Below are 144,179 nucleotides of genomic sequence, written 5' to 3' on the forward strand. Positions count from 1 at the left end.
AAAGATGTTGGGGACCTTAACAGCAAAAAGGTGCTTAACCCTAAAAGCAACCGAATTAACCACCTCCAAAATTGGAAAAGGTCCAATAAACCAAGGGCCTAGCTTAGAGTAGGGTAACTTGAGTTTAAGGTTTTTAGTGGACACCCACACCAGATCCCAAACCACCAACTGCTTCCCTTGGGACCAACGTTTATCAGCCACAACCTTCTGACTGGTGAATCCCCTCCCAAACCACTCTCAGCCTATTAGTAGTCTCAGGGACCCTAGGAATCTCTACCATCCCCTCAGGAAAGAAGGAGACATGAGATGGAAACCAAAGTTACAAAAGAAAGGAAAGGTACCTAATGACTCATGATGTCTATTATTAAGGGCAAACTACGGCAAATGTAAATAGGCCTTTCCAAAAGACCATTAGACTGGGAGCAGTATGCAGGGGAAAATGCCAATTTTGTCTCTTCCAAAACCTAGAGATAAACTGTAAACCTCGATCAAACACTATATTAACGATATTAACTGGGACACCATGCAATCTGACCACGTTATCAGTAAACTCGTTTACCATCTTTTGGAAGGAAGGCAAATGTGCCACAAGGAAGAGGTGGCACTGGTGAGAGAAATGATCAACGATAACCCAGATAACAATCATCCCATCAGAGGCAGGTAGATCCTTGATAAAAATCCATTGAGATGTATGACCACTGTCATTCTGGAATGGGAAGTGGGAGGAGTTTACCAACCTGAGCAGACCGCGGTACCTTATTCCTGGTGCACACCTGACAGATCCGAATAAATGACTTCACATATACCCTTGTTCCATCAAGTGCGTGGTACCATTTTCCCCTGGGTGGCCAGCCAGGACAGAATCACGACAGTCCTGGATAATATAGAAAAATATAAAAATATAGAGTATGGTGGCGCAAAAATGTCACAAAAACTAATTACCCGCAGCGACACCAACAGGCTTCCACAGATAGCCTGTAAGAGAATACTGTATAAAAAGATTGTGTATATACTCAAGTATATACTGGTACGCGCTGGGTAATGGCAAGAGTAAAGCAGAACAAAACACGAGCACAAGCTCCCACGGGTAAAAAACTAACAATATGACCCAGGAGGGTTAACAATTAAGATATCTTAAAACTCCGTTATCCCTACCTTAACTGGTAGATTCGCATGAACAGGAGAACTGTAGTAATAAAATTCACCAAATGAGGAGGCTGAAGCGATGTATGCGTTCTTCTCCAAATAGTCGTACGTGTGTCCAAGCTTGTGGCTGCCCCGGCCGGTAGCAGCCACCTGGAACTGACCTTCTGTGAAGAGCGGGGGTCCGGCGTTACCGGTGCCGCGTGTGGTGTAAGCGGAGAACCCTGAGGAAGGAGGAAGTTTCCTCCGAAACGCGTTGGTTTTTTGATCCTTCTTGCACCCCGTATTCACTTCGGCTTCTGAAAGCGGTCACGTGACAAACTTCCTCCTTCCTCAGGGTTCTCCGCTTACACCACACGCGGCACCGGTAACGCCGGACCCCCGCTCTTCACAGAAGGTCAGTTCCAGGTGGCTGCTACCGGCCGGGGCAGCCACAAGCTTGGACACACGTACGACTATTTGGAGAAGAACGCATACATCGCTTCAGCCTCCTCATTTGGTGAATTTTATTACTACAGTTCTCCTGTTCATGCGAATCTACCAGTTAAGGTAGGGATAACGGAGTTTTAAGATATCTTAATTGTTAACCCTCCTGGGTCATATTGTTAGTTTTTTACCCGTGGGAGCTTGTGCTCGTGTTTTGTTCTGCTTTACTCTTGCCATTACCCAGCGCGTACCAGTATATACTTGAGTATATACACAATCTTTTTATACTGGATAATATAGAGCCTAAGGTTAATAGGCACAAACAACTTATCCTGCAGGCTATCAGAAGGAGCCAAATACTATGACTTAACAATCTCCCATTCTACATTGGTAGTGGCGACCACTATACCAGGGGAAAACCGGGTGGGGACCTCCTCCTGGTGAACAGGGCATAAACTTTGGGAAAGAGCATCCATATGGGTGTTTTTAGACCCAGGAATGTAGGCAATAGAAAATGAAATCGTGAAAAAAGGCCCATCTGGCCTGCCTGGGATTAATTCTCTTGGCATTTTCCAAATAGTTTAAATTTTTATGATCAGTGAGCACTATGAACTATGAACAGATGTCTAGCTTCTGCCAAGAAGTGCCTCCTCTCCTCAAGAGCCCATTTACTGGCCACCAACTCCCAGTTGCACGCATCATAATCAAAATGTCGTAGAAAAAAAAGCACATGGCTGAAGGTGAGTGAGAAAAGCAGATCTGTCATGATTCTCAATGGCGAGAGAACATAGCCCAGCATATATGAGAACTAGCTCTTGGAAGATGGAAACTATACTGACCATGAACTAAACCTGCCGCACAACTAGAAGTGGCCGGGTAGCATGCCTACGTTTTTTTATCCCTAGATGCCCAGCGCCAGCCGGAGAACTACCTAATCCTAGCAGAGGAAAAGACAGTCCTGGCTCACCTCTAGAGAAATTTTCCCAAAAGGCAGACAGAGGCCCCCACATATATTGGCGGTGATTTTAGATGAAATGACAAACGTAGTATGAAAATAGGTTTAGCAAAAATCGAGGTCCGCTTACTAGATAGAAAGAAGACAGAAAGGGCACTTTCATGGTCAGCAGAAAACCCTATCAAAACACCATCCAGAAATTACTTTAAGACTCTAGCATTAACTCATAACACCAGAGTGGCAATTTCCGCTCACAAGAGCTTTCCAGACACAGTAACGAAACAGCAGCTGTGAACAGGAACAAAATGCAAAAACACCAAAGGACAAAAGTCCAACTTAGCTGGGAGTAGTCTAGTAGCAGGAACATGCACAGAAAGGCTTCTGATTACATTGTTGACCGGCATGAAACTGACAGAGGAGCAAGGTTATATAGCGACTCCCACATCCTGATAGGAGCAGGTGAACAGAGGGGATGATGCACACAAGTACAATTCCACAAGTGGCCACCGGGGGAGCCCAGAATCCAATTTCACAACAGTACCCCCCCCTCAAGGAGGGGGCACCGAACCCTCACCAGAACCACCAGGGCGATCAGGATGAGCCCTATGAAAGGCACGGACAAGATCGGAGGCATGAACATCAGAGGCAGTGACCCAAGAATTATCCTCCTGACCGTATCCCTTCCATTTGACCAGATACTGGAGTTTCCGTCTGGAAACACGAGAGTCCAAGATCTTTTCCACAACGTACTCCAACTCACCCTCAACCAACACCGGAGCAGGAGGCTCAACGGAAGGCACAGCCGGTACCTCATACCTGCGCAACAATGACCGATGAAAAACATTATGAATCGAAAAGGATGCAGGGAGGTCCAAACGGAAGGACACAGGGTTAAGAATCTCCAATATCTTGTACGGGCCGATGAACCGAGGCTTAAACTTAGGAGAAGAAACCCTCATAGGGACAAAACGAGAAGACAACCACACCAAGTCCCCAACACAAAGCCGAGGACCAACACGACGACGGCGGTTGGCAAAAAGCTGAGTCTTCTCCTGGGACAACTTCAAATTGTCCACCACCTGCCCCCAAATCTGATGCAACCTCTCCACCACAGCATCCACTCCAGGACAATCCGAAGATTCCACTTGACCGGAGGAAAATCGAGGATGAAACCCCGAATTACAGAAAAACGGGGACACCAAGGTGGCAGAGCTGGCCCGATTATTGAGGGCGAACTCCGCCAAAGGCAAAAAAGCAACCCAATCATCCTGATCCACAGACACAAAACACCTCAAATATGTCTCCAAGGTCTGATTAGTCCGCCTGGTCTGGCCATTAGTCTGAGGATGGAAAGCAGACGAAAAAGACAAATCTATGCCCATCCTAGCACAGAATGCCCGCCAAAATCTAGACACGAATTGGGTCCCTCTGTCAGAAACGATATTCTCCGGAATACCATGCAAACGAACAACATTTTGAAAAAACAGAGGAACCAACTCGGAAGAAGAAGGCAACTTAGGCAAGGGAACCAGATGGACCATCTTAGAGAAACGGTCACACACCACCCAGATGACAGACATCTTATGAGAAACAGGCAGATCCGAAATAAAATCCATCGAGATGTGCGTCCAAGGCCTCTTCGGGATAGGCAAGGGTAACAACAATCCACTAGCCCGAGAACAACAAGGCTTGGCCCGAGCACAAACGTCACAAGACTGCACAAAGCCTCGCACATCTCGTGACAGGGAAGGCCACCAGAAGGACCTTGCCACCAAATCCCTGGTACCAAAGATTCCAGGATGACCTGCCAACGCAGAAGAATGAACCTCAGAGATGACTCTACTGGTCCAATCATCAGGAACAAACAGTCTACCAGGTGGGCAACGATCAGGTCTATCCGCCTGAAACTCCTGCAAGGCCCGCCGCAGGTCTGGAGAAACGGCAGACAATATCACTCCATCTTTAAGGATACCTGTGGGCTCAGAATGAAAGGGCATCCGCCTTAACATTCTTAGAACCCGGTAGGTAAGACACCACAAAATTAAACCGAGAGAAAAACAACGACCAGCGCGCCTGTCTAGGATTCAGGCGCCTGGCAGACTCAAGGTAAATTAAATTTTTGTGGTCAGTCAATACCACCACCTGATGTCTGGCCCCCTCAAGCCAGTGACGCCACTCCTCAAAAGCCCACTTCATGGCCAAAAGCTCCCGATTCCCAATATCATAATTCCGCTCGGCGGGCGAAAATTTACGGGAAAAAAAAGCACAAGGTCTCATCACGGAGCAGTCGGAACTTCTCTGCGACAACACCGCCCCAGCTCCGATTTCAGAAGCGTCGACCTCAACCTGAAAAGGAAGAGCAACATCAGGCTGACGCAACACTGGGGCGGAAGAAAAGCGGCGCTTGAGCTCCCGAAAGGCCTCCACAGCATCAGGGGACCAATCAGCAACATCAGCACCCTTCTTAGTCAAATCAGTCAATGGTTTTACAACATCAGAAAAACCAGCAATAAATCGACGATAAAAGTTAGCAAAGCCCAAAAATTTCTGAAGACTCTTAAGAGAAGAGGGTTGCGTCCAATCACCAATAGCCTGAACCTTGACAGGATCCATCTCGATGGAAGAGGGGGAAAAAATGTATCCCAAGAAGGAAATCTTTTGAACCCCAAAAACACACTTAGAACCCTTCACACACAAGGAATTAGACCGCAAAACCTGAAAAACCCTCCTGACCTGCTGGACATGAGAGTCCCAGTCATCCGAAAAAATCAGAATATCATCCAGATACACAATCATAAATTTGTCCAAATAATCGCGGAAAATGTCATGCATAAAGGACTGGAAGACTGAAGGGGCATTTGAAAGACCAAAAGGCATCACCAAATACTCAAAATGGCCCTCGGGCGTATTAAATGCGGTTTTCCACTCATCCCCCTGCTTGATTCGCACCAAATTATACGCCCCACGGAGATCAATCTTAGAGAACCACTTGGCCCCCTTTATACGAGCAAACAAATCAGTAAGCAGTGGTAACGGATATTGATATTTAACCGTGATTTTATTCAAAAGTCGATAATCAATACACGGCCTCAAAGAGCCGTCTTTCTTAGACACAAAGAAAAAACCGGCTCCTAAGGGAGATGACGAAGGACGAATATGTCCCTTTTCCAAGGACTCCTTTATATATTCTCGCATAGCCGCGTGTTCAGGCACAGACAGATTAAATAAACGACCCTTAGGGTATTTACTACCCGGGATCAAGTCTATGGCACAATCGCACTCCCGGTGCGGAGGTAGTGAACCAACCTTGGGTTCTTCAAAAACGTCACGAAAGTCAGACAAGAATTCAGGAATCTCAGAGGGAATAGATGATGAAATGGAAACCAAAGGTACGTCCCCATGAGTTCCTTTACATCCCCAGCTTAACACAGACATAGCTCTCCAGTCGAGGACTGGGTTATGAGATTGCAGCCATGGCAATCCCAGCACCAAAACATCATGTAGATTATACAGCACCAGAAAGCGAATAACCTCCTGGTGATCCGGATTAACACGCATAGTCACTTGTGTCCAGTATTGTGGTTTATTACTAGCCAATGGGGTGGAGTCAATCCCTTTCAGAGGTATCGGAGCCTCCAATGGCTCCAAATCATACCCACAGCGTTTGGCAAAGGACCAATCCATAAGACTCAAAGCAGCGCCAGAGTCGACATAGGCGTCCGCGGTAATAGATGACAAAGAACAAATCAGGGTTACAGATAGAATAAACTTAGACTGTAAAGTGCTAATTGAAACAGACTTGTCAGGCTTCTTAGTACGCTTAAAGCATGCTGATATAACATGAGTTGAATCACCACAATAGAAGCACAACCCATTTTTTCGTCTAAAATTCTGCCGCTCGCTTCTGGACAGAATTCTATCACATTGCAAATTTTCTGGCGTTTTCTCAGTAGACACCGCCAAATGGTGCACAGGTTTGCGCTCCCGCAGACGCCTATCGATCTGAATAGCCATCGTCATGGACTCATTCAGACTCGCAGGCACAGGGAACCCCACCATAACATCCTTAATGGCATCAGAGAGACCTTCTCTGAAAATCGCCGCCAGGGCGCACTCATTCCACTGAGTAAGCACAGACCATTTGCGGAATTTTTGGCAGTATATTTCAGCTTCATCTTGCCCCTGAGACAAGGACATCAAGGCCTTTTCCGCCTGAAGCTCTAAATGAGGTTCCTCATAAAGCAACCCCAAGGCCAGAAAAAACGCATCCACATTGAGCAACGCAGGATCCCCTGGTGCCAATGCAAAAGCCCAGTCTTGAGGGTCGCCCCGGAGCAAGGAAATTACAATCCTGACCTGCTGTGCAGGGTCTCCGGCAGAGCGAGACTTCAGGGACAAAAACAATTTGCAATTATTTTTAAAATTTTGGAAGTGAGATCTATTCCCCGAGAAGAATTCAGGCAAAGGAATTCTAGGCTCAGACATAGGTGCATGAACAACGAAATCTTGCAAATTTTGTACCTTTGTGGCGAGATTATTCAAACCTGTAGCTACACTCTGAAGATCCATTTGAAACAGGTGAACACAGAGCCATTCAAGGATAAGAAGGAGAGAAAGAGAGGAAGGCTGCAGTATAGGCAGACTAGCAGGTGATTCAATTAAGAGCACACTCAGAACTAGAGGAGAAAAAAAAAAAAAAAAAATTGTAGCAGACTTCTTTTTTCTCTCCTTTCTCAGCCAGTAATTTAACCCTTTTTTTCTGGCCGGTCAAACTGTCATGATTCTCAATGGCGAGAGAACATAGCCCAGCATATATGAGAACTAGCTCTTGGAAGATGGAAACTATACTGACCATGAACTAAACCTGCCGCACAACTAGAAGTGGCCGGGTAGCATGCCTACGTTTTTTTATCCCTAGATGCCCAGCGCCAGCCGGAGAACTACCTAATCCTAGCAGAGGAAAAGACAGTCCTGGCTCACCTCTAGAGAAATTTTCCCAAAAGGCAGACAGAGGCCCCCACATATATTGGCGGTGATTTTAGATGAAATGACAAACGTAGTATGAAAATAGGTTTAGCAAAAATCGAGGTCCGCTTACTAGATAGAAAGAAGACAGAAAGGGCACTTTCATGGTCAGCAGAAAACCCTATCAAAACACCATCCAGAAATTACTTTAAGACTCTAGCATTAACTCATAACACCAGAGTGGCAATTTCCGCTCACAAGAGCTTTCCAGACACAGTAACGAAACAGCAGCTGTGAACAGGAACAAAATGCAAAAACACCAAAGGACAAAAGTCCAACTTAGCTGGGAGTAGTCTAGTAGCAGGAACATGCACAGAAAGGCTTCTGATTACATTGTTGACCGGCATGAAACTGACAGAGGAGCAAGGTTATATAGCGACTCCCACATCCTGATAGGAGCAGGTGAACAGAGGGGATGATGCACACAAGTACAATTCCACAAGTGGCCACCGGGGGAGCCCAGAATCCAATTTCACAACACAGATCCCTGGGACAACACCTCCACCACGCCAACCTCAGATGTATCCACGCCCAGCACAAATGGTCGATAGAGATCCGGCTGGACAAGAACAGAGGCAGAGGCAAACGCCTATCAGTCTCAACCCCTACCAAGCTACATAGGCCTCCATGCGAGTAAGGTCCATAAGGGGTTCCACAATTTTGGAAAATCTCATTATGAACCATCTGTAGTAGTTGGTAAAACCCAAAAACCTTTGAAGAGCCTTGAGGTTCTTGGGTTGCACCCAGTCCCTTATGGCCTGTACCTTAGCAGGGTCCATACAAAATCAAGTGAAAGACAAAATTACCCCAAGAAATCCAATCTCTTACACCTCAAAAGAGCATTTGGTCAGATTTACATATAAAAAATTATCCATGAGTCTATTGAGGACAATATTAACATAATCCCTATGGGACAACCGTCCAATTCCTTAGAGAAAAGAGAATCATCAATATAGACAACTAGATGGTGGCCCAATTCTAACGCATCGGGTATTCCAGAATATGCATGTCCACGTAGTATATTGCACAGCCCACGTAGTTAATTGCCCAGCCACGTAGTTAATTGCCCAGCCATGTAGTTTATTGCCCAGCCACGTAGTATATTGCCCAGCCATGTAGTATATTGCCCAGCCCACGTAGTATATTGCCCAGCCACGTAGTATATTGCCCAGCCAGGTAGTATATTGCCCAGCCACGTAGTATATTGCACAGCCCAAGTAGTATATTGCCCAGCCACGTAGTATATTGCACAGCCCACGTAGTATATTGCACAGCCCACGTAGTATATTGCACAGCCCACGTAGTATATTGCCCAGCCACGTAGTATATTGCCCAGCCACGTAGTATACAGCACAGAGCCACGTAGTATATTGCCCATCCACATAGTATATTGCCCAGCCATATAGTATATTGCCCAGTCACATAGTATACAGCACAGAGCCACGTAGTATACTGCCCAGTCACGTAGTATATTGGCCAGTCACGTAGTATGCACCGTATCCCTGTTAAAAAAAGAATTAAAATAAAAAATAGTTACATACTCACCCTCCGTTGGCTCCCGGATTGAAGCAGTTATCGATGCTCCCGGATCGAAGCGGTTACTGATGGTCCTCGCGGGCTCCGGTCTGAAGAGTGCATTGCGGTCTCACGAGATGATGACGTAGCATCATCATCTCACGAGACCGCAATGCATGGAGCGGTCACCGGCGTCGCAAGGAGAGTCGGTAACTGTTTCGATCCGGGAGCATCGGTAACTGCTTCGATCCGGGGGCCAATGGAGGGTGAGTATGTAACTATTTTTTATTTTTTTAATTATTTTTAACATTAGATCTTTTTACTATTCATGCTGCATAGGCAGCATGAATAGTAAACGTTGGTCACACAGGGTTAATAGCAGCGTTAACCAAGTGCGTTACACCGCGGTCAACGCTGCCATTAACCCTGTGTGAGCGGTGACTGGAGGGGAGTATGCGGGCGCCGGGCACTGACTGCGGGGAGTAAGGAGCGGCCATTTTCTTCCGGACTGTGGCCGTCGCTGATTGGTCGTGGCTGTTTTGCCGCTACCAATCAGCGACTTGGATTTCCATGACAGACAGAGGCTGCGACCAATGAATATTCGTGACAGACAGACAGAAGGACAGACAGATGGAAGTGACCCTTAGACAATTATATAGTAGATAATGGAATTCCCCAGAATATCTCTAAATATGTCATTAATCCAAGCCTGAAAAACTGCAGGAGCATTACCAAATATTCATAATGCCCCTCGGCCACTTGATGCAAACAAGACCCCCTTAAGATCCAGTTTAGTAAAGATCTTGACCCTAATGAGTTGGTTAAACAAGTCAGGGATAAGAGAAAGAGGATACTGTTTTTTAACAGTAATCTTATTAAGCTCCCAGTAGTCAATGCACGGTCTTAAACTTCTGTCGTTTTTAGCCTTAAAAAAGAACCAAGCATCCACAGAGGATTTAGAAGGGCACATGAACCCTTTAGATACGTTCTCTCTGACATAGTCTCTCATAGCTAACCTTTCAGGTTCAGACAGATTAAAGATTCTACCCTTAGGTAGGGGGGCATCGGCCATCAGCTGTATCTCACAATCATAGGGCAAGTGGGGATGCAAAACCGAGTTCTCCTTTATAGAGAATAGCTCTTGAAACTCCTCCAAATACCAAGGAGTTTGGGTGGTAGAGCATTTAATTTGAGAAATCTGACACTCCTCCCCCCACCCAATGACCTCCCCAGTAACTCAGTCACTATGGGAATTATGTTTTCTGAGCCAAGGAAGACCCAGTACCACGAGAGCTGGAAGGGTTTGAAGGACCAAGAATGTTATCTCTTCCTACTGGAGGCACCCCACTCGCAGGGATACTGTACAAGCAGTACAAGTTTCTACACACTGAGAAGGAAGGGAGTTATCTAGTGAGGTATGCTTAATGACTGGTTCCAAACCCCTGGGGGAAATCTCCAATGCCTTAGCCATGGAGATATCCAAAAAAATGTACTTCTGCCCCACAATCGATAAAAGTATGACATTTAGCCTCCCCCCCCCCCCCCCGATAATCCAATATAATGAGATTTTTTTTTAAACGAGTAAAGTGCGCCTAGTTGGGAGAATCCTGATCGAGCTAGGCGTGGTCATTTCCCGGATGCTTCAGACTAGGGCAGTCTCGCACCAGATGTTTAGCCGACCCGCAGAGGAGACACAATCCCACCGGCATCATCTTTGCTCATATAAGGCCACCTTCACAGTTACATCAGCTCCTCCATGGGAGATGACGGTAGTTTCCGAGACAGCACTACTCTCCTACTAAAGACTTTCTCCCATAACCGATCTTGTCTCCATCTGTCCATACGTACAACCAGAGTCATGGTGGATGTGGTGCACCAACATGTCTTTTACGCCAGAGGGAATCATCCGCCAGAGTAAAGGCCCATGTCTGAGCCAGGTCTTGGAGTATGATGCCCCAAAGTAGCAGCCAAATCCTGAAACATGCTAAGCAGATTCTGCATTTGCACCACCAGCTGCTTGGCTGGATCCATTCATTCTGGGCTAATTATTGTGTAAGGCTAGGTTCACATTGCGTTAACAGCATTCCATTGAACACATACGTTAACTGGCTGCTGTTAACGCAAGTGCCGGTATGGCAGCACGCTAGCGCAGATAGAGCATCTGCTAGCTCTATCTGCGCTAGCGGTGACGGACCCGGAAACGCTGCAGCCCGCGTCCGTCACTCAATGATGGCACATCGCTAGCGCACATCCATTGTGGGCATGTGCTAGCGATGCGTCCAACATTGCATTCAATGGCGGCGTTAACGGACTACGTTATGCCGCGGTGTAACGTAGTCCATTTAACGGACGCCATCAACGCAATGTGAACCTAGCCTTATGCTGGGTGATAGTGAAATTACAAAAATGTTCATTCAGCTAAAAATTCGCAGTATGTCTTAGGGTATGTGCACACGTTGCAGATTTGCCTGTGGAATATTCTGTACAGATTCTGCATCTCTTGGCAGAAAACGCAGGTAAAAATCCCAGCTCTCCACGGGAGATAGTGATGGGGCACTCATTATTAAATGGATTACATCTGACCAGGGAGTATACTGTTGGTTTATTATTTTATTTTTTTTACAGGTAATAGAGGGAGTCGGGGACTAGGTGATTGGTAAGTATTTACTGTATGTTGTATGTACTGTATGTGTTTTGTTTTTGTTTTTTCACACAGTAGCCAGATGATGGGACTACTGCTGTCCCATCTTTGGCTAGCTGTCACTGTAGCATGCATAGCCGGATGGGACTAGTAGTCCTGTCAGATGATGCTTGCCTACACAAGACCCGCACACACAGCCCCGCACACACCCGCAGACCCACGCACACAGACACACACACAGATACACACAAACACCCGCACACAGGCACACACATCTACTCCGCACACAGTCTCCACCCACACTCCGCCCACACACAGCCCCGCACACACCCGCAGACCCACGCACACACAGACACACACAGATACACACAAACACCCGCACACAGACACGCACATCTACTCCGCACACAGTCTCGACCCACACTCCGCCCACACACAGCCCCACACACACCCGCAGACCCACGCACACACAGACACACACAGATACACACAAACACCCGCACACAGACATGCACATCTTCTCCACACACGCACAGTCTCCACCCACACTTCTCCCACACACTCTTCCTCCTCCCGCTCTGCAGTGTTTCTCACACTCAACTCCGCAGCAAAACCGCAGATCTTTTTAAACCTGTGGTTTTGCTGTGGATTTGACTTAATCTATCACAACATAGCTTTGACGCTCTCGGGGTCCAGACGTGTGACTGTGCAAAGTTTTGTGTAGCAACTTTTTGTGTGTCGAGTTGCATGTGACAGGTTAGTGTAGCAAGTTGTGTGCAGCAAGTTTTGCGCATGGCGAGTTTTGCGCGTGGCGAGTTTTATGTGTGGTGCCTTTTGAGTATGTGCAAGTTTTGTGTGAGGCAACTTTTGCATGTGTTGCAACTTTTGTGCATGTGGCAATTTTTCTGCGTTTGGCAATTTTTCTGCGTGTGCAAGTTTTGCGTGTGGCGAGTTTTCCATGAGGTGAGTTTTGCACGTGTGGCGAGTTTTGCATGTGGAGAGTTTTGCGCGTGGCGAGTTTTGAGCGGCGACTTTTGTGTTTCGACTTTTATGTGGCGAGGTTGGTGTATGTGTGCTGAAATGTGCGCTGAGGGTGGTATATGTGTTCGAGCACGTGGTAGTGTGTGGCGCATTTTGTGTGTGTGTTCATATCCCCGTGGTGGTGTGGTGATTATCCCATGTCGGGGCCCCACCTTAGCAACTGTACAGTATATACTCTTTGGCGCCATCGCTCTCATTCTTTAAGTCCCCCTTGTTCACATCTGGCAGCTGTTAATTTGCCTCCAACACTTTTCCTTTCATTTTTTCCCCATTATGTAGATAGGGGCAAAATTGTTTGGTGAATTGGAAAGCGCGGGGTTAAAATTTCACCTCACAACATAGCTTTGACGCTCTCGGGGTCCAGACGTGTGACTGTGCAAAATTTTGTGTCTGTAGCTGCGACGCCTCCAACACTTTTCCTTTCACTTTTTCCCCATTATGTAGATAGGGGCAAAATTGTTTGGTGAATTGGAAAGCGCGGGGTTAAAATTTCACCTCACAACATAGCCTATGACGCTCTCGGGGTCCAGACGTGTGACTGTGCAAAATTTTGTGGCTGTAGCTGCGACGGTTCAGATGCCAATCCCGGACATACACCCATACATACATACATACACACATACACACATTCAGCTTTATATATTAGATATATCTGTGTGTCATCTCCTCCTGTATATAGTATATACCTGTATGTCATCTCCTCCTATACATAGCATATACCTGTATGTCATCTCCTCCTGTATATACTATATACCTGTAGGTAATCTGCTCCTGTATATAGTATATACCTGTGTGTCATCTCCTCCTGTATATAGTATATACCTGTATGTCATCTCCTCCTGTGTGTAGTATGTACCTGTATGTCATCTCCTCCTCTATATAGTATATACCTGTGTGTCATCTCTCCTGTATATAGTATATATCTGTGTGTCATCTCCTCCTGTATATAGTATATACCTGTGTGTCATCTCCCCTGTAAATAGTATATATCTGTGTGTCATCTCCTCTTGTATATAGTATATATCTGTATGTCATCTCCTCCTGTATTAGACCTCGTTCACACGTTATTTGGTCAGTATTTTTACCTCAGTATTTGTAAGCTAAATTGGCAGCCTGATAAATCCCCAGCCAACAGTAAGCCCACCCCCTGGCAGTATATATTAGCTCACACATACACATAATAGACTGGTCATGTGACTGACAGCTGCCGGATTCCTATATGGTACATTTGTTGCTCTTGTAGTTTGTCTGCTTATTAATCAGATTTTTATTTTTGAAGGTTAATACCAGACTTGTGTTTGTTTTAGGGCGAGTTTCGTGTGTCAAGTCGTGTGTGTTGAGTTGCGTGTGGCGACATGCATGTAGCGACTTTTGTGAGATGAGTTTTGTGTGGCGACATGCGTGTAGCAACTTTTTGTGTGTCGAGTTGCATGTGACAGGTTAGTGTAGCAAGTTGTGTGCAGCAAGTTTTGCGCATGGTGAGTTTTGCGCGTGGCGAGTTTTATGTGTGGTGCCTTTTGAGTATGTGCAAGTTTTGTGTGAGGCAACTTTTGCATGTGTTGCAACTTTTGTGCATGTGGCAATTTTTCCGCGTGTGCAAGTTTTGCGTGTGGCGAGTTTTTCATGTGGAGAGTTTTGCGCGTGGCGAGTTTTGAGCGGCGACTTTTGTGTTTCGACTTTTATGTGGCGAGGTTGGTGTATGTGTGGTGAAATGTGCGCTGAGGGTGGTATATGTGTTCGAGCACGTGGTAGTGTGTGGTGCATTTTGTGTGTGTGTTCATATCCCCGTGGTGGTGTGGTGATTATCCCATGTCGGGGCCCCACCTTAGCAACTGTACAGTATATACTCTTTGGCGCCATCGCTCTCATTCTTTAAGTCCCCCTTGTTCACATCTGGCAGCTGTTAATTTGCCTCCAACACTTTTCCTTTCATTTTTTCCCCATTATGTAGATAGGGGCAAAATTGTTTGGTGAATTGGAAAGCGCGGGGTTAAAATTTCACCTCACAACATAGCTTTGACGCTCTCGGGGTCCAGACGTGTGACTGTGCAAAGTTTTGTGTCTGTAGCTGCGACGGTTCAGATGCCAATCCCGGACATACACACATACACACATACACACATTCAGCTTTATATATTATATATATATATACACACATCTTTTTACTTGTCTTCATGCTGACCATCTTTTGCATCCTGTTTCATGAAAAGACCTTGTCTGCTCTCAATGAGAAGACCTTCTAAATATATCTTATTAGCAATTGTCAATCTGGCTGTCAATTATCAGACTTCTAACTACTTGTAAAAGACAATCAATCTACATGTAATGGCTGTCATACTAAACTGAACATGTCACAATATTTCACAATACAAACCTCATCTTCATATATTATTAATACAGTGGGTATGGAAAGTATTCAGACCCCTTTACATTTTTCACTCTTTGTTTCATTGCAGCCATTTGGTAGATTCAAAATAGTTCATTTTTTCTCATTAATGTACACTCTGCACCCCATCTTGACTGAAAAAAACCTGAAATATAGTAATTTTTGCAAATGTATTAAAAAAGAAAGACTGAAATATCACATGGTCATAAGTATTCACAGCCTTTGCTCAGTATTGAGTAGAAGCACCCTTTTGAGCTAGTACTGCCATGAGTCTTCTTGGGAATGATGCAACATGTTTTTCACATCTGGATTTGGGGTTCCTTTGCCATTCTTCCTTGTAGATCCTCTCCAGTTCCATCAGGTTGGATGGTGAACGTTAGTGGACAACCATTTTCAGGTCTCTCCAGAGATGCTCAATTGGGTTTAGGTCAGGACTCTGACTGGGCCAGTCAAGAATGGTCAGAGTTCTTCTGAAGCCACTCCTTTGTTATTTTAGCTGTGTGCGTAGGGTCATTGTCTTGTTGGAAGGTGAACCTTCAGCCAAGTCTGAGGTCCAGAGCACTCTGGAAGAGGTTTTCATCCAGGATATCATTGTACTTGGCCGCATTCATGTTCCTTCAATGACAACCAGTCATCCTGTCCCTGCAGATGAAAAACACCCCCATAGCATGATGCTGCCACCACGTTTCACTGTTGGGATTGTATTGGGCAGGTGATGAGCAGTGCCTGGTTTTCTCCACACATCCCGCTTAGAATTATCACCAAAAAGGTTTATCTTCATCTCATCAGACCAGAGAATCATATTTCTCATAGTCTGGGAGTCATTCATGTGTTTTTTAGCAAACTCTATGCGGGCTTTCATATGTCTTGCCCTCAGGAGAGGCTTCTGTTGGGCCACTCTGCCATAAATGCCCAGCTGGTGGAGGGTTACAGTGATAGTTGACTTTGTGGAACTTTCTCCCATCTCCCTACTGCATCTCTGGAGCTCAGCCACAGTGATCTTTGGGTTCTTCTTTACCTCTCACCAAGGCTCTTCTACCATGATTGCTCAGTTTGGCTGGACAGCCAGGTCTAGGAAGACTTCAAGTGGTCCCAAACTTCTTCCATTTAAGGATTATGGAGGCCACTTTGCTCTTAGGAACCTTGAGTATTATTGCAGAATTTCTGTTGTAACCTTTGCCAGATCTGTGCCTTGCCTGATTTCTGTCTCTGAAGTCCTTGGCCAGTTCCTTTGACTTCATGATTCTCATTTGGTCTGACAGGCACTGTGAGCTATGAGGTCTTATATAGACAGATGTGTGCCTTCCCAAATCAAGTTCTATCAGTTTAGTTAAACACAGCTGGACTCCAATGAAGGAGTAGAACCATCTCAAGGAGGATCACAAGGAAATGGACAGCATGTGACTTAAATATGAGTGTCTGAGCAAAGGGTCTAAATACTTACGACCATGTGATATTTCAGCTTTTATGTTTTATGAAATTTGCAAAAATTTCTATATTTCTGTGTTTTTCAGTCACTATGGGGTGTAGAGTGTACATTAACCCCTTCACGACATGCACCATACTAGCACTGCACATGTCATGTCTCCCCCTTTGATGTAGGCTCCGGCGCTGAGCCCACATTAAACTCGTGACATGTCAACTGTTTTGTACAGCTGACATGTGTGCGCAATAGCGGCAGGTGGAATCGCGATCCACTCGCCGCTATTAACAAGTTAAATGCTGCTGTCAAATGCTGACAGCGGCATTTAACTACCGCTTCCAGCCATCGGGCCGGAAATGAGCACATTGCCGACCCGTCACATGATCGGGGGTCAGCAATGCGTCGGCATGACAACCTGAGGTCTCATTGAGACCTCTATGGTTGTTGATGCCGGCTTGCTGTGAGCGCCACTCTGTGGTCAGCGCTCATAGCAAGCCTGTAATTCAGCTGCATAGGAGCGATCTGATGATCGCTCCTATGTAGCTGAGCCAATCTAGTTGTGCCAGCTTCTAGCCTCCCATGGAGGCTATTGAACATGGCAAAAGTTTCAAAAAATGTTTTAAAAAATAAAAAAAAAAGTTTAAATCACCCCCCTTTTGCCCCATTCAAAATAAAACAATAATAATAAAAAAATTAAATTAAAATGCAATAACGGGCGATCAAAAGAATGTATCTGCACAAACGTGGTATCATTAAAAACATCAGCTCGGCACGCAAAAAATAAGCCCTTACCCGACCCGAGATCCCGAAAAATGGAGACGCTACAGGTATCGGAAAATGGCGCAATTTTTTTTTTAAGCAAAGTTTGGAATTTTTTTTCACCACTTAGATAAAAAATAACCCAGACATGTTTGGTGTCTATGAACTCATAATGACGTGCAGAATAACAATTGCAGGTCAGTTTTAGCATTTAGTGAACCTAGCAAAAAAGCCAAACAAAAAACCAGTGTGGGATAGCACTTTTTTTGCAATTTTCTCCACACTTGGAATTTTTTTTCCCGTTTTCTGGTACAAGACATGGTAAAACCAATGGTGTCGTTCAAAGATACAACTTGTCCCGCAAAAAATAAGCCCTCACATGGCCATAATGACAGAAAAATAAAAAAGTTATGGCTCTGGGAAGGAGGGGAGTGAAAAACGAAGACGCAAAAACGAAAAAAGGCTGCATCTTGAAGGGGTTAATGAGAAAATGAACTTTTTTGAATTTACCAAATAGCTGCAATAAAACAATGAGTGAAAAATGTAAAGGGGTCTGAATTCTTTCATACCCACTGTGTCACGAAGTGACTGTCCAAGCGTGACACGACCCAACGAGTGGTCGGTCACTAAACGGCGGAACTCACAAGGGAACACTGGGGAAATGAATACCTCCTGCACTCTCCTAAGGATGTGCCCTAATCTTCCTGATGTCCCTATACAGGTTCTTTCAACCTGTCGCCGAGCAGGATACCTTAGCCCTCGCTCGCCCTGATTACCTATCCCTGGGTAGGGAATTGGCTAGTGAGAGCACTGGTCCCACCACTGCACTAATAAAACACAAAGGGAAAGTTTAGACAAACAAGGTATAAACAAACAACACTTAGATTTCTCTGCTGCAATGTACAGTACTGCAGAGTAATGCACCAGGCATGAATATTCAACAGAAGAACCACTGAACTCAGAAAACTCCTTCCACCTGCTTGGTTGATCTCCAGAAGGACCTGTATAAACAGTCAGCTGATGCACCAGGTGACCTTATGAAGGATGGTGGGAGTGGTCACCACCAACATCAGCTGACCCAGCAGCAAAACAATGCAATAACACCAGTGGCCACTGGGGGGGAGAACTGCATTAAGCCCTGATGACCAGAAAGGAAAAAAAGGTTTTAATCAGAGGAAAACCAGATCTGCCACAGATCCAAACATGGATCATGACACACTGTATATCAATTAGATCTGATGAAACTGAAAATGCCTGTCAGAAAGCCTGCATGATAATTTTTGAAAAGTTTCTTGTTTGATATTAACATTAGCATTTTATGAGTCCAGTAACTACACTAACCTTATGAGGTAAATGAGTCCAATCTAACAATGTATGCATTATAAGGTCTATGCTGCCTATTCTGAGAGAAGCACAACATTCTAACTGGAAAACAAATTGAACTTCTTACTGTAGTTTTGATAAAACATTACTAGTCCTTTCAGTGACTATCTACAGTTCTTTTATGATTATGAGCGCTCTCTACCCCCTAATTGACAGATTTCTGCCTATGCACAGTGTAGTGAATGAGAAGAATAGTAGAATTGCCTCATATAAATCAGTGATTTTATCAAATCTACAGTGCAAAGTCCAGTAAGTGACCCAGCACTGGAAGCAGGGTATGTGCAGCTATTGGGAAGAATAAACCTAAGGACAGATTCCCTTTAAAGAGGTTAGCCAGGATTTTTTTTTATTATGTGCAGAAAAACAGGCAGGTAGTTGCTAATCACATGCCTGTTGTACCTGGTGCTGGCTCAGGGCGGTTCCTGATGGCTCCTGACAGTGATTCAGCTGCTCCATGTCAACATGGCTGCTCTGTCAATTGATTGCTGGCATCATTCTGATTGACAGCTGGCTTCCCGCAGTTAGGCAGCGGTGAGCCGTCTGTCAATTATCATGACGTTGGCAGTATTGCCCCATCGACAGAGGTGAGTGGAAAAGAAGCCACTACTCTGTCGACGTAACGTCAGTGGAAACCACTGAACTGACGACAGGAGCCATCTTTGCCCTCTATGTGCTTGCACAGATTGGTGCCAGGCACAGCAGGCAGGCAGGTAGCAATTACCTGCCTGTTAGTTCTGAGGCACATTGTAAAAAAAAAGTCCATCTTCTTCAAGGATTTTATTAAGCTTTATTTTAGATTAATGGATCATATGTCAGACACCAATGTGAGCACTAGTGATGAGCAAACGGGCATGGATAATGGATTATCTGCGCATGCTCAGGTATTATCTGAGTATCTTGGGCGTGCTCGGATAATATTTATCAAATTATAGCCATGACCTTGCACTTTAGTGCACTTAACAAAAATTCATTCTTTATCTCTGCTATAAAAGTTAATTGTTCCTTTGTAATATTCACAAAAGTGCTCACAAGTGATGAACAAACATGCTCGGGTGATAGGGCGTGCTCAGATAATATGTTCGAGTCCCTGCATGTTTTGCAGCTGTTAGATAGCAGCAATACATCCGGCGATTGCCTGTTTGTTAGACAGTCCCCTTAGGTGTTGCTGCTCTCTGGCAGCCGCAGGGACTCGAACATATTATCCGAGCACGCCCAAGATACTCGGATATCACCCGAGCATGTTTGTTTAGCACTAGTGAGGAGAACGTTTGTGAATATTGCAAAGGAACAATTTACTTTTATAGCCGAGATAAAGAATGAATTTTTGTAAAGTGCACTAAAGTGCAAGGTCATGGTTATAATTTGGATACATTCTAATCCATCATTTATTTCATATAAAACATATTTGACAGCAAAATCTGGAATGATTCCACTTCCATTAGTAAAATCGCATAGACAGGTTGAACCTCTCCATTCTTATCTGTTACTATGACTCTGAACAGCTTCCAGCAATTAAAGACGCAGCGTAACCCATTCACCTAATCAAAATTCTTTCACGTTCCTAAGCGCAGACTATTGTTTACTAAATATGGGCCTAAAAGTTCTATACAGGAGAAGAAGTAGTCATTTAGCACCTGCCAGACTTCTTATCAACAACACAATATCCTGACACACAGATCTTTATCTGCGCACAGACACCCAGCAGCTTCATGCCTCCTCAGAAAGATAGTACATTTTTGCTTTTCATTTGCTGGACAGATAAGAATTCCCACGTCAGGCGTCTATCTTAATCTCTAGCTCCCATCATTCTTAATAAGGCACAAAAAGAATTTGCAAAACACGATTATTTTGCATTCTGGCAGATAACATTCTGTGCCATTGGGATATTAAAGGCTTTTTATGCAGCTGGTCTTTTAAACAGCTGAAGGTATAATCGCATGAAGGTGCATAAACTTAAACATGGCTGCTTACATGACGCCCTAGCGTGAGATTCAGTTTAACTTATTGAGCATTACATATTGCCCTAAATATTCTTTTACAATATATACAGTGGCATGTTAAAGTTTGGGCACAATACCAGTAATTTTGATCAAAAGTATCCAAACTTTTACGTGAGTGTGTTCATATTGTGATGGTAAGTTTACCCAGCATGGGGTTGCGATCCACAGGACACCCCACTAGCTAAACCTGAAAGTATTTCATGTATATATTGGGTATGCAAGTTTCCAAAAAATGTTTTATTTGGTGTCTCTCATCATTCCTAAATGAAGGAACCTCTACTCAAATACATTACATCAAAGTGGTTGTCTGGCCTTAGAGTACAAGTCTGTAGTCTCTCTATGTGATTGCAGACTTGTAAATCTTCACATTGCGCACCCTGCACGCTGTGAGGATTCTCCAATGCCAGCACAGGAAGCAGTGGGTGCATCACTGTAAGTATATGATTTGCATAGATGCGGTCACATTCCAACTAGATGAGCGCAGCCTCGCTCAACACACTTGAGGACAGACACAGTCTAGTTGTAATGTGGCAGGAAGTTTGCAAATCACATACTTGATGTCTCATGACCACCAGCTCCAGACACTAGCACAGGAGAATTCTCACTTGTGAAGATTAAAGACTGACAGCATTCTTGTAGCCTAAGGCCAGACAAACCCTTTAAAGTTTCTCTAAGACTATGATCATAGTTGTGCTGCCTTGCAAGAAAACAATGCAAGTATCCCCCAAAGACACTGAGTGTACACCAGGTACAGACTGGAACTGAAATTCAGCCCTGGCATTTGAAATCACACAGGCCCATGCTGTCACTGTCCCCAAGTACCAGGTGGGATATAATAGATGGGGTGCACCTTACGAAGACTGGAAAACATGTATTTGGAAGTCACCTTACTGCACCCATCAGGAGAGCTTTAAACTAGAACAATGTGGGAAGGGAAGCAAAAGGCCAGGAAAAGCCATACAACTGACAAATACTATTGAGAACTCTGCTATTAGAAGTGCAAAGGAAGAACAAAGACAAAAAATATATATAATAAAAATATTGTAGGAAGAGAAACCAATAACAAACTAAAATGTTTCTATACAAATGCACAAAACATGGGCAACAAACAAGGAGAATTGGAACTACTAACACAGGAGAAGAAATATGATGTCATTGGAATCACTGAAACTTGGTGGGACAATACACATGATTGGAATACAAGGCTAGAAAGATACAACGTATTTGCAAGAAACAGACTTGATAAACGAGGAGGAAGTGTCGCATTGCATGTTAGAAAAGTATATATCTGCACAGAGATTGAAGCTTCAGACACTGGGAGTTCTGTGGAAATTGAGTAAGAATACAAGGAGAGAACAACGGAAAGGACACCATTGTAGGCATTGTAGGCCTGTGCAAGCTGACAATATGGATGAACTCCTTATGCATCAAATGGCCAAGTTCTCCAAAAAATATGACAAAGTGGTCAAGGGAGATTTCAACTAACTAAAACTAACAGGTCAAGCAAATTCTTATCCTCTCTTACTGACAACTTTATCTTCCAAAATTTAGGGCAGAAAACAAGGGGATCTGCTACCTTGGATCTAATCCTTATAAACAGGGAGGACATGGTTGAGGAGGTAAGAGTGGCTGGGACCCTAGGAGGTAGTGACCATGCTAATTTAGAATTTTGGATAACTAGAGGAGGAAGACCTGTGAAGACTCAGACTTCAAGGCTAGATTTCAGAATTTGGAGTGTGTGCGGGGCAGTGTCATCCCTATACTGGTTGGTACATTACACTAATTTCATTTGGCACATTATTTGGTAGCATTTGTGATTTTTGGTATTGATATATTTCGGTGGTATTTTTTGGATTAATGCACATTTTGTTACTAGAGTTACACTTTTGAGTTTCTTCTTTATATAGTAAATAAATTGGGATAAATAATATATACACATATATATTGTTTCTTCACTGGATTTGTTTCACTTTTTATATTTTTTATATATTAGCACATATTTATATGAATTATTTAGTGCTGCCAATTAATTTATCACATTATCATCACATATATTTATATAATTATTACTTGTATTATTTGTGCCAATTGGTTTTGGTATGCCCTGCCCTGAGCATACATAGTTTCCAATGAAATTCTGATCCCTATAAGTCGCATATACAGGATATACATATATATATTTTTTATACGGTATATGCATTTTTAATTTTTATAAAGTATTTTTTATTATTTTAATCATGTTGTCAATTTCAATAAATATTTCAAGTATGTGAATTTTTGTGGTGATATAATTGTGATTCTGCTAAAATAAACTTAACCCCTCTCTGACCTTAGACGTACTATCCCGTCGAGGTGACCTGGGCCTATCTGACCCTCGATGGGATAGTACGTCATAGCGATCGGGCGCGCTCACGGGGGGAGCGCAGCCGATCGCGGCCGGGTGTCAGCTGACTATCGCAGCTGACATCCGGCACTATGTGCCAGGAGCGGTCACGGACCGCCCCCCGGCACATTAACCCCGGCACACTGCGATCAAACATGATCGCAGTGTTCCGGCGGTATAGGGAAGCATCGCGCAGGGAGGGGGCTCCCTGCGTGCTTCCCTGAGACCCCCTGAGCAACGCAATGTGATCGCGTTGTTCCGAGGGTCTCTTACCTCCTCCCCCCTGCAGAAGGCCCAGATCCAAAATGGCTGAGGCACCCGGGTCCTGCAGGGAGGTTGCTTCGCAGCGCCTGCTCAGAGCAGGCGCCGGGAAGCCTGGAGCTGTGCACGTCAGATCGCCGATCTGACACAGTGCACAGCAAAGTGTCAGATCAGTGATCTTACACTATAACATGATGCTCCCCCTGGGGCAATGTTATAGTGTAAAAAAAAAAATATTCACATGTGTAAAAAAATTAAAAAAAACTCCAAAAAAAAAGCAAAAAAAAAAAATATATTGTTCCTATAAATAAATTTCTTTATCTAAATTAAAAAAAACAATAAAAGTACACATATTTAGTATCGCCGCCTCCGTAGCGACCCGAATTATAAAACTGTCCCACTAGTTAACCCCTTCAGTGAACACCGTAAAAATTTTTTAAAAAAACCGGGACAAAAAACAACGCTTTGTTATCATACCGCCAAACAAAAAGTGGAATAACACGCGATCAAATAGACGGATATAAATAACCATGATACCACTGAAAACGTCATCTTGTCCCGCAAAAAATGAGCCACCATACAGCGTCATCAAAGAAAAAATTAAAAAGTTATAATCCTCAGAATAAAGCGATGCAAAAATAATTATTTTTTCCATAAAATAGTTTTTATCGTACAAAAGCGCCAAAACATAAAAAAAATAAGTGAGGTATCGCTGTAATCGTAATGACCCAAAGAATAAAACTGCTTTATCCATTTTACCAAACGCGGAACGGTATAAACGCCTCCCCCAAAAGAAATTCATGAATAGCTGGTTTTTGGTCATTCTGCCTCACAAAAATCGGAATAAAAAGCGATCAAAAAATGTCACGTGCCCGAAAATGTAACCAATAAAAACAACAACTCGTCCTGCAAAAAACAAGACCTCACATGACTCTGTGGACCAAAATATGGAAAAATTATAGCTCTCAAAATGTGGTAACGCAAAAAATATTTTTTGCAATAAAAAGCGTCTTTCAGTGTGTGACGGCTGCCAATCATAAAAATCCGCTAAAAAACCCGCTATAAAAGTAAATCAAACCCGCCCTTCATCACCCCCTTAGTTAGCAAAAAATTAAAAAATTAAAAAAATGTATTTATTTCCATTTTCCCATTAGGGTTAGGGCTAGGGCTAGGGCTATGGTTAGGGCTAGGGCTAGGGTTAGGGCTAGGGTTAGGGCTAGGGTTAGGGTTAGGGATGGGGCTAGGGTTAAGGCTACAGTTAGGGTTGGGGCTAAAGTTAGGGTTAGGGTTTGGATTACATTTAAGGTTGGGAATAGGGTTGGGATTTGTTATGACCCCAATGGCAGAGGGTCTCAGGAATAATGCTAAGTCAGTAAATTCAGAAAACCAGCTCATAGGGCAGTGGTAACTGGGCTGACCATATAACTAATCCTAGCACCACAAATACCAGCAGCCGGGGAACGTTCCTACGTTGATCCTAGACGTCTCGCGCCAGCCGGAGAGCTAACTACCCCTAGAAGGGAAAAGAAAGACCTTTCTTGCCTCCAGAGGAAATACCCCAAAAAGTTGGATAGAAGCCCCCCACAAATAATAACGGTGAGGTAAGAGGAAAAGACAAACATAAGAATGAGCTAGGAATTTAGCAAAGAGAGGCCCACTAGCTAATAGCAGAATATAGAAAGATAACTTATATGGTCAGCAAAAAATCCTATCAAAAATATCCACACTGGAAATTCAAGAACCCCCGAACCGTCTAACGGCCCGGGGGGAGAACACCAGCCCCTTAGAGCTACCAGCAAGGTCAGGAATCACATTTAGTACAAGCTGGACAAAAAATGATAGCAAACAAATAACCCAAAAAACAAAGAAGCAAGACTTAGCTTAATTTAGCACGAACCAGGACCAGCAAACAGGAGCAAACAGAATGTGTCTGATAACACCGATGCCAGGCACTAGACTAAGGTTCCAGGAGGTTTATATAGCAACACCCCTGAAGTAACGACCCAGCTGGGTGCAGACAGAGGGAAGGAAATCCCAGAGTCATATCACTAGTAACCACTAGAGGGAGCCAAAAAAGTCTAATTCACAACAGTACCCCCCCCTTAAGGAGGGGTCACCGAACCCTCACCAAGACCACCAGGGCGATCAGGATGAGCAGCGTGAAAGGCACGAACCAAATCGGCCGCATGCACATCAGAGGCAACCACCCAGGAATTATCCTCCTGACCATAACCCTTCCACTTGACCAAATACTGAAGCCTCCGCCTGGAGAGACGAGAATCCAAGATCTTCTCCACCTCGTACTCCAACTCGCCCTCAACCAACACCGGAGCAGGAGGCTCAGCAGAAGGAACCACAGGCACAACGTAGCGTCGTAACAAAGACCTATGGAACACGTTGTGAATGGCAAACGAAACCGGAAGATCCAAGCGAAAGGACACAGGATTAAGGATTTCCAATATTTTGTAAGGACCGATGAAGCGAGGCTTAAATTTAGGAGAGGAGACCTTCATAGGAACAAATCGAGAAGACAGCCACACCAAATCCCCAACACGAAGTCGGGGACCCACACCGCGGCGGCGGTTGGCAAAACGCTGAGCCTTCTCCTGTGACAACTTCAAGTTGTCCACCACATGATTCCAGATCTGCTGCAACCTATCCACCACAGAATCTACTCCAGGACAGTCAGAAGGCTCCACATGTCCCGAGGAAAAACGAGGATGGAAACCAGAGTTGCAGAAAAATGGCGAAACCAAAGTAGCGGAACTAGCCCGATTATTTAGGGCAAACTCAGCCAACGGCAAGAAGGTCACCCAATCATCCTGATCTGCCGAAACAAAACACCTCAAGTAAGCTTCCAGAGTCTGATTAGTTCGCTCAGTTTGTCCATTAGTCTGAGGATGAAAGGCAGACGAGAACGATAAATCAATGCCCATCCTAGCACAAAAGGATCGCCAGAACCTGGAAACAAACTGGGATCCTCTGTCAGACCTGCAACCAGGCACAGCATATCACCGATGTGGTCACACACGGTTTTTTTCCCATGTGCCTCCTGAGGAACCATATCATGGGGGGGAAACGCGTAGAGGCGAGATCTGGGCACAGATAAGTGCAACAGATTTTTAACTATTATTATTTTGAGTTTTTCACCATATATATATTCTAAAATAACAATGATATTACTGTATATATGTGTCTTTAGTACATAGATAAGACTGCATCTCTCTTGGCCTTGTGTGAATAATTTAATAACAGAGTTGACATATAGCATGTTCTGATTCACTATGTATCTCCTGCTGATATGATGATTTAATGCTTATATTGTAGTCCACCAGCACAGCCCCATAGGCACTTTCCCCTCAGCGGGCCCAATTATCTTTAGGGACCTGTTTAGGGTATCCTGGGGACAGCCGCCGAGGAGCGGGGGCGCCATTTTGCGATCAAGAGGGTGCCAACCTCCGCTGTGAGGCAGGGCAGAGTTGATAGGGACGCTTAAGGGTGCGATAGCCAGTGAAGGAGGCTTAGAACAGACGGCTAAGTGTGTCATGTGTATTTGATTGAGCCTTGAGAGGCAGTGAGTTTATCTGTCATTGTGTTATTTGGTGGAAATATCATATCTGGTAACTGTCTACAATATTTGGCCCTAGGAGTGGGCAGGTGTGAGGTATCCACAACGCACTGTGCACTAGGGACCCATAGGGCATTGAGGGTCAGCCGTCGAGGAGCGGGGGCGCCATATTGCGTTCAAGAGGGTGCCAACCTCCGCAGTTAGGTAGGGGGCACCACAGGGACGTGTAGGTTTAGATCTCAGATAGGTACCCCATCCCTCTGCCCGTATATATGCAGACCAGATAGTTAACCCTGTCTTATACAGAAGGGTTTTTTAAGGGGTTGTGTTGGTATGTTTATCCTAAATACGTTTAAATAAAGATATTGTTTAAAATTAGTTCTTGTTTGGTTCTCTATTAAATACTAATTTGGGGTTATCATGTAGTAAAATTCTAATTGATCCTCTGTCAGACACAATATTCTCAGGAATGCCGTGTAAACGAACCACATTCTGAAGGAACACAGGAACCAGATCGGAAGAGGAAGGCAGCTTAGGCAAAGGCACTAAATGGACCATTTTTGAAAAGCGATCACATACCACCCAGATGACAGACATACCCCGAGACACCGGGAGATCAGAAATGAAATCCATGGAAATATGTGTCCAAGGCCTCTTCGGGACAGGCAAGGGCAAGAGCAACCCGCTGGCACGGGAACAGCAAGGCTTAGCTCGAGCACAAGTCCCACAGGACTGCACAAATGACCGTACATCCCGTGACAAGGAAGGCCACCAAAATGACCTAGCCACCAGATCTCTGGTGCCAAAAATTCCCGGATGACCTGCCAACACCGAGGAATGAACCTCGGAAATGACTCTGCTGGTCCACTTATCAGGAACAAACAGTCTGTCAGGTGGACAAGAGTCAGGTCTACCAGCTTGAAATCTCTGCAACACACGTCGCAAATCAGGAGAAATGGCTGACAAAATAACTCCTTCTTTAAGAATACCAACAGGTTCTGTGACTCCAGGAGAGTCAGGCACAAAGCTCCTTGAAAGAGCATCAGCTTTCACATTCTTTGAACCTGGTAAATACGAGACCACAAAGTCAAAACGGGAGAAAAACAATGACCAGCGGGCCTGTCTAGGATTCAAGCGTTTAGCAGACTCGAGATACATCAAATTTTTGTGATCAGTCAAGACCACCACACGATGCTTACCACCCTCGAGCCAATGACGCCACTCCTCAAATGCCCACTTCATGGCCAGTAATTCCCGATTGCCCACATCATAATTCCGCTCAGCAGGCGAAAACTTCCTAGAGAAGAAAGCACATGGTCTCATTACCGAGCAACCAGGGCCTCTCTGTGACAAAACGGCCCCTGCCCCAATCTCAGAAGCATCCACCTCGACCTGAAAGGGAAGTGAGACATCAGGCTGGCACAAAACAGGCGCCGAAGTAAACCGGCGCTTCAACTCCTGGAACGCCTCCACGGCTGCAGGAGCCCAGTTAGCAACATCAGAACCTTTGTTGGTCATATCCGTCAAAGGTTTAACAACGCTAGAAAAATTAGCGATAAAACGACGGTAGAAGTTAGCAAAACTTAAGAACTTCTGAAGACTCTTAACCGACGTGGGTTGAGTCCACTCATGAATAGCTCGGACCTTGACTGGGTCCATCTCCACAACAGAAGGGGAAAAAATAGACCCCAAAAAGGGAACTTTCTGTACTCCAAAGAGACACTTTGAGCCTTTAACAAACAAGGCATTCTCACGCAAAACCTGAAACACCATCCTGACCTGCTCCACATGTGAGTCCCAATCTTCAGAGAAAACCAGAATATCGTCCAGATAAACAATCATAAATTTATCCAGATACTTCCGGAAAATATCATGCATAAAGGACTGAAATACTGAGGGAGCATTAGAAAGCCCAAAAGGCATCACCAAGTACTCAAAATGACCTTCGGGCGTATTAAATGCAGTCTTCCATTCATCACCTTGCTTAATGCGCACAAGGTTGTATGCACCACGAAGATCTATCTTGGTGAACCACTTGGCACCCTTAATCCGGGCAAACAAGTCCGACAAGAGAGGCAAAGGATACTGAAATTTTACAGTGATTTTATTCAGTAGCCGATAGTCAATACAAGGTCTCAAAGATCCGTCCTTAGCCACAAAAAAGAATCCCGCACCAAGAGGGGAAGAGGATGGACGGATATGCCCCTTCTCCAGAGACTCCTTGATATATGAACGCATTGCGGCATGCTCAGGTACTGACAGATTAAATAATCTTCCCTTAGGAAATTTACTACCTGGAATCAAATCTATGGCGCAGTCACAGTCCCTATGAGGAGGCAGAGCACTGGATCTGGACTCACTGAATACATCCTGATAATCAGACAAATACTCAGGAACTTCCGAAGGAGTAGAGGAAGCAATAGACACCGGCGGGGAATCAGCATGAATTCCCTGACAGCCCCAACTTGACACAGACATTGCCTTCCAATCCAGGACTGGATTGTGGGTCTGTAACCATGGCAGACCCAAAACGACCAAATCATGCATTTTATGCAGAACAAGAAAACGAATCACCTCCCGATGTTCAGGAGTCATGCACATGGTCACCAGCGTCCAAAACTGCGGTTTATTTTCCGCCAATGGCGTAGCATCAATACCTCTAAGAGGAATAGGATTTACTAACGGTTCAAGAACAAAACCACAGCGCTTGGCAAATGACAGATCCATAAGACTCAGGGCGGCACCTGAATCCACAAACGCCATAACAGGGTAAGAAGACAAAGAGCAAATTAAAGTCACAGACAAAATAAATTTAGGTTGCAAATTACCAATGGCGACAGGACTAACAACCCTTGTTAGGCGTTTAGAGCATGCTGATATAACATGTGTAGAATCACCACAGTAAAAACACAACCCATTCTGACGTCTATGATTTTTCCGTTCATTTCTAGTCTGAATTCTATCACATTGCATTAAATCAGGTGTTTGTTCAGACAACACCACCAGAGGATTAGCGGTTTTGCGCTCCCGCAAACGCCAGTCAATTTGAATAGCAAGCGCCATAGAATCATTCAGACTTGTAGGAATGGGGAAACCCACCATCACATTCTTAATGGCTTCAGAAAGGCCATTTCTGAAATTTGCGGCCAGAGCACACTCATTCCACTGAGTAAGCACGGACCATTTCCGAAATTTTTGGCAATACACTTCAGCTTCATCCTGACCCTGAGAAATAGCCAACAAGGCTTTTTCTGCCTGAATTTCAAGATTGGGTTCCTCGTAAAGCAATCCGAGCGCCAGAAAAAACGCATCAATATTCGCCAATGCCGGATCTCCTGGCGCTAGCGAGAAAGCCCAATCCTGAGGGTCGCCCCGTAAAAAAGAAATAACAATTTTAACTTGCTGAGCAGAATCTCCAGATGAACGGGGTCTCAGAGAAAGAAACAATTTACAATTATTCTTGAAATTCCTAAACCTAAATCGATCTCCAGAAAACAATTCCGGAACAGGTATTTTAGGTTCAGACATAGGACTACTGGTAACAAAATCTTGTATACCCTGCACACGAGCTGCCAGCTGGTCAACACTTGTAATCAAGGTCTGCACATTCATGTCTGCAGCAAGCACACGCCACTCAAAGGTAAAGGGGAGGAAGAGAAGGAAGGAAAAAAAAAAAAACTCAGAATTTCCTTTCTTATTATCCCACTTCTACAATGCTTTAAACATTCAATATTGGCCTGGCATACTGTTATGACCCCAATGGCAGAGGGTCTCAGGAATAATGCTAAGTCAGTAAATTCAGAAAACCAGCTCATAGGGCAGTGGTAACTGGGCTGACCATATAACTAATCCTAGCACCACAAATACCAGCAGCCGGGGAACGTTCCTACGTTGATCCTAGACGTCTCGCGCCAGCCGGAGAGCTAACTACCCCTAGAAGGGAAAAGAAAGACCTTTCTTGCCTCCAGAGGAAATACCCCAAAAAGTTGGATAGAAGCCCCCCACAAATAATAACGGTGAGGTAAGAGGAAAAGACAAACATAAGAATGAGCTAGGAATTTAGCAAAGAGAGGCCCACTAGCTAATAGCAGAATATAGAAAGATAACTTATATGGTCAGCAAAAAATCCTATCAAAAATATCCACACTGGAAATTCAAGAACCCCCGAACCGTCTAACGGCCCGGGGGGAGAACACCAGCCCCCTAGAGCTACCAGCAAGGTCAGGAATCACATTTAGTACAAGCTGGACAAAAAATGATAGCAAACAAATAACCCAAAAAACAAAGAAGCAAGACTTAGCTTAATTTAGCACGAACCAGGACCAGCAAACAGGAGCAAACAGAATGTGTCTGATAACACCGATGCCAGGCACTAGACTAAGGTTCCAGGAGGTTTATATAGCAACACCCCTGAAGTAACGACCCAGCTGGGTGCAGACAGAGGGAAGGAAATCCCAGAGTCATATCACTAGTAACCACTAGAGGGAGCCAAAAAAGTCTAATTCACAACAGGGATTAGGGTTAGGGATGTGTTTGGATTAGGGCTTCAGTTATAATTGGGGGGTTTCCACTGTTTAGGCACATCAGGGGCTCTCCAAACGCGACATGGCGTCCGATCTCAATTCCAGCCAATTCTGCGTTGAAAAAGTAAAACACTGCTCCTTCCCTTCCGAGCTCTCCCATGCGCCCAAACAGGGGTTTACCCCAACATATGGGGTATCAGCGTACTCAGGACACATTGGACAACAACTTTTGGGGTCCAATTTCTCCTGTTACCCTTGGGAAAATACAAACCTGGGGGCTAAAAGTAATTTTTGTGGAAAAAAAATATTTTTTTATTTTCATGGCTCTGCATTATAAACTGTAGTGAAACACTTGGGGATTCAAAGTTCTCACAACACATCTAGATAAGTTCCTTGGGGGGTCTAGTTTCCAATATGGGGTTACTTGTGGGGGGTTTCTACTGTTTAGGTACATTAGGGGCTCTGCAAACGCAATGTGACGCCTGCAGACCAATCCATCTAAGTCTGCATTCCAAATGATGCTCCTTCCCTTCCGAGCTCTGCCATGTGGTCAAACGGTGGTTCCCCCCACAGATATGGGGTATCAGCATACTCAGGACAAATTGGACAACTTTTGGGGTCTATTTTCAACTGTTACCCTTGGAGAAATACAAAACTGGGGGCTAAAAAATATTTTTTGTGGAAAAAAAGGAATTTTTATTTTCACGGCTCTGTGTTATGAACTGTAGTGAAACACTTGGAGGTTCAAAGCTTTCACAGCACATCTAGATGAATTCCTTAGGGGGTCTACTTTCTAAAATGGTGTCACTTGTGGGGGGTTTCAATGTTTAGGCACATCAATGGCTCTCCAAACGCAACATGGCGTCCCATCTCAATTCCTGTCAATTTTGCATTGAAAAGTCAAACGGCGCTCCTTCCCTTCCGAGCTCTCCCATGCACCAAAACAGTGGTTTACCCCCACATATGGGGTATCAGCGTACTCAGGACAAATTGTATGTTACATCCACCGCTACGCTCCAGCGTCGCCGTTCCCACCGCTCCAGCGCTGCGCTCCTGCGTCCTCGCTCCACCGCTGCTACGTCCCGGTCTGCACGCTCCTCTGCAGGTGTTCTTTCTCTGCGCAGGCGCTCTAGCTTCCCTCTAGGACGCAGACCCAGCGTCTCTGCTACCTCCTCCTGAAGTCACATGTTCTTTTCCATCCAATCCCGTTCCTGCTCCTCCTATAAAAGGTAGTTCTTCCTGCTTCCTGGTGCCTGATTGTTTTAGCACATTTGCTATTACGTTTGGCCCTTCGTATTCCCTGCTCTGTGCCTGCACTCTGTGCCTTACCGTGCTACCTTCCGGTTCTCTCTGGTTCACTCCGTTTCCTCCTTGTTGTTACCTGCAGTCCCTGTTCTTCTTTTCCTGTAGTTTACCTATGGTCTTTGTTTTGGTTGCCTTCCCTCAGCTCCGCTCCGTTCCTGCCTCCCGGCCCTCCAGGCTCTCTAGCTGCTTCCCGTATTCTTCCCCAGTATCCTGCCTTCGTTTATCTCTCTTCCTGGAGCCGTCCCTACTGGTATCTCACCGTGGGTAAGTGACCTCTGGGCTTGCTCCTTGCGGTCCCTGTATAGGGGTCGTTATCTCCTAGGTCGCTCGCCCAGGGGTAGGGCTCCCCACGGTCCAGAGGGTCCACTCTTGTCTCTCCTAGTTCGCTATAGTACAATCAGGCCATGGACCCCGCGGGTACCCCTTTCTCGGCCCAGAAAAAGCTAGCCCATTTGCGTGAAAACCAACGGTGCATAATGGCTTTTATGAAGTCTATGGAGTCCCGCCTTACCTCGATACAGACTTCAGACCCTGTTAACGCCGCCCAGTTAGTTAGTCTCCAACAAGAACTTGCCCAGCAACGCGATACCCAATCCCGCATGCTGAGTTATATGGCCTCTATTGATGACCGTTTGTTTAATCTCCAGTCTGCCCCAGCTGTGGTCGCACAAGCCTCTTCCCTTGACTCCAGTCCTCCGTCTACCGCTCACCCTCCCCCTCGTTTGGGTAAACCTCCCAGGTACTCTGGCGATCCAAAACTTTGTAGGGGGTTTTTAAATCAATGCCGCCTCCACTTTGAGCTTCTCCCACTTCAGTATCCATCAGATCGGGCGAGAGTGGCGTTCATAGTGTCTCATCTTGAGGGAGAGGCATTAGCTTGGGTGAACCCCTTATGGGAGCATGACGATCCCGTTGTCAGCCACCTGGAGGACTTTCTTGAGACCTTTCGGAAAGTTTTTGATGAGCCCGGACGTTTAGCCTCTACGACCGAGTCTCTCTTTAATCTGCGTCAGGGTTTTTCTTCCGTTGGACAATATGCCATCCGCTTTCGTACTTTGGCCTCGGAGTTAGGGTGGAACAATGAGGCTCTTGTGGGTGCTTTCTGGCGAGGCCTGTCCAGCCGTATTAAAGACGAGCTCGCCGGTCGTGACACTCCAACTACCCTGGAGGACCTTATCTCTCTCGCCACTCGGATCGACCTCCGCTTCCAGGAGCGTTCGCGGGAGTCTGCTCGAGAGAGGAGATCTATGCCTGTCTCCGCTACCTTCCGTCAGTCTAGTATTTCTCGTGCTCCCGTTTCTGTTCCCCCTACTGTTCCAACCTCTGAACCTATGCAAGTGGATCGAGTTAAAATGGCGGAACAACGCCGCAAAGAGAGGCGCACCCAGGGCCTCTGCTTCTATTGTGGTAGTGCAACCCATTTACTCCGCAGTTGCCCTGACAGACCGGAAAACTCTTCCGCCTAGGACAGGTAAGAGAGGCCTCCCTAGGTGCCCGCGTTTCCTCTCAACCTTTGACTCTTTCCATTCTTTTTTTCTCTAACCAGCATCAATCTTCCGAGGTGGCGTATGTGGATTCTGGAGCGGCAGGCAATTTTATCAGTCTTGAGGCGGTTCGGAGACTTCGCGTACCAGTAATCTCTTTGGACACTCCCCGTCTAATCGCCTCTGTGGATGGAAGACCTTTACAAGATGCAATTTCCCTCGTCACTGAAGAGGTGGAGATACAAATTGGGGCCCTTCATCGCGAGAAGATCGCTTTTTATGTTCTGCCTAACCTTTCCTACGCCTTCCTGCTGGGCCTCCCTTGGCTTCGACTACATGAGCCCACACTGAATTGGCGCACTGGAGACGTACTTCGGTGGGGCCCTTCGTGCCATGATCGTTGCCTTCGGTCTGTATGTCCGGTTTCTCGTACCCAGCCTGCTGAAGTTCCTGACGGATTACCTTCTCCTTACTGGTCTTACGCTGACGTCTTCAACAAGCGAGAGGCTGAGAATCTTCCTCCCCATCGTTCTTACGATTGTCCTGTGGAGCTTCTTCCCGGCCGTTCTCCACCTAGGGGAAGGATTTACCCGCTTTCTGCAGCTGAGACCAAATCTATGTCTGAGTACATACAAGAGAACCTAGCTAAAGGATTCATCCGGAAATCCTCCTCCCCTGCTGGAGCAGGGTTCTTCTTTGTGAAGAAGAAGGACGGTTCCTTAAGACCTTGTATAGACTATCGGGGTTTGAACAGCATCACGATTAAGAATCGGTATCCTCTGCCCCTTATACCGGAGCTCTTCGATCGCCTCCGTGGCGCTCGTATTTTTACTAAGTTGGATTTACGAGGCGCTTACAATTTGGTCCGGATCCGCTCTGGCGATGAGTGGAAAACAGCTTTTAACACCCGGGATGGACACTACGAGTATTTAGTCATGCCTTTCGGTCTCTGCAACGCTCCTGCGGTTTTCCAAGAGTTCGTCAACGATGTGTTCCGGGACCTTCTGTACTCTTGTGTTTTGGTTTATTTGGATGATATCCTTATTTTTTCTTCTGATCTTCCGTCACATCGCAGGAGTGTTCGCGAGGTCTTGCAACGCCTAAGAGAAAACCACTTGTATGCCAAGATAGAGAAGTGCTTGTTTGAGCAAACCTCACTACCTTTCCTTGGATACATTGTCTCCGACTCCGGCCTTAAGATGGACCCTGAGAAGGTGAATGCCATTATTAACTGGCCACGGCCCTGCGGAGTGAAAGCCATTCAACGCTTCATCGGATTCGCCAATTACTACAGGCAATTCATCCCACATTTCTCCTCCATGATTCGTCCTCTCTCTTCTCTCACTCGCAAAGGTTCCTGCTCCAAGGATTGGTCTCCTGAGGCCGAGAAGTCCTTTGTTCTTCTCAAGAGATCTTTTTCTTCTGCCCCAGTCTTGCATCACCCGGAGGTGAACAAGCCTTTTATTCTGGAAGTTGACGCCTCCTCTACCGGGGCTGGAGCTGTGCTCTCACAAAAGACTCCTGAGGGTCTAACGGCACCGTGCGGCTTCTTCTCAAAAGCCTTTTCACCCTCTGAACGAAATTACACAATTGGAGATCGAGAATTGCTGGCCATCAAATTGGCTCTAGGCGAGTGGAGATATCTACTGGAGGGCTCGGTGCACCCGTTTATAATCTTCTCCGATCACAAGAATCTTACTTACCTACAGACTGCGCAAAGATTGAATCCACGTCAAGCTAGATGGTCCTTGTTCTTTGCTCGCTTTGAGTTCGAACTTCGTTTTCGGCCCGGCAACAAAAACGTAAGAGCTGACGCCCTGTCCAGGTCCTTCCAATCATCTGATACCGTGGAGGAGCCAGCTTACATCATTGACCCTACTAAGATGGTCACCGTAGCCCCTTTACGGATGTTCCAACCTCCACCGGGTAAAACTCTTGTCTTGGATGAAGACACTAAGAGGGTCTTATCTTGGGGCCATTCTTCCAAATTGGCTGGTCATGCCGGTATTAGAAAGACTTTTCTTCTCATTTCACGTTACTATTGGTGGCCTACTTTACGTCAAGACGTAAAGGACTTCGTAGCCTCTTGTCCTTCTTGTGCCAGAAACAAGGTACCCAGGCGACTACCGCATGGAAATCTCCTTCCTCTTCCTGTTCCGTCCGCTCCTTGGCAACACATCGCAATGGACTTCATCACCGATCTACCTTGCTCTTCCGCCTGCACGGTCATCCTCGTCGTTGTGGACAGATTCTCTAAGATGGCTCACTTCATTCCATTATCCGGTTTACCTTCAGCTCCTGAGTTGGCTAACATTTTTATTCTTAACATCTTCAAATTCCATGGTCTTCCTCAGCACATCGTGTCAGACAGAGGGGTTCAATTTACTTCCCGCTTTTGGAGAGCTTTGTGCAAGCTTTTAAAGGTGAATCTGGACTTCTCTTCCTCGTATCACCCTCAAACTAACGGTCAAGCAGAACGTACCAACCAAACCTTGGCTGCTTATCTTCGGCATTTTTCTAATGCTCACCATAATGACTGGGTCGAACTACTTCCTTGGGCGGAGTTTGCCTATAACAACCATTCCAGCGAGTCCTCCGCAAAGTCTCCATTTTTTGTTGTTTTTGGACGGCATCCGAGTGTTCCCCTACCGGTTTCTCCTGCCTCTGGTGTTCCAGCTGCTGACTCTACGGCTCTCAACTTTTCTTCCATCTGGAGCGAGGTCAAAGGGACCTTAAATCTAGCTTCTTCTAGAATGAAGAGACAAGCAGACAAGAGGCGTTTAGATTCTCCTCCTTTCTCTCCTGGTGACAAAGTTTGGCTTTCTTCAAAATTCATCAGACTCAAGATTCCTTCCTACAAGCTTGGTCCACGGTTCATCGGTCCTTTTGAGATTCTACGTCGAGTCAACGATGTCGCCTACAAGCTGAAATTGCCTGCTTCGCTCCGTATACCCAATACGTTTCATGTCTCTCTTCTCAAACCAGCCGTCTTTAACCGTTTTCATTCTCCCTCTTGTTCCTCTTCTCAACCAGCCGGCACGGACAACATTTTTGAGGTTAAGGACATTTTGGCTGTTAAAAAGGTTCGGGGAAAAGAGTTTTTTCTGGTGGACTGGAAGGGTTTTGGTCCGGAGGAGAGGTCCTGGGAGCCCTTGGAGAACATTGATGCTCCTCGTATTCTTAATAGGTTTTTTGCTACTCTTCGTAAAGGGGGGTATAAGAAGGGGGGTACTGTTACATCCACCGCTACGCTCCAGCGTCGCCGTTCCCACCGCTCCAGCGCTGCGCTCCTGCGTCCTCGCTCCACCGCTGCTACGTCCCGGTCTGCACGCTCCTCTGCAGGTGTTCTTTCTCTGCGCAGGCGCTCTAGCTTCCCTCTAGGACGCAGACCCAGCGTCTCTGCTACCTCCTCCTGAAGTCACATGTTCTTTTCCATCCAATCCCGTTCCTGCTCCTCCTATAAAAGGTAGTTCTTCCTGCTTCCTGGTGCCTGATTGTTTTAGCACATTTGCTATTACGTTTGGCCCTTCGTATTCCCTGCTCTGTGCCTGCACTCTGTGCCTTACCGTGCTACCTTCCGGTTCTCTCTGGTTCACTCCGTTTCCTCCTTGTTGTTACCTGCAGTCCCTGTTCTTCTTTTCCTGTAGTTTACCTATGGTCTTTGTTTATGTTGCCTTCCCTCAGCTCCGCTCCGTTCCTGCCTCCCGGCCCTCCAGGCTCTCTAGCTGCTTCCCGTATTCTTCCCCAGTATCCTGCCTTCGTTTATCTCTCTTCCTGGAGCCGTCCCTACTGGTATCTCACCGTGGGTAAGTGACCTCTGGGCTTGCTCCTTGCGGTCCCTGTATAGGGGTCGTTATCTCCTAGGTCGCTCGCCCAGGGGTAGGGCTCCCCACGGTCCAGAGGGTCCACTCTTGTCTCTCCTAGTTCGCTATATTGTACAACAACTTTTGGGGTCCAATTTCTTCTCTTATCCTTTAGAAAATAAAAAATTGGGGGCGAAAAGATCATTTTTGTGAAAAAATGTGATTTTTTATTTTTACGGCTCTGCATTAAAAACTTCTGTGAATCACTTAATCGGTCAAAGTGCTCACCACACATCTAGATAAGTTCCTTAGGGGGTCTACTTTCCAAAATGGTGTCACTTGTGGGGGTTTCAATGTTTAGGTACATCAGGGGCTCTCCAAACGCAACATGGCGTCCCATCTCAATTCCAGTCAATTTTGCATTGAAAAGTCAAATGGCGCTCCTTCGCTTCCGAGCTCTGCCATGCGCCCAAACAGTGGTTTACCCCCACATATGGGGTATCGGCGTACTCAGGACAAATTGTACAACAACTTTTGGGGTCCATTTTCTCCTGTTATCCTTGGTAAAATAAAAGAAATTGGAGCTTAATTAAATTTTTTGTGAAAAAAAGTTAAATGTTTATTTTTATTTAAACAATCCAAAAATTCCTGTGAAACACCTGAAAGGGTTAATAAACTTCTTGAATGTGGTTTTGAGCACCTTGAGGGGTGTAGTTTTTAGAATGGTGTCACACTTGGTTATTTTCTATCATATAGACCCCTCAAAATGACTTCAAATGAGATGTGGTCTCTAAAAAAAATGGTGTTGTAAAAATGAGAAATTGCTGGTCAAATTTTAACCCTTATAACTCACTGACAAAAAAAAAATTTGGTTCCAAAATTGTGCTGATGTAAAGTAGACATGTGGGAAATGTTACTTGTTAAGTATTTTATGTGACATATCTCTGTGATTTAATTGCATAAAAATTAAAATTTGGAAAATTGTGAAATTTTCAAAATTTTTGCTAAATTTCCATTTTTTTCACAAATAAACGCAGGTAATATCAAAGAAATTTTATCACTATCATGAAGTACAATATGTCACGAGAAAACAATGTCAGAATCACCAGGATCCATTGAAGCGTTCCAGAGTTATAACCTCATAAAGGGACAGTGGTCAGAATTGTAAAAATTGGCCCGGTCATTAACGTGCAAACCACCCTTGGGGGTAAAGGGGTTAATATTTTGTTTTAAATATAAGTTGGTCTGATGAATATTTTTTGAGGGTTATATTTTATAGTTATATCGATTGAATATACAAGGTTATTATTTCTGGTATTTCTTTTCTATATAGGAGTTTGCTTAGTTTTCAGAAAGGCAGATTTTAAGGGACTCGGAAAGAGAATCGGAGGGATTCAATAGTTGGATATCGTTAAGGACAAAAATGTCCAGGAAGGATGGGAAATCTTGAAATTGAGATTCTCAAAGCACAATCATTAACAATTCCAAAAAGAGGGAAGAATAGGAAGCATTTAAGGAAACCAGGATGGATGAACACAGAACTTAAACACATGCTAAAAAGAAGAATATAATGCTGTCTGCAGAACCTGCAGGGCACGAATCAGATTATCTAAAGCTGACAATGAATCAAGGCTTGCAAGAGACGTCAAAATGAATAAAAAAGGATTTTGGGGATATGTCAAAAGTAAAAGAAAAGCCAAAGATGCTATAGGATTTTTTTGCAGGATGAAAATGATGAAATGGTAAGAAAGGATGTCGAGAGGCCGAACTTTTAAATTCCTATTTTTCATCTGTTTTCTCTCAGAAAGGAAATACAACTTCAACTGATCTTCACTGTCCTATTAAAGGACCACTCTCCATAATCTTTGAAAATTCTTGGAGAACAGAAGAAGTCCCAGAAGACTGGAGAAGAGCAAATGTTGTTCCTATCTTCAAAAAGGGGAAGAAGATGGACCCAGGAAACTATAGGCCAGTGAGTCTGACTTCTATAACAGGAAAGATCTTTGAACAAATTTTTAATCAACATGCATGTACTGTAAGTACCTGGGTAAGAATGAAGTGATTAACCAGAGTCATCATGGGTTTGTAACTAATAACTCATGTCAGACTAACTTAAGTTCCTTCTATGACAGAATCACTGACTGGGTGGATCAGGGAAATGCTGTAGATATAGTATATCTTGACTTCAGCAAAGCATTTGACAAAGTATCTCACACCATACTTATTGAAAAAATTACTAAGTATGGAATGGACAAGGCAACTGTTAGGTGGATTAATAACTGGCTTAGTGATCGGACAAAAAGAGTGGTCGTAAATGGCTGCACATCCAGTTGGAAGAATGTCTCAAGCGGGGAACCACAGGGTTCTGTCCTGGGCCCTGTATTGTTCAACCTCTTTGTCACTGATTTAGATGAATGAATTGAGGGTACACTGATTAAATTTGCTGATGACACATAGCTAGGAGGGATAGTTAATACTAGAGAAGAGAGAGAGAGGATTCAAAAAGATATAAATAAACTGGAGCAGTGGGCCGCAACTAACAGAATGGTTTTTAACAGGGAGAAATACTAAGTACTACATCTGGGCAATAAAAATAAAATAAGCATATACAGAATGGGAGGAATAGGGCTAAGCAACAGCACATGGGAAAAAGACTTGGGTATACTAGAAAAAAGATGACTGAGGGGTGATCTAATAACCATGTATAAGTATATAAGGGGATAATAGAAATATCTCTCTGAGGATCTATTTATACGAAGGAAGTTGACGATCACAAGGGGGCAATCTGTCATGAATCCCCAATGGCTAGGGATAGCACAGGACAAGCAAAGTACAAATAAATAACGGACGAGCTCTAGGGTGATGGAACCTGGGCTGACCGCTGCCCTACGCCTGACAAACGCAACTAGAGATAGCCAGGGAGCGTGCCTACGTTGGTTCTAGACGCCACGCACCAGCCTAAGAGCTAACTAGTACTGCAGAGAAAATAAAGACCTCACTTGCCTCCAGAGGAATGAACCCCAAAAGATATAGTTGCCCCCTCACATGTATTGACGGTGAAATGAGAGGAAGGCACACACATAGAGATGATATATATAGATTTAGCAAATTGAGGCCCGCTGTAAACTAGAAAGCAGAACGATACAAAAGGGGACTGAGCGGTCAGCAAAAAACCCTAATCAAAAAAAACATCCTGAGATTACAAGAACCCATGTGCCAACTCATGGCACATGGGGAGAACCTCAGTCCACTAGAGCTACCAGCTAGCATAGAGACATAATAAGCAAGCTGGACAAAAAACCAAACAACTGAAAATCAGCACTTAGCTTATCCTGAAAGATCTGGGAGCAGGTAGGCAGGAACCAAACAGAGCACATCTGAATACATTGATAGCCGGCAAGGGAATGACAGAAAGGCCAGGTAAAATAGGAAACACCCAGCCTCTGATGGACAGGTGGAAACCAAAGGCCGCAACCCACCAAAGTCACCCAGTACCAGCAGTAACCACCAGAGGGAGCCCACAAACAGAATCCACAACAGTACCCCCCCCTTGAGGAGGGGTCACCGAACCCTCACGAGAACCCCCAGGGCGATCAGGGTGAGCTCTATGGAAGGCGCGGACCAAATCAGTCGCATGAACATCGGAGGCGACCACCCAGGAATTATCCTCCTGACCATAACCCTTCCACTTAACCAAATACTGGAGTTTGCGTCTGGAAACACGAGAATCCAAGATCTTCTCAACAACATACTCTAATTCTCCCTCCACCAGCACCGGAGCAGGAGGCTCAACCGAAGGAACAACGGGCACCTCATACCTCCGCAACAACGACCGATGGAACACATTATGAATAGCAAACGATGCTGGGAGATCCAAACGAAAAGATACAGGGTTAAGAATCTCCGAGATCCTATAAGGACCGATGAACCGAGGCTTGAACTTAGGAGAAGAGACCTTCATAGGGACAAAACGAGAAGATAACCACACCAAATCCCCAACAAGAAGTCGGGGACCCACGCGGCGACGGCGATTAGCAAACTGCTGAGTCTTCTCCTGAGATAACTTCAAATTGTCCACCACCTGATTCCAAATCTGATGTAGCCTGTCCACCACCATGTCCACTCCAGGACAATCCGAAGACTCCACCTGACCAGAGGAAAAACGAGGATGAAACCCCGAATTACAAAAAAAAAGGAGAGACCAACGTGGCAGAACTAGCCCGATTATTAAGAGCAAATTCGGCCAGTGGCAAAAAAGCAACCCAGTCATCTTGGTCAGCAGAAACAAAACACCTCAAATAAGTTTCCAAGGTCTGATTAGTTCGCTCCGTCTGGCCATTCGTCTGAGGATGGAATGCAGACGAGAAAGACAAATCAATGCCCATCTTGGCACAAAACGTCCGCCAAAATCTAGACACAAACTGGGATCCCCTGTCAGAAACGATATTCTCCGGAATCCCATGCAAACGAACCACGTTCTGAAAAAATAAAGGGACCAACTCAGAGGAGGAAGGCAACTTAGGCAAGGGCACCAAATGAACCATCTTAGAAAAGCGGTCACACACAACCCAGATAATGGACATTTTCTGTGAAACCGGGAGATCAGAAATAAAAACCATGGAAATGTGAGTCCAAGGCCTCTTCGGGATGGGCAAGGATAACAACAACCCACTGGCCCGAGAACAGCAAGGCTTAGCTCGAGCACACACTTCACAAGACTGCACAAAGGTACGCACATCCCTAGACAAGGAAGGCCACCAAAAAGACCTGGCCACCAAGTCTCTAGTACCAAATATTCCAGGATGACCAGCCAACACAGAAGAATGGACCTCGGAGATGACTCTACTGGTCCAATCATCCGGAACAAACAGTCTTTCTGGTGGACAACGATCCGGTTTATCCACCTGAAACTCCTGCAATGCACGTCGCAAGTCTGGGGATACGGCGGACAATATTACCCCATCCCTAAGGATACCAGTAGGCCCAGAGTCTCCAGGAGAGTCAGGCACAAAACTCCTGGAAAGAGCATCTGCCTTCACATTCTTTGAACCTGGCAGGTATGAAACCACGAAATTGAAACGAGAAAAAAACAACGACCAACGAGCCTGTCTAGGATTCAAACGCCTGGCAGACTCAAGGTAAATGAGATTCTTGTGATCAGTCAAGACCACCACACGATGTTTAGCACCCTCAAGCCAATGACGCCACTCCTCAAATGCCCACTTCATGGCCAAAAGCTCCCGATTACCCACATCATAATTGCGCTCGGCGGGCGAGAATTTTCTAGAGAAGAATGCACATGGCTTCATCACCGAGCCATCAGAACTTCTCTGTGACAAAACCGCCCCCGCTCCAATCTCGGAAGCATCAACCTCAACCTGAAAAGGAAGTGAAACATCTGGTTGACACAACACAGGAGCAGAAGAAAACCGGCGCTTAAGTTCCTGAAAGGCCCCCACAGCCGCAGGAGACCAATTAGCAACATCAGCACCCTTTTTAGTTAAATCAGTCAAAGGTTTAACAATACTGGAAAAATTTGCAATGAACCGACGATAAAAATTAGCAAACCCCAAGAACTTTTGTAGGCTCTTAACAGATGTAGGTTGTGTCCAGTCACAAATTGCCTGAACCTTAACGGGATCCATCTCAATAGTAGAAGGAGAAAAAATGTACCCCAAAAAATAAATCTTCTGGACTCCGAAGAGACACTTTGAGCCCTTCACAAACAGAGAATTGGCCCGCAGAACCTGAAACACCCTCCTGACCTGTAGAACATGAGACTCCCAGTCATCAGAAAACACCAAAATATCATCCAAATACACAATCATAAACTTATCCAGATATTCACGGAAAATATTGTGCATAAAGGACTGAAAGACTGACGGAGCATTGGAGAGTCCAAAAGGCATTACCAAATACTCAAAATGGCCCTCAGGCGTATTAAATGCGGTTTTCCACTCATCACCTTGTTTTATCCGCACCAGATTATACGCACCGCGAAGATCTATCTTAGTGAACCACCTAGCCCCCTTAATGCGAGCAAACAAGTCAGTCAATAATGGCAATGGATACTGATATTTGACTGTAATCTTATTCAGAAGGCGATAATCTATACAAGGCCTCAGGGAACCATCTTTTTTTGCCACGAAAAAAAAACCTGCTCCCAGAGGGGACGAAGATGGACGAATATGTCCCTTTTCCAAGGACTCCCTAATATAATTCCGCATAGCAGTATGCTCTGGCAGTGACAGATTAAATAAACGACCCTTAGGGAACTTACTGCCAGGAATCAATTCTATAGCACAGTCACAATCTCTATGAGGAGGGAGCGAATTGAGCTTAGGCTCCTCAAAAACATCCCTATAGTCAGACAAAAACTTAGGGATCTCAGAAGGAGTAGATGAAGCGATAGAAATCGGAGGTGCATCATCATGAACCCCCTGACATCCCCAGCTTAACACAGACATTGTTTTCCAGTCCAGGACAGGATTATGAGTTTGTAACCATGGCAGACCCAGCACTAGTACATCATGTAAATTATACAGTACAAGGAAGCGAATCACCTCCTGATGAACGGGAGTCATGCGCATGGTCACTTGTGTCCAATACTGCGGTTTATTCATAGCCAATGGTGTAGAGTCAATTCCCTTCAGAGGAATAGGGACTTCCAGAGGCTCCAGACTAAAACCGCAGTGTTTAGCAAATGACCAATCCATAAGACTCAGGGCGGCGCCCGAATCCACATAGGCATCAACGGAAATGGAAGACAGTGAAAAAATCAGAGTCACAGACAAAATGAACTTAGGCTGCAGAGTACTAATGGCAAAAGATTTATCAACCCTTTTTGTGCGTTTAGAGCATGCTGATATAACATGAGCCGAATCACCACAATAAAAACACAATCCATTTTTCCGCCTATAACTTTGCCGTTCACTTCTGGACTGAATTCTATCACATTGCATAGTCTCAGGTGCCTGTTCAGAAGACACCGCCAACTGGTGCACGGGTTTGCGCTCCCGCAAACGCCGATCAATCTGAATGGCCATAGCCATAGACTCATTCAGACCTGTAGGCGTAGGGAACCCCACCATAATATCCTTAATGGCCTCAGAAAGACCATTTCTGAAGTTTGCAGCCAGGGCGCACTCATTCCACTGAGTAAGCACCGACCATTTCCGAAATTATTGACAATATATTTCCGCTTCATCATGCCCCTGAGAGAGGGCTAATAAAGCCTTTTCAGCCTGAATCTCCAGGTTGGGTTCCTCATAGAGCAATCCCAATGCCAGAAAAAACGCATCCACACTGAGCAATGCAGGATCCCCTGGTGCCAATGCAAATGCCCAATTCTGAGGGTCGCCCCGCAGGAAAGATATTACAATCCTGACCTGTTGAGCAGGGTCTCCAGAGGAGCGAGATTTTAAAGAAAGAAACAAATTACAATTGTTCCTGAAATTCAGGAAGGTAGATCTATCTCCAGAGAAGAACTCTGGAATAGGAATTCTAGGTTCAGACATGGGAGTGTGAACAACAAAATCCTGTATGTTTTGAACTTTTGCCGCGAGATTACTCAGGCTGGAAGCCAAACTCTGGACATCCATGTTAAACAGCTAAGATCAGAGCCATTCAAGGGTTAAGAGGAGGTAAGAAGCAGCTAGACAGCAATTAAGGGCTAGGCAGCAAAACTCTGAAGGGAAAAAAAAAAAAAATTCCCTTAAACACTTCTTTTTCTCCTGCTTCAGCCCAAACAATTAACACTTTGTTCGCCGGCTATACTGTCATGAATCCCCAATGGCTAGGGATAGCACAGGACAAGCAAAGTACAAATAAATAACGGACGAGCTCTAGGGTGATGGAACCTGGGCTGACCGCTTCCCTACGCCTGACAAACGCAACTAGAGATAGCCAGGGAGCGTGCCTACGTTGGTTCTAGACGCCACGCACCAGCCTAAGAGCTAACTAGTACTGCAGAGAAAATAAAGACCTCACTTGCCTCCAGAGGAATGAACCCCAAAAGATATAGTTGCCCCCTCACATGTATTGACGGTGAAATGAGAGGAAGGCACACACATAGAGATGATATATATAGATTTAGCAAATTGAGGCCCGCTGTAAACTAGAAAGCAGAACGATACAAAAGGGGACTGAGCGGTCAGCAAAAAACCCTAATCAAAAAAAACATCCTGAGATTACAAGAACCCATGTGCCAACTCATGGCACATGGGGAGAACCTCAGTCCACTAGAGCTACCAGCTAGCATAGAGACATAATAAGCAAGCTGGACAAAAAACCAAACAACTGAAAATCAGCACTTAGCTTATCCTGAAAGATCTGGGAGCAGGTAGGCAGGAACCAAACAGAGCACATCTGAATACATTGATAGCCGGCAAGGGAATGACAGAAAGGCCAGGTAAAATAGGAAACACCCAGCCTCTGATGGACAGGTGGAAACCAAAGGCCGCAACCCACCAAAGTCACCCAATACCAGCAGTAACCACCAGAGGGAGCCCACAAACAGAATCCACAACAGCAATCTCTGCGTCTGGGGGAGAGAAGGTTATTCCACCAACACAGAAGAGGATTCTTTACTGTTAGGGCAGTGAGAATCTGGAATTATTTGCCTGAGGAGGTGGTGATGGCGAACTCAATTGAGGGGTTCAAGTCTTCCTGGAGCGTAACAATATTGTATCTTACAGTTATTAGGTTCTTTAGATGGACATAGATCTGGGGATTTATTCTGACAGAATATAGGCTGAACTAGATTGGCAAATGTCTTTTTTCGGCCTTGCTAACTATGTTACTATGTTACTATGTTACTAATAGATCATAAACTGAACATGAGTCAACAGTGTGATGCAGCAGCAAAAAAGGCAAATGCAATTCTGGGATGTATTAACAGAAGCTTACAGTCTAGATGATGTGAAGTCTTTATTGCCCTCTACTTCTCTTTGGTCAGACCTCATCTGGAATACTGTGTCCAGTTTTGTGCACCACATTTTAAAAAAAGACAGCAACAAACTCAAGCAAGTTCAGAGAAGAGGGATCAGACTGGTGCCCGGTCTGCAAACCATGTCCTATGAGGAACGGTTACAGGATTTGGGAATGTTTAGCTTGAAAAAAAGAAGACTGAGAGGAGACTTAATATCTGTCTACAAATATCTCAAGGGCTGTCACATTGTAGATAGATCATCTTTATTCTCATTTGCACAAGGAAAGGCTAGAAGCAATGGGATGAAACTGAATTGGAGGAAACACAGATTAGATATTATAAAAATCTTTTTGACAGGGTGATCAATGAGTGAACAGGCTGCCACGAGAGGTGGTGAGTTCTCCTTCCATGGAAGTCTTCAAACTGAGGCTGGACAGACATCTGTCTGGGATGATTTAGTGAATCCTGCTTTGAGCAGGGGGTTGGACCAGATGACCCAAGAGGTCCCTTCCAACTCTACCACTCTATGATTCTATGATAACACTAATATTACCCTGGATGGAGGAAAGGAGGAAAGCAAGATTTACTTCAAGACAAATATTTCTAATAATACCCGTGGTCTGCTGGGGTAAGTGACGGAGTCAGCGACTTTGTGCTGCGTCATAACTATTAACAGTATGGGTGTCTTCAGAACACCGGTTATGTTAACAATGTGGCAGACAAGGCAGCCCACAACCAGACAGGCCCTTCTTGCATTTGCCAGAAATGCCAGATGGCCAGTCCGGCACTGGTGTACATGCAGCATCCCAGAGTCCTGGTCGTTGCAGTAATGTCGCTCTGCCACTAAGGGGAGTGATGTTACGTCTGATTGCACTAAAGGAGTTCATCTGACCAGGTAGCACTCACACTACACTTCACACTCCGGCCACCAGGGGGAGTGGTTCTATCTAGTAGGCCACTCCTCACACTCTGGTAAAACTGGGGGTTGGACAGGAAGACGAGGAGAAGTAACTGGGAAGAGCTAGAGAGAGGACCTGTCAGGGATGGGATCCTGACAGATTCCTAAGAAAGGACAAAAAGTGAGAAAACAGGAATACAGCAAAGAGGCGATAGGACCAGAAGGAGTCATGCTGAAAGATCGAAGCAACATCCTTCTGAGGCGCAAACGGTCGGTGGCCGGAACGCCGAGAAAGTAAGAGACTTTAAGCATTACTTCAAACCACGGCAGGACAGCCAATTATAGGTTGGCTGTCTCACCAAAATCACCTAAGCAGACAACAGAGGCAGCTGTGGGAGAGGGGCGACTCTAGGGTCCCGGAAGAACTCCAGGCCTACCCCGTCATATGGGTGCGTCCTAACCATATCATCTGGGGGACGGAGAGAACGAACATCAGACACAGACAGAATCAGTTGTGAGGACTATCCTGGGGTGTTCAGCAGGGAAGGACTACAACACACAGGCGCTAGAAGGTAGACACTGATTCCCACCTGCAAAGGGAACTCCGGATGTGCCGTTGGACCGGCCGGTCTCAGCCAGCCCTGTTAACAGTGCTCTGGATTGGGTCCCTCCAAACCTTCAGTAAAAAGGTAAATATACTGCAACCTGGTGTCCTTGTTATTTACTGCGACCGGCATTACACCACCACACCATCACTCTCCACCTTCATTGGACGCCCCTCAGCAGGGTCACGGGCTGGGTCTAGCCACCGTGACAACCCCAGATCTGAGACAGAGAGGCCCGGTACCGGGTACCCCTCGGCCCTGCGGCGGTGGGGGCGCTCCATACACACTTGGACCCGTTCAAGCGCAGTTTGGCGAGAAACTGCAGTCGTCCTCTATGCATTCCGTTCAGCCCTGCAACCTAATGTTTTAGCATTTCAAATAAAGTGAAGAAGTTTTAAAGGGACAGTGAGTGCGACTTTCTTCCTTCTACTTTTGGAGTTTCAGAGCCTAGGTTACATGTACACAAGGTCTAGACAATAGAAGGTGTTTCTGATTGGTTAACACTTAGAAGAGCCTTATCAGCTACAGTTTGTCTCCTAGATGTCAACAAGTCATAGTAATGTTATCTACTAAATCAAAGAACATTTTTGGCATAACTTGCATTGTTTTCCATATATTACAATATTATGGAACACTGATGTTAAGTCATTTAAGAACATTTTTATTTGTATATGGTAAATAATTACTGGTTATGTACTTAGGAATTTACTCTAATTCAGCTAGCTAATAGAGATATTCAATTTTGCTAAAAGAATGCTTGTTCTACAGACTTCAAAGCATCCAGTGGCTACCTTGGATGCCTTACTTCACATTGATGCATCAATTTTAACAGTGAAATAAATAGATTGAACGAAAAAAGAATAAAGGAAAAGGCCAGCTCACCGTAATGAAACACAGGTGCAAGGAAGTCCGTCCTGGTTTGATGTGAAATATGAAGAAAATAAATGAAGATTCTTCCAGCTCCTTGGATAAAATGATGAAACTTCCTTTATTAGAAAAACATTAAAATTCCATAGAAAATTTCGGGACAAAATATGACAGACAGCACGATGCGTTTTGATCACAGTGGTGATCTTTTAAAGCTCTGACAAATGTTTTTCTAATAAAGGAAGTTTCATCATTTTATCCAAGGAGCTGGAAGAATCTTCATTTATTAAGTGAAATAAATAACTTAATATGTATTTGGGCTTTTAAACTCATCCTCATGGAAGACCTGTCACCACTAATGATTATATCTGTTGCACGGCCCCTCTTTTATTAGTATCTCTGAATGGTTTTATACCTGTAGACTAAAATTTATAACAAAGGCTTTTTTTTCAAATATTACATCTATTTTCAATATTATTACTTTTTATCGGACAGACTTCTCTTGTAATCCAAAATTTGTGGATAGCATTATTGATGCCTCCTAAATTCCCAGCCACCTATACTTCCTCAACCATTTCTTCCCTGTTGATAAGAAATAGGTCCAAGGTTGCAGATCTTCCTGTTCTCTCTCCTACCTTTTGAAAGATAAAGCAAGAGAAGCTAACAATTTTCTGGACCCATTACTTTAACCTGAGAGAGATTCCCCAATAAATATCTGGACAGTTAAAATCTCCCATTTTCAGTGTCGTACTTTTTTCAGAACATCTGATGTAAAAATAGTTAATCTATATCTTCAGTCTGTCCAAGTGGCCTATAGTAAACACTTACAATAGCGTCCTTTCTGTTCTTCTGTTCTGTTCTTGTATTCTTACCCAAGCAGTTTCTATAGAGTTACCAGTTTCTGAAGCTTGCAATTCTGTGGAGATATATGCTTTCCTAACATACAATGCAACACTTCCTCCCCTCTTGTTAAAGGGGTTTTCCGGTCCAAATCGATAAGTCTGCTGGCACTCTCAGTGACTGCTGACTGACGAATACCCCCAATGCACGCATTGTGTGCTGCAGGACTTGCCATTTTTTGAGCCAGTAGCGAAGGGTATGTGGACTTATGCATACTCCCATCCAGAACCCATCCAGTGGGCGTGGCCTTGCTCGATACACTCGTATGGAGCAATGCCGCTCCCTAACTAGTGACTTGGCCATCCAATTGGCATGGACGACTAGAGGAGCAAGGCCATGCCCACTGGATGTTACCCATTCCCGAACCAGGACCAGATTCTGATGAATGACGGCCCAAACATCCATTGTTTGCTATGCTGTTATCTGCATGTCAGCTCGGCAAATACTGTCTCTGATCAGCAGTAAGATTATTACCGCCAGTCAGAGACCTGCGGCTTCCACACTGTCAGATGACAGCGTGATCCAGCAGCTGTGACAGGTAGTAAAAAGTTTACCTCCCATCAGCCTACAGCTGCTGCCGCTAAAGACAGCAAGAGCAGGCACGGCTGATGAGAGTATTCATCAGCCGGCGCCTGTGCTATAAATAAATAAATATTAAAAAATGATGTGTGGTGTTATGGACCTGGTGGTTAGGTGCACCAGGAATGACCTGATAGTTAAACACGGAATCGGGATGAGCTCTGGGGAAATGGGAACTCTGCTGACCGCAAACCCTACTCCTATCAATACAACTAGAAATAGCCGTGGAGCGTGCCTGACTCTGCCTAGACGCCTCTTCACAGCCTAAGAGCTAACTACCCCTAAAGAAAGGAAACAAAGCCTCACTTGCCTCAGAGAAATTTCCCCAAAGGTAAAAGCAGCCCCCCACAAGTAATGACTGTGAGTTAAGAGGAAATCACAAACACAGGATGAAATAGGCTTTAGCAAAGAGAGGCCAGTCTAACTAAACAGATTGAAGATAGAAAAGGGATCTTTGCGGTCAACACAACAAGCTACAAAAACCACGCAGAGTGTGCAAAAAATACCCCCGCACCGACTCACGGTGCAGTGGTGCCACTCTGCACCCCCCAGAGCTTCCAGCTAGCCAGGCAGTTTCATGATAGCAAGCTGGACTAGAACTTAGCAAGAAAAACAATAAGTAACAAATGAACAAGCCGAAACTTAGCTTTTGCTGGAGTAGACAGGTCCTCAGAAAGATCCAGGAGAGATCTGAACCAGTACTAGAACATTGACAGCTGGCATGGAGTAACGATCTGAGTGGAGTTAAATAGAGAATCCTAGCCTAGCCCTAAACGAGGGCAGCTGGGGAAGGAATCTCAGAACCAGCAGCTCCCCTCACAGCCACCAGAGGGAGTCCAAGGACAGAACTCACCGAAGTACCATTCATGACCACAGGAGGGAGTTCGAGAACGGAATTCACAACAGTACCCCCCCCTTGAGGAGGGGTCACCGAACCCTCACCAGAGCCCCCAGGCCGATCAGGACGAGCCAAATGAAAGGCACAAACTAAATCGGCAGCATGGACATCAGAGGCAACAACCCAGGAATTATCCTCCTGACCATAGCCCTTCCATTTGACTAAGTACTGAAGTTTTCGTCTCGAAATACGAGAATCCAAAATCTTCTCCACCACATACTCCAACTCCCCCTCGACCAACACCGGAGCAGGAGGATCAACGGAGGGAACCATAGGCGCCACATATCTCTGCAGCAACGACCTATGGAACATATTATGGATGGCAAAAGAAGCAGGAAGGGCCAAACGAAATGATACAGGATTAAGAATTTCAGAAATCTTATAAGGACCAATGAAACGAGGCTTAAACTTAGGAGAAGAAACCTTCATAGGAACATAACGAGATGATAACCAAACCAAATCCCCAACACGAAGTCGGGGACCAACACGGTGACGGCGGTTAGCGAAACGTTGAGCCTTCTCTTGGGACAAGGTCAAATTGTCCACCACATGAGTCCAAATTTGTTGCAACCTGTCCACCACAGAATCCACACCAGGACAGTCCGAAGGCTCAACCTGCCCTGAAGAAAAACGAGGATGAAAACCAGAATTACAAAAAAAAGGCGAAACCAAAGTAGCCGAACTGGCCCGATTATTAAGGGCGAACTCAGCCAATGGCAAGAAGGTCACCCAATCATCCTGATCCGCAGAAACAAAACATCTCAGATAAGTTTCCAAAGTCTGATTGGTTCGTTCGGTTTGGCCATTTGTCTGAGGATGGAAAGCCGAAGAAAAAGACAAATCAATGCCCATCTTAGCACAAAAGGACCGCCAAAACCTTGAAACAAACTGGGAACCTCTGTCAGACATGATGTTCTCCGGAATGCCATGCAAACGAACCACATGTTGGAAAAATAATGGAACCAAATCAGAGGAAGAAGGCAATTTAGGCAAGGGTACCAAATGGACCATTTTAGAGAAGCGATCACAAACCACCCAGATGACCGACATCCTTTGAGAAACAGGAAGATCTGAAATAAAATCCATGGAAACATGTGTCCAGGGCCTTTTCGGGACCGGCAAGGGCAAAAGTAACCCACTGGCACGAGAACAGCAGGGTTTAGCCCGAGCACAAGTCCCACAAGACTGCACAAAAGAACGCACATCCCGCGACAAGGAAGGACACCAAAAGGACCTAGCCACCAAATCTCTGGTACCAAAAATCCCAGGATGACCAGCCAACACCGAACAATGAACCTCAGAGATAACTCTATTAGTCCATCTATCAGGGACAAACAGTTTCTCCGCTGGACAGCGGTCAGGTCTATCAGCCTGGAACTCCTGCAGCACCCGCCGCAAATCAGGGGAGATGGCAGACAGAACTACCCCCTCTCTGAGAATACCAGCCGGCCCAGGAACCCCACGAGAATCAGGCACAAAACTCCTTGAAAGGGCATCAGCCTTCACATTCTTAGAACCTGGAAGGTATGAAACCACAAAATTGAAACGGGAGAAAAACAGCGACCAACGAGCTTGTCTAGGATTCAACCGCTTGGCAGACTCGAGATAAGTCAGATTCTTGTGATCTGTCAAGTCCACCACGCGATGCTTGGCTCCTTCAAGCCAATGTTGCCACTCCTCGAATGCCCACTTCATAGCCAACAACTCCCGATTGCCAACATCATAATTACGCTCAGCAGGCGAAAACTTTCTCGAAAAGAAAGCACATGGCTTCATTACAGAGCAATCAGATCTTCTCTGAGACAAAACAGCCCCTGCTCCAATTTCAGAAGCATCAACCTCGACCTGAAAAGGGAGCGAAACATCTGGCTGACACAACACAGGAGCCGAAGAGAAACAACGTTTCAACTCCTGAAAAGCCTCAACGGCCGCAGAGGACCAATTCACCACATCAGCACCCTTCTTGGTCAAATCAGTCAACAGTTTAACAACACTAGAAAAATTAGCGATGAAGCGACGGTAAAAATTGGCAAAGCCCAGAAATTTCTGAAGGCTCTTTACAGATGTAGGCCGAGTCCAATCATAAATAGCTTGGACTTTAACAGGATCCATCTCGATAGTAGAAGGGGAAAAAATGAAGCCCAAAAAGGAAACCTTCTGAACTCCAAAGAGACACTTAGATCCCTTCACAAACAAGGAATTAGCACGAAGGACCTGGAACACCATTCTGACCTGCTTCACATGGGACTCCCAATTATTCGAAAAGACCAAAATATCATCCAAATATACGATCATGAATCTATCCAGATACTTTCGGAAGATGTCATGCATAAAGGACTGAAACACAGAGGGAGCATTAGAAAGGCCGAATGGCATCACCAGGTACTCAAAATGGCCCTCGGGCGTATTAAATGCTGTTTTCCATTCATTGCCCTGTTTAATACGCACGAGATTATACGCCCCTCGAAAGTCTATCTTGGTGAACCAACTAGCCCCCTTAATCCGAGCAAATAAATCAGACAGTAGAGGCAAAGGGTACTGAAATTTGACCGTGATTTTATTAAGAAGGCGGTAATCTATACAAGGTCTCAGAGAACCATCCTTCTTGGCCACAAAAAAGAACCCTGCTCCCAATGGTGACGACGACGGGCAGATATGCCCTTTCTCCAAGGACTCCTTTATATAACTCCGCATAGCGGCGTGTTCTGGCACAGACAAATTGAAAAGTCGTCCCTTAGGGAACTTGCTACCAGGAATCAAATTAATAGCACAATCACAATCCCTATGAGGAGGTAGGGTACTAGACTTGGGCTCATCAAATACATCCCGGTAATCCGACAAAAACTCAGGGACTTCAGAAGGAGTGGAGGAAGAAATTGACAACAATGAAACATCCCCATGTACCCCTTGACAGCCCCAACTGGACACCGACATTGATTTCCAATCCAATACTGGATTATGGACCTGCAGCCATGGCAAACCCAACACGACCACATCATGCAGATTATGCAACACCAAAAAGCGAATATCCTCCTGATGCGCAGGAGCCATGCTCATGGTCAACTGGGTCCAGTACTGAGGCTTATTCTTGGCCAAAGGCGTAGCATCAATTCCCCTCAAAGGAATGGGATGCTGCAAGGGCTCCAAGAAAAAACCACAGCGCCTGGCAAACTCTAAGTCCATCAAATTCAGGGCAGCGCCTGAATCCACAAATGCCATAACAGAATAGGATGACAAAGAGCAAATCAGAGTAACGGACAAAAGAAATTTAGGCTGTACAGTACCAATGGTGACAGACCTAGCGAACCGCTTAGTGCGCTTAGGACAATCAGAGATAGCATGAGTGGAGTCACCACAGTAAAAACACAGCCCATTCTGATGTCTATGTTCTTGCCGTTCAGCTCTGGTCAAAGTCCTATCACATTGCATAGGCTCAGGCCTCTGCTCAGAGGATACTGCCAAATGGTGCACAGTTTTGCGCTCACGTAAGCGCCGATCGATCTGTATGGCCAAGGACATTGATTCATTCAGACCAGCAGGCGTGGGGAACCCCACCATAACATCCTTAAGGGCTTCAGAAAGACCCTTTCTGAAAATTGCTACCAGGGCACACTCATTCCATTGAGTAAGCACAGACCACTTTCTGAACTTCTGGCAATATGCCTCCGCTTCATCCTGACCCTGACACAAAGCCAGCAAAATTTTCTCTGCCTGATCCACAGAATTCGGTTCCTCATAAAGCAATCCCAGCGCCAGAAAAAACGCATCTACATTACGCAATGCAGGATCTCCTGGCGCCAGGGCAAATGCCCAGTCTTGAGGGTCGCCACGCAACAAAGAAATAATGATTCTCACTTGCTGAATAGGGTCACCAGAAGAGCGGGGTTTCAGAGCAAGAAACAGTTTACAATTGTTTTTGAAACTCAGAAATTTAGATCTATCCCCAGAAAACAAATCAGGAATTGGAATTCTAGGCTCCAACATAGGATTCAGAACTACATAATCTTGAATGTTTTGTACCCTTGCAGCGAGTTGATCTACACTAGAGGACAGACCTTGAATGTCCATATCCACACCTGAGTTCTGAACCACCCAGAGTTTAAGGGGAAAAGAAAGGCAAAACACACTGCAGAGAAACAAAAATGGTCTCAGAACTTCTCTTTTCCCTCTATTGAGATGCATTAACACTTTGTGGGCCAGCTGTACTGTTATGGACCTGGTGGTTAGGTGCACCAGGAATGACCTGATAGTTAAACACGGAATCGGGATGAGCTCTGGGGAAATGGGAACTCTGCTGACCGCAAACCCTACTCCTATCAACACAACTAGAAATAGCCGTGGAGCGTGCCTGACTCTGCCTAGATGCCTCTTCACAGCCTAAGAGCTAACTACCCCTAAAGAAAGGAAACAAAGCCTCACTTGCCTCAGAGAAATTTCCCCAAAGGTAAAAGCAGCCCCCCACAAGTATTGACTGTGAGTTAAGAGGAAATCACAAACACAGGATGAAATAGGCTTTAGCAAAGAGAGGCCAGTCTAACTAAACAGATTGAAGATAGAAAAGGGATCTTTGCGGTCAACACAACAAACTACAAAAACCACGCAGAGTGTGCAAAAAATACCCCCGCACCGACTCACGGTGCGGTGGTGCCACTCTGCACCCCCAGAGCTTCCAGCTAGCCAGGCAGTTTCATGATAGCAAGCTTGACTAGAACTTAGCAAGAAAAACAATAAGTAACAAATGAACAAGCCGGAACTTAGCTTTTGCTGGAGTAGACAGGTCCTCAGAAAGATCCAGGAGAGATCTGAACCAGTACTAGAACATTGACAGCTGGCATGGAGTAACGATCTGAGTGGAGTTAAATAGAGAATCCTAGCCTAGCCCTAAACGAGGGCAGCTGGGGAAGGAATCTCAGAACCAGCAGCTCCCCTCACAGCCACCAGAGGGAGTCCAAGGACAGAACTCACCGAAGTACCATTTATGACCACAGGAGGGAGTTCGAGAACGGAATTCACAACAGTGTGGGTCTCTCTGTTTTTAATAACCAGCATGGCAAAACTGACAGCTGCGGGCTACAACCCTCAGCTGTCAACTTTAACATGGCTGGTTATCAAGAAGAGAGGAGTCCCCATGCCATTTTAAAATTGTTTAATTAAATAATTAAAAAACATGGTGCTGGGTTCCTTCATTTTTGACAACTAATCAAGCTAAAGCAGATAGCTGGGGGCTGGTATTTTTTGGCTTGTAAGGGGCCATGGATATTGCCCCCCATCCTAAAAATAGCAGCATGCAGCCGCCCCAGAAAAGGTGTATCTATTAGACTTTATATATAATGAATAAAGATTTGCAACTGGAATATTTGATTTAGTTATATCTAGGATGTGGTATTTTAGCATTACCTTTATTTTTTTGATCAGTGTATTTGAATGTTGAACAAACCAGCATTCTTTCGAACCGAATAACCAAAAGTTTGATAACTTGTCTTGGAACTACAGTGCATCAACTGCCCTAAAAATGTTCGACACTCTCCTTTGTAACAGTGGTAGTTCAGCTATGTCCTTGTTATACAGTGGAGCTTAAAATTGTACACAGCATTTTTAGTGTAGTCTGAGGCTAAGTTCACACGTTGCAGAATTGCCACGGAAATTGAAAGTGAAACATATTTTACCATAGTTCAATAGCTTACATTTTATGTACCAACCTTTTATGTGACACTATATCAAAGGCCCAAATCAGTTTGAAAGGACCATTCCTTGATAAGCCTATGTTGATGTTGGATTGTGAGGTTTAGTCATTGAGGTACTCCAGAACGGAATCTCTTAGAAAACCTTTAAATCAGATGTCAATCCAACTAAACATCACCTTTGAGATATAAAAAAAAGTGATCAGTAAGCAATTCTTCAGTAATTGTGTCGTGCTTTCAGGATAATATGAATCAGAATATCTAACAATTGTTTTCATCATCTTGTTAAATTCATGTCACAAAGAATTCTAAACATTCTGAAGACAAGAGAAATTTCCTATATAATGCAATATCCAAGAAGTATGGTTTCTCCTTCAGAAGATCCAGATTCATGAATTAGTATTGACATACTAAGCATGCCGAGATGAGGAGACTTAAAGCTGCAATGCTCCTCTGGGAAATATGCAAATTGTCTTTTCAGAGAGGAAGAGGACTAGAACTCTAGTGCAACCTTTTGGAAGTAGCAATCCTAACAGTCAATGTCAACCCTTTAACGGGCCTTGTCACATGACTTCTAGGATAAAACCCAAACCAGAATCTCACTTTGCAGACACTGTGTTTGCATATTTCCTAGAGGAGCATTGCGGCTTTAAGTCTCCTCATCTCGACATGCTTAGCATGTCAATACTAATTCATGAATCTGGATCTTCTGATCCAGTGGCATGGGCCTCCATGCGGACTGGAGTAAGATTTCTGATACAGCTAATCATGAATAAGACGGTTGTGACGTCACTCCCTCTTCGCTCCCGCAACCCACCCCAGCTCCATCCATTTAAGCAGAGCTGGGAGAAACTGGCATGAAAATGGCAATAGTCCAGTAGCGTAGCTAGCAGGGGGGCAGAGGGTGCGGTCGCCCCGGGCCCACTGCTCGCAGGGGCCCACCTGGAGCTACTGCCAATGCTAACTATATCGGCGTGCACAGCACGCCGATATAGGTAAACTCCACTGTAGTGCAGAGAGACATGATCTCCCTGCAGTACAGCTGTCTGTGTTTCTGTTCTATAGACCGGGGACGCTGAATGCCGGCCCGGAACTGTACCTCTGCTGCAGGGGTCAAACTGCAGACACGCCCACATTGCACGCTGTGTCTGCAGGGCACCAGCTTCTTCCTGCTGAGAGGAGCAGGAGAAAGGACAGACTGTGGTGCTGTAAGTAGGAGCTCAGGCTGCTGCCCGCATCCGGGGGCTCGGAGGTGTCTGTGCAGTGAGGAGGTGCCAGGAAGCTGATCACCTCCTGACAAGTCCTGGATGATTTCTTATCTTGTGTTTGGGGTCTTAAATCGCTGGAGCATCACCATATGTGTTAAAGACTTCAATGCAGCCGCCATAAATCTTTGTGCCCCAGATAGAGGGACTGACATGAGTAGTCAATATCATTCCCTGCACTCACTGACAGACGTGACCCCTGCTGCAGCACAGTTTTAATAGCCTATTGGGGCTCAGCGACATTTTGGTTCTTTTTCCAGGAGAACCAAAACACTATTTTTTCATTTTGTCTAAATTGTGTGCTGCCTTCATTTTTTTGCTACTATATTGAGGATAAGTAAATGCCTGGAAGGTTTGGCAGCCGTATAATACACAGTTTGCTAGTGCTGCTTTCACATCTCTTTGCTGTATGTATATATTATATATATAGTATATGTACATGTACAGAATATACACATCATGTGACGTAGTCCTGTAGTTGGGGACAGGCTCCTATAATCTCGTATTGTAAATCCAGGGTGGCGAGCATGAAAACCCAATTATTTTTATTAAAATAAATCCAATAAAGTTGAGGATGAATATATATTTATATATATGTGTATGTGTATGTATATATATATATATATATATATATATATATATATATATATATATATATATATATTAAAGAGCCAAATAGAAGAAAATACGAACAGCCAGTAGGTGCGTATAAATATTCACAAATAGGTGTAGACCCCCGAACTTATATTCAGTCTGGACAACAAGACACCCAAAGGCAGAAAAAGGAAAAAAGAGATGTACCAGCGGTGCACTTTCTTCTTTACATGAGTAACATTCTACCTCCCCCTCTTCAAATTCCCTCATTTCCGTTTCCCTCTTTGGGTTCTTGTCCAGACAAGGTTACCTGGATACATTCAGGGAGCTGTACCCATATCCTGGACTCTGAATGCACCTACTGGCTGTTTCTATTTTCTTCTATTTATCTCTTTGTCATATATATCAGGCCTGTGCAAGTTGTAGCACACAGACAGACCAGAATCAAAGGCGGAGCTACTGCGGGGTCCATTACACAGTGTGAGAGCTAATACAGGGGCCAGTATACAACGTGATAGCTATTGCAGGGGCAATTATACAGTGTTAGAACTAATTCAGGGACCGTTATACAGCGGATGAGCAAATGTGGGGGTCACTATACAGTATGGGGGCTAATGCGGGGGCCAGTATACTGAATGATAGCTATGGCGGGGGCCATTATACAGTACAGTTTAAAGGCTACTGTGGGGGTCGTCATCAAAGTATCGGGGCCTATATAAAGTGAGGGAGTTACTGTGGGGGCTGTCATAAACTGGGGTCTATATACAGTGTGGGAGCTACTGTGAGGGCACAAAAGAGACATTCTACTATGTATAGGGCACAGTGGTGGCATTAGTATGAGGCAGAAAGAGGATCTCAGCGCTTGTATCACACAGCAGGTGTAGTAATAGGGACACATACGGCAGCAGCGGCTCAGTATTGGGGTATCAGGTGCAGTAATAGGGACACATACGGCAGCAGTGGCTCAGTATTGGGGTATCAGGTGTAGTAATAGGGACACATACGGCAGCAGCGGCTCAGTATTGGAGTATCAGGTGCAGTAATAGGGACACATACGGCAGCAGCGGCTCAGTATTGGGGTATCAGGTGCAGTAATAGGGTCACATACGGCAGCAGTGGCTCAGTATTGGGGTATCAGGGGCAGTAATAGGGACACATACGGCAGCAGTGGCTCAGTATTGTGGTATCAGGTGCAGTAATAGGGTCACATACGGCAGCAGTGGCTCAGTATTGGGGTATCAGGGGCAGTAATAGGGACACATACGGCAGCAGTGGCTCAGTATTGTGGTATCAGGTGCAGTAATAGGGTCACATACGGCAGCAGTGGCTCAGTATTGGGGTATCAGGGGCAGTAATAGGGACACATACGGCAGCAGTGGCTCAGTATTGTGGTATCAGGTGCAGTAATAGGGTCACATACGGCAGCAGTGGCTCAGTATTGGGGTATCAGGGGCAGTAATAGGGACACATACGGCAGCAGTGGCTCAGAATTGTGGTATCAGGGGCAGTAATAGGGACACATACGGCAGCAGTGGCTCAGTATTGGGGTATCAGGTGCAGTAATAGGGACACATACGGCAGCAGCAGCTCAGTATTGGGGTATCAGGGGCAGTAATAGGGACACATACGGCAGCAGCGGCTCAGTATTGGGGTATCAGGTGTAGTAATAGGGACACATACGGCAGCAGCGGCTCAGTATTGGGGTATCAGGTGCAGTAATAGGGTCACATACGGCAGCAGCGGCTCAGTATTGGGGTATCAGGTGTAGTAATAGGGACACATACGGCAGCAGCGGCTCAGTATTGGGGTATCAGGGGCAGTAATAGGGTCACATACGGCAGCAGCGGCTCAGTATTGTGGTATCAGGGGCAGTAATAGGGACACATACGGCAGCTGCGGCTCAGTATTGGGGTATCAGGGGCAGTAATAGGGACACATACGGCAGCAGCGGCTCAGTATTGGGGTATCAGGGGCAGTAATAGGGACACATACGGCAGCAGCGGCTCAGTATTGGGGTATCAGATGTAGTAATAGGGACACATACGGCAGCAGAGGCTCAGTATTGGGGTATCAGGTGCAGTAATAAGGACACATACGGCAGCAGCGGCTCAGTATTGGGGTATCAGGTGCAGTAATAGGGACACATACGGCAGCAACGGCTCAGTATTGGGGTATCAGGTGCAGTAATAGGGACACATACGGCAGCAGCGGTTCAGTATTGGGGTATCAGGTGCAGTAATAAGGACACATACGGCAGCAGCGGCTCAGTATTGGGGTATCAGGTGCAGTAATAGGGACACATACGGCAGCAGCGGCTCAGTATTGGGGTATCAGGTGCAGTAATAGGGACACATACGGCAGCAGCGGTTCAGTATTGGGGTATCAGGTATCAGGTGCAGTAATAGGGACACATACGGCAGCAGCGGTTCAGTATTGGGGTATCAGGTGCAGTAATATGGACACATACGGCAGAGGCTCAGTATTGGGGTATCAGGGGCAGTAATAGGGACACATACGGCAGCAGCGGCTCAGTATTGGGGTGACAGCACGTTGAGGCATTTGTACATGTTGGGAATAGATGGAGATGGTGCTGGAAATGTTAGTCAGATGTGTCTGTTGTAATCTGTGCATACAAGTACTGGCTGGAGAAGTTGTCATGTCGGTCTGAGTAAGATGTCAAAAGTGAACGACTATCAGAAAAAACTTAACCTGTAAGTTATTATGTGTAACTCTATTGTAAACTCTTGTATATTCTGCAGCACTGGTATCTACCAGTATATGGTCACCATGTGGTGGTAATATCAGTCTTGGCCATTGTATAGAGATTTTTGTCAGTTATAGCTCTGTCATCTGCTGATATTCCCCAATACCCACGACTAGAGTGCACCACCTGAGTTGTAATCAGGGTTACCTGTTAGGGGCCCACTCAGATTTTTCGCCCCCCCTGAGCTGAACCCTTAGCTACGCCTCTGCAATAGTCGCAAAGTTTTGGTGCAACTCCAAGTTTGGCAAAAATTTGGCAACTTTTCAAAAACTGTAACCAATTTTTGGGAGTAAAAGTTTTGATTAATCGAAGCCATGGAGTATATATGTTGCAAAATATAACAATTAGCAGGTATATTAAATTCTAAAAACAAGATAATAAGAACAAGATGACTATTTAATAGCATGCATTTATGTTTAATTATTTTTACCAATGTTTTAAATACCACTTTATATATAACATTTTTAATTCAACATTACATAGATCTAATGAAATGAAGACAAATCCCTCTTAATTTTTATGAAAACCAATGATACCTATATACTGGCATCCCCAACTGAAAAAGAGCAAATACTGTTTGTTTCCATGTGTAGATTGTTACTATGTCTCTAAGGTACAGTACAGTGCTAATATTTATAATATAGATTTCCTAAAAAACACAGCTATGTTTTGACTTGGTTTGACATCCAGATGCGCCTTTTGATTTATGATGTGTTGCACCAAAGAAATACCTGGGAAATGACCTTGAAATGATTTTCTTGGCATGTACACTGCAGATGCAGGTCATTGATAGTCTTTGTTATGGAGACACTTTTGCTTACGGACTTCTGAATCAGCAAATGTTTGGTGTCACATTTCTCCATCTAACCGGCCTTAGTAGTCATAGGCTTATAGCTTTCTATCCATCTTTCTGTCACGTGATGTCTTCTCACCTAACCTAACCATCTACTTAGGGAAAAGGGAAAATAAAACAATAATGTTTAACTAATATGCATGCATGATAGGATGTCATATTATAGAAATCAGAAGAAAACAGCCGCACTCAAACAATGAAGTAGTTTTCAAAAAATATTTTCGTGTTTATTACATGTGCAGAGAACACCACAGAAAGGAGGAGGCTTGGGATCCAAGCCAAAGGACGCCTGCGTACTAGTCAATGGTGAAGAGCCATTCAGGGATGCTCTTCATGTCTTTCCCACAACCCCAACAGGGAGTTCATCCTGAGCATCTCCACAAAAGTCTTTTTCCTTTTTCAGGTCAGTACCTCATTATGTTCCTTGTACAGCATGTCCAGGCTGTCCACCATATTTTATATACACAATGTACCTTTTGGTCATACCCAGATTTTTTCTCCGCTGCTACTTTATGTTAATCCATGTCGTATTTAGTGACTCCATGAATGGTTGCCTAGGTGCTACTTTACATTATTTCCCTATGTGTTACAGGGGAGCTTTTTTATTGATATGGACCTTTGATATGAACTGGTGGTTTAGGAGCAACATGGGACGTGCTCTGGAGGAGGTGGTACCTGTACTGACCGCAGTTCCTGAGCTTAACACAACACTAGAAGTAGCCGTGGGATGTTCCTGTCACTCCCTAGACACCTCGTCACAGCCGGAGGACTAACTACCCCTAAAGATAGAAACAGGAAAGCTATCTTGCCTCAGAGAAAATCCCCAAAGGATAGGACAGCCCCCCACAAATATTGACTGTGAGTGGAGAGGGAAATGACATACGCAGAATGAAACCAGGATGTAGCAAAAGGAGGCCAGTCTAACTAGATAAATAGAACAGGAAAGAATACTGTGCGGTCAGTATTAAAAACTAGAAAAATCCACCATTTTTTTACAAAAATCTCCACACCTGACTAAAGGTGTGGAGGGTAAATCTGCTTCCCAGAGCTTCAGCTTAACTGAATAAATCCATACTGACAAGCTGGACTAGAAAAAACATAGAAAGTGCAGAAAGATTAAGTCCACAACAAGTGGACTGCAAAAGAACAAAGCAAGGACTTATCTTTGCTGAACTGGTCAGGGAAATCCAAGCAGAGATGTGAATCCAACCAGGAACCATTGACAACTGGCACAGGCTGAAGGATAGAACCAGGCTAAATAGACGAGCCAGAAAAACAATCAGTGGAAGCAGCTGCTGACTACTAAATCCAAGGAGCCGCAGTACCACTTAAAACCACCGGAGGGAGCCCAAGAGCAGAACTCGCAAAAATGCCACTTACAACCACCGGAGGGAGCCCAAGAGCGGAATTCACAACAGATCTTCAATCTACTGTATTCTATTGTCACATGTATTTATTTACAGCACAATAACATGTTTTGCATTTGTTTTACAGTAAGGTCTGACGAAGACCCGGGAAGGGTCGAAACGTAACCTTACCTTCAATGTTTTTTTCTTTCTGTGGTGTTCGCTGCATATGTAATAATCACGAAAAAAAATAAATTTGCAAACGACATCATTGTTTGAGTGCGGCTGTTTTCTTCTGAGTCAGAACTTTGAGCCCACCCAAGTTCAGCCTGCACCTTCTATTGAGCAGTGTGCGCCTCATTTTTTCTTCTCTTTCCATATTATAGAAATCAATTTTAATGAGATTTAATGTAATACATCGTACAACCTATAGACTGCTCAAACATGTTAATGGGAAAGTACAGCAGTCTATTATCTTTGGAAATCCCACAGACTTTGCAGCAGCAATACAAAGGCGTGATTACTGCTATATTGAATCAGAGAACACAAGACTAAAGATGATCGAACCCTCATTGAATTTTATCCAAAAATTGGAATATCAATACTGCAAAGCCTGTAACTGCTATCAAAATAGGTACATGCCACTTTGATGTCTTCTAGGACTTAATTGAGCTCTTTAAAGAATACATAGCCTTATTAATCTCCAAGTGACCACATCCTATTTGGGTAAGCGAAAATGGATGGTACCAAGTGGTACCAAGTGGTAAATAACAGGCTACTTCACAACACACTGAAGTATAAGACTTGTTAGGTTACTTAAATTGTAGAAATGATTCAAAACTTAGTACTTTTTTGAGGGGCTGATGTCTGCCTTGCTGCTTTGCATTCACAGACAGTGCAAAAAGGACAAAGTAGTGTTCACATGGACTGGAGCTAAAATGTACTCTGTTTGAGGTGTATCAAAGAGCCTTTTTCTTTGCTAAATGAAGAAGCGAAGGCATTTTCACAATGCATACAAAAGCTATCCTTTTATATAGGGAGAAAAATCAGGTGGGCTCAGCACTTTTGAAAGGAAAGAAGTAATTGCTTCTCAAGTGGAAATTAATTTTTTTTTATTTTTTTTGGGAGGTTCATTATACTCAATTAAGCAAATAATTACAAGGGCTGTTTATCAAGCCTTCCAAGAATTAATTTTTTTTAGGAAGCAGGAATAGGCTAGTTGTTTTCAAAGTGAATAAGCAATGGCGTGTTGTTGAGGGTCAGCCCCTGCTAAGAATTGAATTACACTGTGACTTTATGAGACCATGCTCCCCTCTGATTTGTGTACACTTGGACTAGTCCTTTTTCCCTTCTGCAGATGATTCTAACCACACAACTTAAAAACATCTCCTTTGACATGGCTTTCTAAAAGGCCGTAAAGGGGTTTCTCATACCTCCTGAGGAACAAGAGGGAGGCCACAACACAAATTTTACAAAGAGAAAAGAGGTAGTCCTGGGAGACTTGAGAACCCAGGGTACGAAGCCAGCAAAGAAACTCAGTTAGAGGTAATTATATAAAACTCATCCCAAAATGTAACAGAACAGATCCAAAGGAGGAAATGGAAAACACCTAAAGTGAAGGAATCTGGTTGTGGCTCAAAAGAGAGGGAAACAGACCAAATTGCAGAAGGTCACTAAGTCCCGAAACCAAGCCATGACAGCAAAAATGTAATGTCAATGCATCCTTAGTGTGGGCCATTTGCAGTGGCTGCAGCAAAATGATTTAGTAGAAGATAGACTACAGACAATCGGGCAAGCAAATGGCATGGCCAATTGAATCATGAATAAAAGATAACTGATCCATGTTTGATTCAGTGTGACAAATGTGAGGATTGTTACAATTGTGGTGAATAACCTTGTCTGCTTTGGTTTAATAAATAGCCTCTCTGATATTACACTGGAGGCTGGAAATAACAGTACACCAATAGCAAACTGGAGCAGTTCTTGCCATTGGTCCAACCTTCTGACCCAGGAGTCCATGGGATTAGGGATCAAGGTTGTCTGCCTGAGAAAGGACACAATCAAGGTACAACTGAACCTGGCTGTTCAGCTGGTGCATTTCTGCTGTTACATTGTCACAATGGCAGATACAACATCTTGTCCCATCATGCCAAAGATATTGTAGCTGTTGCTGTTGCTTCAGCTACTTGTTGTGGGAGTAACACTTGCACAGGGGCATTGGGTCTGCGAAGATTGCAGAGATGTCTGCTGGTGAGTCACGCAGTCAGCAGGCATACATTCTGAAAATAAGCTAATGTGAAGTCCCTTTCAGGCCACCTTTACATATTCAGTAATTGATCAGTGTTTATAAGCTAAAACCAGGAGTGGGTGAAAAATACAGATTTGGCGCACGTGTTTCTATTATTTTTTCCGCTTATTGTTCCTCTCCTGATTTTGGCTTATGAATACTGATGTAATATACTGACCAAATACAGAACATGTGAATGTGGCCTCAGAATCATGAAAATTTCCCCCATTTTGCTTTAATAGCATTAATAGTCATTCCTTGGCTTGAAGTTACCAATACACCTGTCATCTTACAAGCATTTCAGCATATACCTTGCCAAGCTCTCCAGCATGACCAAATTTCCCATTAGTTAATTTTCATTGCTCTGCTGCAATGGTTGGTGGTCAAGGCCAACATCATTTTCACTTTCTGTGAGCCTCAATACCTGCCTGTGCTAATTCTATGTTGTTCACCACATCCACCTGCTGCAGCATATCCTCCTCCTCATCCTCCTCCTTCATTTCTAAATCCTGATGTATCTAACAAGGAACATGAACCTTGATGGTTCCCAACAGACAACGATGAACATATGCAAGTTGCTGTTTTTTTCTCCATCCACTCTTACAATTTCAAGAGCATTTTTTTTCCAGAATAAAAATGAGGGGGCTGACATTGTTCATTCCACTAGTGTCCCTACCGACAAATTTGGTCCCCTCTTCAAAGAGGTTCAGTAGACGACACACTTCCTTAATCAGCTGACAATGGCGGATCTCAAAGTAACACATGTTACAGTTTGGCTGCTGCATGATATGCATAGCTTAATACTGATTTACAGTGGGTACGGAAAGTATTCAGACCCCTTTACATTTTTCACTCTTTGTTTCATTGCAGTGTTACAGGCACGCCGCTAGGTTCAGATAGGGTCGGAACAGGTCTCATGAATTCTTCGGAACTCTGGGGGAACAGTTACTCAGGGCGACCACGTACTGCAGCTTCCTCAGGCACAAGATGGATCCACTTGCTCACACAGATACAATTGATAGAGTCCTCATGAACAGATGAATAGTGTAGTTTAATGTCACAGCACATTCAGTACAATTCAAGTTTCTTAAGCACAGGCTTCATAAACAGGACAGCTGCTTCTCAGAGGCACATTGACTAACAGTCTCTTTGTCACGCTGTTCTGTTTGTATCTGGTTTTCGGCATGACAATGCATGTCTTTGCGTTACTCCTTTGCTCCTTTCCCCTAATTGAGCTGGGATACTGTTGGCTGTTACCTGTATGGAGCCTTCTCAGTTCCCTCCTTTGTTGCGTAGCCGTACATGGGTGGTTAGGTCTTTGCTCTTCTGCATGACCATCCCCTTGTGCGGTCCCTGGTTGCCACTGTGGAAGCTGTCCGCGGGTTGCGAGGTCATTTGCAGCTGGTGCATGACTTTCCACATGTGTCAGTGTATGCAGTCACAGCCAGGTGCCCTAAGCCACAATTCCTGCACTGATTGTGCTGTAATGGTTTCTGCTTGTGCTAAGGGCGTGCGCGGCCACACCTCCCCTGCTTTTATCAGGGTTAGTGTGTGTACTTGAAATGCTGTCCCCAGCCAATTGCTGAGGAGCAACTCCTATATAAAGTTCCCCTGCCCTATGGGCATGGCCTGAGCTACTCACAAAGCTCCTGAACTTTGCTATGTGTGTTTGTGTTCCTGCACTTCTCCTGTCTATGTTTTGGTACCAAAGTCCTTGCCTTAATTCCTGTTTTGTCCTGTTCTGGCGCCTGTCCTGGAGGCGGTATATTCAGCCCCGAATCCTTGATCCTGTACCTGAACCTGTCTGAACTGTGTCTGCTGTGTTCCTGGAATCCCTCTGCATCTAAAGCCTCACACCCAGTGACTTTGAGTCTCTTGTAACCGGTGTTTCTGCTGAGCATCTACTACTCTGTGCTCTGACTACCATGCGGTGCTAAGCCCGTCTGGCCCACGTCCAGTACGGTGGTGCTTGCACCATCACGCTTGAGTTCCTTCCTAGGTCCGATGCTCGGAGCCTGATGACTGCAGTCTGGAACCTGATGACCGCTGCCTGGAGCTTGGAGCCTGATTACTGGTGGTGCCTGTAGGTTGTGTTGGATGTCCAGAACCGAACGACTCCTGTCTGATGTCTGCCGGTGACCCTGGGTCCAGATGTCCTGATGTCCTGTCTGTACCCTGATGACCTTGCCTGTGTCCTGATGTCCTTTCTGTGTCTGATGTCCTGATGTAATTGATGCCCTGGGCTACCACGCCAGTGTCCCAGCCGACTACCTGGGCGGCCACGCTAGTGTCCCAGATGTCTATCCGGTATTCCTGATGCCCTGCCTGTGTTCTGATGTCCTTCCTGTGTCCGATGTCCTGATTTAACTGATGCCTTGGGCTGCCACGCCAGTGTCCCAGCCAATGCCCTGGGCTGCCACGCCAGTGTCCCAGATGTCTATCCGGTATTCCTGATGTCCTGCCTGTGTCCTGATGTCCTTCCTGATGTCCTGTCTGTACCATGATGTCTTGCCTGTGTCCTGATGACCTTGTTCACCCTGATGTCCTGCCTGTGTCCTGATGTCCCGCCTATATGTGCCTCGGTGATCCGTTGGTGACTTGGGGTCCACTGGGTAGTACCCTTCTGGAGGTGTGGAATCGGGAGCCTGGCATAGTCATGTTTGGTTTATGTTCTGTGTGACTTTACTTTAGTAAACTTTACTTTCTCTATACCTGAAGTTGTGCGGTGTAATCAAGTCCTAAGTGTCTCTTCCTTGTCCTCATGCTCAGCTGCCACAGAACCCCGGTCTCTGCCCTCCCCTAGTTCGGGTAGGCCCAGGTTCCTCTCTGTGTTATAAAGGGTCCGTATTGCGTCCCCGGGAGACGCACGCCCCGTGCCTTCTGAGGTTGGTCGGCTTGGGGGTGTCTATGGGCTGGGCCGCATCAGCGGCTGCAGCTGACCGTGACACTCTTTAGATAGCACAGTTCACACAGATCAAGACTCTTTACAAAAGCACAGGAGTATAAAGTCTTCCTGCCAGCACAGTGTAATGGAGGAGGGAGGTTTGCTGAGGGAGATTATCCCTGTACACAACTTCTTCCAGTCCTTATCTTTCCACTCATGTTAGACTTCCTCAACTAGCAGTATAGGGGTAGCCCAACTCCATTCTGTACATGAAACCAGTATCCCTATGGTTTACTTGCCTGAACTTCTGTGAGAGAGATCACAGAAACACACTACTTATTCATTTGGCTGCTGCCAGACTGGTAAACAAGTTTCCCACAATCCCCCTGTGGCTCTGCTAACCACTCCTGTCTCCTGTGACTGTGTTAACCCCTCTAGTTGCTGGATGCTTTTGAAGCAACAACAGTTAACACTATTTATGCATATCACAGCAGCCATTTGGTAAATTCAAAAAAGTTAATTTTTTTCTCATTAATGTACACTGTGCACCTCATCTTGACTGAAAAAAAAATCAGAAATGTAGAAATGTTTGCATATTTATTAAAAAAGAAAAACTGAAATATCACATTGTCATAAGTATTCAGACCCTTAGCTCAGTATTGAGTAGAAGCACTCTTTTGAGCTAGTACAGCCATGAGTCTTCTTGGGAATGATGCAACAAGTTTTTCACACCTGGATTCTTCCTTGCAGATCCTCTCCAGTTCCTTCAGGTTGGATGGTGAACATTGGTGTACAGCCATTTTCAGGTTTTTACAGAGATGCTCAGTTAGGTTTAGGTCAGGGCTCTGGCTGGGCCAGTCAAGAATTGTCACAGAGTTGTTCTGAAGCCACTCCTTTGTTTTTTTAGCTGTGTGCTTAGGGTCATTGTCTTGTTGGAAGGTGAACCTTCAGCCAAGTCTGAGGTCCAGAGCACTCTGGAAGAGGTTTTCATCCAGGATATCTCTGTGCTTGGTTGCATTCATGTTTCCTTCAATGGCAACCAGTCATCCTGTCCCTGCATCTGAAAAACACCCCCATAGCATGGTGCTGCCACTACCATGTTTCACTGTTGATATTGTATTGGGTAGGTGATGAGCAGTGCCTGTTTTATCCACACATACTGCTTAGAATTATCACCAAAAAGGTGATCTTCATCTCATCAGAGCAGAGAATCTTATTTCTCATAGTCTGGGAGTCCTTCATGTGTTTTTTTAGTAAACTCTATGCGGGCTTTCATATGTCTTGCACTGAGGAGAGGCTTCCGTTGGGCCACTCTGCCATAAAGACCCAACTGGTGGACGGCTGCAGTGATAGTTCATTTTGTGGAACTTTCTCCCATCTCCCTAATGCATCTCTGGAGCTCAGCCACAGTGATCTTGGGGTTCTTCTTTACCTCTTTCACCAAGGCTCTTCTACCATGATTGCTCAGTTTGGCTGGAAGGCCAGGTCTAGGAAGACTTCTGGTGGTCCCAAACTTCTTTCATTTAAGGATTATGGAGGCCACTGTGCTCTCAGGAAGCTTGAGTACTGCAGAAATTCTTTTGTAAGAATGTCCGCACAGGACCTGATCGGCCTTTACCTGCGCTTGCCCTTCCTGGCACCAAGGGAGTGATTCTGAAAATGCTCCAGGTACAGTTTGCATGTTATAGTAATGTAATGGTGTCTTTCTTTTTATACTCTTTATACATTTAGGAGGCCGCAATGGCACAATGTTAATAAAATACGTAGAGTAGGACTGCCCCATTATGAGATTGCCGTGAAGTGGCGGGGTAGCTCAAAGAATTGATCAATTATTTGCTAAATATCTCATATTTGAAATACAGTTAGAATTCAGTATGTGCATGTGCACCTTTAGTATTGCGTTCTGACCATAAGCAGTGCTGGCTTCTCCCCTTTTTTTTTTTTGCTAGTGAACAAAGGCAGAGCTAACCAGCGAGTGATCGCCTTAAACGCACTGTGTTAGACATCACACAGTGTGAATAGAACTCAGAGTACCCAGATTTGTTACAGTACAGAGTGGTACTGCTAAAAGTAAACAAAGTACAAAACCCTGTTAAACGTCACAGGGGTAATAGCACGTGGGTTGAGCTCGTTCTGCAAGTAAATGGTGCTAACCACACATGGGTAATAAAGCAGATGCTGAGACAAGGAAGAGAACACATGTGACGCTAGGTGCACAACCCTGTCGCTTTCCTAGAGAAGTATAGCCTAAGGGTTGGACTTGCTCTGTAAATCAACTGTGCTAACCGCACACATGAAGGAAACAGATGCTAAGCAAAGGGAAGTTACCCAGTCCTAACCCTATCTGCCTAGGTCAGTACTCTCAGAGTATAGTGCGACACATGCAAACAAAGGGGTAGAGTATCCACTCACAGACACCACACATAAATGATACTAGCGTAGCTGCGTGCGCCACTGAGAGCCTTTTAAACCCAAAGCTCCACCCCAAACACTCACGCACAGCCGGCCGAGATATCACCTGTGGGCCAATCCGGGGCTGCCACATCACCAAAGCAGCTAACGTCCGACCACTAGTGTTGAGCATTCCGATACTGCAAATATCGGGTATCGGCCGATATTTGCTGTATCGGAATTCCGATACCGAGTTCCGATATTTTTGCGATATCGGAAATCGGAATCGGAAGTGTGCGGTGCTTATGGTTCCCAGGGTCTGGAGGAGAGGAGACTCTCCTTCAGGCCCTGGGATCCATATTCATGTAAAAAATAAATAATAAAAATAAAAAATATTGATATACTCACCCCTCCGGCGGACCCTGGCTCTTAGCGGTGCCTCCGTTCCTAAGAATGCAGGGAGTGAAGGACCTTCGATGACGTCGCGGCTTGTGATTGATCGCGTGAGCGGTCACATGAGCGGTCACGCGACCAATCACAAGCCGCGACGTCATCGAAGGTCCTTCACTCTGCATTCTTGGGAACGGAGGCAGACGCTTGGACCGGTGAGAGCCGGGGCCGTCGGAGGGGTGAGTATATCAATATTTTTTATTTTTATTCTTTATTTTATACATGAATATGGATCCCAGGGCCCGAAGGAGAGTTTCCTCTCTTTCAGACCCTGGGAACCATTCCGATATTTTGTGTCCCATTGATATGCATTGGTATCGGGTATCGGTATCGGCGATATCTGATTTTTTTGGGATATCGGCCGATCCAATCCGATACCGATACCTTTGCATATCGAAAGGTATCGCTCAACACTACCGACCACCAATGGGAAGAAGCCACATCACGGACATGCTCAGTAAGGTGATCTCTGGACTTTGACTCCAGAGCTCAAGGCTGCACCTGTATATTACTGGTTACCATAGACTTGGCCGGAGAGCCAGCAGTAACCAAACATATACCACGATCTTGAGCAAGACACTGGGACCGATGTCTGCTGCGCAGCACCCGCAGCGGCCAGACCTGAATGGGAGATCACCGCACCAGATAAGGCTTGGGATCTATCCTGTGCAGCAGGAGAATCCCGATGCCTGACACCTTGATTTTGCCAAGTGAGCAAATGTTATCACTTTATGTGCTGATGGAGAGTGCTAGTTCCTAGTCTATGTGAACTGAGACATACCTAGCTTATTTTATCTTGTGGAACCCACAGTTTGCAAAATAACTGACTGAAGGTGCTAGGCAAAAGAACTTCAACACATAATATATCTCCAGGTGTGACTCGCCACCTCCACCACAAGACCTTTCAGATACTGTTGAATCTCCTCCACCGAAAGTACATGTGGCATCATCTGCTTCAGAGCTGTCCGCAGAACAAGTAGATTTTGGTCCAGAGGATAATTTAACCTTACATCACCTGCACTGAGCAATACCAAGGCCAACACCCTGCTCCTCTGATGACATCACCTCTTTGACACACCTGTGTGATCCCCGGGTCTCATCCGCCACAGAATCATTATCAACATTTTCAACCCAGATTTAGTTGACAGTTTCTTCTGTGTGAAAAATAGCATGAGCTTCTCCCCACCCTGCCTGATTCCCACCGTGAAATTTGCCTTGGCTCAGAGTGCTACTGTAGCGCCCCCACCGCCGCAGGGCCAAGGGGTACCCGGTACCGGGCCTACGGGTCTCTGCTTCTGGGGTTGTCACGGCGGCTAGGCCCCGGTCCGTGACCCTGCCGTGGGGCGCACAGTGAATGATAGGTGTGGATGTTGGTGGTGCAGTTGTGGGGTGCAGGTCGCGGTAAATAACGAGGACACCAGGTTGCAGTCTCTTTACCTCTTTACTGGAGATCTCTGAGTCCTCAGTCCAGAATATGGTTCACCAGGCTTCGCAAGTCCGGCCGGTCCAATGGCACCTTCAGAGTTCACTTCACAGGTGGAAATCGGTGCCTTCCTTCTTAGCGCTATGTGTTGTAGTCCTTCCCTGCTATGCTTATGGAAAGTACCCCACAACCGTTGTGTCTGTTTCTTAAGTTCCCTCACAACTCGATTAAATGATGTTCTTCTAATCTTCCGTCCCTTCCTGATGTTACAGTTAGAACGGCACCCGTTTGTCGGATAGGCCTGGAGTTCTTCCGGGACCCTAGAGACGCCCCTCTCCCGCAATTGCCTCCCAAGACTTCATAGGTGATATGTGTTAGACAGCCCGCCTTAAACTGACTGTCCTGCCGCTGTTTAGAGTATTGCTTGAAGCTGGTTATTGTAATACTCCCTCGGCGTTCCGGCCACCGGTAGTGCGCCTCAGTAGGATGTTGCTCCGGTCTTACAGCACGACCCCTACTGGTATTCTCCTATTGCTTGATCTCGTTTCTCACTCAGCACAATCTATCTCGCTTCTAGTCCTTTCTTGGGTCCCGCCGCTTCCCGGAGCTGGCGCGGACCCGTTACGTTCTTTTCAATGCCAAGCCTCTGTCAGGATCCCACCCCTGACAGAGACCCTACTGTCACTTCCTCCACAACACCCTCTGCCACTAGGTGTTGCTTCGTCCAATCCAGTCAGCTTTCTGATCTAACTTCCTGCCTGACCCCCAGTTTACCCACTATGGTGGGGAGTGGCCTAATGAATAGAACCCTTAGCTCCCCCCCGGAGGCCCGGCTGTGAAATGTATTGGTGTCTGTGATACCTGATCAGATGAACTCCTTCAGTGCCATCGGACGCACCGTAGCTCCCCATAGTGGCGGAGCCACAGTACTGCAACGACCAGGACTCTGGGGCGCTGCACTCCCCCCTGGTTAAACACAGTACTCCGGGACTGGGAAGAAAACAACAATACAAGTTAGAAAAAAGACATACAGTTTTGTTGAGTGCAATAACAATAAGCATATTTGAACAGAGCTTCCCTTTATGGGAGGTGAGGACACTTGAACGTTACAAACATGGTAAAATATCATAGCAACATGCTATAATTAACTTTTCTTACCCAACCGGGTATTCTACTAAGTGCAAAAATTGTTGAACAATAATTTAACTTTGCCTTTAAGGACATACACTCTGAATCCACTAAAGACCTTCCTATAATCACATTATAAGGTATTTTAACTTTTTCATTCTCCTTCTTTAAATCTGCAGGACCGCCTGTCCTATCGGCACCAGACCTTCTGCCTCTCCTTTCAATTACAGGACCGCCCCGTTCAGCCAGGGCCTACTGCCTTTTCAACTACTATACACAGTATAGAACATAACATTACTTTCAGTTTAAGAGCACTGAGCCATCTCTACATGACTCCTATGAGGACTCAGGGTTTACCTTCTATCCTAACTATCTATCAACATTATCAAGCATTTTCTTCTGAACATTAAGCCTTCTCATTATCTTTCTTTCTATCATGCATGCTGGACTCCACATCTATCCCTACGGGTCCACTGCACCCTTCTTCTATCTTTCACCTCTTACTTCTCAGAGCACATTATCAGTATTTCTTCACATTTAACTAATTAAACACATATAACTTTTCTCATATAAACATTATCATCATTTCCTTTGGGCAAGACATTATTGCTTCCGGTCTTAAAGCAATATCACGGTTTAAGCGCAACAAATGAACATCCCCTTTAAGAGGGGATCAAGTCTCTGTGAGGTAGCGTATTTTCTCAAGCTACCAGTCCATACTCAGCAAAGGTTCCAGTGCGGTATCTTCGCAAAGAGTCCTTCTTTAAGTAAAACCAGTAGGGAGCGCCTTTAATAAGGTGCAACTATATACAAGGAGTTCGGATCATGCACTGTTCATGATTTCAGCAGTTCTGTAAACTTTGTGCAAAAACTTGAAAGACAAACAAGAAAACAAAACAATAGGGATCCCGGGTCAACAAAAGGATCCCTTTAAAAGTTTACCCTGGACGGGTTTAGCAGAACACAGGAAAACAGCAACTATTTACAGATTCATGGTATCGAGGTTTATTCTCTTGGTAGGTTGCCAGACATCAGCTGATGGTGGACATCTCCCGACCGTGCAGGCTTCAGTCCTTGGTCCACGGCTGATGCGGCGGTAGTCTGTTCCCTCTCCTTCCAGTCCCTCCATTGTAGGATCAAGTACCGCTTGTATTGTTCCCAATTCAGCACGGCAATGGTGTGACCTTCTCGCCGGACTCCATCCAGCCCAATCCGGGGGGCCTCCCACCGGAGGATGACTCCCTCCGGGCTCACATCTACGAACTCCCCCGTCTGGGTCGGTGGCAGAGGTATCAGCCTCCCCATTGCACCGGGGGATAATACCCCTAGCCCCGCCAAGAGGAAACGGTTATTGCGAAGGCGAGGATCGATCGCAGGATCGGGATCGGTCGGGGGAGCAAGGGCGCTTTCTATACCTGCGTCTGATGTGATTCCACCGATGTCGATCTGTTTCATTAACGAGGACGCTGGAGTCGACTGCAACCCGGACCGCAGCCCCTCCTCGGCAGCCTCCGGATACGGCTCCGCTCCCCATAGCTCCTCCTCGGCTAGTTCCGAAGTCAGGATAGGTCGGCTCAGCTCCGCTACCGGCTCCGAGGAACTCAGGTCCTCCCGCTGCGGTGGACGCGGGTCCTCCTCTGATGGGTGAGGACAAGCCGGGATCACCTCGCCATTGTTCGAGCCCCTGCTGTTCATCGTCGCTGTCCGGCATTCGGCGGCAATGCATGCATCTAACTCTGCCATCTCTCCAAGGTCGAGGTCCTCCTTCACCTCGTTCCCGCCATCGCAAGTCAGGGGGCGGTTCTCTGCTTTGAGGCAGGTCATCGCTTTGCAACAAGAGGCGCAGGGGGCGATCACCGTTTCTGGCGCCACTTTGGTAGTCTCCTCCCATGGCACGCCCTCCTGCTTCTCTGGCGTAGCAATGGCGGTGGTTTTTGGCGGGAACTTTTGGCGGTAAATGGCGCAGCACAGTCTTTGCAATAAAGTACAGTCCAAGCACAACAAATCACAGTTCCAAGGCACACATGACCTGATTCTTCAGGCTTTAGTAGATCCTGTTCGTGACGCCAAGTTGTAGCGCCCCCACCGCCGCAGGGCCAAGGGGTACCCGGTACCGGGCCTACGGGTCTCTGCTTCTGGGGTTGTCACGGCGGCTAGGCCCCGGTCCGTGACCATGCCGTGGGGCGCACAGTGAATGATAGGTGTGGATGTTGGTGGTGCAGTTGTGGGGTGCAGGTCGCGGTAAATAACGAGGACACCAGGTTGCAGTCTCTTTACCTCTTTACTGGAGATCTCTGAGTCCTCAGTCCAGAATATGGTTCACCAGGCTTCGCAAGTCCGGCCGGTCCAATGGCACCTTCAGAGTTCACTTCACAGGTGGAAATCGGTGCCTTCCTTCTTAGCGCTATGTGTTGTAGTCCTTCCCTGCTATGCTTATGGAAAGTACCCCACAACCGTTGTGTCTGTTTCTTAAGTTCCCTCACAACTCGATTAAATGATGTTCTTCTAATCTTCCGTCCCTTCCTGATGTTACAGTTAGAACGGCACCCGTTTGTCGGATAGGCCTGGAGTTCTTCCGGGACCCTAGAGACGCCCCTCTCCCGCAATTGCCTCCCAAGACTTCATAGGTGATATGTGTTAGACAGCCCGCCTTAAACTGACTGTCCTGCCGCTGTTTAGAGTATTGCTTGAAGCTGGTTATTGTAATACTCCCTCGGCGTTCCGGCCACCGGTAGTGCGCCTCAGTAGGATGTTGCTCCGGTCTTACAGCACGACCCCTACTGGTATTCTCCTATTGCTTGATCTCGTTTCTCACTCAGCACAATCTATCTCGCTTCTAGTCCTTTCTTGGGTCCCGCCGCTTCCCGGAGCTGGCGCGGACCCGTTACGTTCTTTTCAATGCCAAGCCTCTGTCAGGATCCCACCCCTGACAGAGACCCTACTGTCACTTCCTCCACAACACCCTCTGCCACTAGGTGTTGCTTCGTCCAATCCAGTCAGCTTTCTGATCTAACTTCCTGCCTGACCCCCAGTTTACCCACTATGGTGGGGAGTGGCCTAATGAATAGAACCCTTAGCTCCCCCCCGGAGGCCCGGCTGTGAAATGTATTGGTGTCTGTGATACCTGATCAGATGAACTCCTTCAGTGCCATCGGACGCACCGTAGCTCCCCATAGTGGCGGAGCCACAGTACTGCAACGACCAGGACTCTGGGGCGCTGCACTACAACTACGAGTGCCTCTACCCTGTGGCATAACGATTGTGGGGGCAGAGGTTGCAACTGTGACCGGGCTTGTGCGGGAAAGGGGCTCACCAATGTCGGCGCCTATTTCAACTGGATGTGTGTCCAAGTACATTCTTTCAGTTGAAATGCATTATGGCACATAGACCCGTCGAGTCCCTGCACTGCAATATGAACTGCATGCCAATCAGAGGCTAACAGCCGATGTCAGTGGTAGTGGTGTCATACGCTGCCTGTCGCTTGCACACTGAAGTCAGTTACTACCTACAGAAGAGCTGCATGGTGTAATGGGGCAAAGTGAATAGAACCATTTATTTTTTTATGAGTTAAAAAAAATGGAAGAACGGGGGACATATATACCAGAATGGGGAACATATACACCAGGATGGGGGACATTTATACCAGGATTGTCCCAGGATTAAAGACATATATACCAGGATGAACCTAGGATGGGGAACAGCGCCTCGGGGTCCTGGTCGTTGCAGTAATGTCGTTCTTCCACCAGGGTGAGTGATATTACGTCTGAAGGCAATAAAGGAGATCTGTTTACCAGGTATCACGAACCACACAACACACTTCACACTCCAGTCCACCAGGGGGAGCTATGATCCTATTTATTAGGGCACTCTTCACAATTAGGTAAAACTGGTGGTCTGGATAGGAAGTTAGGCAGAAGCGAGCTGGGCTTCACCCAGTTAGCTGCTATCTGAGCTCCGCTCAGGTAGTGGGTCCCTGACAAGGGTGGGATCCTGTCAGAGGCCTAGACAGAAGGCCACGGAGTTGCGTCAGCCCGACGTGAGGCAACATCCTAAGAAAGAGACAAGAACAGTGAATTGTATTGTAGAGAGTGAGAAACGAGGTCATAGCAAAAGGAGAGGAAACCAGAAGGAGTTCTGCCCTGCAATAGGCTGCCTCCTTTCTGAGGCGCAGGATCCAGTAGCCGGAAAACTAAGGGAGTCATCGTCTCCAAGCCTTGCTCCAGAGACCGGCAGGACAGCTAATTCCATATTAGTTGCCCGACCCATACCCAGGAGGCACGGTGGCAACTTGTGGAGGCCAGGGCGTGCTAGAGTCCCTGTAAAAAGCCTCAGGCCACCAGTCATACGGGTTTGTCCTATCCTTACCATCAGGGGGACAGAGAGAGAGACATAAGATCTAGAACACCAACAACAGTTGTGAGGACCTTACCGAGACGCTCAGCAGGGAGGTACTACAACACCCAGGCACTAGAGGAAGGTTACTGATTTCCACCTGGATAAGGGGACTTTGGATTTGCCTTCAGACCGGCCGGACCCTGCCAGCCCTGTAATCCAGTGCTCTGGACTGTGGACGCTGAAGCCTTCAGTAAAGGTAAAGAGACTGCAACCTTGTGTCCTCGTCCTTCACTGCGCCTCACACCATCCATCATCTACACACTTGGAAGCCCTGGGGACATACTTCACCTGTGGGAAGCTATACCATCTAGCTGCCATAACATCACCCCAGCAGACCCCAAAGCAGCGTCGGTCATTCTGACCGAATACCACAGGTGGCATCACGAACATTATCCCTTTAAAGACCTTTCCCCCACATTTATCAGACGTCTCCCGAGGGCCACGGACCGGGTCAGCCACCGTGACATCCCCGTTGAGAACCGAAGGACCCGGTACCGAGTACCCCGCCGCCCTTGGGGGCGCTCCATATGTACCAGGATAGAGGACATATATACCAGGATGGGAGACATATATACCATGATGGGCCCAAGATTGGATACATATGGATCGCCCCCAGAGTAGGGCAATGGGGTACTCGGCACCGGGTCCTTCGGTTCGGGGGATGTCACGGTGGCTGACCCGGTCCGTGGCCCTCAGGGGTGTCCAGTAAAAGGAATAGTCTTTATGGGAATAGTATACGTGACGCCACTGGTGGTATTCGGTCAGGGTGACCGACGCTGCGGTGAGGGGTCCGCTGGGTGTGATGTTATGGCAGCTAGATGGTATACCTTCCCACAGGTGAAGTGTGTCCCCAGGGCTTCCCAGAAGTGTAGGTGGTGATAGTGGACGATGTAAGGTGCAGAGAATAACGAGGACACAAGGTTGCAGTCTCTTTACCTTTACTGGAGGCTTCAGCATCCACAGTCCAGGGTACAGACCACAGGGTAGGCAGAGCCTGGCCAGTCTGAAGGCAAATCCAGAGTCCCCTTATCCAGGTGGAAATCAGTAGCCCTCCTTCTAGCGCCTGTGTGTTGTAGTACCTCCCTGCTGAGCTTCTCGGTAAGGTCCTCACAACTCTTGTAGATGTTCTAGATGTTATTTCTTCCTCTCTGTCCCCCAGATGGTGTGGATAGGACAAACCCGTATGACTGATGGCCTGAGGCTTGTTTATAGGGACCCTAGAGATGCCCCGACCCCCCACAATTTGCCACCGTGTCTTCTTAGGTATTAAGGTTGGGCAGCCAACTTGGAATTGACTGTCCTGCTGGTCTCTGGAGCAAGGCTTGGAGACGGTTGCTCCCTCGGTGTTCCGGCCACCGGCTACGCGCCTCAGAAAGAGGCAGCCTATTACAGGGCAGAACTCCTGGTGTTATCTCCTTGTGCTATGACTTCGCTTCTCACCCTCTACAACACAATTCTCTTTGTGTCCTTTCTTAGGATGCTGCCGCACGTGGGGCAGGCGCAGCTCCGTGTCTTTCTGTCTTGCTAGGCCTCTGACAGGATCCCACCCCTGTCAGGGACCCTCTGTCTGCAGCTCTGATGTTCCTCCTTTCCCCCTGTCTGCCTGACAGGTGTTGCCTGGGCAAAGCCCAGCCAGCTTCTCTCTAACTTTCTATCCAGCCCACCAGTTTTACCCTTCTGTGAGGAGTGCCCTAGTAGATAGGTGCAAGGCTCCCCCTGGTGGTCTGGAGTGTGAAGTGTGGTGTATGGTTTGTGATACCTGGTAGGAAGATCTCCTTTATTGCCACCAGACGTAATATCACTCCCCCTGGTGGGAGAATAACATTACTGCAACGACCAGGACTCTGGGGCGCTGCACATATATACCATGATGGGCCCAGGATGAGGAACATACAGTGGGGCAAAAAAGTATTTAGTCAGTCAGCAATAGTGCAAGTTCCACCACTTAAAAAGATGAGAGGCGTCTGTAATTTACATCATAGGTAGACCTCAACTATGGGAGACATACTGAGAAAAAAAATTCCAAAAAATCACATTGTCTGTTTTTTTATCATTTTATTTGCATATTATGGTGGAAAATAAGTATTTGGTCAGAAACAAACAATCAAGATTTCTTGCTCTCACAGACCTGTAACTTCTTCTTTAAGAGTCTCCTCTTTCCTCCACTCATTACCTGTAGTAATGGCACCTGTTTAAACTTGTTATCAGTATAAAAAGACACCTGTGCACACCCTCAAACAGTCTGACTCCAAACTCCACTATGGTGAAGACCAAAGAGCTGTCAAAGGACACCAGAAACAAAATTGTAGCCCTGCACCAGGCTGGGAAGACTGAATCTGCAATAGCCAACCAGCTTGGAGTGAAGAAATCAACAGTGGGAGCAATAATTAGAAAATGGAAGACATTCAAGACCACTGATAATCTCCCTCGATCTGGGGCTCCACGCAAAATCCCACCCCGTTGGGTCAGAATGATCACAAGAACGGTGAGCAAAAATCCCAGAACCACGCGGGGGGACCTAGTGAATGAACTGCAGAGAGCTGGGACCAATGTAACAAGGCCTACCATAAGTAACACACTACGCCACCATGGACTCAGATCCTGCAGTGCCAGACGTGTCCCACTGCTTAAGCCAGAACATGTCCGGGCCCGTCTGAAGTTTGCTAGAGAGCATTTGGATGATCCAGAGGAGTTTTGGGAGAATGTCCTATGGTCTGATGAAACCAAACTGGAACTGTTTGGTAGAAACACAACTTGTCGTGTTTGGAGGAAAAAGAATACTGAGTTGCATCCATCAAACACCATACCTACTGTAAAGCATGGTGGTGGAAATATCATGCTTTGGGGCTGTTTCTCGGCAAGGGGCCAGGATGACTGATCCGGGTACATGAAAGAATGAATGGGGCCATGTATCGTGAGATTTTGAGTGCAAACCTCCTTCCATCAGCAAGGGCATTGAAGATGAAACGTGGCTGGGTCTTTCAACATGACAATGATCCAAAGCACACCGCCAGGGCAACGAAGGAGTGGCTTCGTAAGAAGCATTTCAAGGTCCTGGAGTGGCCTAGCCAGTCTCCAGATCTCAACCCTATAGAAAACCTTAGGAGGGAGTTGAAAGTCCGTGTTGCCAAGCGAAAAGCCAAAAACATCACTGCTCTAGAGGAGATCTGCATGGAGGAATGGGCCAACATACCAACAACAGTGTGTGGCAACCTTGTGATGACTTACAGAAAACGTTTGACCTCTGTCATTGCCAACAAAGGATATTTTACAAAGTATTGAGATGAAATTTTGTTTCTGACCAAATACTTATTTTCCACCATAATATGCAAATAAAATGATAAAAAAACAGACAATGTGATTTTCTGGAATTTTTTTTCTCAGTTTGTCTCCCATAGTTGAGGTCTACCTATGATGTAAATTACAAATGCCTCTCATCTTTTTAAGTGGTGGAACTTGCACTATTGCTGACTGACTAAATACTTTTTTGCCCCACTGTATATACCAGAATGAAAGACATATATACCAGGATTAGAGACATATATATCAGGATGGGGATCATATATACCAGGATGGGGGACATATATACCAGAATGAAAGACATATATACCAGGATTGGGGACATATATACCAGGATAGGGATCATATATACCAAGATGGGGGACATATATATCAGAATGAAAGACATATATACCAGGATTGGAGACATATATACCAGGATGGGGGATATATATATATATATATATATATAACAGAATGAGCCCAAGATAAGGGACATATATACCAGGATGGGGGACTTATATACCAGGAAAGGGCCCAGGATGTGAAAATCTGAAAATATATGTAGCGCCCCCACTGCCGCAGGGCCGAGGGGTACCCGGTACCGGGCCTCTGAGTCTCTGCTCTGCGGTTGTCACGGTGGCTAGACCCGGTCCGTGACCCTGCTGAGGGGCGTACAGTAATAGATGTGGATGGTGGTAGTGGTGCGGTGTAGTGCCGGTCGCAGTTAATAACGAGGACACAAGGTTGCAGTCTCTTTATCTCTTTACTGAAGGCTTCTGGGTCCTCAGTCTGGAATACGGTTAACCGGGCTGCGCAAGTCCGGCCGGTCCGATGGCACCTCCAGAGTTCCCGTTGCAGGTGGAAATCTGTGCCTTCCTTCTAGCGCTTGTGTGTTGTGGTCCTCCCCTGCTGTGCTTACGGGATAGTACCCCACAACTGTTGTGTCTGTTCCTCGTGTTCCCTCACAACAACTCGATTCTGATGTTCTTCTTCTTCTCGCCCCCCCAGATCTTATGGTAGGACGCACCCGTATGATGGGAAGGCTCGGAGCTCTTCCGGGACCCTAGAGTCGTCCCTCTCCAAAGGTTGCCCCCTATGTCTGCATAGGTGATGTAGGTGAGGCAGCCAGCCTATAGCTCTCTGCCCTGCCATTGGTTTGAAGTAATGCTTAGAGCTCTGTACTTCCTTGGCGTTCCGGCCACCGGTTATTTACGCCTCAGTAGGATGTTGCCTCGGTCTAACAGCACGACTCCTACTGGTATTTCTCCCTGTTGCGTTGATCTCGTTTCTCACTCAGCACAATAAATCTCGCTTCTCGTCCTTTCTTAGGGCACCGCCGCTATGAAGTGCAGGCGCGGTCCCGTAGCTTTCTCTCTGATTGCCAGGCCTCTGTCAGGATCCCACCCCTGACAGGGACCCTACCGAATCTTCCCCTACAACACCCTCTGCCACAAGGTGTTGCCTGGTTCCAACCCAGTCAGCTTTCTTACTAACTTCCTCCCTAACCCCCAGTTTTACCAGACTGTGAGGAGTGGCCTAATGAATAGTACCCTTAGCTCCCCCTGGAGGCCAGACTGTGAAATGTATTGGTGTCTGTGATACCTGGTCAGATGAACTCCTTCAGTGCCATTAGACGTACCATAGCCCCCTTAGCGGCGGAGCCACAGTACTGCAACGACCAGGACTCTGGGGCGCTGCATATATATGATGCCTTTTATATCACATTATCACAAGCGTAAATGCTTAGGACTTGAATAGAATTCTGTTGCTTATCCTTGTGGACCTCCCCTGAATATTTGATATAGATCAGAATATCTACTTGGAAGTCATGCTATTTTGTTTTCCTTCCATATTAGCAAGGCACTGTGCTGGAGAAGCCTTCCTCGAGTGTTTATCTAATGTATGCAGTAGGGTGCAAGATGAAGTTTGAGGGACACGAGAGCCTTGATAATTTGCTCATATGGTCCTAGATTTTTCCTACAGGATTCATATGTATCTCATTAATGTCAAACTTACATTATAAAATAGTGGCAAAACTTCCATTAGATACCCTAATCATTTTTTAACTCATTTGTCAGTGGTTTAAAAAGTTGCTTCATGTAAAAACTGCTTTATTTATATGCTTTTTCTAAAGGCCCCAATCAGACATCCATTTTCCAGGTATGGGTTCTATCTTTGATTAACACGGTCCTATTACAAAACAAGTTTGATCCATAATTTGGAGAAAAAAAACAGATGTGACCAGCCCCATATATAATATAATATATAATAATATATGGGGCTGGTCACATCTGTTTTTTTTTCTCCAAATTATGGATCAAACTTGTCAATGCAAGGTTCTGGGTCAGTGAAAATCTCAAATAACGCAATAGAAACCGTCAGCAGGGTTTTTGCAGATAGGGCAAACTGATCAAACACTGATAAAAACCTAATTCATCAGATCCAAGGAAATCAGTCCATTTTATTGCTTTATACATGAGAAAAAAATGACAATACATTTAAGCACAAAGCTGTTTTGCTAGTTAGATCTGGAGGTCAATTAGTACTTCAATTAACAATACAGACATAACATCGGAGTCAAGTAACTTCCTTTTTCTGTGAACCAGGATGGTAAAAAACACAAATCAAAATAGGGGCTAGTACCTTTTCAGAAGAAGAAGAAGCAGCAACATTTCTGACACAGCTGCATTACTTCTCATTTTACAGACGCACTGCCACTAACATCTTTGTTGGCCAAGGTGTGATAGTAATTGATGCCATCAATTTACTACAGTTGATGTACATCAAAGTAGAGAGCTGTGCAGGAAAGCAAGTAGTGTGACAAGGTCCTTTCCATTCATGACCATTGACACATTTCTATTTCACAGTTATGCATATAATGGCCCCTGGTCCTGATGGTTATAGCAATAATTATTACTATAAATCATTCTGTGAAATTCTTGTCCCCATTTAGTTCAAATTTTCAATGCCGCTGCGTCCGTTGGTTCTTTCCCTATGGAAAATTTGGATGCCACAATTATACTTATTCCCAAGCCTCATACTAGTCCTGATCAAATACTTAATTACCGTCCCATTTCATTAATTAATGCTGATCTCAAAATTTATTCCAAAGTCTTAAGCTAACCGCCTTAACCTTATTTTGTCCAAATTAAATTCCACGGACCAGATTGGATTTATCAAGCACCGGCAATCCATTGAAGCTACCAGGAGGCTGATAAATATTATTAAATTAATTAATTCCCAAAAAATTAACTCCACTTTAATTTCCCTTGATGACGAGAAAGTATTTGATCGCTTAAATTGGACTTTTCACAAATGTTCCCTACAAAAATTTGGCTTTGATTTAGACTTTATAAATAAAATTATGGCTTTATATTCCGATCCTCAGGCAAAAATTTATATTAATAATCACTTTTCTTCCCTATTTCCAATCTCTAATGGTACCCGGCAAGGTTGCCCCCTTTCTCCATTGCTTTTTGCCCTTGCCATAGAGCCATTAGCCCAGCTCATTAGAGATAATCCCTCCACAGAGGGAGTTCGCACGGATCGTAAGGAATTTAAAATCAGTTTATATGCTGATGATATTTTCCTGTCCCTTACCAATCCTTGTCATTCTATTGCACATTTGCAAACCCTTCTTTAAAAATTTTTTCATTTTTTTCATATTTTAAAATAAACAAGTCTAAGTCGAAAATTTTTCAATTTAATCTCACTGATTCTCAAATCCGGAGTATAAAGGATATTTCGTCCTGGAGTTGGGCGGAGAGGGATATTGTTTATTTGGGTCTGAGGTTTTCTAGAAACCTTAGCTCCTTGATTCCCAGCAATTTGGATTCTCTTATTGCTTCCATTTCTAAAGAACTTAGATTTTATGATGATAAAGTATTATCGTGGTGGGGAAAGTGCCTTACTGTAAAATCAATAATTCTTCCCAAGATTCTCTGTGTCTACAGGTCCTTTCCTTTACTTGTTTCTACTTACTATTTGATCAGTTTTGCAGGCACACCTCAATCTGTTTGTTTGGGGCAACAAGAGAGCTCCTATAGCCTCTAGTCAACTGTATAAACATAAATTGCATAGAGGTATGGGTCTTCCTAATGTTTCGGCCTATTATTTCTCTAATTTAATTAAACAGAGTCTATATTGGTGGTCTGCAGATCATACACCTTCATGGGTGGAATTGGAATTATATTTTAATAGAAATTCTCCACCTTGTAATATTATTATGAATTTATTCACCTCTAAGTCTTTGCTTCGGTCTGATCATCCGATTTTTGTAGCTGTTCTTGTGGCATGTCGGAAATTTCTCAAAATTAAAAGCGGTTTTGCCAAAAGCTTATGCTGAGACTTCCCCTCTCTTTTTTGGCTACTGTTTTCTCGTTTGATCTGCATTCAAATTGGACTGACTGGGGAATCTCTAAACTATATGACATCTTTGATGGTAACAAGTTTGTGTCATTTATTTTATTTTATTTACGGCTTTTATGCAGTTTACTATTTTAAAGGATTTTTTGAGGCCACTGGTGACTGGTCGTCCTCCTTTATCGGAGCCGGCGATTAGTATTTTATTCAACTCCGGTCATAGCATAGCTTGGTCTACTCAATATATCTACCAGTGGTTTAATAATGATTTCAAAATGATAAAATCCCCATACATGAGCAAATGGGAATCTACTTTGAATCTTTCTGTAGCTCTAGATGACTGGGAACTGGCCATGTCCTTGACTTATTCTGCCACCATGTTCATGGCTCTTCATGAGTCTTATTTTAAGCTTATCTCTAGGTGGTATTATTCACCATCTCGCTTAGCATTTATTAATCCTTCCAATTCCCCTCTCTGCTGGAGGGATTGTGGACATTATGGTAGCCTTTCCCATTTGTTTTGGTTTTGTCCACGTATTAGACCTTTTTGGGATGAAATCTCTTCTCTTATTTCTATTATATTAAAACATTTGGATTTTTCTCTGTCTCCTCAGTTGGCCCTGCTCTCGTTGAATGCAGATCAATTGACTCCACCTTTTAGGAAACATGTTATACATCTGCTTTTAGTTTCTAGGAATGCTATTGCTTTTTTTTGGAAATCTTCTAAATACCCTCTTCACAAGAAATTATTGACAAACTGGCTTTGCATAAATCCTATGAACAAAAATTGGCGTTACTGAATGGCTGCTTTCCTTCCTTTTTGAAAAAATGGTCTCGCTGGCTGGAAATATTTCGATAAGAATTTACTGTATTTATTGTTTTGCTATTTTATTTTATTCTATTTTTACTTTTATGTTTCATGAATGCTTCATGTCATTGCATTTATGTTAACCTTGCTCTCTCTATGTCTTGTTTTGGTTGAAAATGTTAATAAAGTTGTTTAGAAAAACAGTTTGCGTATAATGTATAACAAATGGTAGCAAATTGCCTACAGAGACCATTCTACACATAATAATCATCACAGGTTTATGCAAGAAATGTATGTGAACCCCTTGCTGTGCAACAGCTGAATTTTAAGTGTACCTGTGATGAACCTGCAAGTCGCCGCACCACCTGATGTCACTTTTACATCAGAAGGATCACATAGTGTGGTCCAGGGCCGGACTGCCAGAATGCCAGAAGGGCCTGTCTGGTCATGGGCTGCCATGTCTACTTCGTTGTTAACAGAATCTGTGTTCTCAAGAGACTCACACTGTTAAGAGTTGTAACGGAGGTATCATTAGAAATATCGATCTTGTAGTAAATCTTGCTTTTCTATGTTTGGGTAATATTAGTAATATATCCCATCTGGTGCTTGGGAATGAGGATAGTGTGGGCCTGTCTGATTTCAAATGCCATTGTTGAATTTCAGTCCCAGTCCGTACCTGGTGTGGTCTCCCGACTTGCACCAACGTGACATTCTGCAACCCCTGGGGACACGTAAGGTCAGCTTGGTACAATTTTACACATACAACCCCTGTCCACACGGGATCAGGGAGGCACACGGATTGAGAGGATGTAGCCCACACAGTTGTTGACATGGCAGCTCACTCATTCACAACCCTGACAGGCTGAGAGGCCCATTTCACTAGCACCGGTGAAACACAGCGCTGCCATCCCAGTAAGACTGCCACCAGTTCCTTGTTAGATATAAGCCCACTCTATTAACTTGATTATATTCAGTCAGAAACTAGCCCTGGTAGCATGGGACATTAAACCGAGAATACGGACATGTGGATTTGTGGATTGAGATAAAAGAGCAGGCCAAGGTTAAATTATATATTTAATCACCTTAAGGGCACACTAGACAATACACTATATGCATAATGGTTATACATATACAATGGTCAGATATGCAAATAACAAATAGTGGTAGTACAAAAGTATGCAGAATGTATGAGTCAGTTATCAGTCAGACAAAAGGCCTGGCCTGCGAGGGAGGGGCTGCCACATGAGAGGCTTGTGGTCCCCTCTGTTCCTTGACTTCTCCCCACACATTGTGTTGTTGTGACCTCCCTTGAGAAAAAGCATTAGGCCATGCTTTACACGAGCATTTACCCCTTTGGGTCACTCCCCTCCTGACCTTTGGGCTGAACTTAAATCCCCTTCCCTTGCCTTTGGCAACTAGAAACTCCAAAATCTAAGATGGGTCTCTTTAATGGGCAGTCTTAGGGAGGTGGTTTTGGCTCCATTTGATCTGTCCTGGCTCCTGCTGCGCATTGAGACCAAACATAACTTTGCTACCTGGCTCCTACTAGCCATTCTGCATAACTCCCCATCCTGGGGTGCTACAACAGAGTGACACCCTGGAAAGCGTTCGGTCTGTTCCAGAGATCTTGAAAATATAGCCAGTATGTGGCTAGGACGTACAATAAGTCCATATTCTCCTTATAAAATCCTAGTTGTCTGAACAAAGAAGTTACAGGACATGGATTCCATATTGCAAGGATTCCATATTGCAAGGAAGCTTTTTTTACTGAGCTTAGCTGGCTCAGGGTGTGAGATCTGGCACTCACAGCCTTTTGAGGCTTGACCACCTGCAGAGGTAGGTGTCCTGTTACAGCTGCACAAATGAAGGGTGTTTTATAACCCCATGCCAAACAGAATGCAAATAATTGTCATGAAATCATATCTCCAGTATTCTTCAGAGTACAAGTCATTAAACTTGATTTTATTTTATCGAAACACATTGAAAATTCTGTACTGATCCATTGTTATAAATGTAGAGATGCCTGAGCTCTACGTTTTTTTCCCACAAAAATCTAAATCCTCTGACTTTCATATGGCTATAAAGTTCATTGGGTGCACAGCAGTAGGAAAGCTAAGAGGCACCTCTGTTCAGCAGAACTCTCAATTACTTTAATGTTACTTTTTAGCAGTCTTAATATCGAGCAATTGAACCACATATAAATAAAATACTATATATCAGTTTAGTAAAAAGCAGTGTATGGGTATCTAAAATATAACTTTTATTAGGTCCTTTAAAACCAAAAAGCCCAGTATTTTGATAATTCAGCACAAGACATATACAAGTAACATATAAGACGTGTAAGAAAACACTAGAGCTCACTACCAAAAAGAGTGCAATAGAACCATGATGACAACAACCTACTATATCATTCGCCAACATATAATGAACAATTGGTACGTTAAATGGGTATTCCCATCTCCAAGATCTTATTCCAATATGTAGTAGGTGTAATCATATTAGCAAATGCCTCCAATTAGAAATGTAGTGTAGTTTTTCTGAATCACTATGTCTCTTTACCCATATGCAGGGTATTGCAGGATCTTAAGTATCCATGGTTATGACCACAAGCAACCAACTAACGGTCACTATATCTGTGGTCGTTACCATGCATACCTAAGGTCCTGCAATGCCTGCACTTGGGGGAAGTGACACAGTGAATCAGAAGAACTATACTACATTTCTAATTGGAGGTGTTTGCTAATATTATTATTATTACACCTACTACATATTGGGATAGGATCTTTGAGATGGGAATACCCCTTTAATGTGTATGTATAGAAGCAACTGGGATTGTGTATATCATGGAGGCTCTGTAACATTTAAATGAAACAGCCTCACCCAAATTTGTAAAGGTTTCCATTGTCATTTCAAAGGAATCCCTCGTCTGTGGTAACGGAAGGGGTCCAGATACCCACCGTCTTCAGTGCCAGAGGGTAAAAAATTACTTCAGAGATTCTCCCAGGGATAACTTATGTTATAGAGCCTCCATGTTGCACACACTCCCACTTGGTTCTATACTTACAGTCTACATTGGCTGCTACTAAGTTGGAACAATTAACTAATAAAAAAAATATTACTGAAATATTTTGGATCCACAAAGAAATACAATTTGGACCTTTCTGTGTCTTTACATGCAGGTATAGATGGTGGTCCTTTAGGACTTTACGCAGTTGTTTTGGTCCTATTTCACCTAAAATATGACATACAGATGTAACAATTGTTTGGGTCTTGCGCTATGAAACTGTGCAAGAATAACCAAAGGAACTATTAAAACCAAGATGACTACAGTTGCTATAGATCGGCCTGTTGTTGATTTTCTATGTAACATTTCACTTGAACAGCATTTTAAAACTTTTTGCATTACGTGCAATGTTTGTCTATTCTTCCATATGACTTGGAAACAGGTGGCACTTCTTGTTAATAGTGTTTTCTTAACTCATCTAAGACCGGAGCCGCAGGTGGTCAGAGACTAAAAGCAGCTATTTGTGGAGGCTTGGTTGCATTAACTGGCCTCTGTCAGCGGAGCTGAGCGCAGTCGAGGGTCGTGGAAGTTGTCTTGCCTTTTTGATACAAAGACAGAAACAATGGCTAAATAGTTTGATTAGTGAAGTACACAGAAACAGGATTCAATATGTATCTGAATGACTTACAGATATGCTTTTAATACAAGTACTTTGTATTCTAAAACATTTCAATAACAGGCCAAAAATTCAATAAGCATTGTACTTAAGGCACAACTACCTGAGTCCAGGCCTTGTTTTCAGTCCAAGATTTCTACTTTGAAGTGAGTACTATAAAATGCTTGATTCAGTCATGAAGTGAGACCACTGTTAGACCATGACTCTCTAATTCAGAACAGTTCGTACATGTCTGTGAAAATTAAAACCACAGAATCCATCAGTTAACATATGCTGTATATGGTACAGTCATGCATAATTAAAGAAATCCTCCTCCTCCCATCAAGATTTGTTGCCTCTTAATATATTGAAGTAATCATATTATTTAGCACTCTTCTGCTGTACATTGATCTGTTATTTCACTTATGCCACCGTTGATCTCCTGATGAACCCGGACTTATGGGGGAAACGCGTTGAGATCGTGAGCATATAATCCAGTAGAAGCAGCACCATCTAAAGATGAGTAACTTGGTCTTTATCTTTATGTTGCATTTCCTCACAAGGATCTATCAGGCTTTTACTTGGAGACCAAGCTATTTGTTCATCAGGTCTGCTTACACTGTAAGTCTGCTGGAAAATGACATATACCTTTGTCTAATTCTTTGGCATTATGTTTATTGTTTAAGACAAACTAGAATGTATTGATTTGGGTATGTGCATTATATATGTGTACATTTTTTCGATACCCTGTGGATATTATCTTCCTATTTTGTGCCGCACCTTTACACTTTATCTCATTGATTGTTTACATCTGTTGCATGCATGGGACTGTCCTCTGTTGTGTTAGACCATTGCTTATTGTCTTGAACACATTTTCTCAGTGTATACTGTACCCTGTATTATACCCTGGAAGGTAGCCTGCCCAGTACCCCTCCTGGAACCAGCTACACCCTTTCAGCAGATACTCATAGACATAATGATTTAGCTTTACTTGTCTATCTATATGTCTTACGGTAGGGCTAATCAGGGAAGCTCAGGGTCAGCCGACACACGAGCGGGGAAGCCATCTCTCATCAATTTAGGGTTCCAGCCTCCATAATTAGAAGGTGTGCAGCAGGTGCTAGGTTAGGAGATAGTGCACCCCTCCTCACACTGAGCCCTTTGTGTATTTGTATGCTGCACCGATTCCTGCACTGGGCTATTCTAAACATGAATGCAGATTTGTAGCTTAGGCATAGTTGTTTTTCATCGGCATTATCATATTGTAATGACCACTGTCCCATAGCTGTTTATCCCCTTCAGCTCTGGGATATATGCAATTGTGTCTTGTTTTGCACATCCCCCATCTATATGTTCGGTCCACAGATGAGGTGTTGTTTATGAGGGATACCGTAGACTTTAATTTGGTCCACTTCTACCATATTTTCTGAGACTGTCGATGGGCGAGCGGTAGAGCCGATTGTTGTATCTATGTGTTGTGCGCCTACCCCCGCAGCTTTGCGGGTGTTTTACAGTGCCTTTTGGTCTCCAGACATGGTGGCATTGAAAGAGTTCAGTTTTGGTCTCTGACCAGATTATAATCTCACAGTATTACACAGGCTTGTCTAAATATTGTTGAGCAAACTTTAAATTGCTTGAACATGATTTTTGTTCAGCAATGGAGTCATCCATTGTCAGTGTGCATAGAGCCTGAAGGTTGTGTGCATTAATTACTGTTTTCTTTGAAACAATTGTACCTGTGGATTCTAGGTCTTTCTATAGCTCCCCACAGGTGGTTCTTGCTTGTTGGACAACTCTCCTAATTATTTTCATTCCTTTGTCTGAAATCTTGAGCTGAGCACCTGGACGTGGCCAGTTTATGTTGAAACTATGTTCTTTTCACTTCTGGATTATGGCCCCAACAGTGCTCACTAGAACCATTAGTAGTTTAGAAATGTTTCTGCCACCAATGCCATCAGTATGTTTTGCAACAATAAGTTTGCCAAGGTCTTGAGGCAGCACACTGGTTTTACCAATCACAAGATGTTTCTTGTGTGGCACTTTGGTAATGAGACACATTTTTAGAGGCCATCAGTTGACCCAGCTGATATTATTTTTCACTAAGTGGCAGGATTGCTTTCTAATTGCTGATAGATTTAACCCGGTACCATGACTTCCATGACTTTTTTACACCTCTTTCTTCATGTGTTCAATACTTTTTCAGTGTCATTTTTCATTATTACACATGACCTAATTTATGGACATGTAGACAAGAACAAGAAGGGCGCACTCTTCTATAAATTCAGGTGGTGCTCAGAGAAAAAAACAGTATAAAGTATATATAAATAAATATACTGGGGGTACTGCTATGGGCACCAAGTTCGCACCAAGTTATGCCAATCTTTATGTTGGAAAATGGGAACATGACACCATTTATAAAAATTCCCCATGGGGTGCGAACTTGGTGCTCTGGCAGAGATTTATTGATGACGTCATTTTTATATGGTCTGGTGGCCCTGATTCTTTGTCTGATTTTATTAATGTTTTAAATAAAAATTCGTATTTTTTAAAATTTACGGCAACCACCAGTACCGAAGCAATTGACTTTTTAGACCTTAGTATTTTTATTTCGGAAGGGAAGATCCACACTAAAACGTTCCATAAACCTACAGATGGGAACAGCTATATTGCCCTAAAGAGTTGCCATCTTCCCAACTGGCTACTCAATGTCCCCAAAAGTCAACTGATCAGGGCACATAGAAACTGTTCCCGAACACAGGATTTTGATAGAGAAGCAGATTCTCTCACAAAGAAGTTCATTAATAAAGGTTATTCAGCTAGTTCTCTATCCTTGGCAAAAAAACAAGTCAAAAAATTACCCAGATCACGTCTTCTTTTGAATAAAGATAAAAAAGATAAAGAACCACTGGGGGAAATTGTTCCTATCATTATCAGGTATAGTGCTAATACACATCTCTTCCGTAGAATAGTTAAAAAACACTGGAATATTCTTAAGGAAGATAAAGTAATTGGGGAAAAACTACCGGAAAATCCGCCCTTTATCTACAAGAAAGCCCAGAATTTGGGGAATAAAATAGCCCCCACAGTACCACATTCAGTCCTGACAACAAAACATTTTTCTGGACGTCAACTTCAAGGTTTTATCCCCTGTTCAAAATGCAAATCCTGTAAACTGTTAAAAACAAAGAAACAATTTCTCCTGGTGAAAGAAATGGTTGAGTGGAAGATTGAGGACTTTATAACTTGCAACACCAAAGGGGTTATATATTCCATTAGGTGCCCTTGCGATAAATTATATATTGGAAGAACAAAGCGGGCCCTCCAAACTAGGATAAGTGAACATATGAGGAACATTGACAAAAAATTTGAAGGTCACCCGCTCTCAAAACATTTTTTGACCCACCATAATGGATCAGCATGTGGCACTATCATCACAGGTCTCCAAATAGTACATGAAAGTTTGAGAGGGGGTGATTATATCCGACATATGTCAAGGGAGGAATCTAAAATGATTTTCAGGTTTGATACGTTAGTCCCAAGGGGTTTGAATAGCGAAATTGAATTATTCGCATTCAACACGTAGCTTAGTCACTTCACCTGCTGCAGGCTATAAATACAATGCATTGGCGAAGGAGGACCATCCCTGAGGAAGGAGCACGTTCAGCTCCGAAACGCGTAGGAATTGGTCCTTCTCACTATCCTTTGGCTGTCACGTGAGGAATCATGTGGACGTGACGTCACGGAAGGTCCTGCGGTCAGCAGAGTACCTATCGAAGCCGAGCAGCGTGCAGTGACTGCACGTGGGTAGAGAGCGCAGAAGTTACTGTCACCGGCCGGGACAGTTACTGTATCGCTCTCCCCGGAAGAAACTTACAAACCCACATCGGACTACTTCTTTTATCCGGACTATTTGAATGAAGGGATCGACCATCCGACACAGCGGGTGAGGAACACTGCTTCCACGGTTCCAGTCCCGGATCTCCATCCTCTTCATCAGGTTATTGTGCATGTTTTAGTATATAGCATTTGATCGCCTTATTATTATTGTCCTTTACATTGTCCTCTCATCTTGTGATTCCAGCGCTGATAGCTTGCATTTCTTTTTTATTAGATTAATTATTTTGCTACAGTTAGGTGATACTGTAGAACTATCAGCAGCAGGTTCAAAGGAGGGATAGCGCTGGTGGTATAGATTTTATATTTATATATAAATAAATCTCTGGCACTCAAAAAAAAATCACAATTTTCTTTGCTTTGCAACAGTGGATTTATTCACTACCGGTCATATTTTAACAGACAATTTCCAACGTTTCGGCAATTTAATGCCTTTTTCAAGGAAGTCTAAGATAAATAATAAACAAACATTTTACCAAATAATTCATACAGAGTAATTTCTCCAATCTGTGTATATCACATATTGTGTAATTCCACATGGTAGTGAAGGACCCTGGAAGAAAATACCACCGAGAAGTGCATCGACATATCTATAGCAATAGTAAAGAATATAAGAATAACATAAATATATCATACTTCATATGAGCCAGGTAGAGGTCTCCAGAAACCAAAAGAAAAAGAGAAAAAAAGGAAAAAGAAAAAAAAAAAGAAAAAATGACAAGATAGGACAAAGTATAATCATAGGTGGCTCAATTGATTAAAAAGAAACCAAATAATACCTGGATCCTGACTAAGTAATTAAAGAGCCTTAAGGGAATCAGCCAACCTGCTATAAAAAGAAAAGTGGCTCCAGTAAGAGATCCAGCAATATAATAACAGTAAAGATAAATCTGTCCTCAGAGTGAAAATACCTTACTCCATGTGCGACATCAGAAGACCGGTGCGTGTGCTGGCCTGCAGTGATGGATGGTGCCGTAAAGTGGGTATAAATGCTGTGCGTGACAAAACGTCACATCCGCTCACAGCTCAACCCTGTGTATAGAGGGAAATGGAAAATGAAAGCCGGCGCATGCGCAGTATAGGTGAGGGGGGAAGACTCGCGTCAGCATCGCATCAGCTGTTAAAGCAACTGATGTAGCCTGGCGCCTGCGCAATGGAGCGCTATGTGACAGAAGAAATAGGAGATCCCGGACTAGACATCTCAATCACAATAGGATGATATATACATACTACAAGCAAATGCATGCGCTTATTATAACCCACCTTGGCAGTAGATACAGGAGAATAAAGGGAAAAACACCTGTGCTAGGTAAACATAACAGAAGGGACAGACTATAGAGAAACAAAGAGAAAAAGGGAGAAAAAAAGAAAAAAATGAAGATATTGTTAATCTATATGAACAATCATTATAATTTCACAAAAAGGTCATAATAATGCATCATGATAAACTTCAATCAATGGATTAAAGGAAGTGTCCCCTAGTAAGAAGACAGGCCTTGTTGAAGAATATTCTAATCAAGTAGGCATCTAAAGGAAAATCAAAGAACATATAATTATAATTATGTAAATCACATGACTATGTCCATTGTTATAGCTAAATATTAATAGGGAAGTACCTCATATTCCCTATTCATACCAAGGGGATGAAGCATTTGGAGTGTGAAAATCCAAAAGGATTCTCTTTCTTTCAATTTTAAGACTCTATTCCCACCCCGTCTTAGTGGAGGAATACTTTCTAGAACCTGAAATCTCAATTGAGATATTGAGTGACCCACTGATATAAAATGAGCGGGGACCGGTAACAGTGTACAAGAATAAAGGTTTAGCTGACAGCACAGCTGAGTAGTAGGATGCCCGTCCTAATTCCACTGGACCCAAGTGGAAGAGTACATACCATAAATAGAAGTGAAGGACAGCATCCAATCCGGGTGAAAAACGTATCACTTTATTTGTGCCACATGCGACGTTTCGACCATGACGGTCTTTATCAAGCATATAAAACAGTAAAAATGGCAGCCTTAAATAGGGAAGGAGGAAGCAATCCTCCAATCCCTAGCACAGGAACCGCCCATACAATTAAAACATCAGTGCTTAGTGATCAATAAAACTAGTGTACAATACATAATTTACAAAAACATATACAGCTTAAAAGACATTAATTCCGCCATTGTTCCACTGTAGATCATAAAATGGTACCTCTATAAACAAAGATTAGCACATGGATCATAAATGTGTAAACATACCACCCTTCCTGTTGTCCGGGAACCTATCATCGCCACCATTACAATCTCCATATGCGCCATACCCCAATCCCATCCAGGATATCATACATTGATAGGACCAATCACAGCCTTCTACATGGAGCCTATCATAAGCCCCCACACAACATATAGGACACAGCCTATCACACAGCAACAGGACCCAGCCTATCGCAACAACCATGCCACAGCAAGGTCCCGCCCTATCATCAGGCATACGCCGCTGCATATACAAGTGAATGGATTGCCTCAGCGCTAGGTGAGTACACCCACCACCACTCCCACAGAGCGTCACAAGACGCTACCATGGGAACGCGGCAGACACACCCACCCACCGCACGGAGCAACCAGTAATACCAAAGGGCAGCGCATATCTTCAGTGAGATGCCGCAATCAAGAGATCAAAAGCCAATCATACAGAGTCAAACCAAAACTCAACCAAATATAACGCATGGTAGATGAGGCGCTCCAGCGCAGGGTGTGCATAATCTACAGACCCCATGAGGAAACCCCACATGATTCAACATACGGCGCTCCCATGGAGACCCAATAGACACGCCCACCAATCGCAAGGAGCCGCTCATCAGATACGCCCACTATTGACAATTGGACACCCACCTTACAGAGGACCGGTCCACAAGGTTATATAGCAGAAAGGGAAATTATACACAAAACCATAACGCCATATCCAAGGCTGTCAATGATTATATATTATTGTGAAAGATTCCATATGTGCCCAAATCTATACATATAGTTATATAGAGGTATCCAAAACAAGGAAAATATGTCTGAATACAACTAAACACATAATAAAAACAAACACAGACCATGGTGCTGCACAGATCATATATGGCTAACTAGGAAACACAAAGCTGCAGATTATAATCAACATTCAGACCTCCAGGATAGCGGCAACCCAATCTCGAAATCCATCTAAGTTCCTTCTGTTTGAGCAACTTTACTCTGTCACCCCCCCGCCTCAAGACGGGTACACTATCAATGACCCTAAATCTCAATTGGCTTATTGAGTGACCGCTATCAACAAAATGTTTCGGTATTGGTAACTCCAACATTTTTGTCCTGATGGTGCTTTTGTGCTTACTAATGCATGCCCTGATTTCCATAGTGGTTTCACCCACATATGTTAATCCACAAGGACACACGATTAGATAGATCACGTAACTGGAAGAACATGTATATCTTTCTTTAATGTAAATCCTCTCCCCTGTATGTGGGTGATTAAAAAATTCACCCTTCAACAGGTTACCACAGCAGGCACAACCCAGACAGGGAAAGTTTCCCAATCTGGGGGGGCCTAAAGTCCTCTGTATAGTCCTTTTCGTTGAACCGATATCTGATTTCACTAATTTATCCTTTAAATTACATCCTCTTTTGTATGACAAAATCGGAGGCTGTGAGAACTCCTCAATCTCAGGAAATCCTTCATGCAACAAATGCCAGTGCTTCAATATTACATTTTTGAGCTGGCCACTGGCAGTATTAAAAGTGGATACAAACGGGATACGCTTATCTCCAGTTTTAACCCTCTTAGTCCTCACTTCTCCTCTCGAGATATCCCTAGCCTTCTTCATATATTTAACAACTCCATCCTTCGGGTAGCCTCTACTCAAAAATTTCTTACTCATGTTCTCCAACCTCGAGTCAAGCAGTGAATCGTCAGTAATAATTTTGCGTACCCTGAGCATCTGGCTCCAGGGTAGTGACTCAACCATTCTCCTTGGATGATGACTATTAAAATGCAAAAGACTGTTTCTATCCGTATTTTTTACAAACAAGTCAGTCTTCAAAACCGACCCATCCTTGTATACCAATGTGTCCAAAAATTGGACACATTCCTCTGAATGTGTAACAGTAAAACCTAATTCTGGATAAATGCCATTGAGTTCCTGATGAAACTCCAAGAGTTCACTCAATGGCCCCTCCCATACAACGAACACATCGTCGATGTAGCGCCACCAGGCCCGGACAGAGGGCCAAAACCGCGACACGTACACGTGCTGCTCCTCAAGCACCGCCATGAAGATGTTAGCATAAGTGGGGGCCACATTGGACCTCATGGCGGTGCCTCTGAGCTGCAGGTAGAAGTCATCCCCAAAAAGAAAATAATTCCTTCTGAGGATGAACTCCAGCAGCCTGAGGGTCAGACGTGCACGATCAGGCCCCCAGCCCGAGCCTGCCAGCACCACATCAACGGCAGCCAAACCCCTCTCATGTTCGATGGAGGTGTATAAGGAGACAACATCAAATGACACCAGAATCGTATTATCCGTAACACTCAGGCCATCAAGTTTGGTCAAGAAATCATCAGTGTCTCTAATGTAAAATTTCGCCATAACTGCAAATTTGGATAGTAACTTGTCAAGAAAAACTGCCACCTTGTTGAAAATTGAACCTCTGCCTGAAACAATAGGCCGCCCTGGTGGATGAAAAAAATCTTTATGAATTTTAGGTAATACATATATCAAAGGTTTAATAGGGCATTCTGTAATCAAAAATTCAGACAGCTTAGAGTCAATCAGACCATCTGTCAAGGCCTCATTGACTATGAGCTGCAACTCTCGTTGAAACCGCAATGTCGGATCTCCAGTCAGTTTACAGTAAACGTTATTATCAGCCAGTTGACGCAAAATTTCAGCTTTATAATTAACAGTATCCATTACAACCACCGCCCCACCTTTGTCGGCGGCCTTGATTGTAATCGATGTATTTTTGGATAAATTATCTAAAGCTTTTTTTTCAACGGCAATAAGATTATGCTGATTCCGATTCTTATAATTTTTTCTCAAACATTCAAATTCTTTTTCAACCAACTGGATATAAGCCTCTACGACATGGTTTTTAGCCGGAGGCTGAAAATCACTTTTATTAAATAATCCAAATTCCTGTAAAGAAAAACAACCATCTTCCTGGGCCGATCTCACCATCTCCTGTTTTTTACCTGAAAAGAAAGATGTTAAGCGACATCTCCTAAAAAACGCAAATAAAGTTTACAATCAAGGCCGCCGACAAAGGTGGGGTGGTGGTTGTAATGGATACTGTTAATTATAAAGCTGAAATTTTGCGTCAACTGGCTGATAATAACGTTTACTGTAAACTGACTGGAGATCCGACATTGCGGTTTCAACGAGAGTTGCAGCTCATAGTCAATGAGGCCTTGACAGATGGTCTGATTGACTCTAAGCTGTCTGAATTTTTGATTACAGAATGCCCTATTAAACCTTTGATATATGTATTACCTAAAATTCATAAAGATTTTTTTCATCCACCAGGGCGGCCTATTGTTTCAGGCAGAGGTTCAATTTTCAACAAGGTGGCAGTTTTTCTTGACAAGTTACTATCCAAATTTGCAGTTATGGCGAAATCTTACATTAGAGACACTGATGATTTCTTGACCAAACTTGATGGCCTGAGTGTTACGGATAATACGATTCTGGTGTCATTTGATGTTGTCTCCTTATACACCTCCATCGAACATGAGAGGGGTTTGGCTGCCGTTGATGTGGTGCTGGCAGGCTCGGGCTGGGGGCCTGATCGTGCACGTCTGACCCTCAGGCTGCTGGAGTTCATCCTCAGAAGGAATTATTTTCTTTTTGGGGATGACTTCTACCTGCAGCTCAGAGGCACCGCCATGAGGTCCAATGTGGCCCCCACTTATGCTAACATCTTCATGGCGGTGCTTGAGGAGCAGCACGTGTACGTGTCGCGGTTTTGGCCCTCTGTCCGGGCCTGGTGGCGCTACATCGACGATGTGTTCGTTGTATGGGAGGGGCCATTGAGTGAACTCTTGGAGTTTCATCAGGAACTCAATGGCATTTATCCAGAATTAGGTTTTACTGTTACACATTCAGAGGAATGTGTCCAATTTTTGGACACATTGGTATACAAGGATGGGTCGGTTTTGAAGACTGACTTGTTTGTAAAAAATACGGATAGAAACAGTCTTTTGCATTTTAATAGTCATCATCCAAGGAGAATGGTTGAGTCACTACCCTGGAGCCAGATGCTCAGGGTACGCAAAATTATTACTGACGATTCACTGCTTGACTCGAGGTTGGAGAACATGAGTAAGAAATTTTTGAGTAGAGGCTACCCGAAGGATGGAGTTGTTAAATATATGAAGAAGGCTAGGGATATCTCGAGAGGAGAAGTGAGGACTAAGAGGGTTAAAACTGGAGATAAGCGTATCCCGTTTGTATCCACTTTTAATACTGCCAGTGGCCAGCTCAAAAATGTAATATTGAAGCATTGGCATTTGTTGCATGAAGGATTTCCTGAGATTGAGGAGTTCTCACAGCCTCCGATTTTGTCATACAAAAGAGGATGTAATTTAAAGGATAAATTAGTGAAATCAGATATCGATTCAACGAAAAGGACTATACAGAGGACTTTAGGCCCCCCCAGATTGGGAAACTTTCCCTGTCTGGGTTGTGCCTGCTGTGGTAACCTGTTGAAGGGTGAATTTTTTAATCACCCACATACAGGGGAGAGGATTTACATTAAAGAAAGATATACATGTTCTTCCAGTTACGTGATCTATCTAATCGTGTGTCCTTGTGGATTAACATATGTGGGTGAAACCACTATGGAAATCAGGGCACGCATTAGTAAGCACAAAAGCACCATCAGGACAAAAATGTTGGAGTTACCAATACCGAAACATTTTGTTGATAGCGGTCACTCAATAAGCCAATTGAGATTTAGGGTCATCGATAGTGTACCCGTCTTGAGGCGGGGGGGTGACAGAGTAAAGTTGCTCAAACAGAAGGAACTTAGATGGATTTCGAGATTGGGTTGCCGCTATCCTGGAGGTCTGAATGTTGATTATAATCTGCAGCTTTGTGTTTCCTAGTTAGCCATATATGATCTGTGCAGCACCATGGTCTGTGTTTGTTTTTATTATGTGTTTAGTTGTATTCAGACATATTTTCCTTGTTTTGGATACCTCTATATAACTATATGTATAGATTTGTGCACATATGGAATCTTTCACAATAATATATAATCATTGACAGCCTTGGATATGGCGTTATGGTTTTGTGTATAATTTCCCTTTCTGCTATATAACCTTGTGGACCGGTCCTCTGTAAGGTGGGTGTCCAATTGTCAATAGTGGGCGTATCTGATGAGCGGCTCCTTGCGATTGGTGGGCGTGTCTATTGGGTCTCCATGGGAGCGCCGTATGTTGAATCATGTGGGGTTTCCTCATGGGGTCTGTAGATTATGCACACCCTGCGCTGGAGCGCCTCATGTACCATGCGTTATATTTGGTTGAGTTTTGGTTTGACTCTGTATGATTGGCTTTTGATCTCTTGATTGCGGCATCTCACTGAAGATATGCGCTGCCCTTTGGTATTACTGGTTGCTCCGTGCGGTGGGTGGGTGTGTCTGCCGCGTTCCCATGGTAGCGTCTTGTGACGCTCTGTGGGAGTGGTGGTGGGTGTACTCACCTAGCGCTGAGGCAATCCATTCACTTGTATATGCAGCGGCGTATGCCTGATGATAGGGCGGGACCTTGCTGTGGTATGGTTGTTGCGATAGGCTGGGTCCTGTTGCTGTGTGATAGGCTGTGTCCTATATGTTGTGTGGGGGCTTATGATAGGCTCCATGTAGAAGGCTGTGATTGGTCCTATCAAAGTATGATATCCTGGATGGGATTGGGGTATGGCGCATATGGAGATTGTAATGGTGGCGATGATAGGTTCCCGGACAACAGGAAGGGTGGTATGTTTACACATTTATGATCCATGTGCTAATCTTTGTTTATAGAGGTACCATTTTATGATCTACAGTGGAACAATGGCGGAATTAATGTCTTTTAAGCTGTATATGTTTTTGTAAATTATGTATTGTACACTAGTTTTATTGATCACTAAGCACTGATGTTTTAATTGTATGGGCGGTTCCTGTGCTAGGGATTGGAGGACTGCTTCCTCCTTCCCTATTTAAGGCTGCCATTTTTACTGTTTTATATGCTTGATAAAGACCGTCATGGTCGAAACGTCGCATGTGGCACAAATAAAGTGATAGGTTTTTCACCCGGATTGGATGCTGTCCTTCACTTCTATTTACGGTAACAGTGTACGTCCACGACGAATCGTTGACTTGTGTTGAGATATGCAGTCTCGGATATGCTGGGTAGTCTCCCCAACATATCCGAGACCGCAAGGGCACTTGACTAAATAAACGACATAGGCAGAGTCGCATGTGAAGAAACCTCTAATTGGAAACAATTTACCGGACCGTGGATGTGAAAAAGTCTCTCCTTTAGTGACATTAGAGCACTGCGAGCAATGTAAACATGGGAATGTGCCCTTTCTTTGTGTGGTCAATGTAGTTTGTCTTAAATCCTTTCTAACAGAGCCGATATCCGCTTTCACTAAAATATTTCTAATATTTTGTGGTTTCTTATAGCATAATAAGGGTGGTATCATGAATTCTGGGATAGTGGGATAGGCTTTGCCTAATAATGACCAATGTTCTAAAATGGATCCTTTAAGATAATTCGTATAAGGATGATAAGTGGTTACAAAAGCTACTCTTTTCATCCTCTGAGGACGAATTTCCGATTGCTCAGTGGCTCTGTCAAGAACCTTAGACGGGTAACCACGGTCCCTAAATTTTGTTTGCATCTCGCAAATGCTTTGTTCCTTCATATCAGGTCTAGTTACAATACGTTTGATACGTTCGTTCTGTGATTTAGGTAATGACCTTTTGACGTGAGCCGGATGACAACTTGAAAATTCCAATAAGCTATTTCTATCTGTAGATTTTATATATAAATCAATATCAAGTGTCCTATCCTCTTTCATGATCACCAACGTATCTAAAAAACTTACTTTGTGGTGGTCCTTAACCATAGTAAATGTCAAATTGGGTACCATAGAGTTCATATCAAGAAAAAATTGAGTAAGGGATGATTCATCACCCTTCCATATCAGGAAAAAGTCATCTATAAATCTCTTCCAACAAACTGAATGTTGAATGTATAAATGGTGCGGATAGACAAAATTTTCTTCGAAAAATGCCATAAAAATATTTGCGTATGGAGGCGCAATGTTGGACCCCATCGTGGTCCCGACTCTCTGGATGAAGAACTGATCAGCAAACATAAAGAAATTTTTAGATAAAACCAAATCTAACATAGTCAAACAAAATTCCTTTTGTATATCAGAAAAGTCAGTGTATGTATCAAGGAACCATTGAGTCGCGTTGAGGCCTTTAATATGATCAATACTGGTATATAGATTATTCACGTCCATGGTGACGAGAAAACATCCTTTAGGTATGGTACCCATTGACCTCAGACTTTGTAAGAAGTCAGAGGTGTCCCTAATGAAAGAGGTAATGTGTATGAGTAAAGGAGTCAAGATTTTTTCTACAGTTCTAGCTATTGGTGACATTAAAGAATCGGTGGACGCCACAATAGGTCGCCCAGGGGGACGTGTTAGATGTTTGTGAATTTTCGGTAACACATAAAATACCGGAATTACCGGATACCTGTTATACATAAATTCACCTAATTTAGAATCAATAACATTCTGGTCCTTATACAACTCGATCAACTGTTGAATCTTCCGAGAAATCTCTGGAGTAGGATCTCTGTCCACAGGTAAGTAAGTGTCCTTATCGTTCAAATGTTGATAAACAATTGAATTGTAATAGGAACTATCCATATGTATATTTGTATATATCATCCTATTGTGATTGAGATGTCTAGTCCGGGATCTCCTATTTCTTCTGTCACATAGCGCTCCATTGCGCAGGCGCCAGGCTACATCAGTTACTTTAACAGCTGAGGCGATGCTGACGCGAGTCTTCCCCCCTCACCTATACTGCGCATGCCTCTATACACAGCGTTGAGCTGTGAGCGGATGTGACGTTTTGTCACGCACAGCATTTATACCCACTTTACGGCACCATCCATCACTGCAGGCCAGCACACGCACCGGTCTTCTGATGTCGCACATGGAGTAAGGTATTTTCACTCTGAGGACAGATTTATCATTACTGTTATTATATTGCTGGATCTCTTACTGGAGCCACTTTTCTTTTTATAGCAGGTTGGCTGATTCCCTTAAGGCTCTTTTATTACTTAGTCAGGATCCAGGTATTATTTGGTTTCTTTTTAAACAATTGAGCCACCTATGATTATACTTTGTCCTATCTTGTCATTTTTTCTTTTTTTTTCTTTTTCCTTTTTTTCTCTTTTTCTTTTGGTTTCTGGAGACCTCTACCTGGCTCATATGAAGTATGATATATTTATGTTATTCTTATATTCTTTACTATTGCTATAGATATGTCGATGCACTTCTCGGTAGTATTTTCTTCCAGGGTCCTTCGCTACCATGTGGAATTACACAATATGTGATATACACAGATTGGAGAAATTACTCTGTATGAATTATTTGGTAAAATGTTTGTTTATTATTTATCTTAGACTTCCTTGAAAAAGGCATTAAATTGCCGAAACGTTGGAAATTGTCTGTTAAAATATGACCGGTAGTGAATAAATCCACTGTTGCAAAGTAAAGAAAATTGTGATTTTTTTTTTGAGTGCCAGAGATTTATTTATATATACTTTATACTGTTTTTTTCTCTGAGCACCACCTGAATGTATAAAAGAGTGCGCCCTTCTTGTTCTTGTCTACATTGATATATTTTTTGAAAGGGCAGCACCATAGAATTTTTTATTATGGCATTCAGTACTCTATCATATGGCCAAGTAGAGGCGGAGGAAATCATTTCTCGCGTCAATATTCCCGGAGAATTCCTACACACTCCGGTTGAAGAAATACGTACAAGAGATTGGGAACGTGAGCTCAAGAAGAAAACAGCCCTAGAATTTCATTATGTGACTTTGGCAGAGTACCATAAGGTTAAGCGTATACCACGGGGATTACGCGTATCTTTACGTCCGACTCTATTTTCTGAAAAAACTGATTTTTGTTTAAAGTTTGAAGGTATTCTTAATAAGTGCTCTATGGACATTATGATTTTAACCATAGAATATCTCCAGAAGGAGATTTCCGAGATAGAGAAACAATTAGAAGTCACTCATCAACAACTGAGAGACACATTATCCACTGAGAAGTTCGATGGAATGAAACAGAAAACTGAGAAAACCATCGATGAATTCAGGAATCAACTACAGGATAGAAAACGTTTAAAGTTCTTACGGGACACAGAGGACTATCATCGTAAAACTGTATATAGATGGAGAGATAATAACATGCAGAGAGACCGCCGACAATTTAGACGTGGATATTCAACTGCCTCCTCCAGCTCTGATAATGACTCTAATCCTCGTGATACCTTTCCTTTTTTAGAGCAAAGGCGAGGTCGGTCCAACAAAGGCCGACGAGGAGGGGCTCCGGAATTAGCCGACGTCAGTTCCAGAATCAGAACCCGGTCTCAGGTAGGAACCAATTGGTCTATAATATCTCCTCGCATAATCTCTCACCATCTGAATTAACTGTCCTACAGAAGGGACTTTCCTTTTGTCCTACTCCATCATTCAATGAATTTCAACTTAATCAGGAACTTCAACGCTTCTTCAGAAACCTTAGATTGAAAGTACACTTCTCTACGGCTGATCATATGAATAGTGGTTTAAACCGGTCTTCAGGTTTAATACAAAGTACATTCAGTCTTAAAGGTTTGAATCTCTCAATACCAAGTAACTATAACCCACCTAAATCACATCACCCAGTGGAGACATACATTTCTTTGGTAACACAAGACATATAAAATAAATGTATTCAAATTAATCAGGGTCTTTTGCCCATTATAAGAAACTGCACCCCCCTTGAGAAGAGAGCTTTGGACAGTCTGAAGAACAATAAGTCGATTACTATTAAACCTGCAGACAAGGGGGGTGCGATTGTCATTATGGATAGTTCCTATTACAATTCAATTGTTTATCAGTATTTGAACGATAAGGACACTTACTTACCTGTGGACAGAGATCCTACTCCAGAGATTTCTCGGAAGATTCAACAGTTGATCGAGTTGTATAAGGACCAGAATGTTATTGATTCCAAATTAGGTGAATTTATGTATAACAGGTATCCGGTAATTCCGGTATTTTATGTGTTACCGAAAATTCACAAACATCTAACACGTCCCCCTGGACAACCTATTGTGGCGTCCACCGATTCTTTATTGTCACCAATAGCTAGAACTGTAGAAAAAATCTTGACTCCTTTAATCATACACATTACCTCTTTCATTAGGGACACCTCTGACTTCTTACAAAGTCTGAGGTCAATGGGTACCATACCTAAAGGATATTTTCTCGTCACCATGGACGTGAATAATCTATATACCAGTATTGATCATATTAAAGGCCTCAACGCGACTCAATAGTTCCTTGATACATACACTGACTTTTCTGATATACAAAAGGAATTTTGTTTGACTATGTTAGATTTGGTTTTATCTAAAAATTTCTTTGTTTGCTGATCAGTTCTTCATCCAGAGAGTCGGGACCGCGATGGGGTCCAACGTTGCGCCTCCATACGCAAATATTTTTATGGCATTTTTCGAAGAAAATTTTGTCTATCCGCACCATTTATACATTCAACATTCAGTTTGTTGGAAGAGATTTATAGATGACGTTTTCCTGATATGGAAGGGTGATGAATCATCCCTTACTCAATTTTTTCTTGATATGAACTCTATGGTACCCAATTTGACATTTACTATGGTTAAGGACCACCACAAAGTAAGTTTTTTAGATACGTTGGTGATCATGAAAGAGGATGGGACACTTGATATTGATTTATATATAAAATCTACAGATAGAAATAGCTTATTGGAATTTTCAAGTTGTCATCCGGCTCACGTCAAAAGGTCATTACCTAAATCACAGATCGAACGTATCAAACGTATTGTAACTAGACCTGATATGAAGGAACAACGCATTTGCGAGATGCAAACAAAATTTAGGGACCGTGGTTACCCGTCTAAGGTTCTTGACAGAGCCACTGAGCAATCGGAAATTCGTCCTCAGAGGATGAAAAGAGTAGCTTTTGTAACCACTTATCATCCTTATATGAATTATCTTAAAGGATCCATTTTAGAACATTGGTCATTATTAGGCAAAGCCTATCCCACTATCCCAGAATTCATGATACCACCCTTATCATGCTATAAGAAACCACAAAATATTAGAAATATTTTAGTGAAAGCGGATATCGGCTCTGTTAGAAAGGATTTAAGACAAACTACATTGACCACACAAAGAAAGGGCACATTCCCGTGTTTACATTGCTCGCAGTGCTCTAATGTCACTAAAGGAGAGACTTTTTCACATCCACGGTCCGGTAAATTGTTTCCAATTAGAGGTTTCTTCACATGCGACTCTGCCTATGTCGTTTATTTAGTCAAGTGCCCTTGCGGTCTCGGATATGTTTGGGGAGACTACCCAGCATATCCGAGACCGCATATCTCAACACAAGTCAATGATTCGTCGTGGACATACACTGTTACCGATCCCCGCTCATTTTATATCAGCGGGTCACTCAATATCTCAATTGAGATTTCAGGTTCTAGAAAGTATTCCTCCACTAAGACGGGGTGGGAATAGAGTCTTAAAATTGAAAGAAAGAGAATCCTTTTGGATTTTCACACTCCAAACGCTTCATCCCCTTGGTATGAATAGGGAATATGAGGTACTTCCCTATTAATATTTAGCTATAACAATGGACATAGTCATGTGATTTACATAATTATAATTATATGTTCTTTGATTTTCCTTTAGATGCCTACTTGATTAGAATATTCTTCAACAAGGCCTGTCTTCTTACTAGGGGACACTTCCTTTAATCCATTGATTGAAGTTTATCATGATGCATTATTATGACCTTTTTGTGAAATTATAATGATTGTTCATATAGATTAACAATATCTTCATTTTTTTCTTTTTTTCTCCCTTTTTCTCTTTGTTTCTCTATAGTCTGTCCCTTCTGTTATGTTTACCTAGCACAGGTGTTTTTCCCTTTATTCTCCTGTATCTACTGCCAAGGTGGGTTATAATAAGCGCATGCATTTGCTTGTAGTATGTATATATCATCCTATTGTGATTGAGATGTCTAGTCCGGGATCTCCTATTTCTTCTGTCACATAGCGCTCCATTGCGCAGGCGCCAGGCTACATCAGTTGCTTTAACAGCTGATGCGATGCTGACGCGAGTCTTCCCCCCTCACCTATACTGCGCATGCGCCGGCTTTCATTTTCCATTTCCCTCTATACACAGGGTTGAGCTGTGAGCGGATGTAACGTTTTGTCACGCACAGCATTTATACCCACTTTACGGCACCATCCATCACTGCAGGCCAGCACACGCACCGGTCTTCTGATGTCGCACATGGAGTAAGGTATTTTCACTCTGAGGACAGATTTATCATTACTGTTATTATATTGCTGGATCTCTTACTGGAGCCACTTTTCTTTTTATAGCAGGTTGGCTGATTCCCTTAAGGCTCTTTAATTACTTAGTCAGGATCCAGGTATTATTTGGTTTCTTTTTAATCAATTGAGCCACCTATGATTATACTTTGTCCTATCTTGTCATTTTTTCTTTTTTTTTTTCTTTTTCCCTTTTTTCTCTTTTTCTTTTGGTTTCTGGAGACCTCTACCTGGCTCATATGAAGTATGATATATTTATGTTATTCTTATATTCTTTACTATTGCTATAGATATGTCGATGCACTTCTCGGTGGTATTTTCTTCCAGGGTCCTTCACTACCATGTGGAATTACACAATATGTGATATACACAGATTGGAGAAATTACTCTGTATGAATTATTTGGTAAAATGTTTGTTTATTATTTATCTTAGACTTCCTTGAAAAAGGCATAAATTGCCGAAACGTTGGAAATTGTCTGTTAAAATATGACCGGTAGTGAATAAATCCACTGTTGCAAAGCAAAGAAAATTCTAATTTATGGACATCTATGGTTTGATTTCTTTGCCTGTGTGGATTTGATGGGTTGTTATAGACAGCTGGTGAGAATTTCACATCAATAGCACCTTTAGAAATATATTTTAAATTAAGTTGGAGGTGTGTAAAATTCATAACTAAGAGAAAACTGATTGACTTAAAGGCTAGTGGAGTGGCCAACGGCAAATAGTGCCACAATTACTTTATTAATAAAATAACTTGCAGGGAAGAAGAGCAAATAGTGTCTTATCTCACAAATTATAGCAGATATATCTGTAAAATTAACTGCTCACCTGATGTGGATTCTTAACAAGCATACATTGCCGGCTGCTGCAGATCCACCGGTCGGCGAGCGGCCATAGTTAGATCGCTGAAAAGGAGGATTTGTGGATTTTGATCTGAGCTACCAGCACATCCAGAAGCAGACCAATTGTATAGTTGAACAGTGGTTTATTCTACGCGTTTCGGAGTATTGTGGTATTTCCTGAGGAAGGAGTCATGTGTACTCCGAAACGCGTAGAATAAACCACCGTTCAACTATACAATTGGTCTGCTTTTGGATGTGCTGGTAGCGCGGATCAAAATCCACAAATCCTCCTTTTCAGGGATCACAATTACTTTATAGCAGACCTCAGGAAAGCGTGGCCGCAGACTGGGACATCAAAAAAGCTATGAGTGGTCACACAGATGTCAAAGGTCCAACAGCTCTGATATCTGCATGTTCAGGGCACAGATATTAGTGAATACAATGGTGGAACAAGGAGTCCTTATATCTACCACCATTCAGCCTGTGCATCTGAGACTCAGCACAAAAAGAGCGATAATGTCACTAGATCGCTTCTGCTGTGGGGAGCCTCAGTCCACACAGTGCACAGACTGGAGTAGTGCATCAGGGGGAATGTGGATAGGTGAGTATCCATACCATGTGTAGGGAGCTGTGTCGGCACCATAATTTGTTTGGGACTGTATGTTTCATCATACTATGTGTGTAAGAGAGCTGTGGGGTCCTCCATACTGTGTGTTAATTTGTTTCATAAATCATTAGTAAACAGTGGTATGTAAAAGTTTGGGCACTCCTAGTCAGAATTACTGTTATTGTGAACAGTTAAGCAAATTGAAGATGAAATGATCTCTAAAAGGCCTAAAGTTAAAGGTGACACATTTCAGAAAATGGGTTAATGCAAAAGTTTGGGCACCCTTGGAGATTTGTGTGCTTAGATAACTTTGGTCAAGGTTTCAGACCGTAATTAGCCTGTTGGGGTTATGGATTGTTCATTTTCAGCGTTAAGAAAGGCCAGTTAACAAAATTTTCCCAGCTTTATAAAAACCCAGCCTCCTCTAACCTTGTGCCAAAATACACCAGCCATGAGTTCTTCTAAGCAGCTGCCTAGCACTCTGAAAAGGAAAATGGTGTAGGCCCACAAAGCAGGAGAAGGCTATAAGAAGATAGCAAAGCGTTTTCAAGTTGCCTTTCCTCAGTTCGAAATGCAATTAAGAGAAGGTCGTTAATAAGAACAGTGGAGGTCAAGATAAGGTCTGGAAGACCAAGCTAAATTTCAGTGAGAGCTGCTTGTAGGATTGCTAGAGAGGCAAATCAGAATCCCCACTTGACTGCAAAATACCTTCAGAAAGACATAGCAGACTCTGGAGATGTCGTACATTGTTCTACTGTTCAGAGACATTTTCACAAATATGACCTTCATGGAAGAGTCATCAGAAGAAAACCTAACCTGTGTTCTCACAATAAAATTCAGCATCAAAAGTGCATATAAACAGGCCTGATGCATTTTGGAAATTAGAACTCTTTGGACACAATGATCAAAGTTATGCGTGGAGAAAAAATGGCATCAAATTTCAGGAAAAGAACATTTTGCCAACCATTAAGCATGAGGTGGATTAAACATGCTTTGGGATTGTGTTGCAGCCAATGGCATGGGGAACAATTCACAGGTAGATGGAAGAATGGATTTAATTCTTCATCACGGAGTCCCAATCATTGCCATGGTGTCATGATGACATCCGGGTTACCAGAGCTAGTAAAGTTGCTAGATCATGCTCAGAGCATAATCAGCAACTTTGTCAGTGCAGCACTGACAGTTTGCATTGCATGGGGATGCTGCTGCATCCCCATGCAATACAAGGGATCAGCCTGCAAAAAATGAAAGTCCCATAGTGGGACAAAGTAAAAAAGTTTTACGAAAGCTAAAAAAAAGTTTTACAAATTGTAAAATAATAAAAGAAAAAAAAATATTTTAAAAATCTAAATATATTGGACCCATAAATAAATATTTTTCTGAAATATAAATATTAACAATAAAAGTACACATATTTGGTATTACTGCATTCGTAATTAGCTGACTTTTGAAACTGTCCCACCAGTTAAGTCTTTTAGTGAACACCATCAAAAACAAAGCAAAAAATAATACTTTATCATCATACCACCAAATAATAAGTGGAAGAAAAGGAGATCAAAAAGACGAATATAAATAAACATGGTAACGATGAAAATGCCATCTAACTCCGCAGAAAAGAAGCCATAATGCAGCTCCTTCAGCAAAAATAAAAAAAATTAGCTCTCAGAACAACAAGATGAAAAAATAATAATTTTTTCTATAAAATAGTTTTTATTGTGTAAAACATAAAAAAATACTGTGATATCACTGTAATCGTACTGAGCCAAAGAATAAAACTGCCTTATCAATTTTACTACACACAGAATGACAAACACCCCCTTCCCCCAAACAACTCCTGAATTGCTGGTTTTTGTTTATTCTGCCTCTCAAAAATCTGAATAGAAAGCGATAAAAAAAGTCATGTCTGAAAATGGTAATAAAAACGTCAGCTCATCCTGCAAAATACAAGCTCTCCCATGACTCTGTAGGCCAAAATATGGAAAAATTATAGTTCTCAAAATATGGTGATGCATGAACTTGCTTTTGCAATAAAAAGCGTCTTTTAGTGTGTGACAGCAGACAAGCATAAAAAAGTTATAAATCTGGTATCACTGTATTCATACCTACCCGAAGAATACATTAGTCTAATCACTTATACTGCAAGAGGAATGGCGTTAAAAAATTTAAAAAAACAATTCTTCACCTGCTGTTTTGTTCATTGTGCCTCCCAAAGTTTGCAGTAAGTCTCAACGCACATTTATCCTGCTCTCTGCGATGAGCACTTACACCGGGATTTCCGCGTAAATCTCTGAAATATGTTATTCACATGGAACCCCCAGCGGATGATTCCTTATAATGAGGCAGATGGAGGCACTGTGGACATCATAGGACCTGTGAGCCGTAGGTGTCTGTCTTTTTAGGATCGCATAAAAGTGCCGCCGGCCACAGTTTTGTGCATTTCTGAAAAGAAGGACACCACTGAACAGAGGCCAGACAGAGTCCAGAGTAACTCTGCTGCCTCATTATTGTGAATAGATACCTCAGGGTTTCACCTGAATCACGTCAATCAGAGATTTAGATGGCAACCCAAGAGTAAGTGCTCAGCGTAGAGTGCAGGATAAATGTGATTCCAAATGTTATGTACAATGTTTCCAGTGAAAGCTTCAACTCAATCCATGAAAAAGCAAGCCAACACTCAGGTTTGTGATCTGTTAATAGAAATATAGGGGGCTTCCACGTTACTAGTAGTACAAAGGCTCTTGAAAAGCAAAATGACTCCTCGCCCCTCTAAATAAAATCAGCAAATTCTTCCCTCCCAAATGCCCCCTTCTTTCTGCACCCCACAGTGAACCTAAACCCAAATACAGCTCTGTCAAAAATTAAAAGACCACCACATCAAAACCCTGTCATGGGCAGCCCATTCTCCAGACCTGAACCCCATTGAAAACCTCTGGAATGAATCAAGATGATGATGAATAGTCACAAGCCATCAAACAAAGAAGAACTGCTTACATTTTTGCGCCAGAAGCAGTGTGAAAGACTGGTGGAAAGCATGCCAAGATGCATGAAAGCTGTGATCAAAAGTCATGCTTATTCCACAAAATATTGATTTCTGAACTCTTCCTGAGTTAAAACATTAGTATTGTTGTTTCTAAATGATTATGAACTTGTTTTCTTTGCATTATTTGAGGTCTGAAAGCACTGTTTTTTTTTTTTTTTTTTAAAAAGATTGACCATTTCTCCTTTTCAGAAAAAAAACCAACAAAATTTATTGCTTGGAAATTCTGAGACATGTTGTCAGAAGTTTATAGAATAAATGAGCAATTTACATTTTACTCAAAAATATACCTATAAAGAGAAAAATCAGACAAACTGAACATTTTGCAGTGGTCTCTTAATTTTTGCCAGAGCTGTATAGTCCACATTTTTGTCATTCCTGAAGCAACTAACTTACAAGTGCATGTCTCCAGAAGCATGAGCTGGGCATACAGTACTGGTGACTGCAATGTACTGGTCACTATAATGTATAACTACAGCATACAAGTCACTACAACGGCAGTTTGCAATTTTCACTCGGCAACATTCATTGCTGCTAGTCACTACACCTGTAGATAAATTCTCAAAGGGGTTTCATTTCCAAAATGGGGTCACTTGAGGGGGGATACTGCTCTTCTAGCAATTAGGTCTCAGTATATGGAGTCCGCAAACTACTCTAAGAACATCTGCGCTCCAGGAGGCATATGTCCCTCCCGAATTTCTCCGTATGGCTAAGCAGTACTGTACAGTCACATATGGGGTATTGCCTAATTCAGTAGAAATTGTGAGACAAATTTTGGTGCCATTATGAGAAAATGTAAAATCTGAGGCTAAAACTAAATTTGGTTGTAAAATTGTAGTTATTTTTTCTTCACAACCCAATGGTATAATATTCTGTGACACACCCGTGGTGTCAACATGATCACTGCACCCCAAGATCAATTCATTGATAGGTATAGTTTGTAAAGTTGGTGTCACTAATTTGGGAGTTCTGCTCCCCATAGGTGACCCCATATGGGGTATTGGCATACTCAGGAGAAATTGCACAACAAATTTTATTGTGCATTTTCTCCTGTTACCCTTGTGAAAAATAAAAAATTGGGGCTAAAATAACATTTTTGTAGGTAAAATGTGAATTTTTTATTTTCACGACTCAACGTTATAAACTTCTGTAAAGCACCTTGGGGTTCAAGGTGCTCACCACACATCTACATATATTCCTTGAGGGGTCTAGTTTCCAAAATGGGGTTACTTGTGGGGGTTTCCACTGTTTAGGCACATCAGGGGCTCTCCGAACAAGACATAGTTTCCGCTAATGGATTCCAGCAAATTTTACATTCAAAAAGTCAAATGACACTTCGTCCCTTCCAAGCCCGGCTGTGCACCCAAACAGTACTTTTCGCCTACATATGAGGTATCGGCCTGCTCACTAGAAATTACAATACAAATTGTATGGTGCAATTTCTCCTGTTGCCCTTATGAAAATGCCAAATTTTATGCTAAAAAACATTTTTGTGGGGACAATGTGATTTTTTAATTTTCATGGCTCAACGTTATAAATCTCTTTGATACACTTGAGGGTTCAATGTGCTCACCACACATCTAGATTAGTGATGGGTGAGAATACTCATTACTCGGGTTTCCCCGAGCATGCTTGGGTGGCCTCCAACTATTTGGATGTGCTCGGAGATTTAGTTTTCATCGCAGCAGCTGCATGATTTGCATCTACTAGACAGCCTGAGCACATATGGGAATTCCCTAACAAACAGGCAACCCCTACATGTATTCAAGCTGTCTAGCAGTCGCAAATCATGCAGCTACAGCGAGACGAAAACTAAATCTTCGAGCACATCCAAATCCTCGGAGACCACTCGAGCGTGCTCGGGAAACCAGAGTAACGAGTATACTCGCTCATTAGTAATCTAGATCACTTCCATGAGGGGTCTAGTTTCCAAAATGGTGTCACTTGTAGGGGATTTTAACTGTTGAGGCACGTCTGGGACTCTTCAAACACAACATGGCATCCGCTAAATGTTCCAGCAAATTTTGCATTCAAAAAGTGAAATGGCGCTACTACCCTTCCAAGCTCTGACATGCGCCCAAACAGTGTTTTTTTCCTCCACATATAGGGTATCGGCATGCTCAGAAGAAATTGTACAACAAATTTTGGGGTCAATTTTTCCTGATACTCTTGAAAATAAAGACAATGGGTCTAAAGTCAATTTTTTGTGAAAAAAAGTTAAATGTTTATTTTTTTCCACATTGTAAAAATTCCTGTGAAGCACCTGAACGTTTTGAATGTGGTTTTGGGCACCTTGAGAGGTGCAGTTTTTAGAATGGCGTCACTTTGGAGTATTTTCTATCATATAGACGCCTCAAAGTAACTTCAAATATGGTCCCTAAAAAAATGGTTTTGTAAATTTTGTTGGAAGAAGGAGAAATCACTGATGTAAAGTAGACATGTGTTTTAAATGTTATTTATTAACTATTTTGTGTGACGCATCTCTGTGATTTAAGGGCATAAGAATTCAAAGTTTGAAAATTGCAACATTTTCAAAATTTTCATTTTTTTCACAAATAAACGCACGTAATATCAAAGACTTTTTACCACTATCATGAAGTACAATGTAACACAAAAAAAACTATTTCAGAATCAGTGGGATCCGTTGAAAAGTTACTGAGATATAACCTGAATACAGATTTAACAAATTAATTGACAATGAATGATCAATCAGGGAGGTGAAAGAAGCAAATTCACCAATAAGACATATAACAAAGCTGCTTATTTTCATTAGTTCTATTAATTAAACCAAGTTCCTCTTTAAAACAAAAAAATGAGTGTATACAAATCCTTTTAAGTTTTGAAAAATAAATAATATGTCTTTTCTACATAACAAATAATGCATACGTCTTGTAATGAATGACAGTGTGGCTATAGTTTGTGGCTACATACCAAATCTGCAATTAATTGCAACTGTGCTACAACTAGAACTAGTATATACATTAATGGCTGACACTGACTTATTACAAAATGTGTGTGCATCCATGCTTCCTCACTTGTTGACAAAGCCTGCCTTGGCAAACATAAAAATTGAGGGCACATTTATTATCATTTAACCTCTTGTTGGCATTAGTGAGAACAGGACGTATAGTCTGTGTACATATCTGCTTTCAGGATCAAAGCCTCAGCGCTGAGATATATTGCTTTACATGATTATATTTTCCTTAACAAAGTTAATGATGTGCATTGACTCCTTTCACAGTGAGATTAATCATAATTTTACTAGGTCTTCATTTTGCATTGTCAGTCTCCTCTGCTTAAATGAAGGTAAATGTATTATTTTTCACACCCAGATGGCCAGACTGTGCTCCCATAACATAGAATCCTCTATTTAACCCAAACTACTAGTAACACTATTTGAGATAAACAATGCCATTAGTAAAGATAGCAGAAGGTTTAACTGTGGCACAAGTAATTATTAAAGAAAATCTGTTCCTAAAAGTGACGCTTTATTACTCCATTTCTGACAAAGAGAACAGATACATGAATCTGACGTTTCGACTGATAAGGCACCTGTAAGGAAAATACTAATATCCCCCCGCCATCACCAATCTGTGACGGAGCTTACACTGTCACAGCTCTCTGGTGCCCTCCTTACCCTCAGGTCTGTCAGGGAACTGCACCTAGGATAAGTAGTCGCCGGAGAGGCTGCCCTGTCGCGTACTGGTTATCGGGGCACTCTGCAGTGAGGGCAGCATATATGTGGCTCCCCAGGGTCCTGGTTGTCACAGTAATGTCGCTTTCCTCACAGGGAGAGTGATGCTACATTTGGAGGCAAGAAAGGATAACTGTAACCAGGTACCACAAACATGCAACACATTCACACTCCAGGCCACCAGGGGGAGCTTTTGATCCTATTTACTAGGTGACTCCCCATATATATATAACTGGTAGTCTGTAGGGAGAGTTAGTCAGTTCCAGACATCAGTCTGAGGAGGACAGAGGGTTTACAGAGCTGTGCATACCACAGAGCTGCAGCTCCCGGAAAAAGACATTTTAGAAAGCCGAATTGATTGCAGTGAGCGTGCAGGAGAGGAAACATAGGAGAAGATACCAGAAGGGGACCAGCCCCAAGCAGGCTGCCTCCTTCTGAGGCGCAGAGAACCGGTAGCCGGAACACCGAGGTTGTAAGGACCTACATGCCTTACATCAGAGACTGGCAGGAGAGCTAATTGCACATTACCTGTCCGACCCAACACCCAGGAGGCACGGTGACACCCCACAGAGCCGGGTCATCTAAGAGACCCTATAAACAGGCTCAAGTCACCAGTCATACGGGTTTTTGTCCTATCCTAACTGGGGGACAGAGAGAAAGAGATAACATCTGTGAGGACCTTATGTGAAGCTTCTAGCAGTAAGGGACTACACCACTACAGTGCAAAGGAAGGCTTCTATTCTCGACCTGGATAAGGGGACTCTGGACTTGCCTCCAAACTGACTGGATCCTACCTGCCTGTGATCCAGTGCCCAGGACTGTGGCTGCTGAAGTCTTCAGTAAGCAAGGTAAAGAGACTGCAAACCTGTGTCCTCGTTCCTTACTGCACCCCTTACCATTCTACCATCTACACACTGGGAAGCCCTGGGGACATACTTCACCTGTGGAAAGTTATACCATCTAGCTGCCATAACATCACCCCAGAGGACCCCTTAAAGCAGCATCAGTTACCCTGACCAAATACCACAGGTGGCGTCACGAACATAAATTTTATTCCCTTTAAAGACCTTTCCCTTTTACATGGGCGCCCTGGGCCACGGACTGGGTCACCACCGTGCCATACCCCTGTGAACACTGGACCCGGTACCGAGTACCCCACGGCCCTGGCCGGGTGACTCATATACAGTGGGGCAAAAAAGTATTTAGTCAGTCAGCAATAGTGCAAGTTCCACCACTTAAAAAGATGAGAGGCGTCTGTAATTTGCATCATAGGTAGACCTCAACTATGGGAGACAAACTGAGAAAAAAAAATCCAGAAAATCACATTGTCTGTTTTTTTATCATTTTATTTGCATATTATGGTGGAAAATAAGTATTTGGTCAGAAACAAAATTTCATCTCAATACTTTGTTCTATATCCTTTGTTGGCAATGACAGAGGTCAAACGTTTTCTGTAAGTCTTCACAAGGTTGCCACACACTGTTGTTGGTATGTTGGCCCATTCCTCCATGCAGATCTCCTCTAGAGCAGTGATGTTTTTGGCTTTTCGCTTGGCAGCACGGACTTTCAACTCCCTCCAAAGGTTTTCTATAGGGTTGAGATCTGGAGACTGGCTAGGCCACTCCAGGACCTTGAAATGCTTCTTACGAAGCCACTCCTTCGTTGCCCTGGCGGTGTGCTTTGGATCATTGTCATGTTGAAAGACCCAGCCACGTTTCATCTTCAATGCCCTTGCTGATGGAAGGAGGTTTGCACTCAAAATCTCACGATACATGGCCCCATTCATTCTTTCATGTACCCGGATCAGTCGTCCTGGCCCCTTTGCAGAGAAACAGCCCCAAAGCATGATGTTTCCACCACCATGCTTTACAGTAGGTATGGTGTTTGATGGATGCAACTCAGTATTCTTTTTCCTCCAAACACGACAAGTTGTGTTTCTACCAAACAGTTCCAGTTTGGTTTCATCAGACCATAGGACATTCTCCCAAAACTCCTCTGGATCATCCAAATGCTCTCTAGCAAACTTCAGACGGGCCCGGACATGTACTGGCTTAAGCAGTGGGACACGTCTGGCACTGCAGGATCTGAGTCCATGGTGGCGTAGTGTGTTACTTATGGTAGGCCTTGTTACATTGGTCCCAGCTCTCTGCAGTTCATTCACTAGGTCCCCCCGCGTGGTTCTGGGATTTTTGCTCACCGTTCTTGTGATCATTCTGACCCCACGGGGTGGGATTTTGCGTGGAGCCCCAGATCGAGGGAGATTATCAGTGGTCTTGAATGTCTTCCATTTTCTAATTATTGCTCCCACTGTTGATTTCTTCACTCCAAGCTGGTTGGCTATTGCAGATTCAGTCTTCCCAGCCTGGTGCAGGGCTACAATTTTGTTTCTGGTGTCCTTTGACAGCTCTTTGGTCTTCACCATAGTGGAGTTTGGAGTCAGACTGTTTGAGGGTGTGCACAGGTGTCTTTTTATACTGATAACAAGTTTAAACAGGTGCCACTACTACAGGTAATGAGTGGAGGAAAGAGGAGACTCTTAAAGAAGAAGTTACAGGTCTGTGAGAGCCAGAAATCTTGATTGCTTGTTTCTGACCAAATACTTATTTTCCACCATAATATGCAAATAAAATGATAAAAAAACAGACAATGTGATTTTCTGGATTTTTTTTTCTCAGTTTGTCTCCCATAGTTGAGGTCTACCTATGATGTAAATTACAGACGCCTCTCATCTTTTTAAGTGGTGGAACTTGCACTATTGCTGAATGACTAAATACTTTTTTGCCCCACTGTATATGTCACCAGTCCCAGGCTGGGAATATATATATAAACCTCCGGTCCGTCACTGCCAGGATCCTCCAATAACCAGTTCTTTGTTAGATATAAGCCCGATCCGTGAACAAGCTTATAACGAGTCAGAAACCAATACCAGTTAGCGTAAAACTACTAGCCGGACTCATGGATGTGGGATATCAGGTTTCAAGAAAAAAGAGCAGCCCAAAATTAATTGATATTTTAATTGCTGAAAGGCGGACTGGATACTACAAATATATACCGAGTATTATACAGAGATTACAGCCAGAAGTACAGATAAACATAGGGTACATGTTGGGGATAGCAGTTAGCGTATGTGTCACAAACCATTTCTTATCACTTCTGGATGGAGAGAAGCTCTCATATCCACAGGCACCTTCTTAGTTTCCGGTCCGTCCCCACACACGACGTGATGTGGCTTCCATGGCAGAACAATGGCAAAGGCTAAAAGTGTGTAGTTAGCTTTTAACCCCTAGCTCGCCCCCTCCCATATTCACCACTGCCAATCTGGGTTGGACTGAATTTTCTTCCCTTGACCTCCTAGCTGAAATAATTCCCAATATCTAGGATGGGTCATAACTTCCCAGGTGGAGATCCAAACAGGATGACTGATGTCTCAATTGGTTCGTTAGGGCTGAACCGATACGGAGAGTCCAAACTTGGGTCGGCTAGGAGTTTCTTGAGAACCAGTCTCAATAGTTTGGAATCCCGTACAGCTAGAGAATTATGAGACGCAGGGGTGCGTGTGGAGGACTCCCTGGGTTCTGGTGGTATGTCAGACATAACCCTGAGATGCCCGGTACTCTCATAATTCATCTCTAGGTGTCGGTGCCAAAGTGTCTACACTTTCATGGTACTCTCATAATCCATCTCTAGGTGTCTGTGACGCTCGGTCTAGAGCTTCCTTTGATGTTGGCCGCCTTGCACAAAAGACAGCAGGGTTCCTAGCTCTGCTCCTCCTTGCCTTCATTAACACATGGCGTCTAATTCTCTGGCCAAGTGGCGAAGTTCTATTCTTTTTGGGATACATTACTTTTAGAAATATCTACTAAAGTAGATTTTAGAAATATCTCCCAGAATGTTTTTTCTGCCTGTACTAGCTCATCTGTCTAATAAAACATATAGATGAACCTACAAAAAATGGGATTGGAACTGAACAGAGTCATACTGGGGACCCAAGCCATATCTAATCATACTTCTATCTATCTCTCCCATGGATTGTTCCTCTCTCACTATACTGTCACCTCCATCTCGTCTCTGCTTTCATAGTGCTGCTGCCTGCTAACTCCATCTCTCTTGCCTGTCACAGCATATGTAAAATGCAGAGATAATAGAGTGCTGTTTAGGGCTGGCATCCAACTGTAGTAAGGGCCAGGAAATTGCAGCATGTATAGTTCTAGATAACTGTTCAAGTCAAGTAATCTCCCATTGAAAGACAATGAATGACTGGCAACTGTGCAGCAATTTAGGACATTTCTGCATGAAGATAACCCAGGTATGTGCTCCAAAATAAGTCAAGACATGATAAAAAGCACCTAAACTACAAGTCTGTACATTTATTTCAGGTTGATGAAAAATTTAAAATAACCAATACATTTTGTTCAACTTCACAATTGTGTTCCACTTGTTGTTGATTCTTCACCAAAAATTTACATTTGGTACCTTTATGTTTGAAGCAAGATATGGTGAAAAAGGTTGAAAAGTTCCAGGGGGCCGAATACTTTCGCAAGGCACTGTATATGATGTTTTTATTTAAATTAAAATTTGTGGTGTGACTGTGAGGGCATGATAAACAATGTGAGAGCCTGTAACAGTGTGGGGGACCCTCATACATTGTGTGGACTACTGTGAGGGTCCATTATAAAGTGTGGGGCCACTATGCAGTTTGGGGCTAATACATGGGGCCATTATACTGTTTGAGGGCTTTTGTGGGGCCATTAAACAGCTTGGAGGCTATTGCAGAGGCCATTATACAGCTTGGGGGATAATCCAGGGACCATTATACTGTTTGAAGGCTAATGCTGATTCCATTATACAGCTTGGGGACTAATGCAGGGGCCATTATACAGTTTGGAAGGCTGTTTTTGGGACCATTATTCAGTTTGGGGGATAATGCAGGGGCCATTATAAAGTTTGGAGGGCTGTGTGGGGCCATTATTCATTTTGGGGGATAATGCAGGTGCCATTATACAGCTTAAAGGCTAAGGCAGGGGCCATTATACAGTGTGTAAGGTTGTGTGGGGCCATTATTCAGTTTGGGGGATAATGAAGGGGCCATTATACAGTTTGGAGGGCTGTGTGGGGGCCATTATTCAGTTTTGGGGGCAATGCAAGGGCCATTATACAGCTTGGAGGCAAAGGTGAGTACCATTATACCATTTGGGGTCTAATACGGGGGTCATTGTACTGTTTGAGGGCTAATGCGGGGACCATTATAGAGTGTGCGAGCAAATGTGTGACCATTATTCAGTTTGGGGCCTACCATGAGGGCAATCATAAAGTGTGGGAACTACTGTGATGCGCAATATGGTGGGCTCTCATATTGTAGGTGGGTCCATCATATATTGTAGGGAGGGACATCTGTGGAGGTCCTCATAAAGTGTGGGGGCCATTATACAGCATGTGAGCTAATGGGAATGCCATTATACAGTTTGGGACCTACCATGGGGGTAATCATACAGTGTGATGACTACTGTAGGGGCCATTATACAGTGTGGGAGCTAATGCGGGGACCATTGTACAGTTTGAGGGCTACTTTGGGGGCCATCATAATTTGTGGGGACTACTGTGGAGACCTTTATACAGTGTGTGGATCATTTTACACTGTGGATTCTACTGTGGTGGAGATTATAGAGTGTAAGGGCTATTATAATGTGTTTTGAGGAGCAATAGGGACATCAAACTATGTATAGGGTAGCTATGGGCCATCATACTGTGTCTAGGGGAGCTGTGGGCTGATAATACTATGAATAAGGAAGCTGTTGTAGCATTATATTGTGCATGCAGAGGTGTTGGCCCATCATACTGTATATAGGGGAACTGTGGGGACATCAGTCTGTATATCTGAGCTGTGAGCCAATCACGTGTATGTTCTGCAGGACTGGTATTTACCACTATATGGTCATCATATGACAGTAATATTGGTGTTTGCCTTTGTGTAGAGATTTATTTTCAGTAACAGCATGGTCATCTGCTGAAGGTCCCCTACACACACAATTAGGGTGTGCTACTATAGATGTAATCAGGGTTACTAGATGGGGGCGCACTAAGATATTTCATCACCCCTTAAGCTGAACCCCTTGCTACGCCTCTGCCAAAACCCACATCAATGGTGGTGGCTGGATGTAAACAGTATAAGAAACAGAACAACATAGCTCTGTAAACTGTTTAGTGGCTGTTTAGGATTCAGTAAGCACCCAGCAGCAGCTACTACACTTCTTACGTTCAGCCACCAGAGTTGATTACAGCTGACTGGTGGAGGTGCAAAGTATAAGAATCCCATCATTTTTATATTGATGACTTATCCTGAGGATAGGTTACCAAAATAAAAGTAGTGAACAACCCCTTTAACAAATGTGTCTGAAAGAAAAGTGAGCAAAGTGATTAGATGAAAAGCAGAACATAATGCACTAAAACATATAAACTGTACAAATTATACTGTATGTTTAGTAAAGTTTATTGACTGATAAATCTACACTTTTGACTTTGAACCCTGGGAATTATGGACCATCCGTGGAGCATGTTGGATGTTCAACACAAGTTTCTAGAAGTATGAAAACATCTGGATTTGCTAATTTACCTATTGAAACCATAAAAATTAAAGAAAATATATACTAATGCATCCTGCCCACGCTTCCTGTCTGACACAGTAGCACAGCTGGATGAGGTCAGCATTCGGCATGTGCCTGTGTCATAGAGGAAGCTGCCGGCGACACTGGTGTTGTGGCGGGGAACATGTGGAGAGGTGAGAGATGGTGTGTGTTTGTTTGTGTGGTGAGCGGTGGTGTATGCATGTGTGTGTGTATGTGTATATGGAGGTGGTGGGGAAGAACAATGATGGAGATGGTAGAGAGGGCAATGATGGAGGTGGTGGAGATGGCAATGATGGTGGTGGGGGAGAAAAATGATGGAGGTGGTGGAGAGGGTAGTGATGGAAGTGGTGAAGAGTGCAATGATGGGGGTGGTGGAGAGGGCAATGATGGAGATGGTGGGGGAGAACAATGATTGGCATGGCAGAGAGGGTAATGATGGAGGTGGGAAGACGGCAATGATGAGGTGGTGGAAAGAGCAATGGTGGGGGTGGTGGAGAAGGCAATGATGAGGTCGTGGAGAGGGCAATGATGAGGGTGGTGGGGCGATCAATGACAGAGGTGGGGAGAGGACAATGATGGAATGCGGGAGGGAGGAGGACAATGAGGGATGTGGGGGATTGGGATGGGAGAAAGGGGGACTTATAATGGACTCACGAACAGGGGAAGGAGGACGTTAGCTATGGATGTAATATGAATTGTTTGGTGGAGGAGGGTGCTAAGCCCCTGAAGCGTGGTCCCCCATCTCACAATTAATTGTGATGCTATTGGGGACTAAAAATGTATTGGGGAGTGGAGTGGGAAAAGAGGAGGTAAGGTGCATATGATCCTTTATAATGAATTGAAAGGTGGGAGAAGAATCTGTCAGGGACTTGTAATGATTTAGGAGGTGGCGGAGGATCTTCAATACCTGATAGAGTCTTCTCTCACCCCCAAATTCATTATGATGCTGTCAAGGACTTATAATGAATGCGGGGAGCACAGGAAAGGGACTAAGGCTGTCACGTTCAGTATTTGCAGGAGATAATTCTTCTACATATCCTAATGTGTTGGCAGGAAGACCGCTACGTAAAATACATTTTTTCCCACATTTTTGTCATGCTTTCGTTACGTATTTTTCCTCATTAGTCTGGGTGAAATACACTGCAAGAATTGACAATATGGGGATTTTAATCTGCTGCAAATCTACAAGGAAAAAATAAGCAACATGTACATGAGACTTCAGGGATCTCATTTACTTCGCTTGTACTGTAAAACCTTGCGTATTCTCCATGTGCACATAGCCTTACAGTTATTTGGGGAGAGTCACAGACTGAATAGTTTATATTAATGGGAGTCAGAGATTATAGTTAATGGGGGGCACATTGCTTCTTATCACTTTATATTTTTAATGGTGTGTGGCGAATAGTATACTGTATTAATGGTGTGCTACATATCTCTATTTAGGGGGGAGACATATGTATGTATACAATGTATGTGACCTTGTTATTTTCAGTGCTGTGAAGATCATCGTGACGATTTGTGGCTGGGAGATGTCGAGACTTGAACATTTGAGCAGGTGGAGAAAAAACAGGAGATAGCAGCTCCAATCAGACGAGACGTAAGCGGTAAGTTCCTGGATGTAAATATTATTCTGTATCTGTTCTGTATGACTTGGAGTGATAATGTTTTTTGTAAAATCCCTTATTCTATATTCTCATATTTGTGTGAAATGTCCGTGTGCTTCCAGGTTTTTTTATCGGATGTCACACGGACGCATAGAGTTTTATAGGTCCATTCACACATACATGAAAATCATGGATCTGAGCACGAGATCCGTGAGAGTCAGAGAATGTTCTGTTCTCATCCTATTTTAAGGACTAAGGAGACTATGTAATATACACATGAATGATTGTGTGTGGCTGTTTTGAGGGAGTGAGGGGAATTATATGCAAGAGACAGTATGTATCCCCCAGGATGCGCATATAAGTGTATTGAGGCAGCTGGAGTGCATTGCAGTTACAGACATAGCTGTGGTTGCAGTGCAGAATAAAGTTAAGTGTGGACTTGGTCAAGCTATTTGGCAGATTTAAGAAAACCAGGCATGGGCTTTTATTTTTGGAGTAAACTAAAAGATGGCAGTGGGGCAGTTCACTCCCTCCAGCTGGGTCTTACAAGTGGCCCATGGCCACAGATCCCATTTAAGACCCTGCTGCAAAGGGTTGGGGTGTCAGTGTTGGTTTGCAAGCTGCAGAGCAGGTAGCTTTGCAACATCTGGCTTGTGTGTGAAGTCAACACAGCCAAGGGAAGTGAATTTCTGGCACCCCCTCAGGGTGAAAGGGTGGTGCTGTGATCCGGAGGATATCGTTTGCTTTCATTTGTGAGTTTTGGAAAAAAAAGACTTTTGCGTTGAATTTTACTGGGTCACTGCCTCATTACTGCACGGTGTGAACACCGCCCCACTACAATATGGTGGAGAATGCGGGTAGTGTGAACTGAGGCATACCCCAATGCCAGCTGCATGTGTGTCATTAGACCTGCCACACTGCAACCCAGACCTGTGGACAAGATGGAGGAAATCCTGAGGCAGCTGGTCCTCAGAAAGCAACAACAGAAAAATAACCTGTTGCTGCAGAAGATTGTGGCCCTGCGTGAGGCCCCTCCATCACCAACACCGGAATTTCATGAGGCCAAGGTTTGTTCCGCTTTGAGGAGCTGAGTCCAGAAGAGGATGTGGAAGCTTTCCTTATCGTCTATGAGTGCACCGCAGAGCGGGAGAACCTGCCAACGTCTCTTATGGGACTGTGTTGGGAAGAGACTGGCCCCTGTCTTGATCCTTGTGGGAGAACAGAGTTAAGCCTCCTAGGGTAAATGTCATTCCAGGCGCGGGACCTGAAGATCACGAGACAAGGATACCTGCCATAGGGGTCACCAATCTAGGGACAGAGTGCAACCCTGATAGGTTTCCCCTAGAAGTATTGGCAGGAGAGGTCGAGGAGACCCTGTCGATCCCAGAGCTGGAAGTGTCCCCTAGTACGTTTGGGACAGCTCAGCTCTAGAATCCCATTCTGACCTGGGCACGAAAAAGGGTGGTAGATATAAATGGCGTGTGTACAGGTAAAATTCTACACATTCTAATCCCAATTTGTGCCCAACATTTTTATTTTTGTCTACAAGCAAAACTTTATATAGTTTTTATCAGTTTGAATAAAACATTTTTTACCTACAAGCAACCTAAAATTTCTACACCTTGATTTTTCTTGGTGGCAAAGACAGCGCCATTTCCTGGTCCTCCCGTCTGGCATGCTGGGATGACACATAGGGGTAAAGAAAACTCAAGAACGTGTACTGCAGCGGTTCTTTTGGCTTGGGATTTATGCTGAGGTGCAATGGTATTGTGAGTAATACCCCGAGTTTAAACTTACCACATCTACTGCAAATTTCCGGAGTCCATTGGTGCCTCTACCCATTATAGAGGTACCAGTTGAGTGAATTATGGAGCGCCCCCACTGCCGCAGGGCCGAGGGATACCCGGTACCGGGCCTCTGAGTCTCTGCTCTGGGGTTGTCACGGTGGCTAGACCCGGTCCGTGACCCTGCTGAGGGGCGTCCAATGAAAGGTGTGGATGGTGATGATGTTGTGGTGGTGCGGTGCAGGTCGCAGTAAATAACGAGGACACCAGGTTGCAGTCTCTTTACCTCTTTACTGAAGGCTTCGAGATAGTCAATCCAGAGCACTGTTAACAGGGCTGTCTGAGACCGGCCGGTCCAAAGGCACATTAGGAGTTCCCTTGACAGGTGAGAATCAGCTTCTACCTGCTAGCGCCTATGTGTTGTAGTCCTTCCCTGCTGAGCACCCCGGGATAGTCCTCACAACTGATTCTGTCTGCCTCTGATGTTCGTTCTCTCTCCGTCCCCCAGATGATATGGCTAGGACGCACCCGTATGACGGGGAAGGCCTGGAGTTCTTCCGGGACTCTAGAGTCGCCCCTCTCCCACAGCTGCCTCCGTTGTCTGCTAAGGTGTTTAAGTGAGACAGCCAACCTATAATTGGCTGTCCTGCCATGGTTTGAAGTAATGCTTAAAGTCTCTTACTTTCTCGGCGTTCCGGCCACCGACTGTTTGCGCCTCAAAAGGATGTTGCCTCGATCTTACAGCACGACTCCTTCTGGTCCTATTGCCTCTTTGCTGTATTCCCGTCGCTCACTTGTTGCGTTGTTCTCTTAGGAGTCTGCCAGGATCCCATCCCTGACAGGTCCTCTCTCTAGCTCTTCCCAGTTACTTCTCTCTCTGTCTTCCTGTCCAACCCCCAGTTTTACCAGAGTGTGAGGAGTGGCCTACTAGATAGAACCACCCCCCCTGGTGGCCGGAGTGTGAAGTGTAGTGTGTGATACCTGGTCAGGTGAACTCCCTTAGTGCAATCAGACGCAACATCACTCCCCTTAGCGGCAGAGCGACGTTACTGCAACGACCAGGACTCTGGGGCGCTGCAATTACAATTGATTTGGTGGGGCCTATAGTGAAATAAGCCCATGGCCATCAACATATTCTGGTTGTAGTAGACTATGACACCTGTTACCCAGAGACGGCACCACTTCGTCACACCTCGTCAAAACTTATCGCCCATGAGTTTTTTGCAATGTTTTGTCGCCTTGGACTACCAAAAAAGATCCTTACAGATCACAGGACTTCTTTTATGTTCAAGGTGACAAGGGAACTATGTAAGCTGCTCCGGATTAAACAGCTGCGCACGTCGGTGTACCAGCCATAGACCGACAGGTTGGTGGAGAGATTTAATAAGACCCTTAAATCTATGCTGAGAAAAGTGGTCTCCAAATACGGGAGGGATTGGGACATGTTACGGCCCTATTTTATGTTCGCTGTTCACGAGGTACCACAGGCTTCCACGGGCTTTTCCACCTTTGAGCTATTGTACATCAGGCATCCTAGCGGGTTGCTGGATGTTGCCAGGGAGACGTGGGAACAGGAACCAGCTCTGCATCGGAGTGTAATCGAGCATGTGGCACGAATGCAGGACCAGATTGCGGCAGTCATGCCCATAATAATAGAGCATCTAATGGATGCCCAGACAGCGCAGAGCCACACGTATAATAAAAGAGCCACGGTCATGTCCTTTAAAGTAGGGGATTGGGTGTTAGTGCTCGTGCCCATGACAGAGACTAAACTCATGGCCAAGTGGCAAGGGCCATAGGAGATACGGGAAAAGGTGGGGGAAGTCACCCTGTATGGTGACAAATGTTCAACCCCACAAGTTTGAATAGAGGGGAGATGTGTGAGGCAGTGAGGGGAATTATATGCAAGGGACAATAAGTATACCCCAGAATGCACATAGAAGTGTATTGAGGCTGCTGGAGTGCATTGCAGTTACAGACATAGCTGTGGTTGCGGTGCAGAATAAAAGTAAGTGTGGACTTGGTCAAGTTATTTGGTAGATTTAAGAAAACCCAACATGGGCTTTTATTTTTGTAGTGAACTACAAGATGGCAGTGAGGTGGTTCACTCCCTCCAGCTGGGTCTTACGAGTGGCCCGTGGTCACAGATCTCATTTAACACCCTGCAGCAAATGGTTGGGTGTGTCAGTGTTGGTTTGCAAACTGCAGAGCAGGTGGCTCTGTAACGTCCAGCTTGTGTGTGAAGTCAACACAGAGCAAAGGGAAGCGAATGCCTGGAGCCCCCTCAGCGTGACACGGTGGTGCAGTCGCCCATGGCAACAGGTCTCAGATACGGACTTTTTTGGCGCCCCGACTGCGATCCGGAGGATACTGTTTGCTTTCATTCGTGAGTTTTGGACAATAAAGACATTTGTGTTGAACTTTACTGGGTCACTGCCTCATTACTGCATGGTGTGAACACCGCCCCACTACACTGTATCAATACACTGTATATACAACTCTGGCAAAACTTAAGAGACCACTGCACAGTTTTATAAAAATCAGCTTCGCTACATGTCTGTCAGCCATTCCATTCTAGTGTCAGTTCTTTATTCTTTATTTATAATCTTTATTTTTTTTTATATAGCGCTAACATATTCCTCAGCTCTTTAAAGACATTATCATCGCTGTCCCCAATGGGGCATTCCCTATCAGTATGTCTTTAGAATGTGGGAAGGAAACCCACGCAAACACGGAGAGAACATACAAACTCTTTGCAGATGTTTTCCTTGGTGGGATTTGAACCCAGGACTCCAGCACTAAGCCACCGTCAGTTGAATTCCAACCAGAGGACACCTCATTCTACTTAATGTGCTTCTGATTAGGTGATCACCTGAATCAAATCTTATTTAATGAAGGAAAGTATAAAAAACTGTGCTGTGGTGTTCACAATCCTCTTGTAACAGGACAAGCTGGATGGCAAAACAAGTGCTAGTAATATAGTAATATCCCAAAAGTAATAGGAATGAAAAAATAACTTTTAACCATGCCAAAAGAGTTGAAAAGAAAAGTCCTGAGTGAGGAAAAGAAGTGCTCAGTTCTGGCTTTACTAGTAGAGGGATACAGTGAGCGTCATGTTGCCCCCATCCCCAAAACTTTCTAAGATGGCTGTCACGGTACCGCTCAGCGCCGCCGCTCCTGCCGCTCCACCCCCCGCTTGCCGACATACTTACCCTCTCTGGTGCGCTCCTCCTGCGGGCGTGTGTTCTTCCTTCTCCACCTGATTCACCACAGCTTCCTGGTGTCTTCGGGTGCGCGTGTGCACTCCACCTCCCTCTGCACACGCCCACTTCCTCTTTGATATAGTGGCGCACTGCTTCTTCTCTCTGTTGCCTGGAGGACCCTGACCCGGAAGTCCTCCTGCACACCATGTATTTAAGGTACACCCTTCCTCTGCTCCTTGCCTGATTGTCATTTGTGCTTCTTATGACCCAGGTCCTCTCTTATGTCTGCTCGGTCTGTCCTGTGTCCTTGCACAGTGCAGCCTGTCCAGTTTCTTCACTGTATTTAGTCTTTCCTATCGCATCATCCAGTCCTGCCTGCCCTGTGTCCACCTCCGTACCTGTTCTACCACCTCCGTGCCTCCATCATTCCCAGCTTTCCTTGTGTCTCGCTTGTGTCCAGTCCTTACCTGTCCATTCTGCGTCTTCTTCCATTCAGTCTAGTCCTACACTCTCCCACTCTCTTTTGAATCTCCTATTTCCTGTCCCCAGGTGCCAGCTTCTGCGACAATAGTCTCCCTCGGGCCTGCCCCTAATGCTCCCTGTATAGGGGGTGGTCTATCTGGCTAGCTCACCCTTAGGAGGTTCGTTGTCGTGGATCTACGGGTTCACTCTAGGAGTTCCAAAAACCTCACAATGGCAGTCCATCACAACAAGGTCAAGCAGCAGATAATGGGGACAACAAAGCTACAGACTGGCAGAGGGCGAAAGCGACTCTCCACTGACCGAGATGACCGTCATCTTATTTGAATGTCACTCAGCAACCGCAAGATGACATCAAGTGACCTACAAAAGGAATGGCAAATGGCAGCTGGGGTGAAGTGCAGGGCAAGAACATTTGTAACAGGCTCCTAGAGGCAGGGCTCAAGTCATGTAAAGCTAGAAAAAAGCCTTTCATCAATGAGAAGCAAAGGAGAGCCAGGCTGAAGTTTGCCAAAGACCATAAGGATTGGACCATAGAGGACTGGAGTAAGGTAATCTTCTCTGATGAGTTTTATTTTCAGCTTTGCCCGACACCTGGTCGTCTATTGGTTAGATGGAGACCTGGAGAGGCGTATAAGCCACAGTGTCTTGCACTGTGAAATTTGGTGGAGGGTCGGTGATGATATGGGGATGCTTTAGCAAGACAGGAATTGGGCAGGATAATCTTTGCGAAGGATGTATGAATCAAGCTGCATACAAGGTTATCCTAGAAAAACAGATGATTCCTTCTGCTCAGGCAATGTTGCCCAACTCTGAGGACTGTTTTTTCCAGCAGGACAATGTGCCATGCCACACAGCTAGGTCAATCAGTGTGTAGATTAAGGACCATCACATTTAATCCCTATCATGGCCATCCCAATCTCCAGACCTGAACCCCATTGAAAACCTCTTGAATGTAATCAAGAGGAAGATGGATAGTCACAAGCCATCAAACAAAGAAGAACTGCTTAAATTTTTGTACCAGGCATGGCATAAGGTCACCCAAAATAAGTGTGAAAGACTAGTGGAAAGCGTGCCAAGACGCATGACAGCTGTAATTAAAAATCACGGTTATTCCACAAAAAATTGATTTCTGAACTCTTCCTGAGTTGAAACATTAGTATTGTTGTTTCTAAATGATTATGAACTTGTATTCTTAGCATTATTTGAGGTCTGCAAGCACTGCATTATTTTGTTATTTTGAACATTTCTCATTTTCTGAAAATAAATATAAAATTCGGAAATGCTTGCAAATTCGGAGACATGTTGTCAGTAGTTTATAGAATAAAAGTGCAATTTTCATTTTACTCAAAAATATACCTATAAAGAAAAAAATTAGACAAACTGAAAATTTTGCAGTAGTCTCTTACATTTTTATATATATATTTATATATATATATATATATATATATATATATATATGGTAGCCCGATTCTAACGCATCGGGTATTCTAGAATATGTATGTTGTTTATTTATGAAGATTTTAGAATAATACATTGAATACACAGGATTCGGCCGGCTGTGACCAATTAGCGAAGCGTGGTTCAAATCCTGCGCCAATTCGCAGCCAGACTGCGCCTGTCGCTGATTGTTCGCGGCCGGCCATGTAGTCTATAACAGCCCACGTAGTAAATAGCACAGCCACGTAGTAAATTGCACAGCCACGTAGTATATTGCACAGCCACATAGTATATAGCACAGCCACGTAGTATATAGCACAGCCACGGAGTATATTGCACAGCCCACGGAGTATATAGTACAGCCACGTAGTATATAACACAGCCCATGGAGTATATAGCACAGCCACGTAGTATATAGCACAGCGCATGGAGTGTATAACAGCCCACATAGGATATAACACAGCCATGTAGTTTATAACAGCCCACATAGCATATAACACAGCTCACGTAGTATATAACAGGCCACGCACGCAGTATATAACACAGCCCACGTAGTGTATAACACAGCTCACATAGTGTATAACACAGGCACGTAGTGTATAACACAGGCCACGTAGTGTATAACACAGCCCACGTAGTACATTGCACAGCCCACATAGTATATTGCACAGCCCACGCAGTATATAGCGCAGCCCACATATTATATTGCACAGCCCACGTAGTACATTGCACAGCCCACGTAGTATATTGCACAGCCCACGTAGTACATTGCACAGCCCATATAATACATTGCACAGCCCACATAGTATATTGCACAGCCCATGTAGTATATTGCACAGCCCACGTAGTATATTGCACAGACCACATAGTATATTGCACAGCCCATGCAGTACATTGCACAGCCCACGCAGTACATTGCACAGCCCACGTAGTACATTGCACAGCCGACGCAGTACATTGCACAGCCCTCATAGTACATTGCACAGCCCACGTAGTATATTGCACAGCCCACGTATATTGCACAGCCCACATATTGTATTGCACAGCCCATGTAGTACATTGCACAGCCCACATATTATATTGCACAGCCCACATAGTATATTGCACAGCCCACGTATTATATTGCACAGCCCACGTAGTATATTGCACAGCCACGTAGTATATTGCACAGCCACGTAGTATATTGCACAGCCCACGTATTATATTGCACAGCCCACGTAGTACATTGCACAGCCCATGTAGTATATTGCACAGCCCATGTAGTACATTGCACAGCCCATGTAGTACATTGCACAACCCACGTAGTATATTGCACAGCCACGTAGTACATTGCACAGCCCACGTATTATATTGCACAGCCCACGTAGTACATTGCACAGCCCATGTAGTATATTGCACAGCCCATGTAGTACATTGCACAGCCCACATAGTATATTGCACAGCCCACGTATTATATTGCACAGCCCATGTATTATATTGCACAGCCCACGTATTATATTGCACAGCCCATGTATTATATTGCACAGCCCATGTAGTACATTGCACAGCCCACGTATTATATTGCACAGCCCACGTAGTACATTGCACAGCCCACATATTATATTGCACAGCCCACGTATTATATTGCACAGCCCACGTAGTATATTGCACAGCCCACGTAGTATATTGCACAGCCCACGTATTATATTGAACAGCCCATGTAGTACATTGCACAGCCCACGTATTATATTGCACAGCCCATGTATTATATTGCACAGCCCATGTAGTATATTGCACAGCCCACGTATTGTATTGCACAGCCCTCGTATTATATTGCACAGCCCATGTAGTACATTGCACAGCCCACGTATTATATTGCACAGCCCACGTATTATATTGCACAGCCCACGTATCATATTGCACAGCCCACCTATTATATTGCATGTAGAAAAACAGCGAAGACACCATCACGTGTTTCTCAACGCAAGCAATGAATAGCCAGGTCTTCCACTGGGAAGGAACAACCACGGGAAGGGCAGCATCCAATAAAGGAAAACCACCTATGCCAAAACATGGTATCCATCCACAGACAGCTGTTTCGGGGTATTTGCCCCTCATCAGTGTGGAGTAGGAAACTGGCTATTAGGAGCAGTGCCTAGTGAAAAGGCTATAAACATAAGGATGAATGACCTCGAGGAGATCAAAACATCCAACACCGCCGAGACACCATCACGTGTTTCTCAACGCAGTGATCCAAAACACTGCCCCCATCCCTTATGGGAAATATGCAAATGCATGTAGAAAAGCCGCGGAGACACCATCATGTGTTTCTCAACGCAAGCAATGAATTGCACAGTCCATGTAGTATATTGCACAGCTCACGCAGTATATAGCAATGTGGGCATCATATCCCTGTAAAAAATATTTTTTTAATAAAAAATAGTTATATACTCACCTTCCGTTGGCCCCGGATCCAAGCGAGGCATTTACCGATGCTCCTCGCGCACTCCGGTCCCAAAAGTGCATTGCGGTCTCGCGAGATGATGACGTAGCGGTCTCGCGAGACCACTATGTCATCATCTCGCAAGACCGCAATGCATGGAGCGGTCACCGGATCATCACGAGGAGCGGAAAAGACCGGTTCCTGATCCGAGGGGCCGACGGACGGTGAGTATATAATGATTTTTTATTTTTTTAATTATTTTTAACATTAGATCTTTTAACTATTGATGCCGCATAGGCAGCATCAATAGTCAAAAGTTGGTCACACAGGGTTAATAGCAGCGGTAACAGAGTGGGTTACCCGCGTCATAACGTGGGCCCTTACCGCTGCCATTAACCCTGTGTGAGCGCTGACTGGAGGGGATTATGGAGCAGGCATTGACTGTGGGGAGGAAGGAGCCGCCATTTGCCGCCGGACTGTGCCCGTCGCTGATTGGTCGTGGCCGTTTTGCCGCGACCAATCAGCGACTTGGATTTCCATGACAGACAGAGGCCGCGACCAATGAATATCCGTGACAGACAAACAGACAGAAGGACAGACAGACGGAAGTGACCCTTAGACAATTATATAGTAGATTTATATACACTGCTCAAAAAAATAAAGGGAACACTTAAACAACAGAATATAACTCCAAGTGAATCAAACTTCTGTGAAATCAAACTGTCCACTTAGGAAGCAACACTGTTTGACAATCATTTTTACATGCTGATGTGCAAATGGAATAGACAACAGATGAAAATTATTGGCAATTATCAAGACACACTCAATAAAGGAGTGGTTCGGCAGGTGGGGACCACATTCCACATCTCAGTACCAATGCTTTCTGGCTGATGTTTTGGTCACTTTTGTATGTTGGTTGTGCTTTCACACTCATGGTAGCATGAGACGGACAGTACAACCCACACAAGTAGCTCAGGAAGTGCAGCTCATCCAGGATGGCACATCAATGCGAGCTGTGGCAAGAAGGTTTGCTTTGTCTGTCAGTGTAGTGTCCAGAGGCTGAAGGCGCTACCAGGAGACAGGCCAGTACACCAGGAGACATGGAGGGGGCCCAGGAGGGCAACAACCCAGCAGGACCGGTATCTCAACCTTTGTGCAAAGAGGAACAGGAGGAGCACTGCCAGAGCCCTGCAAAATGACCTCCAGCAGGCCACAAATGTGCATGTGTCTGCACAAACGGTTAGAAACCGAATCCATGAGGATGGTCTGAGTGCCCGACATCCACCGATGGGGGTTGTGCTCACAGCCCAACACCGTGCAGGATGCTTGGCATTTGCCACAGAACACCAGGATTGGCAAATTTGCGACTGGCGTCCTGTGCTCTTCACAGATGAAAGCAGGTTCACATTGAGCACATGTGACAGACGTAACAGAGTCTGGTGACGCCGTGGAAAGCGATCTGCTGCCTGCAACATCCTTCAGCATGACCGGATTGGCAGTGGGACATTAATGGTGTGGGGTGGCATTTCTTTGGAGGGTCGCACAGCCCTCCATGTGCTCGCCAGAGGTAGCCTGACTGCCATTAGGTACCGAGATGAGATCCTCAGACCCCTTGTGAGACCATATGCTGGTGCGGTTGGCCCTGGGTTCCTCCTAATGCAGGACAATGCCAGACCTCATGTGGCTGGAGTGTGTCAGCAGTTCCTGCAAGATGAAGGCATTGAAGCTATGGACTGGCTGGCCCGTTCCTCAGACCTGAATCCAATTGAACTCATCTGGGACATCATGCCTCGCACCATCCACTAACATCACGTTACACCACAGACTGTCCAGGAGTTGGCAGATGCTTTAGTCCAGGTCTGGGAGGAGATCCCTCAGAAGACCATCTGCCTCCTCATCAGGAGCATGCCCAGGCATTGTAGGGAGGTCATAAAGGCACGTGAAGGCCACACACACTACTGAGCATCATTTCCTTGTCTTGAGGCATTTCCACTGAAGTTGGATCAGCCTGTAACTTCACTTTGATTTTGAGCATCATTCCAATTTCAGACCTCCATGGGATATTAGTTGTGATGTACATTGATAATTTTTAGGTTTTACTGTTCTTAACACATTCCACTATGTAATGTGTTGTGATTTTGCTTTTTGCTCCCTCTAGTGGTCATTAGTGATTTGACTCTGGAGCTTCTGTCTTTTCCTATATCCTCACCTGGGCCCTTAGTTCAGGGGCGTTGCTATATAAGCTCCCTGGACCTTCAGTTCAATGCCTGGCATCGTTGAAATCAGAGCTAATCTGTTGTGCTCTTGTCCTATGATCCTGGTTCCTGTATTTCAAGCTAAGTCTTCTTCTTTGCTTTTTGCTTTTGTTTTGTTTGGTATTTTTGTCCAGCTTGTTCCAATCTGTATCCTGACCTTTGCTGGAAGCTCTAGGGGGCTGGTGTTCTCCCCCCGGACCGTTAGACGGTTCGGGGGTTCTTGAATCTCCAGCGTGGATTTTTATAGGGTTTTTGTTGACCAGATAAGTTATCTTGCTATATTCTGCTATTAGTAAGCTGGCCTCTCTTTGCTGAACCTGGTTCATTTCTGTGTTTGTCATTTCCTCTTACCTCACCGTTATTATTTGTGGGGGGCTTGTATCTTGCTTTGGGGTCCCTTTCTCTGGAGGCAAGAGAGGTCTTTGTTTTCTTCTCCTAGGGGTAGTTAGATTCTCCGGCTGGCGCGAGTCATCTAGCGATCCGTAGGCATGATCCCCGGCTACTTCTAGTGTTGGCGTTAGGAGTAGCTATTTGGTCAACCCAGTTACCACAGCCCTATGAGCTGGATTCTTGAATCTCGCAGACTTACACGTTCCTCTGAGACCCTGTCCACTGGGGTCATAACAGTATGCCAGGCCAGTATTAAATGTTTAATGCATTGCAGAAGTGGGATTATAAGAAAGAAAATTTTGAGGGTTTTTTTTTCCGTCTCTCATTTTTTTTTTTTTTTTTTCTTTTCCCCTTTACCTCAGAGTGGCTTAAGCTTGCTGCAGACATGAATGTCCAGACCTTGATTACAAGTGTGGACCAGCTTGCCGCTCGTGTGCAGAGTATACAAGATTATGTTATCAGAAATCCTAGGTCTGAACCCAAGATTCCGATTCCTGAACTGTTTTCAGGAGACCGATTTAAGTTTAGGAATTTCAGGAATAATTGTAAATTGTTTTTGTCCCTGAAACCTTGTTCGTCTGGAGACTCTGCTCAACAAGTAAAAAATGTTATTTCATTCTTACGGGGTGACCCTCAAGATTGGGCTTTTTCGTTGGCGCCAGGAGATCCGGCATTGGCTGATATTGATGCGTTTTTTCTGGCGCTCGGTTTACTTTATGAGGAACCCAATCTTGAGATTCAGGCAGAGAAAGCCTTGCTGGCAATGTCTCAGGGCCAGGACGAGGCTAAGGTGTATTGCCAAAAATTTCGGAAATGGTCCGTGCTGACACATTGGAACGAGTGTGCACTGGCCGCTAATTTTAGAAATGGCCTTTCTGAGGCCATTAAGAATGTTATGGTGGGTTTTCCCATTCCCACAGGTCTGAATGATACCATGTCCCTGGCTATTCAAATTGACCGGCGGTTGCGGGAGCGCAAAACCGCAAATTCCCTCATGTTGTTGTCTGAACAGACACCTGATGTGATGCAATGTGATAGAAAAACCGCAAATTCCCTCATGGTGTTGTCTGAACGGACACCTGATTTGATGCAATGTGATAGAATCCTGACTAGAAATGAGAGGAAAATTCATAGACGCCGGAATGGCTTGTGCTACTACTGTGGTGATTCTACACATGTTATCTCAGCATGCTCTAAACGTATATCTAAGGTTGTTAGTCCTGTCACCGTTGGTAATTTGCATCCTAAGTTTATTCTGTCTGTAACTTTGATTTGCTCGCTGTCATCTTATCCTGCCATGGCGTTTGTAGATTCAGGTGCTGCCCTGAGTCTTATGGATCTCTCATTTGCTAAGCGCTGTGGTTTTATTCTTGAACCATTAGAAAATCCTATCCCTCTTAGGGGTATTGATGCTACGCCATTAGCAGAAAATAAACCGCAGTATTGGACACAGGTTACCATGTGCATGACTCCTGAACACCGCGAGGTGATACGTTTTCTCGTTCTACATAAAATGCATGATTTGGTTGTTTTGGGGCTGCCATGGTTACAGACCCATAATCCAGTCCTTGACTGGAAGGCTATGTCAGTGTCTAGTTGGGGCTGTCGTGGTATTCATGAGGATTCCCTGCCTGTGTCTATTGCTTCTTCTACGCCTTCGGAAGTTCCGGAGTATTTGTCTGATTATCAGGATGTCTTTAGCGAGTCCAGGTCCAGTGCATTGCCTCCTCATAGGGAATGTGACTGTGCTATAGATTTGATTCCAGGCAGTAAATTTCCTAAGGGAAGACTGTTTAATCTGTCGATACCTGAACATACCGCTATGCGTTCATATATCAAGGAGTCTCTGGAGAAAGGACACATCCGTCCGTCTTCTTCCCCTCTTGGTGCGGGATTCTTTTTTGTGGCTAAAAAGGACGGATCTTTGAGGCCTTGTATTGACTATCGGCTTTTAAATAAGATCACTGTCAAATTTCAGTATCCTTTGCCGCTGTTGTCTGACTTGTTTGCCCGGATTAAAGGTGCCAAGTGGTTTACCAAGATAGACCTTCGTGGTGCGTACAACCTTGTGCGCATTAAGCAAGGGGATGAATGGAAAACCGCATTCAATACGCCCGAAGGTCATTTTGAGTACTTGGTGATGCCTTTTGGGCTCTCTAATGCCCCTTCAGTTTTTCAGTCCTTTATGTATGACATTTTCCGGAACTATCTGGATAAATTTTTGATCGTTTATCTGGATGATATTCTGGTTTTTTCTGATAATTGGGACTCGCATGTGGAGCAGGTCAGGATGGTCTTTAAAATTTTGCGTGAAAATTCTTTGTTTGTCAAGGGCTCAAAGTGTCTTTTTGGTGTACAGAAGGTTCCCTTTTTGGGGTTCATTTTTTCCCCTTCTGCTGTGGAGATGGACCCAGTCAAGGTCCGAGCTATTCTTGATTGGACTCAGCCCTCGTCAGTTAAGAGTCTTCAGAAGTTCTTGGGTTTCGCTAACTTCTACCGTCGTTTTATCGCTAACTTTTCTAGCATTGTGAAACCTTTGACGGATATGACCAAGAAGGGCTCCGATGTGGTTAATTGGGCTCCTGCTGCCGTGGAGGCTTTCCAGGAGTTGAAACGTCGGTTTACTTCGGCGCCTGTTTTGCGCCAGCCTGATGTCTCGCTTCCCTTTCAGGTTGAGGTGGATGCTTCAGAGATTGGAGCAGGGGCCGTTTTGTCGCAGAGAGGCCCTGGTTGCTCTGTTATGAGACCTTGCGCCTTTTTCTCTAGGAAGTTTTCGCCTGCGGAGCGAAATTATGATGTGGGCAATCGGGAGTTGTTGGCCATGAAATGGGCATTTGAGGAGTGGCGTCATTGGCTCGAGGGTGCTAAGCATCGTGTGGTGGTCTTGACTGATCACAAAAATCTGATGTATCTCGAGTCTGCTAAACGCCTGAATCCTAGACAGGCCCGCTGGTCATTGTTTTTCTCCCGTTTTGACTTTGTTGTCTCGTATTTACCAGGTTCAAAAAATGTGAAGGCCGATGCTCTTTCCAGGAGCTTTGTGCCTGATGCTCCTGGAGTCGCTGAACCTGTTGGTATTCTTAAGGATGGTATTATCTTGTCAGCTATTTCTCCAGATCTGCGACGTGTGTTGCAGAGATTTCAGGCTGATAGGCCTGATTCTTGTCCACCTGACAGACTGTTTGTGCCTGATAAGTGGACCAGCAGAGTCATTTCCGAGGTTCATTCCTCGGTGTTGGCAGGTCACCCAGGAATTTTTGGCACCAGAGATCTGGTGGCCAGATCCTTTTGGTGGCCTTCCTTGTCTAGGGATGTGCGGTCATTTGTACAGTCCTGTGGGACTTGTGCTCGAGCTAAGCCTTGCTGTTCTCGTGCCAGCGGGTTGCTCTTGCCCTTGCCTGTCCCTAGGAGACCTTGGACGCATATCTCCATGGATTTCATTTCTGATCTTCCGGTGTCTCAAGGCATGTCTGTTATCTGGGTGATATGTGATCGCTTCTCCAAGATGGTCCATTTGGTTCCTTTGCCTAAGCTGCCTTCCTCTTCCGATCTGGTTCCTGTGTTTTTCCAGAACGTGGTTCGTTTGCACGGCATCCCTGAGAATATTGTGTCAGACAGAGGATCCCAGTTCGTTTCCAGATTCTGGCGATCCTTTTGTAGTAGGATGGGCATTGACTTGTCGTTTTCGTCTGCTTTCCATCCTCAGACTAATGGACAGACGGAGCGAACTAATCAGACTTTGGAGGCTTATTTGAGGTGTTTTGTCTCTGCTGATCAGGACGATTGGGTGACCTTCTTGCCGTTGGCTGAGTTTGCCCTTAATAATCGGGCTAGTTCCGCCACCTTGGTTTCGCCGTTTTTCTGCAACTCTGGTTTCCACCCTCGTTTTTCTTCGGGTCATGTGGAACCTTCTGACTGCCCTGGGGTGGATTCTGTGGTGGATAGGTTGCAGCGGATCTGGAATCTTGTGGTGGACAACTTGAAGTTGTCACAGGAGAGGGCTCAGCGCTTTGCCAACCGCCGCCGCGGTGTGGGTCCCCAACTACGTGTTGGGGATTTGGTGTGGCTTTCTTCCCGCTTTGTTCCTATGAAGGTTTCCTCTCTCAAATTTAAACCTCGTTTTATTGGTCCTTACAAGATATTGGAAATCCTTAATCCTGTATCCTTTCGCCTGGATCTTCCTGTGTCGTTTGCTATCCACAACGTGTTTCATAGGTCCTTGTTGCGGCGGTACGTTGTGCCTGTGGTTCCTTCTGCTGAGCCTCCTGCTCCGGTGTTGGTTGAGGGCGAGTTGGAGTACGTGGTGGAGAAGATCTTGGATTCTCGTCTCTCCAGGCGGAGGCTTCAGTACCTGGTCAAGTGGAAGGGCTATGGTCAGGAAGATAATTCCTGGGTGGTCGCCTCTGATGTCCATGCGGCCGATTTAGTTCGTGCCTTTCACGCCGCTCGTCCTGATCGCCCTGGTGGTCGTGGTGAGGGTTCGGTGACCCCTCAGTAAGGGGGGGGTACTGTTGTGATTTTGCTTTTTGCTCCCTCTAGTGGTCATTAGTGATTTGACTCTGGAGCTTCTGTCTTTTCCTATATCCTCACCTGGGCCGTTAGTTCAGGGGCGTTGCTATATAAGCTCCCTGGACCTTCAGTTCAATGCCTGGCATCGTTGAAATCAGAGCTAATCTGTTGTGCTCTTGTCCTATGATCCTGGTTCCTGTATTTCAAGCTAAGTCTTCTTCTTTGCTTTTTGCTTTTGTTTTGTTTGGTATTTTTGTCCAGCTTGTTCCAATCTGTATCCTGACCTTTGCTGGAAGCTCTAGGGGGCTGGTGTTCTCCCCCCGGACCGTTAGACGGTTCGGGGGTTCTTGAATCTCCAGCGTGGATTTTTATAGGGTTTTTGTTGACCAGATAAGTTATCTTGCTATATTCTGCTATTAGTAAGCTGGCCTCTCTTTGCTGAACCTGGTTCATTTCTGTGTTTGTCATTTCCTCTTACCTCACCGTTATTATTTGTGGGGGGCTTGTATCTTGCTTTGGGGTCCCTTTCTCTGGAGGCAAGAGAGGTCTTTGTTTTCTTCTCCTAGGGGTAGTTAGATTCTCCGGCTGGCGCGAGTCATCTAGCGATCCGTAGGCATGATCCCCGGCTACTTCTAGTGTTGGCGTTAGGAGTAGCTATTTGGTCAACCCAGTTACCACAGCCCTATGAGCTGGATTCTTGAATCTCGCAGACTTACACGTTCCTCTGAGACCCTGTCCACTGGGGTCATAACAGTAATGAATAAAGATTTACAACTGGAATATTTCATTCAGTGATATCTAGGATGTTGGATTTTAGTGTTCCCTTTATTTTTTTAAGCAGTATATATGCAGCACCCCAGAGTCCTGGTTGTTGCAGTACTGTGGCTCCGCCACTATGGGGAGCTATGGTACGTCTGATTGCACTAAAGGAGTTTCTCTGACCAGGTAACACCTCACTACACTTCACATTACGGCCACCAGGGGGGGTGGTCCTATCTAGTAGGCCACTCCTCACACTATGGTAAAACTGGGGGTTGGACAGGAAGACAGAGAGAAGTAGCTGGGAAGAGCTAGTGAGAGGACCTGTCAGGGATGGGATCCTGGCAGACTCCTCAGAGCAGAACTAACCAGTGATAACGGGAATACAGTAAAGAAGGATTGGGACCAGAAGGAGTCTTGCTGTTAGACCGAGGCAACATCCTTCTGAGGCGCAAACAGTCGGTGGCCGGAACGCCGAGCAAGTAAGAGACTTTAAGTACACTGCAAACCACGGCCGGACAGCTAATTACAGGTTGGCTGTCTCACTTAACACCTAAGCAGACAACGGAGGCAGCTGTGGGAGAGGGGCGACTCTAGGGTCCCGGAAGAACTCCAGGCCTACCCCGTCATACGGGTGCGTCCTACCATATCACCTGGAGGACGAAGAGAACGAACA

The sequence above is a fragment of the Ranitomeya variabilis genome, chromosome 6, assembly GCF_051348905.1.
Source record: "Ranitomeya variabilis isolate aRanVar5 chromosome 6, aRanVar5.hap1, whole genome shotgun sequence".
Classification (NCBI taxonomy): Eukaryota; Metazoa; Chordata; class Amphibia; order Anura; family Dendrobatidae; genus Ranitomeya; species Ranitomeya variabilis.